The following is a 144179-nucleotide window of genomic DNA, read 5'->3' as shown; positions in this document are numbered from 1 at the left end:
TTTGTCTTTTTCCTCCCTCCTGCCCTCCAAATGCATATCCCATTGTATCTTCACATTTCATTCCTTCCTTTCACCATTTCTTCAGAAAAGACAGTGTTATTAGGCTTAACCTTTCTCCCTCAGGTTCAGTAGAACCTGATCTTTTTTTTCATGATGTTTCACTCACTAGATCTACTTCAGCATGAAATTGTGACATTTCCCCGAGGTCAGGAGCCAAGCTGAGATGATGAGGCCTGTGAGTCAGGAAGGCAGGCAGTGCTGCAGCAGAGCAAAGGCAGATTTAGAAGCTGATACTCTCAGGAAAGCCTCATTTGTCACCCTTGTCTTAAAGCCATATGTTATTGTTAAAAGTGTGTGTGGTGTGGTGAGGGCTGGCAGCGTGATAGGTGTCGATTTGAGGGGCTTTGATGCAGAAGCGCTGCCCTCGGCCACTTGTCTGCACATGGCAGATGTGTAGCCAGTATAATTTGATAGGGGGGTGCTGTTGTAAGATGACTGGTCATTAACTGCAGGCAATTGTTATTCAAAGAGGCGCTAAATGATTTTCTTTTCCTGCCCCTATGTTGCATTAGCTCCAAGTTCAGCAACCAAAACAAAGCGTCCCTTTATTGGCCACTCTTCTCACATCAAGCAGAAAGAACAGCAGTTGGAGCTTTGTTTAAAGGCCAGATGTATGTTGATTCTGAGGCATTTCTCACCTCTGAATGTGGTTTGTTAGTGGCCATGCACATAACTGGTACTCATGGTGCTCGTGCATGCTAAAAATAAATGATGTGCAGTAGACAACACAAAGGAAGTGCTTCATAAGAGGAAAGCAATGACTGATTGTAGGAAAAGTGTTTCCCTCAGCTGTGCATCAATGATGTTTTTCAGACACGAGCACCATAAGTATCAGTTATGTGCACCCATGTTTATTAAGGTATTTCTGGCAGGTCACTGCCACGCTTCACCTTGAAAAAACAACAAGCAGGCAGTGAGTAACAATAACCTTTATTTAACCAGATACAATTCCACTGAGATCGAAACCTCTTTTACAAGGGTAGTCTGGACAAGAAAGGCAGCAGCACATGTCATAATGGAGAGGTTAACATCAACATGAGAACATTGGTGATAAATAAAATACAATCAACTTGGTCATAATAACATTACACATGATGTAAAGTCTCAAGCAGATTTAGAAACACAGGCACTGTGTAAAAGAATCCCATTCCTGATCTTGTAAAATAGTCCGGAAGGTGTTTAAGGAAGTCAGTCTGAACAGTTTTAGTTCGCACTGGAGAACATTCCAACCAGAAGCAGCTGAAAACTAAAGGCATTCTTACCCGCTTCAGTGCAGACACGGGATACACGAAAACATAACGTCATTCGCGAGCAGAGCATGACGGCTTTCAGATATCTGAAATAAGCTGGATAAGTAGGTCAGAACCAGACTGAGCCAGTACTGAGTAGTACTGCTGTGTCTTTATAAATGTATGAAGCAGCAACAGTTTCACAGGGTGAGACTGATGCACAAAATGTGCACATGTTGAAATCTCATGCGCTAAACATGCATGTGCAGCCAGACCAAGAAGGCAAACAGGGAACAGAAAAGCTCAGAGTGCAGAGAGAGTGTTGCCTCATCCTCTGCACAGGACCTCAACTAAGCCACCAAATATCTACAGAGAAAATATTTGTTGGCTGTTATATCAATGTGTAAAATGTTGTTTATCCTTTAAGTACTCTTATGCCATACTTAGGTGGTAATGCTGTTAATTTTGAAGGTAAAAAAATATATATGTTTGTATAATCCATGTAATGTTTGAAAGTATGAAATGCGTCATGAATCCAAGCAGGTGTGTGCAAAAGTTTATTATTATGATACAAATGCTTTGTTTTACTTTATTCATTGTCTGAACAGAAACTGAAGTTTCAAATGTCTGAGGAGGCACCGTGGAAGACCCAGGACACACTGGAGGGATTATATTTTCCATCGGGCCTGGGAACAACTTGAAAGTCACAAAAGGTAAGCATAATAGGCCCAATTGATGGTCTGTCCCTTCTGGAGATAGTCCAATATTATGATGCTCTCAGCATCCCAGAAGACATAGACCATGGTCTTCCCAGCAGATGACAGCGCTTTGGCTTTCTTTGGCAAGAAAGAACCCATGTTTCTATTGCTTTGATTGTTGTTCGGATTCCGGTTGGAAGTGATGGAACTGGGTCTCGTCCACGGTCACAAATCATCACATGAAGTTATCCAGATCGGTCTCAAAAAGCTGAAGAGTCTACCTGGACGTCTGGAACCTCGTGAATTACTGATTGGCCATGAGAAGCCTTGGGACCCATTGTGCAGAATGTTTCGTCATTCCCAGTTCGAACACCAGAACCCAATGAACTTTCTCCTGGGAAATGCTTCCAATACTGGCAATCATAAATCTTCTGGACCATATCAGTTGAGCTGGCAGTTCTGCATCTTCTTGTTCTTGCTCCATCTTCAACGCTTGTTCTGCCCCTTTTGATTTTGGCTGACCAGCCTTTAACTGTAGCATAAGACAGGGCATCCTTCTGTAATGTACTCATGGGTCTCTTTTGGAGAAATTCCCTTTTTTGTGAAATACTTAGTCACAACACACCCACCAGCTTTGTCCATTTTGCCAATCTGACACTACCCCTACTCACGTCACTGAAATATTGTGTCTGCAACACTGCACCCAATGATTCAAAAATTTACATATTCTTAAGATAACTGTTGGTTTCTCAGCATGCAAAAGATGGACAACCACACCTTACGCTTTCTGGGTCAGGCGCAAAACTTTTCAATCTCCCCTCACATCAACAAGATAGGGCCCTGTATGTTTAATGAGTTTATTTTAATCATTTAAGGGAAGAAACTGAATCATTGTAAAAGGGTGGTAAAATGTTTTGAAATAGACTATTCCAGTTGTAGAAGACAGTCCTCCTTACTGAGAGAAAGGATGTTCCAGGTGCTCACCTGCATGAGCCACCTGGAGTTTGGACCTGAGAACTGTTGTGCAGTGGATGACCTCTCAGAACCACACCAGCCACCATTCTTCAAAGACAAGAACCTTGGTGCTCTCCAGTGGTTTCTTCTCGTCAAGGGATGCAGCTCCAAATGGTCCCCCCATCCACTACATAGTGCACGCTACCTTCAGGTTTAAGGCGGCTGCAGAGTTACTAGATGTTTGTCAGACTTGGATGCTAACCAGTGAGCTAAGACGATGACTGGATGTCTTTGGCACTACGTCTCTTTGGAGGATCCTTGGGTACCGCTGGAATGATTTATCAAATGGGGGATACTTCAAGAGACTAAGACGAGGAGTATCATTTGTACTGTGAGGGCTCATCGGCTTCAGCATTTTGATCATCAAATCAAATCAATTTTATTTATATAGCGCCAAATCACAACAAACAGTTTTAGAAATAGTCGGGCTCACCTCCACACACAGCATGGGCTCTGGTACCCAACTCCTGGAGAGGGGCTGGACGCTTCATTTTTCTGGCGTTGCCCATGGGGAGAGGCGGAGAGCTGGGGTTGCATTGCTTATTGCTCCCCAGCTCAGTCGCCATGTGTTGGAGTTCACTCCGGTGAACGAGAGGGTCGCATCCCTATGCCTTCGGGTCGGGGATAGGTCTCTCACCGTTGTCTCGGCCTACGGGCCGAGCAGCAGTGCAGAGTACCCGACCTTCCTGGAGTCCATCGGAGGGGTACTAGATAGCGCTCCGACTGGGGACTCCATTGTTCTCCTGGGGGATTTCAATGCCCACGTATGTGGCGACAGTGAGATCTGGAGGGGGGGGTGATCGGTAAGCATGGCCTCCCCGATCTGAACCGGAGTGGTGTTCAGTTGTTGGACTTCTGTGCTAGTCACAGTCCATCACGAACACCATGTTCGAGCACAAGGGTGTCCATAAATGCACATGGCACCAGGACACCCTGAGCCGGAGGTCGGTCGATGATCGACTTTGTAGTCGTATCATCTGACCTTCGGCCACGTGTCTCGGACACTCGAGTAAAGAGAGGGGCAGAGCTGTCGACCAATCACCACCTGGTGGTGAGTTGGATCCGATGGGAGGGGAGGAAGCCGGTCAGACCAGGCAGGCCTAAACGTATCGTGAGGGTCTGCTGGGAACGACTGGCGGAACCCTCTGTCAGGGAGGTCTTCAACTCCCACCTCCGGGAGAGCTTCTCCCAGATCCCGGGGGAGGTTGGAGACATGGAGTCCGAGTGGACCATGTTCTCCACCTCCATTGCTGATGCGGCCACTCGTAGCTGTGGTCGCAAGGTCTCTGGTGCCTGTCACGGCGGCAATCCCCGAACCCGGTGGTGGACACCGGAAGTAAGGGATGCTGTCAAGCTGAAGAAGGAGTCCTACTTATCTTTGGTGGTAGGTGGGACCCCAGAGGCAGCTGACAGGTACCGGCAGGGCAAGTGTGCCGCAGCCCGTGTGGTCACAGAGGCAAAAACTCGGGTCTGAGAGGAGTTCGGGGAGGCTATGGAGGAGGACTACCGGTTGGCCTCGAAGAGATTCTGGCAAACCGTCCGACGTCTCAAATCAAATCAAATCAATTTTATTTATATAGCGCCAAATCTCAACAAACAGTTGCCCCAAGGCGCCTTATATTGTAAGGCAAGGCCATACAATAATTACGGAAAAACCCCAACGGTCAAAACGACCCCCTGTGAGCAAGCACTTGGCAACAGTGGGAAGGAAAAACTCCCTTTTAACAGGAAGAAACTTCCAGCAGAACCAGGCTCAGGGAGGGGCAGTCCTCTGCTGGGACTGGTTGGGGCTGAGGGAGAGAACCAGGAAAAAGACATGCTGTGGAAGAGAGCAGAGATCAATCACTAATGATTAAATGCAGAGTGGTGCATACAGAGCAAAAAGAGAAAGAAACACTCAGTGCATCATGGGAAACCCCCAGCAGTCTAAGTCTATAGCAGCATAACTAAGGGATGGTTCAGGGTCACCTGATCCAGCCCTAACTATAAGCTTTAGCAAAAAGGAAAGTTTTAAGCCTAATCTTAAAAGTAGAGAGGGTGTCTTTCACGTTGTGTCTTTCTCTGTGCATGATCTAGCACCGCCTGAGTGTTGAGGACCCCAATAGCTGGAGAAGGCCCAGGGGACGCCCACACTTCACCTGACTGTGGCAGATAGATGGGTACTTTAAAGTTCTGGTGCTGAGCCATTGTCAGATTGGGTGGTTGTCATCCAGGACCCAAGGCAGTTCTGTGGTGTTGTAAATGTAGTGAAGCGTGGGACCAGAGCATGCTCTAAACCTTGAGTTGACTATTCCAGTTGTATCAAGTCCCTTTGGCTGTTCCCTTGTTTTTCCACTCGGGTTGCCACAGCAGATCCGAAGTGGATCTGCATGTTATTTTGGCACAAGTTTTACACCGGATGGCCTTCCTTATGCAAATCCATGTTGCATGGAGAAATGAGCAGGGGTGGGATTTGAGCTGGGAACCTTCCACACTGAAGTCAAGTGCACTAACCTTTTTGCATGCTGTGCAAAAATGGCTGTCTGGCTGACTTCAACATGCATAATAATTGCAAATACTGCAGCTGAACATCAAACTGGATGGTACTATGACTCATTCAAAGCAACCCAAACTACTCAAAATTTGAACAAAGTTTTTTTTAGTCCAAAGGACACACTAATATGATAAAGCTGCAATACCCCCCCACTCTTCCCTGGAGGTTCCCACCTGACTGTGCCCCTGAATAATCTGCACTTCTACTTCTCTCTTGTATTTTCTCTGTCCTTATTCTTCTTTCTCTCTGTCTGACCACTAACTGTTCTTGCACTTGAGGCACACGGTGATTATGGCGGGCCCACATGAAGACACGTCAGTGACGCTATGAAGCACTGAGCAAAGTCTAACATTTTTGGTTGATGCAGCTCTGTGGCCAGCTGTTACCATGGCACTTTCTGGCCTGTATATGCGTGTCTGCACTATATGCACGACAAAAGCGCAGTCATTTGTCACTTGCGGTTTCACATGTCTGGTATTGAAATTGATGACAAATCTGCGAGGTGCTTGCTCATATTTGCTGGCTCGCACAGTGGATGATGTCATGCATGAAAGCTTCTTTTTCTCACACTTTATGAGGCCGCAGCTCCGCCGCTGCAGACTTTAGCAGTTTGCTGACGGAGCAGGCAGAGCTTGTGCATTTCTCTGCATGCGCGTTCGTGCACACGAGTGCTTGTATAACCCGTGCAAGTGTATTTTTATTGCTCACACTGGACGCTCACTTCAGGCCGCAGGGAAACACAGGCATTCAAAACGCCATCATGCACGCTTGCCATCCGCCATTATGACACCCACCGCTGCCTCTGAGCATGCCCAAATACACGGGGGTGTCTGTTTGTGTCTGTGTGTGTGTGATTTGTTCGTTTCAGCCTGAGAGGTGCAGGAATTCCACCGAGCATTTTGAGGCATAAACTGCATGGACGGCGAGTTTAATCTACAGTTAATCAGCTCCTCGGAAAAACTCACTCAAGCGTCAGACGCTGCAGATTGCCCTGCCTCTCCCAATAACTCCCCTTCTCTATCCTCCTAGTCATCACTCCACTTTAAACCCACTTGCCTCCACGCTGCAGGCCTTCTACCCTAATTTTCCTCTGGCGTAAGAGTGTGGCCTCCTTCTTGTTGCCTCTCATTTGTGTGTGTGTGTGTGTGTGTGTGTGTGTGTGTGTGTGTGTGTGTGTGTGTGTGTGTGTGTGTGTGTGTGTGTGTGTGTGTGTGTGTGTGTGTGTGTGTGTGTGTGTGTGTGTGTGTGTGTGTGTGAGAGAGATGCTGAGAAGCCCTTTAGGATTAAATATAAGTCCTTTGTGTACCATCTCATCTATTACCGCTAATGCCGGTTCTGCCTCTCTCCCGCTGCGTGTGTGCGTGCATGCATGTGTGGGCAAACTCACAGATCAAACGCAGCGTAAGACGAGCTCATAAACAAGCCTTCAGGACCACTTATGGTTTTTGGGGAGAGTCCTGCAGCGGGGTGCTTGCAGAGGGAGTTAGGTAGAAAAATCAGCTGCTCTGTTTATGCAGCTTTCAGTGGTGATTACCGGTCCAATCTGTCTGTTTAACAGAGGAAACATCATAGCTGAGCAGAGCGCACGCGTGCTTATGTGTGTGCATATGTCTGTTTGGCAGACTGGCACATACGTACGGTACAGCTGCAGTGCAGAGCACTGGAGAGGTGCCACGGGTTGCGTCGAATTACGGCACCGATAAGTGTTTATTTACTTATACATACAACCCAAATGGAGTCAGGAGAACGAACGCGGAGGAAGCACAGGACCACCGCAGACCAGAGACAGAGAGGACTGAGGATGTGTGTCAGACGTGTACTGTAAGGCCTTGGCACTGCTGTGTTTCCACAGTGCAGTGTACTGTGACGGTAAGTGGGCCGGCACAGCCTGCAGGAGGAAATACACAGCACTGGTTTACAGAATGCAACATTCACACCAGTGAATAGGAATCATTATACACTCAAAGTCAGATTTATTTTTAATTCAGTGTAGTTATACACTGCAGGAAAACTATTATTATTCATTCATTTTCTATAACTGCTTACTCCAATTAAGGGGCACAGAGGACCGGAGCCTATCCCAGCTGTCATAGGGTGTGAGTGAGGCGGGGTACAATGGACAGGACGCCAGTCTGTCTCAGAGCCACATATAGACAAACAAACTCAATCACACTCGCACACACACCTACGGTCAATTTAAAGTCACCAAGTCACTTAAGGGCCCTGTCCCACTGGCGTTTAGGAGGATTTGCGGATGGAATGTGCACAAAAGTGGCCCACATCCGCCGAACAACCGCAATATCTGTGTAACATTCCTGTATGAGTTGGCCGACATCCGAACACGTCCGTGATCATCCGCAGAGGCACGCATGTCTGCAGCCAGGATTTTTGAGCCGCTCAGAAATCCTGATGCGGATGAGATCCGCATCACTTCCTGAACACATACTGAAGACATACACAGGACATACACAACCAACACGCCACATATCCGCTGTCATCCGCTGATATCCGCAACCGACGGGTTGGCGCAGCTTGGCGGCGGACCGGGACAGCGTGCCAAACAGATATAACGCATGCCCAGCACAGCCACATCACGGTCGCAAATGGTATGTCGCGCATGCAGACAGAGTGGGCACGGATGAGGCGAGTGCATCACGGCTGCTGTGCCCCTCATGGGAGCGCCTCCGCAGTCGCCTTCGCTTCTGTTCCCTGGTATATCCACTTTTCTTCCTCATGTATTCACTGTGCACTATGTGATCCACCCCGGGACATTTGTCATTTCCACCCACCTTTGTTGTCTCCTCATTTCATGTGCAAATTCTCCTAAACACCAGTGGGACAGGGCCCTAACCTGCGTGTTTTTGGCACCACTGTTATCCCCATGTTGGTACAAAACTGTGATGGTTTCTGCTTTGTACCAAGACTCATTTTTTGCGTAGAGACAGAGAGGGAAAGAAAACCATACACAGTAAATTTTGCAGAGCAAAATAAACTCTGCCTGAACTACTATTTGGCCCCACTCCAAATACAGTTAAATAAACTATCACAGTGTTAAATCAACTCTGTCATGCTGTGAATGACTCTTATTGCAGTTGAAAAACAAGATGATAGAGCTGATTTCACACTATAAAAGAGTTTGCTGGAGTGGGATCCATTGTACTCTCTGTAGAGTGCATTTTACTCACTGTGTTCCCCACATTGAGATGCCTAAATGCAATGAGTTACTGCCATGTGATTGCCTGATTTTCCTTTTGTGTTAAGGTCCAGGTATCTATATATATAAAAAGCAATGTATGTATGTATGCGGCATGGTTTGTGTTCGGGGTGAACTTCCACAGCGATTCAGCGATCAACATCAAACTTGGTATGGTAACTGGGGCCACCAAGAGGGACATCTTTGGGGCCTTTGTGTTGAAAGCGCACGTGCGCAAACACACACACAAGCAGATTAAAGCATCACACACAAATTAAAGTAATAAAAGATAAATAGAGAATAGATTAAAGCATTAAATTATTAGTTGCCCAGTAACCATAAAGAATTAAAGTAAAAGGTTTTTTGTGAAGATTTCTAGCAGTAATGATTAAAGGTCAATTCTGAAATAGATCTACAGATTATTTCTAGCAATAATGATTAAAGATGAATTCTGTAATAGATCTATAGATTATTTCCAGCAACAATGATTAAAGATGAATTCTGTAATAGATAAATAGATAAAGAGCATAGATTAAAGCATTAAATTATTGGTTGCCCAGTAACCACAAAAGATAAATAGGTAAAGACAAAAGATTAAAGCATTAGCCCAGTAACCATAAAGAATTAACGTGAAAGTTATTTCTAAGATTAAAGCACATAAGTGACATCAAATCATAAAGGTACAGAAGTGGCATGAAATCATTAAGGTAAAGAAGTGACACACACAGTCGGCCATATATAGACGTGACATCAAATCATAAATGCACAGACGTGACATCAAGTCACAGTCTGCCTTATATAAATATTATTGCTTTGCAGCGGGTATACCTGCTACTACCTAATAAAGTGGCTCATGAGTTTTTTGTATAAATTAATGACTATTAGAGTTGAAAAACTTGATATAACAGTATGATAGAGTTCATTTAACACTATTCAGAGTGGGACCAAATGTTGTCCCTGGAGAGACTATTTTGCTCTGTAAAATTTACTGTGGAGAAACAAGTGCAAATTCATACAGATTTCCATGTCTACTTTATTGTCAGCTTTGCCCTTTTGTGGTCCTAAACATCTGTGTGTCACTTCATGGCTCCCATCATTTGATGCATATTTTCCACATGGGAAAGTGTCCCTGTGGGCATGTACGAACGACGGTGATTAGGTCACCAAGCCATCAATCAATTCCTCAGCCAGTCTAATAGCTTGGATTAATCAATCAATCAATCAATCAATCAATTTTATATATAGCGCCAAATCACAACAAACAGTTGCCCCAAGGCGCTTTATACTGTAAGGCAAGGCCATACAATAATTATGGAAAAACCCCAACGGTCAAAACGACCCCCTGTGAGCAAGCACTTGGCAACAGTGGGAAGGAAAAACTCCCTTTTAACAGGAAGAAACCTCCAGCAGAACCAGGCTCAGGGAGGGGCAGTCTTCTGCTGGGACTGGTTGGGGCTGAGGGAGAGAACCAGGAAAAAGACATGCTGTGGAGGGGAGCAGAGATCAATCACTAATGATTAAATGCAGAGTGGTGCATACAGAGCAAAAAGAGAAAGAAACAGTGCATCATGGGAACCCCCCAGCAGTCTACGTCTATAGCAGCATAACTAAGGGATGGTTCAGGGTCACCTGATCCAGCCCTAACTATAAGCTTTAGCAAAAAGGAAAGTTTTAAGCCTAATCTTAAAAGTAGAGAGGGTGTCTGTCTCCCTAATCCAAATTGGGAGCTGGTTCCACAGGAGAGGAGCCTGAATGCTGAAGGCTCTGCCTCCCATTCTACTCTTACAAACCCTAGGAACTACAAGTAAGCCTGCAGTCTGAGAGTGAAGCACTCTATTGGGGTTATATGGTACTATGAGGTCCCTAAGATAAGATGGGACCTGATTATTCAAAACCTTATAAGTAAGAAGAAGAATTTTAAACTCTATTCTAGAATTAACAGGAAGCCAATGAAGAGAGGCCAATATGGGTGAGATATGTGCTCTCCTTCTAGTCCCTGTTAGCACTCTAGCTGCAGCATTTTGAATTAACTGAAGGCTTTTCAGGGAACTTTTAGGACAACCTGATAATAATGAATTACAATAGTCCAGCCTAGAGGAAATAAATGCATGAATTAGTTTTTCAGCATCACTCTGAGACAAGACCTTTCTAATTTTAGAGATATTGCGCAAATGCAAAAAAGCAGTCCTACATATTTGTTTAATATGCGCATTGAATGACATATCCTGATCAAAAATAACTCCAAGATTTCTCACAGTATTACTAGAGGTCAGGGTAATGCCATCCAGAGTAAGGATCTGGTTAGACACCATGTTTCTAAGATTTGTGGGGACAAGTACAATAACTTCAATTTTATCTGAGTTTAAAAGCAGGAAATTAGAGGTCATCCATGTCTTTATGTCTGTAAGACAATCCTGCAGTTTAGCTAATTGGTGTGTGTCCTCTGGCTTCATGGATAGATAAAGCTGGGTATCATCTGCGTAACAATGAAAATTTAAGCAATGCCATCTAATAATACTGCCTAAGGGAAACATGTATAAAGTGAAATAAAGTAAAATTGAAAATTAAAATAAAATAAAGTAAAATTGAAATAAAGTAAAATTGGTCCTAGCACAGAACCTTGTGGAACTCCATAATTAACCTTAGTCTGTGAAGATGTCCCATTTACATGAACAAATTGTAATCTATTAGACAAATATGATTCAAACCACCGCAGCCCAGTGCCTTTAATACCTATGGCATGCTCTAATCTCTGTAATAAAATTTTATGGTCAACAGTATCAAAAGCAGCACTGAGGTCTAACAGAACAAGCACAGAGATGAGCCCACTGTCTGAGGCCATAAGAAGATCATTTGTAACCTTCACTAATGCTGTTTCTGTACTATGATGAATTCTAAAACCTGACTGAAACTCTTCAAATAGACCATTCCTCTGCAGATGATCAGTTAGCTGTTTTACAACTACCCTTTCAAGAATTTTTGAGAGAAAAGGAAGGTTGGAGATTGGCCTATAATTAGCTAAGATAGCTGGGTCAAGTGATGGCTTTTTAAGTAATGGTTTAATGGTTTGTAGTAATGGTTTAATTACTGCCACCTTAAAAGCTTACAGATACCTTAAAAGATTACAGTAAAGGTCTTTAAAATTCAAAGCTCTTTCAAACATGATGCCATCAAAAGTCAATCAAGCTACACTCATTGGATTTATTTTGAAATCCTGAGATTAAAAATTGTTGTGGTCTGTCAGTTTAGACTTCAGCTGTAATTTGGGGAGCACGGACCTTTCTCGAGCCCATGTTGGTGTTTCACAGAACAAGGATCTTGTGGCCACCACCTTCCTTACTTCCTCTCTCCATATTGGAGAGATTACAATAGTCTTATACAAACACAATACTACACACACACACATACATACATATATATATATATATATATATATATATATATATATATATATATATATATATATATATATATATATATATATATATATATATATATGTGTGTATGTTCTCCACGCAAATTGCAATAGCCAATCACAGATTAGCCTTTCTGTCCATCATTTACCTGTATTTTGGCATGCTTGCTGCCAGAAAGTTATGTTGGATCCAAAAGGATCCAAAAAGGCTAGGACCAAAACTTATATTGGATCGGTTCCCACTGACCAATACTGCCAACAGCTGGCCAATCAGAGCGCGGAATACGAAGGTCAGGAACTAGCTGACAGACGCTGGTTGAAAAAATGGCAACAAACATGTCAACAACAGCAGAAAATCGTCTGCCAGCAAGGTTTGCTGAGTTCACAGAGGAGGAACTGGTGGAAATATTGAACTGCAAGGATGCCAAAAACATTAAGAAGGTAGACAAGTACACTACTGACGTTTTAGAAGCATTCATCGCATCAGAATCAATCATATGCTGTTCACAACAAAATTAATTGATCTAATTTACTTGACTCTTTGTTGTTTGCTTAATTTGGGAGGGGGGTTGAGAACATAACAATTGATGGATGGTAAGGAGTCCAACATAGAGAAATATTGGATGAAGAAAAGTTATATTGGACGAGGTGTAGCAGAGTCCAATATAACTATAATTTATAATATTTATATAAATATAATTTCTCTATGTTGTACTCCTTACCATCCATTATTTGTATAATATATATATATATATATATATATATATATATATATATATATATATATATATATATAGTGGCCAAGTGGTTAATGCGCTTGGTTTTAGTTCGGAAGGTTCTGGGTTCAAATCCCACCCCTGCCACATTTCTCCATGTAATGTGGAGTTGCGTCAGGAAGGGCATCCGGCGTAAAACCTGTGCCAAATCAACATGCAGATCCACCTTGGATTTGCTGTGGCGACCCCGAGTGCAAACAAGGGAGCAGCCGAAGGGACTTACTTTTACTATATATATATATATATATATATATATATATATATATATATATACATATAACCAATATATATAACCAATATAACTTTTCTTCATCCAATATTTCTGTATGTTGTACTCCTTACCATCCAGTATTTGTATAATATATACAAAAATCACAATGTATGATTTTTTAAATAATTTATTTGTATGTTACTGCTGCAAATAAGTATTTGAACCCCTACCAACCAGCAAGAATTCTGGCTCACACAGACCTGTTAATTTTTCTTTAAGAAGCCCTCTTATTTTGCACTCTTCACCTGTATTAGTTGCACCTGTTTGAACTTGTTACCTGTATAAAAGACACCTGTTCACACACTCAATCAATCACACTCCAACCTGTCCACCATAGCCAAGACCAAAGAGCTGTCTAAGGACACCAGGGACAAAACTGTAGACCTGCACAAGACTGGGATGGACTACAGGACAACAGGCAAGCACCTTGGTAGAAGACAACAACTGTTATGATTATTTATTAAAAAGTGGAAGAAACACAAGATGACTGTCAGTCTCCCTCGGTCTGGGATTCCATGCAAGATCTCACTTTGTGGGGTAAGGATGATTCTGAGAAAGCTCAGAACTACACAGGAGGACCTGGTCAATGACCTGAAGAGAGCTGGGACCACAGTCACAAAAATTACATTAGTAACACATGATGTTGTCATAGTTTAAAATCCTACAGGGCAGCAAGGTACCCCTGCTCAAGCCAACATGTGTCCAGGCCCATTTTAAGTTCACCAGTGACCATCTGGATGATCCAGAGGAGGCATGGGAGAAGGTCATGTGGTCAGATGAGACCTGAATAGAGCTTTTTGGAATCAACTCCACTTACCATGTTTAGAGGATGAGAACAACCCCAAGAAAACCATCCCAACCGTGAAGCATGGGGGTGGGAACATCATACTCTGGGGGTGCTCTTCTGCAAAGGGGACAGGACGACTGCACCGTATTGAAGGGAGGATGGATGGGGTCATGTATGGTGAGATTTTGGCAAACAACCTCGTTCCCTCAGTAAGAGCATTGAAGATGGGTCATGGCTGGGTCTTCCAGCATGACAATGACCCCAAAAACACAGCCAGGGCAACTAAGGAGGGGCTCCATAAGATGCATTTCAAGGTCCTGGAGTGACCTGACAAGTCTCCAGACCTGAACTCAATAGAAAATCTTTGGAGGGAGCTGAAACTCCAAACCTGAAAGATTTGGAGAAGATCTGTATGGAGGAGTGGACCAAAATCCCTGCTGCAGTCTGTGCAAACCTGGTGAAAAACTACAGGAAACGTTTGACCTCTGTAATTGGAAACAAAGGCTACTGGACCAAATATTAACATTGATTTTCACAGGTGCCGTAACATACAAATAAATTATTAAAAAAATCATACATTGTGATTTCCGGATTTTTTTTTTTTAGATTATGTCTCTCACAGTGGACATGCACCTAAGATGAAAATTTCAGACCCCTCCATAATTTCTAAGTGGGAGAACCTGAAAAATCGCAGGGTGTTCAAATACTTATTTTCCTCACTGTATATTATTTCTGTCCATGAATAATCCACACACATTAATTCATGCTTTTGTGCCATCTCAAATTGATTTTTGCTGTATTTTATTAATTAGTCTACCATGTTGTAGGACCACAAATCTACAAATTCTCCAAAATGTGGCCACAAAAGTGCTAATTAAAGCAAGAAAATTGTATCACGACACCAGTGTGCGCTACCCATTTACATCAGGTCTAATGTGAGAATGTTACTGATAACACAGAACACTGAATAGGAATGAATGCATCCTTGAACTTGACAGAGCTTTTAAAGCCTGATGCAACAGCTTATAACTTGTATTATTGTCATGCAGACATGATTTGTATAACACAAATAAATCATCACTTTTAAACCCAGTTTTCTTGAGAAAAGTCAACGGATGGACACAAGCATTTTCAAACCACTGAACCACTGAGTATATATATATATATATATATATATATATATATATACACTCAACAAAAATATAAACGCAACACTTTTGGTTTTGCTCCCATTTTGTATGAGATGAACTCAAAGATCTAAAACTTTTTCCACATACACAATATCACCATTTCTCTCAAATATTGTTCACAAACCAGTCTAAATATGTGATAGTGAGCACTTCTTTGCTGAGATAATCCATCCCACCTCACAGGTGTGCCATACCAAGATGCTGATTAGACACCATGATTAATGCACAGGTGTGCCTTAGACTGTCCACAATAAAAGGCCACTCTGAAAGATGCAGCTTTATCACACAACACAATGCCACAGATGTCGCAAGATTTGAGGGAGTGTGCAATTGGCATGCTGACAGCAGGAATGTCAACCAGAGCTGTTGCTCGTGTATTGAATGTTCATTTCTCTACCATAAGCCATCTCCAAAGGCGTTTCAGAGAATTTGGCAGTACATCCAACCAGCCTCACAACCGCAGACCACGTGTAACCACACCAGCCCAGGACCTCCACATCCAGCATGTTCACCTCCAAGATCGTCTGAGACCAGCCACTCGGACAGCTGCTGAAACAATCGGTTTGCATAACCAAAGAATTTCTGCACAAACTGTCAGAAACTGTCTCAGGGAAGCTCATCTGCATGCTCGTCATCCTCATTGGGGTCTCGACCTGACTCCAGTTTGTCGTCGTAACCGACTTGAGTGGGCAAATGCTCACATTCGCTGGCGTTTGGCACGTTGGAGAGGTGTTCTCTTCACAGATGAATCCCAGTTCACACTGTCCAGGGCAGATGGCAGACAGCGTGTGTGGCGTCGTGTGGGTGAGCGGTTTTCTGATGTCAGTGTTGTGGATCGAGTGGCCACAAAAGTATTTTAAAGGCCTGACGAAAGTGTAATATATTATATTTAATAAGATATTTTCATGAAAAAAGACACAAATGTGCAGTTTACTGCATTTAATTTTTTTCTTGTGTAAAAACACAGCTTAGATGTGGTTCGGCCGAAACAAATTATCATTAAACTTAATAAAACAGGGATGAAGTGGAGGTTTAAGAGTCACTAGGTGTTCACAGGAAACAGTTATTTCTATATTTATTTATGTTTATTGTTGGTTTAATCTTTTCTGTTTTGTTTTATCAGATTCTTTTTGTCCGTTTCTCTAAAACCTTATTGTGGCATTATTAGTTATTATTACTATTATTGTTGTTGTTTCTATTATTATTGATATATAAATAAAAATAAATGAATAAAATTGTTGTGTGGGCCGCTGAGGAGGAGGTACTGCTGGCCCACCACCACCAGATGGCGCCCTGCTTGAAGTGCGGGCTTGAAGTGTGGGCTTCAAGCATGAGAGGGTGTCATAGCAACCGGGAGTGACAGCTGTCACTCGTCATCAGCACCAGCTGTCACTCATCCACATCACCACCACCATAACGGCCAGACTGCACCTCCACCTCCCCGCCGTGAAATCAACTACCTTGGAGGTAATTTCGTTTCACCCCTCTGTACCCCCGGACCGGCGCCGCCTCCTGCCCGGATCATCGACGGGGAGCCGGCTTGGACCGTGCGCCGGCTCCTGGACGTCCGTCGGAAGGGCCGGGGGTTCCAGTATTTGGTGGACTGGGAGGGGTATGGACCCGAAGAATGCTCTTGGGTGAAGAGGAGCTTCATCCTGGACCCGGCCCTCCTGGCCGACTTCTACCGGGGGCCCTGTTGTGTGAGCCGCTGAAGAGGAGGTACTGCTGGCCCACCACCACCAGATGGCGCCCTGCTTGAAGTGCGGGCTTCAAGCATCATAGCAACCAGGAGTGACAGCTGTCACTCGTCATCAGCACCAGCTGTCACTCATCCAAATCACCACCACCATAAAGGCCAGACTGCAACTCCACCTCCCCGCTGAGAAATCAGCTACCTTGGAGGTAATTTCTCTGCTGACTTAATACTGAACAATAGTCTGAACTCTTTTGCAGCCGCTTTCCTGTGGTGTTCCTTATCTGCTGGATTGGTGTTTGGTGTGATCAGCGACGGCTTCGCTTCACACCCCAACCAGATAAGTGGTTAGACAGGAGCTGCACGAGTGTGTGATTGGAGGTGGAGGTGCTCCCTCCCAAAAGAACACAGACTGTGGGATTACTGAGTGTGCGTACTCACACTCACCTGTGCTGTTTTGTTCTCTGCCAGCAGTGCCAGGTCTGACAGCTGGAGACGGTGGCCACCTGGGGACTCAGGACTTGGCGGCTCCGGTGTTCTTCAGATCCGTTGGCGGTGAGGGCCGTATGGGATCCGGCTCGGTTCTGGACAGGCGTCTCCTATCCTCGAGCCTGCCCACACGTCACCCAACGTGTAATTGACTGTAGTTCCAAACTTGTTATTGTCTGTATTCCGTTGTGCACAATTTACAACATTAAATTTTTACTGTTTGGCTTATCCATTGCCCGTTCATTTACGCCCCCTGTTGTGGGTCCGTGTTCCTACACTTTCCCAACAAAAATATTACAATTTGTAATACATTTGACTCTTTTACGACAACAAACGCTGAGCCATGAATTATTATACAGAAAACAAATGTGCTGACAGCTGCAACAGCTTAATGCTAACCTCAGCATTGAAAACGCCATAGACATGCTAACGCGTTAGCATCGGTCCCATTTTTAAGTTAAAAAATACATCAACAGTTTCAGAAGACCATAACAGGTCAGATTAACATAAAAAGGTAAATGTTACTCACAGACATATGCTCTTTGGGGTTTTAGTGGGGAAAAAATAAAAGATTAAGTGAAATAAAACAAAGCACCAGATCGAAGCACTGCTTCAATCTGCGAATCACTGCTTCGATTGGTTCAAGGTTCAAAGCAAAGCCGCGCTGCAGAAACGGTTGATTTATATGGAAGAAACGAAACATTGGCGGTAACACAAAGTTGTTTAACAGCTAACTGATGACTAAATTAGTTGATAACTATTTTAATAATCGATTAGTTGTTTCAGCACTACTAAACACCTCCTCTTTCTGTGAGATCCCGTTTGGGGTGTGTGTGTGGGGGGTGTCGCATTTGCGCCTGGACTAAACCATTGTACAACTGTGCAGGGGTGGAAGGGCCCTCAGAGATCTTTCAGTATTATTGTTAGAGCAGAATTATGTTTTGCAGCATTTATACATTCATCCTAATTATATTCTTTTACAACATGAATTGTATGGACATTAATAACATGCAACACAAAAATGTATTTAATGCCAGTTTTTTGTGGGGCCCCCCCATGCTTTACCCCCCCCCCAGTCCGACGCCCCTGGATGGGAGCCCTCTTCAGAAGAACAGGGGCTGTGTGCGTTTCTGCGGGAAGAACTGGAGTTGTGTCAGGATGGGCATCCAGCGTAAAACCTGTGCCAAATCCCAATGCCGATGTGTGGTGGATCCGCTGTGGTAACCCTGAACAAACGGGAGCAGCCGAAGGTACGCTACCAGTAAGTGGAGAACTTTTATGTGCTGTTCATGCTTCTGGGACCACTTTGGACTTCACCTTCCACATGTGCTCCAGTTGTTCCTTCAGACACCGGTACTTCTCGACTTTCTCCTGCTCCTTCTTTCTGATGTTGGTGTCAGCTGCCACATCGATCACAACTGCAGCCTTCTTTTCATTATCAACCACCACTACATCTGGTCGGTTGGCCAGCAGCTGCTTGTCTGGTTAGAATTTGAAGTCCCACATGACCTTAGCCCTGTTGTTCTCAACCAACTTCTGAGGTGTCTCCCATCTGGACTTGGAGAACTTCTCATCCGTATGCTGCACAGATGTCACTGTACATCATTTCCGACAACTGGCTGTGGCTCTCGGTGTACGCTGTCCCAGCATGCATCCTGCTAAAATGTGTTTTGGAGACTATATATATATATATATATATATATATATATATATATATATATATATATATATATACACATACATGCAATACAGTACTGTGCAACTGTTTTAGGTAAATTTAATGCATCATAAAAGCATTAAAAATTACAAAAACCTGACATATTCATGAATAAATGGACTGTGTGACGAATTTCAACTTTCATGATAATCAATATAAAAATTGGGTTCTATTTATATGTGAATTTTCAGTATACAAGTCCACCCAGAGTACAAGTCACAGGACCTCAAAAACTACGAGGTCTGTGAGAAAAGTATCCAACCTTTTTATTTTATGCAAAAACTATATGGATTTGATTCATATGTTTTTACGTCAGCCAAGCTTGAACCTTCGTGCGCATGTGTGAGTTTTTCCACGCCTGTCAGTTGCGTCATTCACCTGTGGGCAGGCTTTGAGTGAGCACTGTTCCACCCCTCTCGTCACTGTTTCATTGCGAGGAAATGGCGGAATGATTTGGGCTTTTTTTCCCATCAGAATTTTTTCAGAAACTGTTAGAGACAGGCAGCTGGAAACCATTCGAAAAATTTATCTGGCTTTCGGTGAAAATTTTACGGGCTTCACAGAGAATAAGGACTGTTACTACAGCTTTAAGGACGGCCCACAATGGCGCACGGTTCGCCGCGCTCCGAGCCGCCACTGAGAGGCAGAAACCACCACATAATTTCTAAACGGATCGCTGTGTGGAGCCGGGACTGTCGTGTGCAATTTCTCTGGTTATCACAAAAGCTGGACATCAGCCATTTTCCGGCAGATTTCACTTTTAACAAGAGATTTTGTCATGGAAAGCTGTGCGGAGGCTTCGCGCATCAGGACCGATTCGCTGATTGAGCGAGACAAAGAAATGGATGAAGTTCAAATGGAGGGATATGAGCTGTATTTTGTAAACAGAAGATATAAAAAAGGCGGTGGTATTGCTCTGTATACAAAAACAGATCTGATGTGTACAATTGTTGAAGAAATGACAATTATGAATGATGTCATAGAAATTGTAACAGTGGAACTTGTACATGAAACATCTAAGAATATTTTAATCAGTTGTGTATACAGAGCACCAGATTCTTGTGTTGTGAAATTTACAGATAAAATAATTGAATTATTCCATCAAATTAAAAACAAAACGCTTTTTATGTGTGGGGACTTTAATATTAACATAGAAAGCTCCAGCTGCCAAAGATTAAGTGATTTTGTGAATTCAATGTATAGTTTGGGGTTATTCCCCTTGATAACAAAACCAACCAGAATTACATCGCAAAGTGCAACGGTAATTGATAATATATTTACAAACAGAACAGATGAAATTATCAAGAATGGGAGCTTCATGACAGATATTAGCGACCATTTACCAATTTTTTCAATATTTAAATCTAAAAATAGGTACAACAAAAAAACTGATATAAACTTTAAAAGAGATAAGTCAGTAAAAGCCTTAGAGGCATTAAAATATGACCTTAAAAATCAAAACTGGGAAGAAGTTTATGTCAGTGATGTTAATGTAGCATATAACTCATTTATGAAAATATTGATGAAATCATACAATAAAAATTTTAAATTAATTGAAATTAGTAAGAAAAGAGTAAATAAACCATGGCTGACAAAGGGAATAAAAAATGCTTGTGCAAAGAAAAACTGTTTATACAGGTGCTTTTTAAAATTGCAAACAAAGGAATCAGAACATAAATACAAAAAATATAAAAATAAACTATTAACAATAATTAGGAAACAAAAAAAAGATTATTACAGTGAAAAACTAAATAAGAGTAAAGATAATATGAGGGTAACATGGGGAATTATAAAAAGTGTGATTGATAGTGATGGAACGAAAGAAACTATTCCAAATTACTTTGTTAAGGAAAATAAAGAGATATATGATATAAAAGAAGTTGCAAATGGGTTTAATGATTATTTTTCAAATGTAGGGTCAAGTCTGGTGGGAAATAAACCAATAATAGAAGATAAATTATGTACATTGGTAAATACGGTCAATAGTATTTTCCTGGACAATGTGGAAAAAGATGAAATAAGAAATATTGTAAAAAACTGTGTAAGCAAAAGATCAACTGACCATGAAGATTTAGACATGGTGACTGTAAAAAGTATAATAGAAATTGTTATTGAACCATTTACTTATATTTGTAATCTGTCTCTGTCAACTGGGGTTTTTCCAGATGAAATGAAAATTGCTAAGGTAGTCCCATTATATAAAAATGGAGACAAACATAATTTTTCTAATTACAGGCCAGTATCATTGCTTCCACAGTTTTCTAAAATTATGGAAAAAGTTTTTGTAACAAGATTGGATAAATTTATATGGATTCAGAACAAAACATTCGACAGCTATGGCAATTATGGAACTAATAGAGAAAATATCAACAACAATAGATAATAAGGATTATTTTGTAAGTATTTTTATTGACCTGAAAAAGGCTTTTGATGTTATAGACCACTCAAGATTGCTCCACAAGTTACAACAATATGGAATAAGAGGTGTTGCACATCAGTGGGTAAAAAGCTACTTAGAAAATAGAAAACAGTTTGTTCAGATAAATAATACCAAATCAGAATTGCGTAACATTATTTATGGAGTACCACAAGGATCGGTACTTGGACCCAAACTGTTTATTTTGTATATCAATGATTTTGTGAATGTATCCAATGTGCTTGGCAGCATTTTATTTGCTGATGATACAACGCTGTTTTACTCTGGATCAGATATACAGGAAGTAGCACAAGTGATAAATACAGAGTTGGAAAAAGTTAAACATTGGTTTGATATAAACAGATTGTCACTAAATATTAATAAGACAAATTTCATATTGTTTAATGATAGAGCGAAAAAAAATAATGTGTCATTACAAATAGATGGAATGGATATACAAAGGGTAAAAGAAATGAAATTTTTAGGAGTCATGATTGATGAAGATCTTACATGGAAGTCACACATAAATTACATAAAAGGAAAAATAGCGAAAGCCATTGCTGTTTTGCATAAAGTAAAATATTCATTAAATAGTTATGGTTTATTAACATTGTACAATTCATTGATTGTCCCATATTTAACTTACTGTGTAGAAATCTGGGGATCAACATATACAACCTATATACAACCTTTATTTATTTTGCAGAAAAGAGCTTTAAAGTGATTAGTAACAGTGGTTTTAGAGATCCATCTAATCCATTGTTTATTAAGTATAGGGTACTTAAATTTCATGATTTAGTCGATTTGAAAATATTACAAACGATGTACCAAGTTAATAAAAATACTTTACCAACAAACATTCAAAATATGTTTGAAAAAAGAGTAAGTAGTTATAAATTGAAAGGAATAGAAGTCTTTAAAAAACCAAGATTTAGAACCAAAGTAAAGGAAAGGAGTATTGCAGTAAATGGTGTCAAATTATGGAACAATCTTAATAAAGAAATTAAAGAATTAAGGTCGCTTAAATTATTTAAAAAACATATTAAATTAGATGTATTAAGTAAGTATGAAACTATGAAGTAAGTCAGTGGGCTGCAAGAAAGTCAAAAAAAAAAAAGTAAACTTAATAATGTTTGGAGTGTCATAAGTTTAAATGTAACCTATCAGTGATGTAATCTATTAATTAATGGTCATAATTATGAAATGGGTCAGTGGTATGTAACAAGTTAAAGAAATGCAATCTGTTAAATAATGTTGACTATGATGCTGTATATTGAAAGATTGTATTGTTAAAAGGGGCAGAAATCATAAGACTTGTTCTTCTTTCTGCTCCTTTTCATTTTGGTATTGTGGTGCTTTTGTTTTTTGCTTTTCTGTTTTTCTTTTAAATGAATGAAATAAATATTAAAAAAAAAAAAACAAAAAAAAAAAAAACACCTCCGTTTCGGAGTGCCAGGGGAGAAGTTGGGACATGCCCAGCTCTCCACAATTTCTCTTATACTCACTGGGCTGGTAAGCACTGAAAGCTGAGATAGGCATGTTTGGTACTCCTGACATTTGATGTGATCAAATGTCAGGAGTACGTTTTTAGTTCATGCACTTGGATCACATCTAATTTATCTTATGAAAAGCCACTTCTAACAGGACTTTGACCTTGAAATTTTTTTCCAAGGTAAAATTTTGTGGAATTGGAAATTAGCTTTGGTGGTTTACGGTCTGTGTTATACTTAAGGGTGTGTACACACTTATGGACCCCATTGTTTTGACTTTTAGATTTTTATTTTATTGTATGTCAGGGTATAGAGATTAGTTTTCACAAGGATATTTTTAAGTCAAGACTTAAAACCTATGAATAGTTTTTAAAAAAAAAATCTGTTTTATTCTTTTACTTCTCTTTTAAATTATGTACTCAAATTTTTAAATTTTTTTAATTATGTATTTTAAATTTTATGTTGAACTGTTTTGTGTGAGGCGCCTGAGATGGCTTTTGCTGTGATTTGGCGCTTTATAAGCTGATTAAATTGAATTGAAATTAAAAAGCCTGAAATGTTTTTAAAATTGGTTTCACTATATAATTCAAGCTGATTAAAATGAATTGAAACTGAATGAGTGTAAAGGACATCATTTTAGAAATTTTAATATTAAAAAGCCTGAAATGTTTTTAAAATTGGTCTCACTATATAATTCATGCTGATTAAAATGAATTGAAACTGAATGAGTGTAAAGGACATCATTTTAGAAATTTAAAAATTGGTCTCACTATATAATTCAAGCTGATTAAAATTAATTGAAATTAAATGAGTGTAAAGGACATCATTTTCGAAATTTTAATATTAAAAAGCCTGAAATGTTTTTAAAATTGGTCTCACTATATAATTCAAGGTGATTAAATTGAACTGAAACTGAATGAGTGTAAAGGACATCATTTTAGAAATTTTAATATTAAAAAGCCTGAAATGTTTTTAAAATTGGTCTCACTATATAATTCAAGCTGATTAAAATGAGTTGAAACTGAATGAGTGTAAAGGACATCATTTTAGAAATTTTAATATTAAAAAGCCTGAAATGTTTTTAAAATTGGTGTCACTATATAATTCAAGCTGATTAAAATGAATTGAAACTGAATGAGTGTACAGGACATCATTTTAGAAATTTTAAAATTGGCCTCACTAATTCAAGCTGATTAAATTGAACTCAAAGAGTGTAAAGGACATCATTTTAGAAATTTTAATATTAAAAAGTCTGAAATGTTTTAAAAATTGGTCTCACTATATAACTCATGATTAAATTGAAACTGAATGAGTGTAAAGGACATCATTTTAGAAATTTTAAAAAGCCTGAAATGTTTTTAAAATTGGTGTCACTATATAATTCAAGGTGATTAAATTGAATTAAAACTGAATGAGTGTAAAGGACATCATTTTAGAAATTTTAATATTAAAAAGCCTGAAATGTTTTTAAAATTGGTGTCACTATATAATTCATGCTGATTAAAATGAATTGAAACTGAATGAGTGTAAAGGACATCATTTTAGAAATTTTAATGTTAAAAAGCCTGAAATGTTTTTAAAATTGGTCTCACTATATAATTCAAGCTGATTAAAATGAATTGAAACTGAATGAGTGTAAAGGACATCATTTTAGAAATTTTAAAATTGGCCTCACTAATTCAAGCTGATTAAATTGAATTGAAAGAGTGTAAAGGACATCATTTTAGAAATTTTAATATTAAAAGTCTGAAATGTTTTAAAAATTGGTCTCACTATATAATTCATGATTAAATTGAACTGAAACTGAATGAGTGTAAAGGACATCATTTTAGAAATTTTAAAAAGCCTGAAATGTTTTTAAAATTGGTGTCACTATATAATTCATGATTAAAATGAACTGAAACTGAATGAGTGTAAAGGACATCATTTTAGAAATTTTAATATTAAAAAGCCTGAAATGTTTTTAAAATTGGTGTCACTATATAATTCAAGGTGATTAAATTGAACTGAAACTGAATTAGTGTAAAGGACATCATTTTAGAAATTTTAAAATTGGTCTCACTATATAATTCAAGCTGATTACAATGAATTGAAACTGAATGAGTGTAAAGGACATCATTTTAGAAATTTTAATATTAAAAAGTCTGAAATGTTTTAAAAATTGGTCTCACTATGTAACTCATGATTAAATTGAAACTGAATGAGTGTAAAGGACATCATTTTAGAAATTTTAAAATTGGCCTCACTAATTCAAGCTGATTAAATTGAACTCAAAGAGTGTAAAGGACATCATTTTAGAAATTTTAATATTAAAAAGCCTGAAATGTTTTTAAAATTGGTGTCACTATATAATTCAAGCTGATTAAAATGAATTGAAACTGAATGAGTGTACAGGACATCATTTTAGAAATTTTAAAATTGGCCTCACTAATTCAAGCTGATTAAATTGAACTCAAAGAGTGTAAAGGACATCATTTTAGAAATTTTAATATTAAAAAGTCTGAAATGTTTTAAAAATTGGTCTCACTATATAACTCATGATTAAATTGAAACTGAATGAGTGTAAAGGACATCATTTTAGAAATTTTAAAAAGCCTGAAATGTTTTTAAAATTGGTGTCACTATATAATTCAAGGTGATTAAATTGAATTAAAACTGAATGAGTGTAAAGGACATCATTTTAGAAATTTTAATGTTAAAAAGCCTGAAATGTTTTTAAAATTGGTCTCACTATATAATTCAAGCTGATTAAAACGAATTGAAATTGAATGAGTGTAAAGGACATCATTTTAGAAATTTTAAAATTGGCCTCACTAATTCAAGGTGATTAAAATGAATTGAAACTGAATGAGTGTAAAGGACATCATTTTAGAAATTCTAATATTAAAAAGCCTGAAATATTTTTAAAATTGGTCTCACTATATAATTCAAGGTGATTAAATTGAACTGAAACTGAATGAGTGTAAAGGACATCATTTTAGAAATTTTAAAATTGGTCTCACTATATAATTCAAGCTGATTACAATGAATTGAAACTGAATGAGTGTAAAGGACATCATTTTAGAAATTTTAATATTAAAAAGCCTGAAATGTTTTTAAAATTGGTCTCTCTATATAATTCAATCTGATTAAAATGAATTGAAACTGAATGAGTGTAAAGGACATAATTTTAGAAATTTTAAAATTGGCCTCACTAATTCAAGCTGATTAAATTGAATTGAAAGAGTGTAAAGGACATCATTTTAGAAATTTTAATATTAAAAAGTCTGAAATGTTTTAAAAATTGGTCTCACTATATAATTCAAGCTGATTACAATGAATTGAAACTGAATGAGTGTAAAGGACATCATTTTAGAAATTTTAATATTAAAAAGCCTGAAATGTTTTTAAAATTGGTCTCTCTATATAATTCAATCTGATTAAAATGAATTGAAACTGAATGAGTGTAAAGGACATAATTTTAGAAATTTTAAAATTGGCCTCACTAATTCAAGCTGATTAAATTGAATTGAAAGAGTGTAAAGGACATCATTTTAGAAATTTTAATATTAAAAAGTCTGAAATGTTTTAAAAATTGGTCTCACTATATAATTCAAGCTGATTAAAATGAATTGAAACTGAATGAGTGTAAAGGACATCATTTTAGAAATTCTAATATTAAAAAGCCTGAAATATTTTTAAAATTGGTCTCACTATATAATTCAAGGTGATTAAAATGAATTGAAACTGAATGAGTGTAAAGGACATCATTTTAGAAATTTTAATATTAAAAAGTCTGAAATGTTTTAAAAATTGGTCTCACTATATAATTCAAGCTGATTAAAATGAATTGAAACTGAATGAGTGTAAAGGACATCATTTTAGAAATTCTAATATTAAAAAGCCTGAAATATTTTTAAAATTGGTCTCACTATATAATTCAAGGTGATTAAAATGAATTGAAACTGAATGAGTGTAAAGGACATCATTTTAGAAATTTTAAAATTGGCCTCACTAATTCAAGCTGATTAAATTGAATTGAAAAAGTGTAAAGGACATCATTTTAGAAATTTTAATATTAAAAAGCCTGAAATGTTTTTAAAATTGGTCTGACTATATAATTCAAGCTGATTCAATTGAATTGAAAGAGTGTAAAGGACATTCATTCATTCATCTTCTACCGCTTAGTCCATTTAAGGGTCGCGGGGGGCTGGAGCCTATCCCAGCAGCCATAGAGCGCGAGGTGGGGTACACCCAGGACAGGACGCCAGTCTGTCGCAGGGCCACAAACAGACAAACAAACACAGACACACCCACACCCACACACACCTATGGACAATTTAAAGATTCCAATCCACCTAACCCGCATGTCTTTGGATGTGGGAGGAAACCGAAGCACCCGGACGAAACCCACACAAACATGGGGAGAACATGCAAACTCCAAACAGAAAGGCCACGGGAATTGAACCCATGACCTTCTCACTGTGAGGCAACAGTGCTAACCACTAAGCCACCGTGCTGCCCGTGTAAAGGATATCATTTTTTGAAATTTTAATATTAAAAAGCCTGAAATATTTTAAAAATTGGTCTCACTATATAATTCAAGCTGATTACAATGAATTGAAACTGAATGAGTGTAAAGGACATCATTTTAGAAATTTTAATATTAAAAAGCCTGAAATGTTTTTAAAATTGGTCTCTCTATATAATTCAATCTGATTAAAATTAATTGAAACTGAATGAGTGTAAAGGACATAATTTTAGAAATTTTAAAATTGGCCTCACTAATTCAAGCTGATTAAATTGAATTGAAAGAGTGTAAAGGACATCATTTTAGAAATTTTAATATTAAAAAGTCTGAAATGTTTTAAAAATTGGTCTCACTATATAATTCAAGCTGATTACAATGAATTGAAACTGAATGAGTGTAAAGGACATCATTTTAGAAATTTTAATATTAAAAAGCCTGAAATGTTTTTAAAATTGGTCTCTCTATATAATTCAATCTGATTAAAATGAATTGAAACTGAATGAGTGTAAAGGACATAATTTTAGAAATTTTAAAATTGGCCTCACTAATTCAAGCTGATTAAATTGAATTGAAAGAGTGTAAAGGACATCATTTTAGAAATTTTAATATTAAAAAGTCTGAAATGTTTTAAAAATTGGTCTCACTATATAACTCAAGCTGATTAAAATGAATTGAAACTGAATGAGTGTAAAGGACATCATTTTAGAAATTCTAATATTAAAAGCCTGAAATATTTTTAAAATTGGTCTCACTATATAATTCAAGGTGATTAAAATGAATTGAAACTGAATGAGTGTAAAGGACATCATTTTAGAAATTTTAAAATTGGCCTCACTAATTCAAGCTGATTAAATTGAATTGAAAAAGTGTAAAGGACATCATTTTAGAAATTTTAATATTAAAAAGCCTGAAATGTTTTTAAAATTGGTCTGACTATATAATTCAAGCTGATTCAATTGAATTGAAAGAGTGTAAAGGACATTCATTCATTCATCTTCTACCGCTTAGTCCATTTAAGGGTCGCGGGGGGCTGGAGCCTATCCCAGCAGCCATAGAGCGCGAGGTGGGGTACACCCAGGACAGGACGCCAGTCTGTCGCAGGGCCACAAACAGACAAACAAACACAGACACACCCACACCCACACACACCTATGGACAATTTAAAGATTCCAATCCACCTAACCCGCATGTCTTTGGATGTGGGAGGAAACCGAAGCACCCGGACGAAACCCACACAAACATGGGGAGAACATGCAAACTCCAAACAGAAAGGCCACGGGAATTGAACCCATGACCTTCTCACTGTGAGGCAACAGTGCTAACCACTAAGCCACCGTGCTGCCCGTGTAAAGGATATCATTTTTTGAAATTTTAATATTAAAAAGCCTGAAATATTTTAAAAATTGGTCTCACTATATAATTCAGATGTGGAAAATCTCCAACCTTCAAGCACCACTCTGCCCTTGTGTGTGTGTGTGTGTATGTATTGTATTGTATATATATATATATATATATATATAGTGATTCCATATTTTTTTTCCCTCTGCTTGGTCTAAAAAAGTAACCGTTGCTGACTGCCACAGTTATTTTTTCCTGATTTCTTATAGTGTTTCTTAAAGCCAGAAAGTTGCCATTTGAAATGACTTTAGTTTTGTGTCACGTCTGTGATCTGCTTTTTTTCTACAAAATTAAACAACTGAATGAACATCCTCTGAGGCCGGTGATTCCATAATTTTTGCCAGGGGTTGTGTGTGTGTGTGTGTGTGTGTGTGTGTGTGTGTGTGTGTGTGTGTGTGTGTGTGTGTGTGTGTGTGTGTGTGTGTGTGTGTGTGTGTGTGTGTGTGTGTGTGTGTGTGTGTATATATATATATATATATATATGCTGTTAATCCAACCCCAGTAATATGACTTGTTTCTGTCTTTCGTCACTAGATGGCGCCAACAAACAGTTTATTTCTCGCTTAAAGTCAGACGCACTAAATGAGCGAATAAACACTTTTATTATAAAAAAATAAAAATAAAATAAAAAAAAAAACAGTTGATTGGACGACGACAGACCCCCGGGCTCTGGATGTCTCGGTAGCTTCTCTCTGCTGTGTTTTTCCGTGGCACACTTTAATCCCCGGGAGCCACCGGAAGCTGAGGATAAAGCTGCCCTAAAGTGCGTCACAGCGCCGAGCTTTCTCACGGCTAACGGACGCTGCAGCTCGTACACCGACCGTATCCGTGGTTTTTTCCCCCCACCCCACTCCAAAGCAGGTATTTTGGCTGCAGAATGGTGAAGATCGCGTTTCACTCGGCGGTGGCGCACAAGGCGCTGAACGGGAAAGAGGAGACGGCCGCCGTGAAGGTAACGGACGTCAGCGTGCGATGGTGCGGAACGGGCCTGTGTGCACCTTGTGATTTTTGATGGTAACAGCTGCTTTATGTGCAGGATCCGGAGCTGGCCTCTGCTCCGGAGCCCTCACTCACTCACCTCGCTCACCTGCTCACCTTACTGGGCATCGCTTTCATCCTCAGCGGGCTCATCGTGGGCGGGGCCTGTCTCTACCGGTATTTCACCCCAAAGGTAAACGCCCCGCCTTCTCTTACTTACCTGTCACGTGTCAGTCATTCATCACCTCAGGCTCAAGATACAGTCTGACCCCTTGGTTATATGAACCAACGCGACGAGCTGCCCTTCATTATCACCCTAAATAATGAATATTTATGAGTGCAATGGTGTCTGGTTCACCTCATAGTCCATGGGCCAAGCAGGTTTTCGATACCACTTAAGGTGACTACACAACACTTAGAATCCAGCCTCAGTGTATCATGGCGTACACAAAATTGTATGATAGCAATCTCAGGGTGGTAGCTGTAGCCAGCGAGGGGTCAGTGAAGAATTACACAGAGGTCAAACTTTAAAAATGCTCCAATCATGTTGAAAACTATGTCATATTACTTGTCTGGTCATAACGATTCCAAAAAGGTATAGTTTGGACTGTCTGTGATGGAGGGTTTTGGAGTTATGGGGTATAAACAGCAAAAATTGACAAAGGTCAGTTTCAGTTTGTACAGGGGTCAGACGTTCAAGATGCTCCAATTTCAGTACAGAATGATGCAAATTATTGGTTGAAATAAAAGGATTAATAAATGGAATACTTTTGACTGTGTTGAATGTTTGGTCTTCAAGGTCAAACAAGGTCAACATCTATTGGATTTATGACATGTAACATGATAACTAAGCATGACAGATGGTGCAAACTATTCCTTTAGAACCCTATTAACCCAAACAATATATTGCATCATTTTTTTTACTGAATTTTAGCAACTTTAAATTTTGACCCCTGTACAAACTGAAATTGACCTTTGTCACCATTTTTGCTGTTTTTCCCAAGAACCTCAGAACATTCCATCATAGATAGTACAAACTATACTTTTTTTTGGAATTATTATGATCAGACAAATAATATGATATAGTTTTCAATGTGATTGGAGCATTTTTAAAATTTGACCTCTATGTAATTCTTCATTGACCCCAACCTGGCTACAGCTACCACCCTGGGATGGCTATCATACATTTTTGTGTAGGTAATGATACACTGAGGCTGGATTGTAAGTGTCGTTTAGTCACCTTCAGTGGTACCGATTAGGTCAAAATTGATGACTGGCTCACGGACTATCATGAACTATTCTTTCCATTGCACGAATGAAAAAAACATTACCGTAATTTCCGGACTATAGAGCGCACCTGAATATTAGCTGCACCCACCAGTTTTAAAAAGAAAAAGGAAATTGCACATAAATAAGATGGACTTGTCTATAAGCTGCCGGTCTCCACATTGTAACATGATTTACACAGAAAGGTGATAGACAGAAAGATTTTTACCTCCGCCAAGAAGGTTATGTTTTCAGTCGCGTCTGTTTGTTTGTTGGTTGTTTGGTGTGTTAGTAGGATTACTCAAAAAATCCTCAACAGATTTTAATGAAATTCTTACCAGGGGTGTATCTTGGCCTGACCTAGAAGTCATTAAATTTTGGTGCTGATCCGGAACACAATCCGGATCCAGTAATTTCTGTTAAGGATTCTTTATCATTGTAGGATAGGGCCAGTTTCAACATTTTTGCATCTAACTTCATGAAGATGGGTCACAAAGGCTGAACAAAAATTAAGTTATGACACAACAATAATTTAGCACTTGTTTCTCCTCATTGAATAAACTTATTAAAAAATAAAAAACTTGTGTAGTTCATGCAGTTTCTCTTTAGAAATACATTTGCTGAAGATCTAAGGGTTTAACCACTGAAACATGACAGTAGATGCGTGAAAGACGTGGAATAATTCTCTTTGCCAAAGGGTATTCCATGTGACGTCAGTGACCCTATGGCCTTGGCGGAGCTTTGCGCTCTCCGAGTGCTTCTAGTTTTAACTTTTAATTAAATACGTACCGTAAATGCTTTTCCCCTGAAGTGTTGCACATAAATATTGACGTGCAAGTCATCCAGCGCGTGCTCACGGTGTCTCCTCCACACGGAGAACTGAGTAATTTTAACTTTTTCTAACTTTCATCGCGTGCAGCTAGGATCAGATGGAGTCTGTGGTATGTGAGATGTTAAGGAGGCGCTGTGACTTTTTCAGCTTGTTGCGCCAAGACAGAGAACCGGTTTGGAAGGGTGGGGGGGGTTGAAGGCGCCGCTTCGTTAACTGATCTGACTGAGCAACTGTGGCGCAACGTGCCAAGAGAGACTTTTCTTCACTAAAACAAATGGGTAAGACCTTATATTTACACTGTGTGGGAATTTAAACCGCATGAGGAGCTTTCAGGAAATCAATTGGCAACATCAATTGACATATTTTGACTTATGAAAAAGCCTGTAAAAATCCATAAATTAGCTCCATCATTGTAAAAGCTGCAGTGTTCAGGATCAGCAACTCGGTGGATTTCTGATAGCGCCAGATCTCTCTCGGCGCCACGGTGCCGGGCCTATAACAGTGAAGCTTCTTCACACCGACGGTAGCCGGAGCGCTCTTCCGGGCGGCTTTGGTAGCCAACTGCTTTCTCAAAGCTTTGCCTCCAGTGGATTTACGGGCAGTCTGCTTGGTTCTGGCCATATTAAAGCCTCCTTCAGATCTGCGGATCCAGGTCTCTGCATCGCTGAGAAAGCTTGTAACACTCCACTGCTTGATGCACATTAACTGCTGGCAGCCTGTAAAATGAGTGACCTTCCTCATTTTTATCACCTCTGTTTGAACAACTGACGACAGCGTATCACAGTGGCCACCGCGCCATAATCCAAAATGGCCACGGGGTGCAAAAATCACGTGATCGATACGTGACACAAAAACTCTCTAGAATGTTCTGTGCACATGTTCCACACAACAGGATGATAAAGATCAGGCAAAATTAGCCTCTCGTGGCTGCTGTGGTGTCTGTAATGATATACATTTCTTTACATTGAACATTAGAGGGCGTATCACGTATAATCCAGGCATTACCCATGTGGTATGTCAAGACAAGACCAAGAACCTTCATCTGCAACTGGGACTGCATAGTCCTGTAACATCCTGCAACAACACAAATATGTGACTGAGCAAATCATGAGAAAAATATTGGTCCTGAAGTTGAGGTTTTTTATATATACAGTATATTTTTTAATCTTATGTATTTCACAAAAATTTTACCCTCACCCTAATCCTACCCAAAACCATTTAAGATAAAATAACACACAAGATGCAAGACATCTGAGTCCTCATGTTTCAAACCTTGTTCCAACACCAGAAGCATGCAGTGCCTTTCAAGAAATTGCACTGAGATACATTAATGTAAAAAAAAAAAATAAAAAAATCCATTTTCTCCAGTTTGCATATTGCACAAAACTTTTCAGTCTGGCTTTCACATTGCATTTAATATCTAAGAACCTTCAGCTGTAACTTGGATTCACCTGCCACATTCTACACCAATATGCAACCGACCAAAAGTCTCTGTGGCCTGTGGTGGGATTCAACTTCCAGACCTCTCGCTCATATACGTAGTGCTGTACCAGGTCAATCAATATGGATTTCATCTTTCTACATTAAAAATAAATTAATGAATGAAAAAAAATACAGAAAATGTAGGTCAAGTTTAGTCAAGTAGTACACCTCATCTGAGTTTCACTAATTAATTCCAGTCTCCAGAGAGACCTATGTCGTGCCAAAAATTGTTGTTATGTTACTAGTTGATGTACAGGTCTCACAGCCTAATGATGATGATGAAAACATTATTAATATTTGAATAGTAAGATGGCACACGCTCTGCTGCGACAGCACTGACTGTACTCCGTGTTTCCTTGAATGTACTTCGTGTTTCCTTGTGTTTCCTTGTGTTTAATGTGTTTGCGTTGTCTAAATGTTCAGTGTGTGCTATATGTGGGCTAATTCAGACTGGTCAGCCATGACAACAAGCTATAAGGTGCTCACCATTTTCCTCGCAATCCTATGGGTAATCTGCGAAAGCTTCACACTTCAGCCCGACACCGGCAATAAGCTACTCACCTACGGTCGAGATGAACTCCTGCTACACCAGGCCTCACTGTGGAGCATCACCAAGCCTGCCATGGTTCTACCACCAGAGTTTAAGCCAAGGAAAAGGGGGAGACGTGGAGGTATCTGATGCCGGGTGAGGAGACGTCCCTACAAACCCCTCTTCCCACTATCATCATGTCCAATGTTCAGTCACTCCATAACAAGATGGATCTATTACAGGCAAGGTGCCGATTTGAAAGGGCCTTCAGGAACATCTGTATCATTGCTCTTTCTGAGACTTGGCTAGAGGAGTCGGTTCCCGACTCCGAGGTCAGCTTGGATAACTTCACCATCATCAGGTCCGGTAGGAGGAGGCACTCGGGGGGAAAACACGAGGTGGTAGGGTCTGCTTTTACATCAACACTCTGTGGTGTAATAACATCAAAGTGCACTGTAAAGTGTGTACTCCTAACCTGGAGCTGCTGACCCTGTCCCTCTGTCCCTTCTATCTCCCCTGGAAATTCCCCACTGTTGTTGTCAGCTGTGTCTACGTAGCCCCCAGTGCTAACATCAATATGGCAGTGGAGCTAATAGCTGAGGATGCTAACGCTATGTTAGCTAAGTATCCTGATGCATTCTTCTACTTGTCACCCCACACTTGGATCCCCTTCAATTTGCCTATAAGGCAAAAAGAGGTACAGAGGATGCTGTGGCCTGCCTGCTGCACCTCCTCCTTCAGCATCTGGAGGCCCCAGGCAACTTTGCCAGGATATTATCAGTAGACTTCAGTTCCACCTTCAATTCCCTACAGAAACATCTGCTGATCCAGAAGCTTTACCATCTCAACATTCCTCCCCAGCTGATCCACCTTACCCATAACTTCCTCACAGACAGACTACAAGCAGTAAGGGTGGGCTCAACCACAACTCCTGTACTTACCATTAACACCGGTGTCCCACAGGGATGTGTGTTGAGCCCATTCCTGTACATTCTTTACACCAATGACTGTCTAAGCATCTCACCAACCATATCATATCTTAAATATTCAGACGACATAGCCATCCTTGCACTCCTCTCAGAAAACCAATCCACCTTGGACTACCATAATACAATCACTCACTTCACCAAATGGTGCACAGACAACCATCTTCAAATAAATGTCAATAAAACAAAGGTAACTAATGGTCAGCCCTCCCTCACCCCAGCTCCCTACCATCATAAACACACAAATATTTGAGGCAGTGGACACTTTCATATATTTAGGAATAACTCTGGACAATAAATTCACCTTTGATCAGCACACCAAGGACATTCAAAAAAGAAGCCAACAAAGACTGTCAGCCATCTGCAAACTCAAAGGACTACATGTTGCACCCCACCTGCTGTTGTTACTTTATCAAAGCATCATTCAACCCATCATTCTGTACTGTTCCTCATGTTTCTTTACCGTGCTTTCTGTCACAAACCGGGCCAAACTCACACGCATCACAAACACAGCTGCCAGAATCATTGGACTCCCCACACCCAACCTCACAGAATTGAACAATAGAGCCATTGTTCGCATAGCAAACTCTATAGTACAAGACACCATTCGCCCACTTTGCCAAATTCATTACTCCACTTCCTTCAGGGCGCAGATACAGAAGCATTAAGTTTAGGAGGGTTTGCCTCGGGAGGAGCCTGATCCCCACAGCTATAGCGGCCTTTAACAGCAAGCCCCAGTGACCAGTCTGTCTGCCATTGTATTGCTGCTTGTTATTGTTGTTATTCATGCTATTGTAGATGTCTATGCAGTCTGTCTTGTGCTGTGCTACTGTGATATTGTTGTTGTCTGTCCTGTGATGTGCTATTGTGTTTACTGCGTTGTCTGTCTTGTTATGTATAATGTACAGTCAGTGAAGACAAATTTCCCTACGGGGACCAATAAATCTAATCTAATGATAATGGTTGCATTGTATAACTTGTATAGCAGTTTCAGGGAAAGTGCTTTCCATGATAAAGCATGAAAAGACAGTAGCTAGCTAAAAGTTTAAATATGCAGAAGAACAAACCAACAATATCATCCATAACAACAAATGTAGCTTTATTTATATAAAACCATAACTAATTGTAAGCAAGAGAAGAAATGGGTTTTAAATAGGAGAAATAGGTTTTCAGATGAGCTTTAAAAACATCAGGTGAAGTGGACTTTTTAATGTCATACAGCAAACTATTCCATATACTAGGAGCATGGTATGCAAAGGATCTGTAGCCTGTAGACTTCTTTTTAACAGTAGGTACACAAAGTAAGCTTGCATGCTGAGAATGCAGGGCATGAGAAGGCACATAAGGCTTAGTGAGCTCTGCGAGATAGTTGGGTACACAACCAGTTACAGTTTTGTAAATCAACAACAAAACCTTGGCATCTGCTCTAATGTTCACAGGAAGCCAGAGAAGAGGATGGCTCCTCTTCTCTGGCTTCCTGTGAACCAGTGTGGTGTAATCAGATCTCCTGGTTTTAGTCAGCAGCCATATTATGAATCATCTGAAGACCTTGTGTATTCTTATGTGGTAAACCAGATATTAAAACATTTCAGCAAACAATTCTGGAGAGGAAAAAAGGTGTGAAGGAGATTTTCAGAAGCCTCCAGTGACAAGATTGGTGTCATCACTGCAGTGTTACACAAATGAAAGTGGGTTTTAATACTGTACAATACGATGGCCTGACACAGGAAAAGAGCTTTGCACTGGGCACATACACCACCGTCTTTCAGGCTGAGGTGTTTGCTGTCATTCAGTGTGTGGAGTTCCTGATTAACCTCAATTTTAGAGTTTTTATTTACTCAGATAGTCAGGCGTGTATGGGTGATTCTTTAACTACGGGCACTATTGGCCTTGTAAATGTAATTTCCACCACACCATTGCCTTACAAGCGCCTTGGGGCAACTGTTTGTTGTGATTTGGCGCTATATACATGTGCTCTGATGTCACTGTTTATCTCCATAGAAACTACCCAAACAATCTTTCATACCAACTGTTTAAAGGGACATTACAGTGTTGTGGTGGAAATTACGGCAATACTATGGGACAACTACATTTTGTTTAAAAAAATCACAACAGTTGTATGACATTGAATACCCCAATTATGTTTTGATTATTTTACTGATATTTTATTCAGAGATATTTTAAAACATTAGAAAAAACGTTTCTTTACCATTCATTTTTATCATTGAAGATCAAAAGTCTGGGTGTGGGACAAGCACAAAACGGCAATATTTGCATATAATGATGGTGAAAAAAGGTGAAAAAGTCATCATAGACTACTAGAACAAATTTCTTAACACATTTTCATTGTAAAGATAACTATAAAAGTGTGAAATTTCCCTTTTATTCTGTTTTTCATACAATATGATCAAAGGACATAATAAGTGCCCGTAGTCTAAGAATCACCCGTATAAGAGCCATTAAAGGGCCATTCCTCTCATCAACTTTGGTGTGGCAGTGTGCCCAGGCACTTAACATGCTGGGAGACATTAATGATGTAGTTGTAGTGTGGGTACTTGGTCATACAGGTATTCCAGGTAACAAGACAGTGGACTGGTTTACAAAGTCGGGGAGCTCAACGAAATTTGTAGGTCCAGAGCCCGTTGTAGTGGTGTCAACTGCTGTGCAGAAGCCCACCCTCCAGAACTGGATCAGGAAGCAGCACCACCAACGATGGCAGTGCTTGAGTGACTGCAGGCAGGCAAGACAGCTCATGGAAGGACCATTCCTAAGGTTTTCCAGGGAGCTAGTTGGCCTGCCTAGAAGTATAATAAGCACAGTGGTTGGGACTCAACACAGGTCACAACCTCTTGAACAGACATAGAATGAGACTCCAACCAGTCAGTACATGTACAGCCTGTGGGAAGGAACCTGAGATATGTCTCCGATTTTTGTTCCAGTGTCCAGCAAGAGGTAGACTGAGGCAGAGGTTTTTGTGTTCCTTTGTTTTGTAACCTCACCAGATTAGGAAACTAAAGCTAAGAAACCTGGTATCCTTTATCAAGAGTACCAAATGGTTTAACTAAGAAGGTTTATTTTGGCAAGAGAAATTGGTCCTTTTGTGGCCTATATGCTCTGCCGGGCTGCTAGTCCACCCCTCTTTCCTAACCTAACTGGGTGGTTTTAACAACATCTCATACAACTCAAAGGATAATGTTGGGTCAAATAATAATAATAATAATAATAATACATTTTATTTGTATTGCACCTTACATTTCAAAGAAATCTCAAAGTGCTACAGCAAGGATTTAAAAACAGATTTTGTACAACCATTTCAAAAGATAAAATATCTAAAAGGCCTTTTGAAATAAAAATGTCTTTAGGCCTTTTTTAAAGACCTCCACACTTTGTGGGGCCCTCAGGGTCTCTGGGAGGGAGTTCCAGAGCCGAGGGACCACTGCCTAGAAGGCCCTGTCTCCCATGGTGGAGAGTCTGGTCCTGAGTTGGTGAAGGCAGTGTGAGGAGGTGGTGGAGCGGAGAGATCTTGAGGCGGTGTGTGGGGTGAGGAGTTCGCTGAGGTAGGCAGGGGCGGTTCCGTGTATGCACTAAGTGCGGAGGCAGAGTTTGTACTCTATTCTGTATTTGATGGGAAGCCAGTGGAGGGATCTGAGGACAGGGGTGATGTGGTCAAACTTGCGCCTCCTCGTCAGGACCCGGGCAGCACAGTTCTGGATGTGCTGCAGCTTTTGCAGGTTTTTACCAGGGGTCCCAACAAGGAGGGCATTGCAATAGTCCAACCTGGAGGAGACAAAAGCATGGACCAACCTCTCAGCATCCGGTTGGGAAAGGGAGGGGCGGAGTTGGCTATGTTTTTGAGGTGATGGAAAGAGATTTTGCATAGGTGGCGGATGTGGGTGTCAAAGGTGAGATGTGGGTCAAATCTGACTCCAAGGATGGTAACGGAGGTGGACAGGGGAATGTTGTGGCAGAGAATGGGAATACTAGTGAGGGAGGAGGACTGGGTTTGATGTGGGGTACCAATAAGGATGGCTTGAGTTTTGTCAGTGTTTAGTTTCAGAAAGTTATCAGTCATCCATGCCTCTATCTCCTCCAGGCAAGCCTGAAGGGCAGACAGCAGAGCCGAGGTGAGTGTGGAGTCCATTTTGATGTATAACTGTGTGTCGTCTGCGTAGCAGTGAAATGAAACCTTGTGTTTACGGATGATTTGACCAAGGGGGAGCATGTAGATGGTAAAAAAGGTTGGACCAAGGACGGACCCTTGTGGCACTCCACAGCTGACAGTATGGATTTTGGATTTGATTGTCCGAGTGTAACACATTCTGTCCTGTTTGTGAGATATAAGCGGAATATGAGCCAGTTGAGAGATGTGCCAGTGAGTCCTATTTCAGTGTTGAGGCAGTGGAACAGGATGGTGTGGTCAGTGGTGTCAAAAGCGGCTGATAGATCCAATAGGAGGAGGAGAGATGGTGATCATGGAGTTGAACTGATACGACTTTTTCCAGGACTTTGGAAAGGAACGGCAGGTTTGAGATAGGGCGGTAATGAGCCAGGATTTTCGGGTCGAGTGAGGGTTTTTTGAGATGAGGGCGAATGATGGCTGATTTGAGAGCTGGAGGAACCTGACCGGATTTGAGTGACTGGTTAATAATTTCTTTGATTAGAGGACTAATAGCTGTAATGCTTGATTTTTAGTAGTGGTGTAGGGAGAGGATCCAATGAACAAGTAGATGTTTTCATGCATTTTATGATTCTCTCTACCTCTGTCAGATTGGTGTCCATGAAATCTGAAAAAGTGTGGAGTGGGTTGGGAGATATTGAGTTTGAAGTGAGATGGTGTTGTAGCAGGGAGATGAGCGAATTGTGGCTACCTTTGTTGTGAAAAAGGATCACACCAAGATTTTAAACATTTTGGCTGTGATGAATCACACATTTACCCAGTAAGAGTGTTAATTAATCATAAAGATATTTGTAATCGTTTCAGTCTTTTCTGAATTCAAAAGTAAAAAATTAGAAAATGTTGAGTTCTTCACTGCAACCAGACAAGCCTCTTTGTTTGCAGTATAAGAGGCATTACACACACAAATATGCATGTGCATCCCCAGGTCATCAGCACAAGAGTGAAAGTCAATCCAGGAGCTCCACATTATTTGACCAAGAGATACAGCATAGAAGGAGAATACCAGTGGACCCAGTGCATAACTCTGAGGCACCCCATACTTCAGAGTTGAACATCCTGTTGTTGTGGCATTATATTGAATGCATTGCAGTCATTGTGACATCTAATATTTTGACAAAGAAAGTACTGTTGCAGAAATACCAAAACACTTTTCAGTTCTTTCCAACAAAATACAATGATCACTTGTATCAAAGGCTGCATTTACTATAGATCCATTAACGGCAAGACTGACATAAATCCATAGTCGGCAACAAATTGTTCACCACTTTATGGGGTGCAGTGCCCTTGGAATAATGTAGCCTAAAGACTGAAACAAATGGATCTAATAAGCAACCTAGAGTCCAAACTGGGTTGCTTAAGAAGTGGCTTCATCACAGCAGCTTTAAAGTGACCTGAAACAATTCAATGGTGAGCAATAACTTTACAATAATCAGCAAAAATTGACCCAAATATTGACCAGAGATATTTAACAAGCTTGGAAAGTAATGAGTCATGATAATATTTGTGATGGGCTCTTCAATGAAATTATATCAAAATTATACATAATTCGATTATGATTGAGAGTGATTATAAAACAGTGTTCAGTGCACCTTTTTCTACACAGGATTGTTTTTTTTTCCTCTTACTGTGTGACTGTTTGTTACATTTCAAATCAAAGCATTTGTAATGATCCATAATGAATTAATCTCATATGCATTTTGTAACAGCTCAGCTTTATTTGCACTTGTGTGGCTCTTATTGTTTGGATTATTACCAGTCCAGCAAAAAAAAAAGGTCAGGCTCACATCTGCAGCTTGTTTCGGTCTTTATGTGCATCTCATCTTAGCTGTGGTGCACTAATGCACTTTGTACTTTTGTCAGAATAATTAGAACAAGAATGTGCATTGTGTTAATCATGAAACTTTGTTACACTGCTGATTTGCAGATTTGCAAACACTCTTAAAACTACAGAAAACATGGCACACCATATCTTTTTCTCATCATTTGCACATGTTTTCCTTTGCACTTTAAGTTCAGTGGAACAAACTGTGTGCATGTGCCTTCTACCACAGTGCAATGCCCAGAGCATATTAAAACTAGAAGCACTCAGAGAGTACAAACCTCCGCCAAGGCCATGGGGTCACTGACGCCATAACATCTACACGCCGTGGAATCATTGAACCTAAAAAAGTCTAACAATGATCATTGCTAGTAAAAAAAAGTTTCATCTGCTGTGACTGGATAGCATGTATCCTTAGCGCTTGGCATCACAGTTTATTGCAACTTGCACCTTTCCCAGAAGCTACTGTCATCTGAGCACTGATATTGATATTGCATGTGCTTATAGACAAAAACAAATAAGAGACAAAATTCAATTTATTATTCAACTAAACTGCAAATATATTAATTTTTTAACATTTATGAAACACTTCTCTAAATAAATAACAGTAAATTCTGAAATAGAACTATTTTTTAAGTGTCGCATGTGCTACACAAGGCCATAGGGTCACTGACCCTAAAGAGATTCCCTCCTTGGCACAGTGATCTATTCAACAATTCAGTGTTACAACCAAAACTATGATACATACACTTTTCTTTCCTTTATATTTGACATCCTTGACCATGAAAACATACCACTAGAACTTGGAATCACTTTTATGTCTTTATTAGTTCAAAAGTTATTGTATAAAAACGATTTTTCGGTAATGGCGGTTTTCTTCTGGATCTAGCTCCATAACATTTGAAGCTACATCAAATCTGATGACACCTTACTGAATCAGTACAGATTCAGCTACAATTTGGTGTTAGTTGTGCATCTCTAGCTTCATTTGTCACCTCACACTGACACATTTTCTATTTTCCCTATATTTTTGCATATTCTGGATCACCAGATCCGGAATCCGGATCCGATCATCACCAAAATTTGTTGTTTGATAGAACATTTGACTATGTTACACCCTAATTTTTTTCAAGCCTTTCTGCCTTGTTTTTGTGGAGTTAGAAACTAGAATGTCAAAATTCCCCCTATCCCGCAATGGTCAAGAATCCTTTAAAAAATTCCTGGATCCGGATCGTGATCCGGTTCACCACTAAAATTTAATCACTTGTTCCTCTTGTCATTTCCAACCACTCCACAAAATTTCATCAAAATCCGTTCAAAACGTTTTGAGTTATCCTGCTGACAAACAGACAGACAGACAAACCAAACAAACTCGACCGAAAACATAACCTCCTTGGCGGAGGTAATGAAAATATTGGTGAAGACTGTTCTAGGTGATCAGCCGTGATATTCTACAAATAATCAAGTTGGATTGTTTCCTGTATAAAACAATATAATGTGTCTACTTTCAGTAGAGCTGACAGCTCAGCCTCCAGTTTAAAGAGGGTGAGGATAAAACCAAAGATTTTCTTTTGCAGTACAAATGATCACACCATCATATCATGATTATGTTTGGCTTTTTTTTTATGTTTGTTTGTTTTTTATATTTTGAATTTTAAAAACTGTGCTCAGATGGAGCCCGAACATGTTAGTCCATGTTTTTTTCCTTTGATATTTGGCATATAATCCAAAAAGGTCTTTTTTCTTTTTTTTTTCTTTGTATACGCTTGTGCATTCCACCACAATGGTCTGCCCAACACATATTAAATGAAAATAGTGTTGGAGACAATTTTAGGTCATCAGCCATGATGATAATAATCCACTTGGGTTACCTTTAACCCTTTATGTAACAACAGAATGAGTCTGATTTCAGCAGAGTCTTTAACATGCTGATGGAGGGTGCGGATAAAAGCGGAGATTTTCTGTAGCAGCACAAGAAAGTACTCCATCAGGTAAATGTTTTTAGTTTATTTTTTAGATTTTTGATGTTAAAAACTGTTTAGATGTAGTCAAAATGTGTCACTAGATGCTTCTTGTCCTGCAGTGTGTGTTTGTATACACAAAAACAGGTTGTTTTCCTCCTTTCATCTCGCACACAGCAGTGCAGAAACTACAGCTGCTCCATGTGTCGTCTCTTCCAACTTTTATCCCCCGCTGGCCAAAAGCCCGAAGGGGATGGTGTCCGTCTGTCTGTCTGTCCACCCATTCTAAAAATGGCATAAGCGTTCTGAAATAAATTACTCTCACATTTATAAGAGGAATTGTATGTAACTTGGTACAAGTCCTTGTTATAGGTTGGTAATATGCATATTATCATATTGTTCCAGTTGGGCCCACTTTACCAGAGTTATGGCCCAGGATTAACAAATCTACACTTAGTTTCATGAGTGGGTGCCTGCATTCTGAAATCATCTCTTCTCACATTTTTAGGAGGAATTTTATGAAACTTTGTACAAGTCCTTGTTATAGGTTGGTAATATGCATATTACACTATAGTAGAGAAGCTTGAATCTTCGACTGGACTGGGTTGCTTGACGTGAGGACGTTTCGCTTCAAATCACAGAAGCTTCCTCAGCTAAAATTCTTGCTCTGGTAGTCTGACTTCTGTCTTGACTGTTGTAGAGAAGAATAAACCAGAAGCCAACAAAAGCTGGAGTTTTTAACCTAACCAGACCCCTCCTACCGAGAGGCCAACTGCTATAGGCTAGTGACTAAACAATAGCTCTAATTAGCACCTATTGTGCACTCTCCTAATGATGGGATGGAGGCCTCCCCTGATGGCTCCCTTGACCACTCTCCTGATGACGTGAATGACTCATTACCATGAACAAAACACTGAAACTCCTTTGACCTGAGTACCACATTGTAAACAGGGGACAAAGCGTGTCTGAGACCCGCCCCCCGGTTAAGGCTGGGTTTCAACTGTTTTACAAAGAATTCTTCCTTGACACCTCTCTCAAACCATTTCTTCTGTCTGGCTAAGATTTTAACTTCCTTGTCCTCAAACATGTGGTTAGTGTCTTTCAGGTGGAGATGAACTGCAGACTGAGGTCCACTGGCGACCTCTCTGCGGTGCTGGTATAGCCTCTTGTTTAAAGGTTGCTTAGTCTCACCTATGTAGTGTTCGTTACAGTTTTCCTGACATCTGATATAATACACTACATTGCTCTGTTTGTAACTAGGGATCCTGTCCTTAGGGTGAACTAATTTCTGTCTCAAGGTGTTAACCGGTTTAAAGTAAACTGGGAACTTTTCAGCCTACCCTCGTACATACCAAGCACTTGTGCCAAAGCAGCATTAGCCAGCAGGGGATATTGTGCTCTCATGTTATGGAGAGAAGCTGTAACCAAGGTGTATGGAAAATGTACTTCAGTAAAAAGAACATTACCAAATCAAAAATTACTTAAATAAAAGTAGAAACACAAGTTTACATAACAAAGGTGAAAAGTCCTTATCAACTGTGGCCAGTAGCTGTGTTCCAGCCCCCATAATTAACATTTATAAAATCGATTGACATTTGTGAATTGATTCATAATCGCCAGCATCATGATGTGTGGAAGATGTTGACAAATAGATTGCCCCCACCCTATACCCCACCCCTACACAAAAGCGTGAAGCAGGACCTTTGCATTAGAGTTAAACAAAAATAGTTGTAATCTTTGCAATACTTGGAAGATGAAAGAGGACACTCCTTGTCACCTGTAATAAGTACATCGAAGGAAAAAAGTGATCAAAAATGACATAAAGTATCATTAGTTTCTCACCGTACTTAATGGCCTTGGCACCCATAGGCAGACTGAGATGATCAAGTAATTTTAACTTACCAGGACTAGTGAACATCACGTCAGTCTTAAGTGTATTCAGCAATAGGAAGTTAGATAATAATCACTTCCTCGCTGCATGCAGATGAGCCTTCAACCTTGCAATATTTGGTCTGTCCCCTGCAGCCACTTGCATATCTTGTTGTGAGACTTTAACGCAAACCAGTGACCTTAAGTTACGACTGGATGCCTTTGATACTGGATCTCTTCAGAGGATCCTTGGGAACTGCTGGAATGACTTTGTGGTTACTTTGCGAGACTAAGCTGTGGAGTATCACTTGCGTTGTCACACTGCAAAAACTGCCCCTCTCAAAATAATCCAAATAATCCTAAATCTAGCCAAATTGTTTTGTATTCAGCAAAAGAAATCTGCGAATGGGGTAAGAAAAATTTGCTTGTTTAGAATTCTCAAAAGTAGCAAACATTTTCCCAAAATAAGACATTTTTTCTTATGTAAAAAAAAATGCTCAACAAGATTATATTTCTATTTAGACAAAATTTTCTTTAAACAAGTCTTTTTTTTTTCTTTTTTTTTACTTTCTTAGATATCAGTTTTTGCAGTGCAGGGAGCATCAACTTCAACATTTTAGCCATGTGGCATGTTTCTCCACACATGTCGTAGTAATGACAGTTAATGCGATAAGTATGAATGATATCTCCTCAGAGAAAATATCAGTAGACCAAGATAGAGGAAAATATCACTTGACCAAGAACTGACCCCTGAAGAATCCCATGTTGTACAGCAGTGCATTGTGAGGACATGTTAATGACAACACATTGCAACCAACCCAGTAAATAGGACCTCACCCATAAAAGCACACAGAAATATGAATAAAAAAACCCACGTCTATTCAACACAGTGCCGTGATCAGTTGTATCAAAAGCAGCACTACGATCCAACAACATCATAAGCAAAGAATCCAAATCAGCTGTCAGCAACAAATCAATACCCTGAAATCTGGTGTTTGGGATTCAAACTGATCTTTCTCAGACATATATTTCAGGAGCTCTCTGGGTCAAAGCCACAAATTTAGCTGTCTTAAAACTGGCCAGGAACACTCCAGTTAAGATGTTTCAGGATGTGTTAAAACTCCTTGGCAACCCAGGACGGCAAAGGCTTTAGAGGGGAAGTGGTGCTTTTGCCACCTAACCTACACTGAAAGTTCTTGCAAGTTGATTCCTTCAAAACTGACATCCACAGCCATACAAGCTAGAAGGAATACCAGTCCACTGACCTTTTCCAGGTTTACCACACTGAAGTATCCAACTACTGTTATCACTGCTATTATTAAAATGGACAATAAAATCATCTTCCAGGATGATTTCTTTTGCTTAATGCCACAGTGGTATCAAACAAAAAATTAAAATGATTATGCTTATTTTTATTTATTTATTTTTATCAAATTAGAAATAAAAAGCTGCCTTTGCAGCTAACATATTGAATTACTTATCCTTAAAACTGTCCAAGCAGTCACAGTAAGCTCCCTCGAGTATTTACACTGGAACTTCCTGCAGTTTTTCCTTCGGACTTCCAGAGCCTCCGCAAGGCAATGCATCTGTTCTTTGTGCTGGCGTCTCTTGGCAGTGTTGCTGAAGTGACCATGTCTAAGACTTTTATAGCCCTTTGCATGATTCTTTGTTAAATGACGCATTGGGCTGTAATCCTATAAAGTAATCAGACTTTTCTTCATCAGAAAAGATCTGTTATATTTTTAATATACGCCTTTGCTTAATAAAAATACAGCCACATTTATTTATTTATTTATTACATTTGGAGATTTCAAATGTGCTCTTTCAATGTATTAATGAAGTCAAAATGTAAAAAAAAAAACCAACAAAAAAACCAAATTGATTTAAACAGAAACACCAGAGATCTTAAGATCTTTGCACAGTGCAGTTCCCTACAGTGCATTTAATCCCAGTCCAAATAGAGTGAATTATACTCTTCCACAGAGCTAAATCAGCTCAAAACAGTGTCAAATCAACTCTTAGTGGAGTAAAACTAGGGATGTCCCGATCAGGTTTTTTTTTTGGCCCTGATCCGATTCCGAGTCATCTGATTTTGAGTATCTGCCAATACCGAGTCCCGATCCGATACTTTAAAAAACTGAATGAACAATGAACAAATGCTAAATATTATATATTTCATTTTAATCATCTTATTTTATTATCACCTTAAACAGTGCACGTTCTCCTTGAGGTGGCTTGAACAATCAGTAATAATCTACCAGACTTAAAAAATGTACAAATTTCCATGTTATTTTACTTGTCTAAAAATAATGTCCAAGGTTCCTCATGTTAAACAAGAAATTATCTAATCTGAAATAACAGGTGGTTTTAATTTACAGATGAAAGGTTTCTAAACAACCATTTATTGATTTAGCTATTTTAATTACAAGTGTTCTAAACTTTTTTAAACAGGAATTAGAAATTTTGAGGTAACAAACAACAACAACAAAAAACATTTCCAAGGATTTTTCTTCAGAAAACTGCTCCTGTTTTGTACAGATCAGTGGTTTCTGACACTAGTCTTCCATGTTTTGGCCCGACGCTTCCTTCCTATTGGACAGCGCAAAGCTATGTCACAGCTCAGAGCGTCGATGGTTGGATTGGTTGAACTTATGTTTTTTCTTTTGTTCAATAAAAAATAATAATAAAATAAATTTAAAAAAAAGATCGGGTTGAACTTTGACCGCGTCAGCCTGCCGACAAGCGGCAATGCACGGTCCCGTCAGAAGCGTCGCTTTAGTTCGGCTTTTGACGCGATGCTTCTGGCACCTCTAAAAAGCAACACGTCTCATTGACAGTAATGCTTTTTAGACCGATTCTTGATGCCTCTGACGCTTCTGATGAGTGAAAGGCCCATTAATCTACAATAATGAACTTGAAATAGCGCTGATCAAAATAATGAGGATAAAATCTATATCGGATTCCTGATCGGGATGCAACGTCCGATTTCGATCAAGTCTGACACCACATGATCGGGCCCGATTTCCAATCACATGATCGGATTGGGACATCTCTAAGTAAAACCACTTGCATTGAACAGATGGTGTCGCAGACTGAACGGTCCTCCGTCAGCCTTGCCTTCACTGCGCTTACGTCATCAGCCACGGTTCACAGATTAACACCTCGTTTCTGCTTCAAACTGCACTGAAGCTTTTGTACAACAATCCTGTCCACATAAATTCAGCATTATTCCATAATAACAGACGGAGGAAGCGATCAGAGCTGTGATGCTCTGATCAGCCGGCTGCTGATGCGTGCCTTGCGCATTGGACATTTAAATATGTCACCATTTAAACCTTCGTTTCTGCTTAAAACTGCCTCGTTTCTGCTTAAAACTGACTTTAGAATGATTCAAGATCAATGTTTAGGGGGCGGACCATTTAGTCTGCAACAACTGTTGAGCTGTTTCACTCTGTGATAGAGTGTAATTTACTCTATTTAGACTGGGATCAAATGCTACCAAGCAGAGTAAATTTTACTCAGCAAAATTTCCTGTGTAGGCTTTGAAAGGGAAATTAGTCCATTTAGTGGTTTCTTATTTTCAATTTCAATTTATTTTTCTTTATATTACGCCATATCACAACAGAGGTGGCCCAAAGCGCTTCACACAAGTAAGGTCTAACCTTACCAACCCCCAGAGCAACAGTGGCAAGGAAATACTCCCTCTGAGGAAGAAACCTCAGAGGCAGACCAGACTCAAAGGGGTGACCCTTTGCTTGGGCCATGCTACAGACATATATTACAGAACAATTCACAAAACAATATACAAGGAATGCTGTTGGTGCACAGGACAGGAGGATTGCCAACACAAATACAACTCCCATCTCTGGATGGAGCTGCACCTTAAACAGAGAGAAAAAACTGAATCAGGCATCAGAAAGACAAAAAATACTGTATAATTTGCCAGCATTAAACAACAAGAAAAACAGAAGAAATACTAAGGTGATCACCGCCACTAGCCCTAAACTTCACTAAAAGACCCAGAATTTAGGTTAAGTTGAGGTCGCGGCCCGCTCCAATTACTAATAAATGAATTAAAAGAGTAAAAAGCATAAAACAAAACTGTACCAGTATACTAGCCATATGAAAGGGAAAATAAGTGCGTCTTAAGTCTGGACTTGAAAGTCTCCACAGAATCTGATTATTTTATTGACGCAGGGAGATCATTCCACAGAACAGGGGTGCGATAAGAGAAAGCTCTGTGACCCGCAGACTTTTTATTCACCTTAGGGACACAAAGTAGTCCTGCACCCTGAGAACGTAAAGCCAGGGCCGGTACGTAAGGTTTAATTAGGTCAGCTAGGTAGGGAGGTGCCAGTCCCTGAATAATTTTATAGGTTAGTAGCAGAACCTTAAAATCTGATCTCACTGGGACAGGAAGCCAGTGAAGAGACGCCAAAATGGGTGTAATGTGGTCGAACTTTCTGCTTCATGTCAAAAGTCTGGCTGCAGCATTTTGAACCAATTGGAGACCCTTAAATGCTGGACTGTGGTAAACCAGAAAATAGAACATTGCAGTAGTCCAAACTAGAAGAGACAAATGCATGGATCAGGGTCTCAGCATCAGCTCCTACGAAATAAATAGTTCTGGCTGACCATCAAAATTACACTTCATGGAAATGACACAGATATTTTGGTAAAAACTGATATAATTAGAGTTCTGCTGCTAAACAAATGAGGATATCAAACCAAATGACCGTTGCTGCTGATAGACCAGTAGTTATCCATGTATGGCAAAGTCAGATTTGTTGGTCATTTTCACCTTGTCATTAAACCAAACTTGTACTCTGATTATAAAACCACCCAAGTGCAGATTTTTTTTTTTTTTCTGTTTCTGTTTTCACACCCAGAAGATGGCACCGATGAGCACATTTAATTGACAATTGCGCCCTCTAGTGAACACACAGCTGCAAATACATGACATTGAACAAATTTTCATGTTATGTGAATTTCAGTTCATCATACAAAACAAATTGGAGCATTTAATCAGAAATGCTTCCCTGAATATGTCCAACATTATAAACTAATTAATATAAGAGCATGTATCAGTATTTATTTGTTTTGTCTGAAATTCGTCATGTCTGGATACTCCGCCTGTGTGTCTCGCTGTGCTTGAGAGTGGCTGGATTTGCTGTAATTTGATTTTGGTTGTGTTTCCTCAGAGGATGTATCACGGCGCAATGCAGTTCAGCGACATGTCAGGCGGTGTAGAGAACGAGCCGTACTACCTGCCACAAGTGGAGGAAGAGGTGGAGATCTCTGACAGCATGGCCGTTATCAATGTCCCACCTCCCCGCTTCAGACCCGGAGACCCCGCCTACATCCTCCATGACTTCAACAGAGTGAGCACCCAAACGTCGAGTCTGTGAGAACAGTGCTGCCTTCAAAGCATGCAGAGCATTTGCAAATGTTTGCAACTCTGACCAGTAACAAAAGTGCGTAAATGTTTGCAAATGTTCTGCTTGCTGGATCCCAGCCTGTGAGAGGGTTTCCTCAACATGATCGCCATCAGTGCTGGAGCTGCAAAGCTCATGATCATGTCATCAGTGAGCAGTCGATGTCCAGCTTAAAGCGTCGGTGCACAGCCTTCAAGTCAACTGATCAGCTCGTCTGTGCAACCCCGTGCCTTCACACACACACACACACACACACACAGGCTACCTGATCACATGCTCACACACATTTCCTGCTGACTCTGTGTGCAGAAGCTGACGGCGTATCTGGATCTGACACTGAGGACCTGCTTTGTGATTCCTCTAAACACCTCGGTTGTGCTCCCCCCTCAGGACCTCATTGACCTCTTCTCACAGCTGATGGTGAGCAGCCAGTGTGGTGTGACTGATGAGGATCTGAGGGTGCAGCTGCTGAAAGGAGACACTTTGTTTTAATGACGAAGATGGGCGATGTCATTATATTATGTGATTGCATCTTGGTGAACAAGAAAGAGTTCCTGCAGCTACAACCCCAAATCAAAAAAAAAGTTGGGACAGTATGGGGGGGGGCAAATCTGGGATAAATCAATGTGGTCAAACCTAATTTTGTTCATACTGTGGAAACGGATTGAGAACATTGTCAAACCGTTCGTATGCACAAATGTTGAAGGCGCAGTTTTCTTAGGAAAAAAATGTAACATTTTGTGATGGTATCACGAAATTTTGGGGGGACATGGGGGTTATGTTTACGGTTACAGTTGGGGTAGGGTTAAATATAATATAATGCTAAAATACCCTCGGCCGTATAAGCATAAAAATAGGAAACTGAACATGACCTTTTGACCTCTTAAAATAGGTCAAGGCCATCTTTGTCTAAGGTCTGTGTCCCAAGAATGATCCCTGTGAGTTTGAACATCCTAGAAGTAATAGACCTGGACTCATGCTGAGCACAGACAGACAGATGGACGCAAAGCCTTTGCAATACCCGATGGCTGTCCAGCTGTCCTGTTGAGAATTGCAACGTGACGCCGCTTCATCTCCAAACGTTCATGGTCACAGACTTGCAAAATCAGATAAACTTGCATGGCTTTCTTGCACACATATGGAAAAATAAATTAAAAAAAATTTTTTTTTCAAAAATGTGGATGTCAAGCATTGTAAACAATGGAACCGGAAATAGGTCTAACTGAGGAGGGGAAACAAATGGAAATGGTAAATGGACTGCATTTATATAGTGCTTTTCCATCTGCATCAGACACTCACAGAGCTTTACAATTATGCCTCACATTCACGCCAGTGTCAGGGTGCTGCCATACAAGGCACTCACTGCGCGCCGAGAGCAATAGGGGATTAAAGGCCTTGCCCAAGGGGCCTTAGTGATTTTCCAGTCAGGCGGGGATTTGAACCCATGATCTTCTGGACTCAAGCCCAACACCTTAACCACTAGACCATCACCTCCCCTAGGGCAATCCATTCAGGCTTGATTTGAATCCTGGTTGAAGTTTCCATCATCAATATGTGGTAGGTAGAATTGATGTGGAAACTTCTCAAAATAGACACCAGTGTAATGCTCTTAGTTGTCACAGCTCATCAATTTTGCAGAACGCCTCTGCAAGTGGTTCACGTGCTCAGGTCATACGTATTCACACCTTATGGTCCCTTCTCTTTCTCACAGTCTGGCTCGTACCGCAGCTATCTGGTGCACGAGGATCTGGTGGTGACTGAGCGTATTGATGATCTCAAACCTCTGGGTTTCTACATCCACCGACTGTGTGATGGCAGAGAAACGTACCGAATGCAGCATCGCTCCAGCCTCACAGGTCTGAATGTGACACATACCTGTTTGTGGGTGTTTACATGTGAAAAGCATTACCGTGTTTGTGATTTGTATAAATGAATGTCACATGTTAAAAATGCAGACCCTACATATAGTGCAGCAGGTAAGTGAATATTTACAGAGGAGTCTTTCAAATGGTGATGCAAGCACCAAATCTGGCACAAATACCCCTTAGACATTACTCTTTTGAAAAAGTAGTGTCCCCACTTGGATTTTCAGTATGCAGCCAGGTTGGGGTCAATTGAAGAATTACACAGAGGTCAAAATTTAAAAATGCTGCTAGTAAGATAAATAAATGGAATACTTTTGACTGCATTGAATGGTTGGTCTGCAAAGTAAAGGTTAAACAGTGTCGATGTCCATTGGATTCTATGACATGTGTTACCCCGTAACATAACTAATTATGACACATGATGCAAACTATTCCTTTTTAAAACCCTATTAACTCAAGCTATAATTTGCATTAATCTTTTCCAGAATTAGAGCAACTTTAACTTTTGACCCCTGTACAAACTGAAATGGACCTTTTGTCAACATTCTTTAGGTTTTTACCCCATAACTCTACAACATTTAGTCATAGATAGTCCATTCTATACATTTTTGGAATCTTTGTGATCAGACAAATAATGTGGTATAGTCTTTGATATATTTTAATTTTGAGCACTATGTAATTCTTTAATTGACCCCAAGCTGACTGCCTGTTGGAAAGTCAAGTGGACACCCCACCTTTTCAAATGGGTAATGTCTGAAGTGTATTTATGACAGATTTGGTGCTTGCTTCACCATTTGAAGGATTTTTTTTTTTTTTTGCAATTATCCACTGTGCTAATATTGTTTGGGGAGCAGAACTGATGATGTTTTGTGGGTGTGCACAGTACAGTGCTAATTTTTGTGTATCTTTTGTCAGGTGGAGGGATCGAGAAGCGTTCTGCAGATGATTGTTTCACCATCAATCACTTTGAGAACACGTTTGTGACAGAGACCAGGATCTGCATGGCTTGATAGGAGTGAATGAGCAGTAGGCCAGAGACTGATGTGGAGAGAGTCGGTGAAGCAACGAACGGAGTTCAACAGAAAGTTACTTTTGTACAAAAGTGTAACTCCAATTTTTGCCTCTTCTGCTTAACCCTCATGATAAGTAGTCTTTAAGTTAGAACTTTATAGCTGAAACCATGTGTTCTGCTGTATTGGTCTGTACCCGTTTTAGGTTGTAGCTCTTATTGTTCATGCCGACTTAATATTCACTTGCTAGCCTCGTAGTAGTTTCTAGCTAAAGATTAATATGAATTTATTTCCTTAAGTTGGTTTGATTGCTTTGCCTCCTGCAGATGGCGTCGTTGTTACAGTATTATAATATTGAATTGCCTCCAACCGACTGTTGTTCCTCATTATAATGAATATCTGTGTGACACCGAGAAGACATAAGACAAGTGTGTCTGCCTGCTGTTCAGTGCAGTTTGTAGAATGTCATTGTCTCCTATATGTATTAGTCCAGACCAGACCACCGTAGAGTTCTAAAGTATGCTGCAATCATTGTTAATGTATTATTGGGCATGAGATATGCATTCCTGGAAAACAAGGCTGGAGTTCTCAGTCACCACTTTGTAGATATTTCCCAGAGGCCTCTGCTGTCTTGCTGTGTTGGTTTTTATGTGATGATACCTAATGGTGAAGAAGATTAGTATCTTGTGACTTGTTGTATAGAAACCTTATTTGTGAAAATGTGAAAGCAAAGTACCCGTAAAAGCATAGTTGAGTTTTTATGTAATATATATATGTATATACAGTAGTGTTCAGAATAATATTAGTGCTATGTGACTAAAAAGATTAATCCAGGTTTTGAGTATATTTCTTATTGTAACATGGGAAACAAGGTACCAGTAGATTCTCACAAATCCAACAAGACCAAGCATTCATGATATGCACACTCTTAAGGCTATGAAATTGGGCTATTAGTAAAAAAAAAAAAAAGTAGAAAAGGGGGTGTTCACAATAGTAGCATCTGCTGTTGATGCTACAAACTCAAAACTATTATGTTCAAACTGCTTTTTTAGCGATCCTGTGAATCACTAAACTAGTATTTAGTTGTATAACCACAGTTTTTCATGATTTCTTCACATCTGCGAGGCATTAATTTTGTTGGTTTGGAACCAAGATTTTGCTCATTTACTAGTGTGTTTGGGGTCATTGTCTTGTTGAAACACCCATTTCAAGGGCATGTCCTCTTCAGCATAAGGCAACATGACCTCTTCAAGTATTTTGACATATCCAAACTGATCCATGATACCTGGTATGTGATATATAGGCCCAACACCATAGTAGGAGAAACATGCCCATATCATGATGCTTGCACCACTATGCTTCACTGTCTTCACTGTGAACTGTGGCTTGAATTCAGAGTTTGGGGGTCATCTCACAAACTGTCTGCGGCCCTTGGACCCAAAATGAACAATTTTACTCTCATCAGTCCACAAAATATTCCTCCATTTCTCTTTAGGCCAGTTGATGTGTTCTTTGGCAAATTGTAATCTCTTCTGCACGTCTTTTATTTAACAGAGGGACTTTGTGGGGGATTCTTGCAAATAAATTAGCTTCACACAGGTGTCTTCTAACTGTCACAGCACTTACAGGTAACTCCAGACTGTCTTTGATCATCCTGGAGCTGATCAATGGGTGAGCCTTTGCCATTCTGGTTATTCTTCTATCCATTTTGATGGTTGTTTTCTTCCACGCGTCTCTGTTTTTTTTGTCCATTTTAAAGCATTGGAGATCATTGTAGATGAACAGCCTATCATTTTTTTGCATCTGCGTATAAGTTTTCCCCTCTCCAGTCAACTTTTTAATCAAACTACGCTGTTCTTCTGAACAGTGTCTTGAACATCCATTTTCCTCCTCAGGCTTTTCAAAGAGAAAGTATGTTCAACAGTGCTGGCTTCATCCTTAAATAGGGGACACCTGATTCACACCTGTTTGTTCGACAAAAGTGACAAACTCACTGACTGAATGCCACACTACTATTATTGTGAACACCCCCTTTTCTACTTTTTTTTTTTTTACTAATAGCCCAATTTCATAGCCTTAAGAGTGTGCATATCATGAATGCTTGGTCTTGTTGGATTTGTGCGAATCTACTGAATCTACTGGTACCCTTGTTTCCATGTAACAATAAGAAATATACTCAAAACCTGGATTAATCTTTTTAGTCACTTAGCACTACTAGTATTCTGAACACTACTCTGTGTGTGTGTGTGTGTGTGTATATATATATATACACACACATAGAGACAGAGATATGTTGGGGTACAAACTGGAATCTAGTCAAAGACCACTAGAAGAAACTACAATTGGCGCATCTTCTGGGAGGACCTCCAGTTGTACCAGTAGATACACCTGACCCTCAACTTTAATTGTAATTTATACTCATCTGAGTTGAGTTTTTACTGGTGGAACCTGATTCTCCCAGATTGCAGTTTCAGCTTTGATAGATACACAGCAAACGGGAAACTTGCCAACTGAAATTTTCCTCAGTACTTTTTTTTTTTTTTACTTTTACTGAGACCGATGTAAAGAGAAAAAGCACAATCTTATATATTAAGCATGTAGCGCAAGTACACAAGTGGGGTAAGCAAACTTGGGTTCAATTCTATTTATGCTAATTTTCTTCTTCATCTGCATTATTCCAGTCCACTCAACTGTAAATGGAAAAAAACAGTGATGGACTGGTGTTCATTCTGTGGGGAGTTCTAGACTGTTATCCGCTTCATGCTGCAGAATTCATGTGTAAGCATTTCAACACCAGTGGGCCAGTGGACTCAAGACTTGCTTCTGTAGATTCAGCACAACCAACAATTGTGAATGGAATATATTTTTCTGAAAATACTTCAAAAGCTCTTGAATATGGCATTTTGTTGAATAATCTCTGCAAATTATTTTGAACGGTTCCCACATAATAGTGTAGCAGACAACAGAATATTTCAGGTGAATCTTCCAAATAGTAGTACAAGCACCAAATGTGGCAAAAGTACTCTGTGGTCATTACCTTTTATGAAAATGTTCTCAAATTTTCAAAATGGCATTTATTTTCCAGGATAGCTGCCATGCTTGGTATTGAAATTGGTCTTTCTGTGGTTAAGTGTACACAGACTTGTCCAATATGGAGGATGATCACCATCTTGGCAAATCATGCCTTTTTAACCATGCAGATTCCAATTTTGGAACTCCACAAACTATTCCTCAGCTCAAGCAGCATCACTTAAGTATGCCAGGTGTGCCACCTACCAATATGTACACATGGGTTCGAGTCCCAGTCAAGCTACCAGTCTGCGTCCTTTGACAAGACACTTCATGTGCATGAGCCCAGTCCAACCAACTGTATACGAGTACCAGCTTTGGCTGGGCAAGTAACCTGTGATGGGGAGTTGTAGATTCTCTTCTGCTCTATGATGTATGGGGATAAGCACTGGCCCAATGGTCCATAAAGACTGTATAGGTCTTAATCCTTCATGGTCTACAAACCTACTTTTGGATAGGCCATCCAAATTGGTCCATGCAGTGAGATTCTGTGTAATTAAAGATGCCAGAATGGTAGCCATCTCTACTCAAATCTTGAAAATTGAGTGGCCTGTGGGCTTTGCATTGTATTTTATTGCCAAATGTGATTATTGTACCACCGTTTGGGAGATTATTTCAGATGCCTGCTGTACTACTATGCCTGCACAGAAAGACAATCATAGAGGGTGTGTGGTTGTAAGAATGTGTTGCTGTTGTAGCTTTTTAACACAATACTGCAATATTAGCTGTAACCAATGTTGTGTGCATCTGTTGAGCAAAATTTAACTGTCGTTAAATAAAGTTCAATTTCTATACCTATTTAATATTTCAGTTGTTACTGTAAAGTAGTCATTTTGCCAACATAAAATATGTGTGAACTGTCATCTTCTGCCAGCTGTGAAAATGAAAACCTAAACCAGCAACTGGTTCTCTGCACTGCTCTTCCTAAGTTTAACTTCATAACATGAACTGCTCACTCTTCACTGCAGCCAGGCAAATTTCACAAGAACAGACACCATTTTATTGAAAATAAATATTTAAAATTCACATTTTGCAACTTGCAATCTATGATATAAAGTCTGAGTCAGGGGTCTTACAGCCCCAATTCCAATGAAGTTGGGATGTTGTGTAAAATGTAAATAAAAACAATACAATGATTTGCAAATCCTCTTCAACCTATATTCAATTGAATACACCACAAAGACAAGATATTTAATGTTCAAACTGATAGACTTTTTTGTTTAGGTGCAAATATTTGCTCATTTTGAAATGATACCTGCAACACGTTTCAAAAAAGCTGGGACAGTGGTAAAAAAAAAAGACTGGGAAACTTGATGAATGCTCAAAGAACACATGTTTGGAACATTCCTCAGGTGAACAGATTAATTCAAAACAGGTGAGGATATAAAATGAGCATCCCCAAAAGGCTCAGCCATTCACAAGCAAACATGGGGTGAGGATCACCACCTTGTGAACAGCTGTGTGAAAAAATAGTCCAACAGTTTAAGAACAATGTTTCTCAATTGCAAGGAATTTAGGGATTCCATCATCTACAGTCCATAGTATAATCAGAAGATTCAGAGAATCTGGAGAACTTTCTACATGTAAGCGGCAAGGCCCAAAACCAACATTGAATGCCCGTGACCTTTGATCCCTCAGGCAGCACTGCATTAAAAACTGACATCATTGTGTAAAGGATCTTACTGCGTGGGCTCAGGAACACTTCAGAAAACCATTGTCAGTTAACACAGTTCGTCGCTACATCTACAAGTGCAGGTTAAACTCCCTCATGCAAAGCGAAAGTCATACATCAACAATATCCAGAAACACCCCCGCCTTCTCTGGGCCCAAGCTCATTTGAAAAGAACAGACGCAAAATGGAAAAGTGTGCTGTGGTCTGATGAGTCCACATTTCAAATTGTTTTTGGAAATCATGGACGTCGTGTCCTCTGGACAAAAGAGGAAAAAGACCATCCAGATTATTACCAACGCAAAGTTCAAAAGCCAGCATCTGTGATGGTATGGGGGGTGTGTTAGTGCATGGACAACTTACACATCTGTGATGGCACCATCAATGTTGAAAGGTACATCCAGGTTTTGGAGCAACACATGCTGCCATCCAAGCAACGTCTTTTTCAGGGACGTCCCTGCTTATTTCAGCAAGACAATGCCAAGACACATTTTGCACGTGTTACAACAGAGTGGCTTCGTAGTAAAAGAGTGCGGGTACTAGACTGGCCTGCCTGCAGTCCAGACCTGTTGCCCGTTGAAAATGTGTGGCACATTATGAAACGCAAAATACGACAACAGAGACCCCGGACTGTTGAACAACTGAAGTCGTACATCAAGCAAGAATGGGAAAGAATTCCACCTACAAAGCTTCAACAATTAGTGTCCTCAGTTCCCAAACGCTTATTGAGTGTTGTTAGAAGGAAAGGTGATGTAACACAGTGGTAAACATACCACTGTCCCAGCTTCTTTGAAACGTGTTGCAGGCATCCATTTCAAAATGAGCAAATATTTGCCCAAAAACAATAAAGTTTATCAGTTTGAACATTAAATATCTTGTCTTCGTGGTGTATTCAATTGAATATAGGTTGACGAGGATTTGCAAATCATTGTATTCTGTTTTTATTTACATTTTACACAATGTCCCAACTTCATTGGAATTGGGGTTGTAAACTACTAGCCTGGGGCACCCTCTGGCCCATGGAAAAACTTCAAATTCTCTTCTTCACATTTTGTGGAGCAGATAACTGAAAAAATCCTGCAAATGGTGATAGAAGCACTAAATTTGGCACAAATACTCCGTACATATTACTATTTTGAAAAATCTGATTGACCACTTGAATATCCAATAGGCAGCCAGGTAGGGTCAGTTACACAATTACACAGGGGTCAAAATTAAAAAAATGTTCCAGTTATATTGGAAACTATACCATATTATATGTCTGATCATAAATATTCCAGAAAGGTATATTTTGGACTATCTGTGCCTGTTAAGTTAAGGAGTTATGGGGTAAAAACATTAAGAATGGTGACAAAGGTCAATTTCAGCTTGCTCAGGGGTCAAAAGTTAAAGTTGCTCCAATTTTAATAAAAAAGTGGTGCAAATTACCACTTTTGGAATAATTTTGACTGTGTTGAATGCTTGGATTGCAAAGTAAAGGTCAAACAATGTTGACATCCATTAAATTCTATGGCATATGACATATGTTACCCCGTAACACGATAACTAAGCATGACACATGATACAAAGTATTCATTTTAAAAACTCTATTAACCAATAATTTGCATCAGTTTTTACCAAAATTAGAGCAACTTTAACTTTCGACCCTTGTACAAACTGAAATTGTTCTTTGTCAGCATTCTTGCTGTTTTTACCCCATAACTTCATACCATTCAGTCATAGATAGTCCAAACTATACCTTTTTGGAATCTTTGTGACTGGACACATAATGTGGTATAGTTTTTAATATGATTGGAGCATCTTTTAATTTTGACCCCTGTGTAATTCTTCAATTGACCCCTACCTGGCTGCCTATTGAAAATTCAAGTGGCCAGTCGGTTTTTATCAAAAGAGTAATGTCTCAGGAGTATGTGTGCCGAATTTGGTGCTTCTATCACCATTTGCAGGATTCCTCTGTAAATATTCTGTTATCTGTTCCACTCATTTCTAAACCTGACATGTAACTTGTCCCTCTAAAGGTGAAATACAAAGTACATTTTTTTTTTTAATGTTCGTTTTTTAATTTGTGGCGCTGTGGCAGTAGACAGGTGGCATGATGAAAACCAAAAATCGAATCGGACACCTCCCTTGGAGAGAACATGGGCAGTAGACCCCGTGTGATTTGAGTTTAAGACCCCTTGTTTACTTGTAGATTGTGTTTAAGTTGTAGCATCTTGTGGTTTCAAGTCTTACTTTAAAACCTCAGCTTCAGAGGTTGAAATTAAGACGTCGGTCTTTGGGCAGACCAGTGTTTAAAGACACGATTCTGTAGTCCAGTTATCCTGCAAATTGTTCCTGCTTTTAGTGACACAGTACAGACAGCTGCCGGACGTCTGTTGTCCAGTGTCGCTTATCTCCGGTTTGCTCAATCGTCTCCAGAATTCATCAGTTGTGAAATAATAAATGAGTGGGTCCAGGCTGCAGTTCAAGCTGGCCAGGCACAGAGTGACGGGGTGACATCTCAGAATCATTTCCCTCACCGCACAGCTGCTCAGGGTGTTTGCCTTGACCAGGAAGTCCAGCGGCATTGTGATGTGGTACGGCGCAAAACACACCAAGAAGACAACGGCACAACTCAGCACCATCCTAAGTGCCCTCTTCTTCTCCCCCCGGTCAGCGACGGCACTCGGTGTGGCCTCCCGAAGGCTCCCGACGGTCAGGCAGCTGCAGGCCACCACGAACACGAGGGGGAGCACGAAGCCAAACAGTTCTGCGGTGACCATGAGGACCCAGGCTATGGGGACACTGACGGACCGCAGGGGCAGCTCTGAGAAACAAACGGAGTCAGACCTCTGAGATGAGCTGGAGCTGGCGGCTAAAGGATTACCCGCCTCCACGGCGAGTTCGGGATTCCTCAGGAGAGGGAATGCCAGGCAGCTTAGACAGACAAACAGCCAGCCAACGGCACACACACACAAGTCGCCTTTCCGCCTGGACGGGTTGTACCTCAGCGGCCGCATAATGAGCTCGCAGCGGCGCACGCTGACACACACCAAGAAGTAGATGGAGGCGTACATGTTGACGTACTTCAGATAGAAGCAGAACATGCAGAGAGGAAGACCAAAGGGCCACGTGTTGTTCAAGTAATAGTAGATCCGCAGAGGCAGAGACAGCACCTGATGACAGATTGAACAAGTCGGCGTCTGCACGTGACAGATGTGGAAATGAGCTGAACCAGTATCTGAAATGTGTCCAGTTTCTCACCTGCAGCAGATCAGCCACAGCCAGGTTCATCATGAACACCACAGCCTTCTTAGTTTCTCGTACATAAACCCGGAACAACCACAGCGCCAACACGTTACCTAGCAGCCCTGGAGCTAAGATCACACTGTAAACCACTGCATACACATAGTGCTGGTAGGTGCGCAGGTCGTCGCTGCTGGGACAGCTGCGGTTGGTTGAGTTCATCTTCGAGCGAAGCGACACGACACTGATCAGAGAAGCTGCCTGCAGTCTGGAGATGGGTGTGTGCACTTAGAGCATCATCTGGCTGCAGCGCTGTCCTCTGCAGCTTCACAGACACTACAAGACACAAAAACAACACGGCAATCAATAATCCTCAGAGAGCGCTGGACAGGACCACTGCAAGCCCTCAATATCTATTACAGATTATGAAATGTGTTCAAAACACTTCTGGTATAGTGAAAAAAATACAGATATAAAATGTGTGTATGGGCCAAATATTGGGAGCTTTTGATGGATCATATCGCAGAAAATCATCACTTTTACAGCCAAACAAGTCAGGGGCTGTATACATAAACAGTTCCATTTTAGTCACTATATGATGTTACTAAATTTGTAAAGTCTAACTGTAGCAGGAAAAAAGTCAAAAATTGTTGAACAGAGAAAAACATTGTCTATTTTATCAGCAAAAAAATCTAAACATATATATATATATATATATATATATATATATATACAGACTTCCTTTTCTCTCAAAAATTCTTGAAAGGGTAGTTGTAAAACAGCTAACTGATCATCTGCAGAGGAATGGTCTATTTGAAGAGTTTCAGTCAGGTTTTAGAATTCATCATAGTACAGAAACAGCATTAGTGAAGGTTACAAATGATCTTCTTATGGCCTCGGACAGTGGACTTATCTCTGTGCTTGTTCTGTTAGACCTCAGTGCTGCTTTTGATACTGTTGACCATAAAATTTTATTACAGAGATTAGAGCATGCCATAGGTATTAAAGGCACTGCACTGCGGTGGTTTGAATCATATTTGTCTAATAGATTACAATTTGTTCATGTAAATGGGGAATCTTCTTCACAGACTAAAGTTAATTATGGAGTTCCACAAGGTTCTGTGCTAGGACCAATTTTATTCACTTTATACATGCTTCCCTTAGGCAGTATTATTAGACAGTATTGCTTAAATTTTCATTGTTACGCAGATGATACCCAGCTTTATCTATCCATGAAGCCAGAGGACACACACCAATTAGCTAAACTGCAGGATTGTCTTACAGACATAAAGACATGGATGACCTCTAATTTCCTGCTTTTAAACTCAGATAAAACTGAAGTTATTGTACTTGGCCCCACAAATCTTAGAAACATGGTGTCTAACCAGATCCTTACTCTGGATGGCATTACCCTGACCTCTAGTAATACTGTGAGAAATCTTGGAGTCATTTTTGATCAGGATATGTCATTCAAAGCGCATATTAAACAAATATGTAGGACTGCCTTTTTGCATTTACGCAATATCTCTAAAATCAGAAAGGTCTTGTCTCAGAGTGATGCTGAAAAACTAATTCATGCATTTATTTCCTCTAGGCTGGACTATTGTAATTCATTATTATCAGGTTGTCCTAAAAGTTCCCTAAAAAGCCTTCAGTTAATTCAAAATGCTGCAGCTAGAGTACTGACGGGGACTAGAAGGAGAGAGCATATCTCACCCATATTGGCCTCTCTTCATTGGCTTCCTGTTAATTCTAGAATAGAATTTAAAATTCTTCTTCTTACTTATAAGGTTTTGAATAATCAGGTCCCATCTTATCTTAGGGACCTCGTAGTACCATATCACCCCAATAGAGCGCTTCGCTCTCAGACTGCAGGCTTACTTGTAGTTCCTAGGGTTTGTAAGAGTAGAATGGGAGGCAGAGCCTTCAGCTTTCAGGCTCCTCTCCTGTGGAACCAGCTCCCAATTCAGATCAGGGAGACAGACACCCTCTCTACTTTTAAGATTAGGCTTAAAACTTTCCTTTTTGCTAAAGCTTATAGTTAGGGCTGGATCAGGTGACCCTGAACCATCCCTTAGTTATGCTGCTATAGACGTAGACTGCTGGGGGGTTCCCATGATGCACTGTTTCTTTCTCTTTTGCTCTGTATGCACCACTCTGCATTTAATCATTAGTGATCGATCTCTGCTCCCCTCCACGGCATGTCTTTTTCCTGGTTCTCTCCCTCAGCCCCAACCAGTCCCAGCAGAGGACTGCCCCTCCCTGAGCCTGGTTCTGCTGGAGGTTTCTTCCTGTTAAAAGGGAGTTTTTCCTTCCCACTGTAGCCAAGTGCTTGCTCACAGGAGGTCGTTTTGACCGTTGGGGTTTTACATAATTATTGTATGGCCTTGCCTTACAATATAAAGCGCCTTGGGGCAACTGTTTGTTGTGATTTGGCGCTATATAAAAAAATTGATTGATTGATTGATTGATTGACAACAAACACCTGTTTGTTCCACAAAATTGACAAACTCACTGACTGAATGTCACACTACTATTATTGTGAACACCCCCTTTTCTACTTTTTTTTTTTTACTAATAGCCCAATTTCATAGCCTTAAGAGTGTGCATATCATGAGTGCTTGGTCTTGTTGGATTTGTGAGAATCTACTGGTACCTTGTTTCCCATGTAACAATAAGAAATATACTCAAAACCTGGATTAATCTTTTTAGTCACATAGCACTACTATTATTCTGAACACTACTGTATATGTGTGTGTGTGTGTGTGTGTGTGTGTGTGTGTGTGTGTGTGTGTGTGTGTGTGTGTGTGTGTGTGTGTGTGTGTGTGTGTGTGTGTGTGTGTGTGTGTGTGTGTGTGTGTATACATTGCTAAAAATAACTAGGGGAACACAGTGTTCCTCTAATTATATCAGTATGTGTCTTTCTTAAACTGCTCAAAATAATTAGGTAGATCGATAGTAAGACCCTTTGGCTGCACCCTTGCTTTTTTTCACCCGCTCAGGGTCACCACAGTTGTTAATTTGACACAAGTTTTACACCAGATACCCTTCCTGACACAACTCCACATTACATGGGGAAATGTGCCCAGTGTAGGATTTGAACCAAGAACCATCTGTACTAAAACCAAGTGCACTAACCACTTGGCCACCACCCCTGCTCCAGGAAGAAAAATAGATACACCACTCAAAATAATTAGTGGGAAGACTGTGTTCCCCTAATTACTTTGATCATATATATTGATTTCCTTTTTAAACTTGGTTATTGTCACCAGGTGCTGGAGCCTATCCCAGCAGTCTTCAGGTGTGAGGTGAGGTGGGAAACAGTCTGGACAGGCTGTCTGTCTTTCGCAGAGCCGACACAACTAGACAAACTCTTTCACGCCTGCAATCAATTTGTAGTTTCCATTTCAGCTAACCTACATGTCTTTGGCAGTGGGAGGAAGTCAGAGCCTGCAGAGGGGAGAATAAGCAAACATCACACTTCAGAATTAGCAGAAGCAGGAGCAAAGCTTCTCACTCTGAGGCAACAGTGCTACTACAATTAACAATTTCACTTTATTCTTTTGGGTCAAAGTTGACCCAAACCCCAGTCCTTGACCAAACTGCTTATTTTATAAAATAAGAATTTGGTCCTGATAAAAATAACCATGGTTTTGTTTGTGTCGTGGGAATTGCATAAAATTACAACAGCAAAATCTGGCTATATTTTCGCTCACTATAAAAATTTGCTATAATTGCATTGGTTAAAAAAAAATAAAATTCTTGCATGGACTTTGAGAACTGATTTAGGGTCATTTTAGGGTGCTGAATCCAAATCTGAAATCAAGTTTCCTCTATCACATCATGTTTTTTGCAATCTGCATGTTCCGTATTGATGAATTACACAAACGTTGCTCATTCACTCATGAGTTTGACGATGCTAATAGTGCACAAAAGCAGCTTCAAAAGTCGAGTTTTTAAACCAGGTTAACGAAATATGAACAAGAGCCGTAATATCATTTCTGGAACCGAACAGGTGTGTGAGACTGCAGCTTTTTCTTCAATGCTTGATACGAGAAATGTGTTTTCATATCTCAAAGACGTGATGTGACTGGCAAAAACTAACACCATATTCAGATTTAGCTCCCCAAATTACCCAAAATCCGTTGAAAAACTCCATGCAAGAAAAAATACCGTTGTTCATTCATTCATTTTCTATACCCTCTTTCAGGGGGGCTGGAGCTTATCCCAGCACAGATGGAGCGAGAGATGGGTACACACTGGACTGGACACCAGTCTGGCACAGGGCCACATATAGACCAACACACACACACACACCAACGATCAGTTTAAGTCTTCAATCCACTTAATCTGCATTGGTTTAGTAGTGGGAGGAAGCCAGAGCACCCACAGGAAACCCACCCAAACATGGGAAGAACATGCAAACCACACAGAAAGGTGCAAGTGGGAAGTGCTCTTCTTGCTGGCACCACTACCCATGCATGAAGTTGTTGCCAATGGTAACAATAAAGAGGCTGCATTTCTGTCTGATGTAGATGCTCAAAGTACCCAACAATGAAAACTCACACAAACACACCAATGTTGCAATGCTGCCATACAAGCTGCCCAACTGCATACCTTTGCTTAAGGGCACCTGGCTGAGTTGCATGACTGACATCTTCTTGACCTTCATGAGCAATTTCTCAAGCAATTTATTGGTAAATGAATTTTGAACTCCACTGGTAATAAATCAACATTCACCTGCAAAAGCCTGTTGCTGTGGGTCCTGCACCTGGGTTCCTGTGCTACGACAACAGATCATGTACACCACATGATGATGTGAGGTAGACAACTGAAAATTTGCATCATATGTTTCTGCTCAGTAGGTGTCATGCCAGTGTCTCAACTATTTTTAATTCTAGCTGAATCGCTGAACACTTAAAAAATCAGGATGGCTGCTGGGTTCATCACTTTGAGTAAGAGAATAAAATCATGCATTGGCAACTATCTGCTCTTCCCCCTCTTAAGAAGGCCAAAGTCATATCAACTGCTGAGTAAGTGCTGTCTGCCCGATCATACTTAAGCAGCTGTATGAGGATAGTGTCAGGATTTACCAGCCCGGACCTGTGCAATGACTTTTGTTCTCCACTAGATGGCGCCCTCTGTTTTGTTCTGGCAGTATATTTTGTTCCCCACTAGATGGCAGCGTTAAATTGTACTTCACACCAGATTCAGATTATGACAGATTATTGAGTGACTATTTAAATCCAGACTTTGTGTTCATGAATTGCCAGATATGACTGTAGACGTGCACGGCTGTTGTCTGATGCCTTGCTTAACCATTTGCCTTGCCAGCTGCCAAGCATCATCCACTCTCCAGACACAGATCAGGGGGTTTTTACCTGAGTGCTGCACTGTGACCTTGAATGCATCTTCCAGCTGTGCGCTCAGATGCCGAAGCACCCTGCATCTTGAGATGAGGTAATGTTGGTCTCTCCCTCTAATTCCTGCTTTACAGCGAATTGTCTTTTCCTGTTGTTCCAGATGATCCCTGTACAGCTTCCAAGTGGACCTGGACCCTGGTACTAATACCTGCACAGCAACATCACTTTTGGAACTCCTCAGCTCCCAGCGTGGAGTGCTCGTCGACTAAACGCCAGTTAAGATCCCCTCTTCTCTGTGAGATCCCATTCTCACTAACCCCAGCTTGTGACTGTGCTTTGATAAAGAACTATTCCAAGAACTCTTTTATGAACTGCATGGACTGTGATATCAAACAACTGAGAACCCTGCCCAGCTGTATCAAGTCCTGCTTAGTTGGCGCTGCACTTCAACCTGCAGCACTTGACCTCTGACCTTGGAGACGACTTGTGAACTATGAACAATTGCTGAACAGTGAAGAAACATTATTTTATGAACTCTGAGACATCCTGTGTTATTCCCTTTTATGAACAGTGACTGTTTGTGGTTCAGCATTACGAGTGCATTCCACTCACCCTGTGTATCTTCTTCCATAGTTCCTTGTTACTGAAGCAGTGTCCCACCTGGCCCTGGTCACTGACTCCTTTGTGCATGTGTGCTTGTGCTTTATTCCTTCAAGCTTGGCTCGGGAAACTGCAGCTCCCTAATTTCACTGCAAGGAGGCGGGCCACTCTCCATACTGCAGAAACCCCAGCGCAGCATTCCTTAGGTTATCTGTATACATAAAGGACTAATTCTGTCTGTCTGTCTGTCTGTCCGGGATAAACTCCCAAACTAACATATGTATCCCGAAAAATTATATATATTCTCAATCCACATGACATGGGGAACAAACTGGTACCATTTTTTAAAAAGTTGAACGTAACCAAAAAATGAATGCTTTAATCTATTCTCTTTATCTATTTATCTTTTATGGAATTACTGGGCAACTGGGTCAAGCTGCCCTGGTTGCCCAGGTCTATAGATCTATAGATCTATAGACCTTTACCTTACTCATTAACTGGGCAACCGACCTTTACTCAATTACTGGGCAACCGTCCGGGATAAACTCCCAAATTATAATTTGTAGCCCTAAAAACTATATATTTTCTGAATCCTCATGATATGGGGAACAAACTGGTACCATTTTGTTAAAAGTTGACCGTAACCAAAAAAATGAATCCTTTAATCTATTCTATTTATCTTTTATGGAATTACTGGGCAACTGGGTCAAGCTGCCCTAGTTACCCCGGTCTATAGATCTATAGATATTTAATCATAGAATTACTGGGCAACCAGGGCCATAAAAGATAAATAGACTCCCCCCCCAATCCTGAAGATGTCATCAAGAAAGCCTGAGTAAAGTGGTCAGAATTTTAATTACCCCCCCCCACATCCTGAGGATGTCATCACAAAAGCCTAAGTACAAAAAGTATAAAGCGGTCAGAATTCTAATTTTGATTAAAGTTCCCCATTTCATGAGTATTCAGAATATATATAGTTTTTAGATCTACATATTATGACATTCCGCGTCCCAACAGCCAGGGGCTGTGAGTGCGGACCGGGCCGCCGGGCCACCTGCCCTTGACCGCCACCCAATCCTCTCTGCACCCGACCCCCATGGCCCCCTCTGCAGATGGTGAACCCACTAGAGGGCGGGCCCACATCGCTCGTTTGGGCTGAGCCCGGCCGGGCCCCATGGGCTAAGGCCCGACCACCAGGCGCTCGCGCGTGAGCCCCAACCCCAGGCCTGGCTCCAGGGTGGGGCCCCGGCTCCGCCATACCGGGCGACGTCGCGGTCCTTGATTTTTTTACTGGTCATGGGAGCTTCTGAGCAGCCCTTAGTCTGACCCGTCACCTAGGACCTGTTTGCCTTGGGAGAACCTACAAGGGGCACAAAGCCCCCGACAACATAGCTCCTAGGATCATCCAGGTACGCAAACTCCCCCACCACGATAAGGTAGCAGCTAGAGGGGGAGTTCCTCCACGTGTAAAGGAGCCAGTTGAGATGGCTCAGCCATCTTTTCCAGATGCCCCCTGGACGCCTCTCTGGAGAGGTGTTCTGGGCACGTCCCATTGGGAGGAGGCCCTGGGGAAGACCCCGGACACGCTGGAGGGACTACGTCTCTCGGCTGGCTTGAGAACACCTTGGGGTTCCCCGGAGGAGCTGGGCAAGGTGTGAGTGGATCGGGAGGACTGGGCGGCTTTGCTTGAGCTTCTGCCCCCACGACCCGACTCCGGATAAAGCGGAAGAAAATGGATAGATGGATGGATGGGCTACATATTATTGTTTGGGTGGGGTGGAATTAGATTTGACCACTTTATACCAACCAATAATTTAATGCCTTATTCTATTCTCTTTATTTATTTATCTATTACAGAATTCAGCTTTAATAATTATTGCTAGAAATCTTAGGCAAAAAGAACTTTCACTTTAATTCTTTATGGTTACTGGACTAATGCTTTAATCTATTCTCTTTGATTCTATTCTCTATGATTCATTGATATTTACATTTACTGTTACCTATCTTTTGTGTGTAATTTTGTTATAAATTTGATTGCAAAACAAAGTCTGCATGAAGGACTTCAAATGTGTTTGTCTTTTAACCAAGTATTTCCACTTAGTTTGGGGAGTCCACCTCTTATAGTTCTGCTGGACAAACTTTAGCCCATCAAATATTTTGGTTATAAGACATCAACATTACAAAACAAATGGTGGGCAATTGTTTTGATTGAAATGATTGGCATTTGGCCTATGTCTAAAACAGGTTAACCCGTGCTGCACCGGGTACCCCAGCTAGTTAATAAATATTATTTTCCTTTTGAGCTCTTCCACCCGAACCCCCAACCATAACAGATAGCAAGGTTAAAAGGACAAAAAGTTGACAAAAGCTGTCTTCTTTAATCTCAGCAAATGCAACAAAGAAACAATCTGCAGGAAACTATTTTTTACAAATGATGACTGTTCTATTTTTGAGGACCTTTGGGACAAGCAAGATGAAGCAAGGTGAAATTCCTGCTTGATGGGGTTGCAGGCATTTCGGGGCTGTATGTTTGAAATTATCTGCCAAAGTAACTAATCCTAGAAGTTTATCTTGCTTTGGCTCAAAATATTTCCTATCACACTCCAAAAAGAGGTAGCTGACTTCAAAAGTTGCCTTCTTTGACCTCTGTACAAGCTCTGAAGACCACTGTTGCCAGTGCTTATCCCTGTATTCCATTGCATGAAACAGAAACTCCCCCTGGAGGGGACACCAGTCTATCACAGGTTACTTCCCCAGTCAAGGCAGGTACCCATTTACAGCTGGGGAGACTGAGACAATGCATATAATGTGTCTTTTCCAAGGACACAGACAAGTTGCATGACCAGGAATTGAACCTAGGTCCACATATTGATAGGCCAGCTCCAGGTTCCTGCTCTTTGTTGTTGTGCAAGTGCCCTATAACAAACACACAGCGAGTAAATGGCCGTTGCCCACTCTGTGTCCTAATAAAATTAATTTAAAAGAGTAAAAAGCATAGTTACTTTTTTTGATCACGGACAACTCGCGTGCAAAGATGCACATGAAGTTTGGTTTTGTTTCAGCACCTGTGACAGATTCGGCTGCTGCAGTGACATTTACTGTAAATCTGCACCCCCACAGGGAGTTTGCGTACAGGGGAGCCTGCAGCTCTCTGGATGAAATGACTCGGGTAGAGCGCTGAGTGAAACCGGTGTGGTTAGGAAGCCATATCATGACAAACCTTCCTTTTGAGAACGCGTCTTGTGGTGGATCTATCACGTGTGCTTTCGACATGCTCAACAGCAACAAACAGTTCCAAAGAGTTTAAAAGTGTCCAACAACCAAAACCCTTTGTGACTCAACCACGCTGTATTTTGTTCTTTTCTAACTTTAAGTGCACATGGCACTACACCTTGTACTTGTGTAAGCATCCTTTGCTGTCTGCTGCTTCAGTCATGCACAGCTGAACTGCTTGATTGTTTCCTCTAAGTTCCAATTCACATTATTTATTCAATAATGGTTTAGATTTTTAGAGTTTGGTTTTTTTTTTAACATTGTTCAACTTGACTTGCATTGAAGTTACTTTAACTGATTGTGTAACAGAGTCGATGCCTGTGAAGCCCCGATCACAAACACACTAACAACATTCCTCAGCAATGATGGTTCAATTCCCCTGCACTAATATAGATAAACAGAATATAGATATTTTGGCTCAATATTGGTAAATATTGGTTGAATTTACTAGATCCCATATCACAAAGTAAATGAATTAAAATTCAACCTGATCCGATTGCACATTGTATTGCTCATCTGAGTCTTGTGGAAAGCAATCAGATGCATGCATGTTTTCCTTTAGGGGAGTAGAATATTTTTCAATTAAATGCACTAAATGGATTGCAGTTATATAGCGCTTTTCCATCTGCATCAGACGCTCAAAGCGCTTTACAAATAATGCCTCACATTCACCCCAATGTGAGGGTGCTGCCATACAAGGTGCTCACTACACACTGGGAGCAAAAGGGGTTAAAGACCTTGCCCAAGGGCCCTTAGTGATTTTCCAGTCAGGCTGGGATTTGAAACGAGGATCTTTTGGTCTCAAGCCCAACGCCTTAACCACTAAACTATCACCTCCCCTTCAATTCAATTTATTTTCATTTATATAGCACCAAATCACAACAAAGCTGCCTCAAGGCACTTCACATGAGTAAGCTCTAGCCTTACCAACCCCCAGAGCAAGCACACAGGTGACAGTGGTAAGGAAAAACTCCCTCTGATGATTTGAGGAAGAAACCTCAAGCAGACCAGACTCAAAGGGGTAACCCTCTGCTTGGGCCATGCTACCGACACAATTGACAAAACGAATATACGGGAAATTCTGGAAGTCCATGCTGGTGCACAGGATGGGAGGCCTGCAGAAGAAGACATCACTCCCATCTCTGGATGGAGCCGCACCTCAAACGGAGAGAAAAAAAAAAAAAACTGAATCAGGCATCAGAAAGACAACAAATCCAGTATAATTTGTCAGCATTAAGCAACAAGAAAAACAAAAGAAATACTAAGGTGATCGCCGGCCACTTGCCCAAAGCTTCACTGAAAGACCCAGAATTTAGATAAAGTTGAGGCCGTTGCCCACTCTGTGTCCTAATAAAATGAATGAAAAGAGTAAAAAGCATAGTAACATACTATGCCAGTATGCTAGCAATACGAAAGGATAAATAAGTGTGTCTTAAGTCTGGACTTGAAAGTCTCTACAGAATCTGATTGTTTTATTGACGCAGGGAGATCATTCCACAGAACAGGGACACAATAAGAGAAAGCTCTGTGATCCGCAGACTTTTTATTCACCCTAGGGACACAAAGTAGTCCTGCACCCTGAGAACGCAAAGCCTGGGCCGGTATGTAGGGTTTAATTCAGTCAGCTAAGTAGGAAGGTGCCAGTCTGTGAATAATTTTATAGGTTAATAGCAGAACCTTAAAATCTGATCTCACTGGGACAGGAAGCCAGTGAAGGGATGCCAAAATGGGTGTAACAGTATTTGTTTAACAGATGTTTTGTTAGATGCTAGGTTAGCAAAGCAAAGCACAGCCAGACAAATACATTTATCAGCAGATTTGTTGTTTTCTGACAGGGAAAAGATATTTGATTGCTTTTAGTATCGGCTGATACTCCTGGTTCCACCAAGCATGTTTATCCCACAACAGACATCACTGTGTGTGTGTGTGTGTGTGTGTGTGTGTGTGTGTGTGTGTGTGTGTGTGTGTGTGTGTGTGTGTGTGTGTGTGTGGAGTCAGTCACTCATGCAACATTTCACTTGTGAGTTGTAGCGGCCCAGTTGTCACCAAATGCCGTATATGGGGTCATGCATAGTGACCCCAAGAAGCCTATTGATTTTGGGGTCCAAAGTTCAGGGTCAGTGTAAAAATCGTGCGCATGCAATAACAACTTTTTTTAACCTCATGATTGTCATCAAACTTGGTATGTGTGTACTATATCGACCCTCAGATGACTATTGGTTTGGAGTCAAAAGGTCAAGGTCACTGGAGTGCACCTTTAAAAACTCTTCTCAGCACAATAAATTATTTTCTCACTGCGTGATTATCACCAAACCTAGCATGTGTGCTAGGCATGATGACCCCCAAGAACCCTAAGGATTTTGGAATCAAAAGGTCAAAGGTCAAAATCACTGAACTATACTTTGCAAATGCCTTCTGCAGGATAAACATCACTTATCAATAGTAAGCTTATCAAAGTTTACCCAGGGCACCATAGGTTTGTGCAGACTGGTATTTTTGAGAAGCTAAGCAGTGCGGGATCTGCTTAGTACTTGGATGGGAGGCCTCTTCGATACACCAGCGGGTATGTGTGTGTTTCTCCAGGTAAGACTGTAGTTGCATCAGGAAGGGCATTTGGTGTAAAACCAATGCGGATCTGGCTGTATCCACTGTGGCGTCCCCAAACAAAAAATGGGAGCAGTCGAAAGGGCAACAACAACAAAAGTGGGCTTAGTGACACCAGGACCATGCAATTAGCAAAGAGGCTCCACAAGCAACTTGATAGAACTGTCTGTCTTTGTTTTAGTTTTGGCCACTGTACACGTTAAAGATGTCAACATGGCCTGAAACATTTGGTTCACTGGTCGTCACCTGTAACCTTTCAGAACTCAGAATTTCACAGCTGAAGATGCAGTAGTACTTGCAGAACGTTTGCAGACTCGGTCACTCACTGCCCCCATCAATCACGTGCTCGCCTTGCTAATCACAGGGATGACACTGAACACATTTTCCATCATGTCTTATATCATGCATATTTTAGACCTTAGAGGTCCATCTTGTCACAGCAAAGGGCCACAAAGCCAGCTGGGATTTTAAGTATTTATTCAGTGAAAATGGACTTCTGTGAGTATGCCATTAAATAGCATTGTGATTGTTCTATTAACCCTATCTAGACCAGGGGGTGCCAACTTTCACGTCGTATAATTTCTTAACAACTTATGCTAGGACTACAAAACTTGGTGACTTTTCCTAAAATTTAGTTGGCTACAATTTGGTACCAAAAGCTTCTTTGCCATTTCCATGGCAGCGGTTTTCTAACAAGTATGTCTGACCCAAAATCACAGATCTAAGTTTCATCAATGTGCTTTCCATATTTTCTACTTAACATATACTTATTCCATTATATTAACATAACTTTACCTAATTTAATGTCAGCTTTAATTAGAATTAATTCATGCGAATTTGATGATGTCATTATGCGATCATATTAGTAATAATAACACTAATAACTTTGTAGCGATTACATGTTTGTACATCATGCCCTGCACATTTGGTAGTAATATATCACGGATATACAGTTTACTCTCATGTCATGAGAAACTGAAGCCACTTTGCCATATATATGACGTCATTTTGACGTCACCATCAACATGTTTATTAGACCCCATTCCTACCAGGCTGCTCAAGGAAGCCCTACCATTATTTAATGCTTCGATCTTAAATATGATCAATCTATCTTTATTAGTTGGCTATGTACCACAGGCTTTTAAGGTGGCAGTAATTAAACCATTACTTAAAAAGCCATCACTTGACCCAGCTATCTTAGCTAATTATAGGCCAATCTCCAACCTTCCTTTTCTCTCAAAAATTCTTGAAAGGGTAGTTGTAAAACAGCTAACTGATCATCTGCAGATGAATGGTCTATTTGAAGAGTTTCAGTCAGGTTTTAGAATTCATCATAGTACAGAAACAGCATTAGTGAAGGTTACAAATGATCTTCTTATGGCCTCAGACAGTGGACTCATCTCTGTGCTCGTCCTGTTAGACCTCAGTGCTGCTTTTGATACTGTTGACCATAAAATTTTATTACAGAGATTAGAGCATGCCATAGGTATTAAAGGCACTGCACTGCGGTGGTTTGAATCATATTTATCTAATAGATTACAATTTGTTCATGTAAATAGGGAGTCTTCTTCACGGACTAAGGTTAATTATGGAGTTCCACAAGGTTCTGAGCTAGGACCGATTTTATTCACTTTATACATGCTTCCCTTAGGCAGTATTATTAGAAAGCATTGCTTAAATTTTCATTGTTACGCAGATGATACCCAGCTTTATCTATCCATGAAGCTAGAGGACACACACCAATTAGTTAAACTGCAGGATTGTCTTACAGACATAAAGACATAGATGACCTCTAATTTCCTGCTTTTAAATTCACATAAAACTGAAGTTATTGTACTTGGCCCCACGAATCTTAGAAACATGGTGTCTAACCAGATCCTTACTCTGGATGGCATTACCCTGACCTCCAGTAATACTGTGAGAAATCTTGGAGTCATTTTTGATCAGGATATGTCCTTCAATGTGCATATTAAGCAAATATGTAGGACTGCTTTTTTGCATTTGCGCAATATCTCTAAAATTAAAAAGGTCTTGTCTCAGAGTGATGCTGAAAAGCTAATTCATGCATTTATTTCCTCTAGGCTGGACTATTGTAATTCATTATTATCAGGTTGTCCTAAAAGTTCCCTGAAAAGCCTTCAGTTAATTCAAAATGCTGCAGCTAGAGTACTGACGGGGACTAGAAGGAGAGAGCATATTTCACCCATATTGGCTTCTCTTCATTGGCTCCCTGTTAATTCCAGAATAGAATTTAAAATTCTTCTTCTTACTTATAAGGTTTTGAATAATCAGGTCCCATCTTATCTTAGGGACCTCATAGTACCATATCACCCCAATAGAGCGCTTTGCTCTCAGACTGCAGGCTTACTTGTAGTTCCTAGGGTTTGTAAGAGTAGAATGGGAGGCAGAGCCTTCAGCTTTCAGGCTCCTCTCCTCTGGAACCAGCTCCCAATTCAGATCAGGGAGACAGACACCCTCTCTACTTTAAGATTAGGCTTAAAACTTTCCTTTTTGCTAAAGCTTATAGTTAGGGCTGGATCAGGTGATCCTGAACCATCCCTTAGTTCTGCTACTATAGACTTAGACTGCTGGGGGGGTTTCCCATGATGCACCCAGTGTTTCTTTTTATTCACCTCTTTTTGCTCTGTATGCACCACTCTGCTTTTAATCATTAGTGATTGATCTCTGCTCCCCTCCACAGCATGTCTTTTTCCTGGTTCTCTCCCCTCAGCCCCAACCAGTCCCAGCAGAAGACTGCCCCTCCCTGAGCCTGGTTCTGCTGAAGGTTTCTTCCTGTTAAAAGGGAGTTTTCCTTCCCACTGTCGCCAAGTGCTTGCTCATAGGGGGTCGTTTTGACCATTGGGGTTTTTCTGTAATTATTGTATGGCTTTTGAGTTACAATATAAAGCGCCTTGGGGCAACTGTTTGTTGTGATTTGGCGCTATATAAATAAAATTGATTTGATTTTGATTTGATTTTGTGATGTCATTTTGATATTTTTTGTAGTTGCCATTTGCAGCAGAAATCATTGTGAACATTTAAGTGCTCTAAGGCACATAATCAGTAAAATTGCAGCCTGGTCTCACAGCAAGTCGTGATTCAACAGCACGAAATATACATTAATCTATTGGTTCATGATATTGTGATGAAAAGCGCATCATTTTCGTCATGGCAGCACGAATTCATTCTAATTCATTCCGTGATGGCTGCACGAAATTAAAAGTGAAGGGGGGGGGGGGTATGGCTAGGATGGGGGGAAAGAGTAAGATTAGGTTATGGTAAAGGTTAGGGTCAGGGGTAGGAGTAGGGTTAAGGATAGTGAGTTAAAAAAAAAACATCACGAAAATTTGACTCATTTCGTCATGGGAGCACAAAAAAAAAAAAAAAATGAGAGACTGGGCTGAAAATTGAGATGCACAACCTAAATTAGTAGGAAAATATTTGTAGGAAAATACATAATGACATTTTGGGCAATACAATCAGGTATGATGTCATAATGCAGTCACATTACATTATAATTATACCAAAATGACACTAATGATTAAGTTTCACGTGTAGATCATCTCCTGCAAATTTGGTAGACATACGCTATACCGTTCACCAGTTATGAGTGGCACCGAAAGAGCCCCTCAGCGGCCCAAGGAATCCCAAAAAAGCCCGGTCTAGATAGGGCTAAAAAACAAAAAGCTTCTATTTATGGATCCAATCTAAGTTGCACAGTAAAAACTTTTAGTAAATTTTAACACTTTTATTGACTTGTTATATAACAGTGTTACAAGCATACACAGGATTATGAAAAAAAACCTCGTTCCCTGAAATGCTGACAAAAAAAAAGAATTTATTACATATCTGAGCTTTCTGATATATAGCAATGACTGATTATTTTTAGCATGAATAAGGCGTGTCATTTCCTCATTCCAACGGAAATTTGCAGTTTCATGTAGTGTAGTTTCTCTGTGAAGCATTTTGCAGTGAAAGTGTTTTTTTCAGCCACCATGTTATTCATCTGCTTACATTATGAGGCTGGCATCTGTAAATCTGCTGAGCTGTTGTCTTTTCACACCTGCATGCAGCAGTGTCCACCCATGCGTGAACAAAATAACAGTTTTTATCCAATTTCACTAAACGTGGTTGAATGGTTGACGGTTAGTTAAGAATAAAGTGATTTTGAGACAAACTGGTTAAAACTCATGATTGCAACGAATGTCAAAATTTTAAACATCTACCTGCCTCCGCCAGAAGAGACGTGACCATTCCCTTTGCCTTTTTCTATCAGTCACGGAGAACATCATGAACCAAATTTTGTAAAACAGCAAATGCATTAGTTAATCCGAAAGGCATAACCAGATAATCATAGTGCCCCGTGGGTGGGTTAAAGGCTGCCTTCCACTCCTCCCCTTCTCTGATTCTCACCAAGTGATATGCGTTGTGAATATCTAATTTAGTAAAAATGTTAGCACCATCCAAAAACTCAAATGCGGCCGTCATGAGAGGGAGGAGTACCGATTCTTAACTGTAATATCATTAAGACATCGGAAGTCGATGTATGGACGAAGTGTCTAGTCTTTTTTCTCTATAAAGAAAAACCTTGATTTACTCTCTCATAGCCTGATGTTCCAGTGCTGACAAAGAATAAAATTGTCAGCCCTGGGAGGGCTGGATCATGCACAGAAAAATGCACCATATGGCCAAAATGTTGTAGCTGGTAATGTAATTGATATGCCTCCTTTGAGTCTCCCTAAGTATCTGCTCATTTAACACAAAGTCATTCCAGTGGGGCAGGCACAAGGATCCTCTGAAGAGGCCGAGTGCTACAGACATGTAGTTATGTCCTTAGAGCCCTGTCCCACTGGGGAGAGGATTAATTGCGCATGAATTGAGTACACAAATTGCAGGCGTTCGTTGTCGTCCGCAACAAAAATGGCCAAAAATGACAAATGTCCCAGTATGAATTATGGATATATTACTAATATATAGCGAATATATGATGAACAATCACGGTTATATAACGCATGTAGTGAGGAAACTGATCTGACACATTGAGATTATCACGGCAGTATTACGGGTGTATTATGAATCTGCATTGCGGTCATAAAATAAGCGCACTTGGGCCGTCAGCATCACTATTCACGCCAACACCACAGCCTCTGGAGCATTTGCTGGACTTGGACAAGTTGATCACAGAGTTAATGTTCATTTTGTCATGTGAGGGTTAACTGTTCATGAGTTTGGGGAGCGAGAGGGGGGAAGCCGCTCGGTGAGTGAGACGGTGTTTTTTTTTTTTGAGAGTGTCACAGAAAACAGATGTCAGCGTGAGTTTACAGCAACTCTTCCTTTTGTTGGTGTTAAATAAAAGTCCTGAATTGCAGCAGCTACATCTTTGTGGATCTACACAGCCGGACCGGCACTGACTGGCAGGTATGTCGCTTTCTGCCACATATAATACTTTGGGTTTATATGACGTGTTTGTTATGCATTCACAGATTGTCCGCAAATCAGATGCAAAGTAGATGTAATAAAAACACTTTATTCGTGGCCAATCTGTCTGCATTTGCTACAACATATTTTAGTTTGTGATGTGGACCTGATGGGCACGATATATATCTGTTTTACACACTGTCCCGGTCCGCTGCCAAGCCGCAAATCCCCGTCAGTTGCGGATATCAGTGGTTAACGGCAGATATACAGCGCATAGAGTGAGTATGTATTGTGTATGAATTGAGTATATATGGAGTATGTAAGGCGGATGTCATCCGCATTCAGATTTTTGAACAACTCAAAAATCCTGGCTGCAGACATGCGTGCCTCTGCGGATGATCACGGACGTGTTCGGATGACGGCCGACTAATACAGGCATGTTACACGGATATTGCGGATGTTTGGCAAATATGGGCCAATTTTGTGCACAATCCATACGCAAATCCTCCTAAACGCCAGTGGGACAGGGCCCTTAGGTCAGTGGTTAGCTTTCTTCTCCTGCAGAGGTTTTAAACTTGCCAAAAAACCTCTATCCAGCAGCCTCATGGCTCCATAAACTCTAGATGTGACAGGCCGAAGTCAGTAACTGGAATGTCACTGTCCTGGTAAGTGAATCTCTCTACAAGTTGAACTCCTTCCCTGCATGCACTTTTGATGGCTGAGTCCAGAAATTCACTGAAATCCTCTATCTTGCTCTTGATCAAGGACAATCGAGAACTCAGACACTCCATTTCATGCTGAGCTTCTTAAGCGAGGTAATCAGGGTATTCAGTAATTCAGTAAGGATCACAGCATTGCCCACAAAATCACAAAAACACATCCCTGGGCAATGCCAGAGTTGACGGGGAAAAGCTCAGCGACTCTGTACCCGCTATGCTCCTCACAGCACTTACAGTACCTCTGCATAGTACTTTGCAAAAATCAACATGTAGTGGTGCAGCTTAGCTAAAATTGAAATAACAGTTGCGCATTTTGTGATAAAAGATCAGAATTTGCTAAACGTATAGCGAAAGGTATTCCAAATAAAACTGGATATTGGGCCATTATGAATTTTTAATATGTCACCCATGGCAGCCCGGAGCCCTGGAAGTGTCATTGCAAAATGTTTTGCATGTGGAGAGAATGTGTGCACGTTTTATTATATTGTGCGCACATTTTATTATATTGTGTGCACGTTTTATTATATTGTGCGCTTGTTTTGTTATATTGTGCGCATGTTTTGTTATATTTGTGCGCACGTTTTATTATATTGTGTCCACGTTTTATTATATTGTGCGCACATTTTAAGCATTGTTTGAGTAAAACAAAGGCACAATCTACTTAAACGTGGCCACAATTTGTAAAACGTGCACTCAGTATTGTCGTGACACATAAATGTTGGCTATTAGCCAACAAACCAGCAGACAGTATAATACATTTCCCCTTTAGAAATGGATCTGGTCAGAGTGTATCATCATGGTTTGGGCGCACAAGGACATACAGAGAACTCCAGCTACCAGCATGGCATCATCTGGACACATTAAAAAGGATGCCGAGGGCGAAGCGTCTCCCTGTCATCAGGATGACAATTTAGGTCATATTATGAAGTTAATTTTGAACGAATGGAAAATGTGCGCTCGTTTATTAATTTGAGGGCTCAATTAAAGGAAAACGTGCGCTCGTTTTATTAATTCGAGGGCTCAATTAAAGGAAAACATGCACACGAATGATCACGGCCAGGAAAACGTGCGTACATTTTATTAATTTGAGAGCACATTTTATTAATTTGAGGGCTCAATTAAAGTAAAATGTGCGCACGTTTTATTAATTTGAGGACTCGATTAAAGAAAAACGTGCACACATTTTATTAATTCGAGGGCTCAATTAAAGGAAAACGTGCGCACATTTTATTAATTCGAGGGGTCACTTAAAGGAAAACATGCGCACGAATGATCACGACCAGGAAAACGTGCGTACATTTTATTAATTTGAGAGCACATTTTATTAATTCGTGGGCTCAATTAAAGGAAAACATGCACAGAAATTATCATGGCCAGAAAAAATATCACTTTAACTGACCTCTCCCAGATTCCGTAGTTTACAAAGTGAAAATTGAAAAATGATCCAGTCACATTGAAAAATAAACCACATTATTTGCAGGGGTGGTGGCCAAATGGTTAGTGAGCTTGGTTTCAGCTCAGAAGGTTACCGGTTCAACCCCCAACCCTGCCACATTTCTCCATATAATGTGGAGTTGCGTCAGGAGGGGCATCTGGTGTAAAAATTGTGCCAAATCAACATGCAGATCCACCTTGGATCTGCTGTGATGACCTTGAGTGATAACAAGAGAGCAGCTGAAGGGACTTACTGTTAGTCTGATTATAAAGATTCCAAAAAGGTATAGGTGGACTATCTGTGAGTGAATGTTATAGATTTATGGGGTAAAACCAGCAAAAAGGATGATAAAGGTCAACTTCACTTTATACAGGGGTCAAAAGTTAAAGTTGCTCCAATTTTGGGAAAATGTGATGCAAGTTATTGGTTTTGTTAGTAGGTTTTTAAAAAGGAACAGTTTGCACCATCTGTCCTGCTTAGTTATGTTACAAGGTAACGTATGTCATATGTCATAGAATCCAATAGACATTGACCTTGTTGCGTCCGCCAAGGACGTAATAAAATAATCTGTGTTTATTTATTTATTTGTCTGTTTGACTGTTAGCAGGATTAGGTCAAAACTACTGTATGGTTTTTGACGAAATTTTCACCACAGATAGATATTAAGCCATGCATTAAAGTTTGGAGGTGATCAATCAACTCAATCAACTTTTTTCTTGTATAGCGCCAAATCACAACAAACAGTTGCCCCAAGGCGCTCCACATTGCAAGGCAAGGCCATACAATAATTATGAAACACAGTCTACGTCTAAAGCAACATAACCAAGGGATGGTCCAGGGTCACCCGATCCAGCCCTAACTATAAGCCTTAGCGAAAAGGAAAGTTTTAAGCCTAATCTTAAAAGTAGAGAGGGTATCTGTCTCCCTGATCTGAATTGGGAGCTGGTTCCACAGGAGAGGAGCCTGAAAGCTGAAGGCTCTGCCTCCCATTCTACTCTTACAAACCCTAGGAACTACAAGTAAGCCCGCAGTCTGAGAGCGAAGCGCTCTAATGGGGTAATATGGTACTATGAGGTCCCTAAGATAAGATGGGACCTGATTATTCAAAACCTTATAAGTAAGAAGAAGAATTTTAAATTCTATTCTAGCATTAACAGGAAGCCAATGAAGGGAGGCCAACACGGGTGAGATATGCTCTCTCCTGCTAGTCCCCGTCAGTACTCTAGCTGCAGCATTCTGAACCAACTGAAGGCTTTTTAGGGAACTTTTAGGACAACCTGATAATAATGAATTACAATAGTCCAGCCTAGAGGAAACAAATGCATGAATTAGTTTTTCAGCATCACTCTGAGACAAGACCTTTCTGATTTTAGAGATATTGCGTAAATGCAAAAAGGCAGTCCTACATATTTGTTTAATATGCGCTTTGAATGACATATCCTGATCAAAAATAACTCCAAGATTTCTCACAGTATTACTAGAGATCAGGGAAATGCCATCCAGAGTAACGATCTGGTTAGACACCATGCTTCTAAGATTTGTGGGGCCAAGTACAATAACTTCAGTTTTATCTGAGTTTAAAAGCAGGAAATTATAGGTCATCCATGTCTTTATGTCTGTAAGACAATCCTGCAGTTTAGCTAATTGGTGCGTATCCTCTGGCTTCATGGATAGATAAAGCTGGGTATCATCTGCGTAACAATGAAAATTTAAGCAATACCGTCTAATAATACTGCCCAAGGGAAGCATGTATAAAGTGAATAAAATTGGTCCTAGCACAGAACCTTGTGGAACTCCATAATTAACTTTAGTCTGTGAAGAAGATTCCCCATTTACATGAACAAACTGTAATCTATTAGACAAATATGATTCAAACCACCGCAGCGCAATGCCTTTAATACCTATGACATGCTCTAATCTCTGTAATAAAATTTTATGGTCAACAGTATCAAAAGCAGCACTGAGGTCCAACAGAACAAGCACAGAGATAAGTCCACTGTCCGAAGCCATAAGAAGATCATTTGTAACCTTCACTAATGCTGTTTCTGTACTATGATGAATTCTAAAACCTGACTGAAACTCTTCAAATAGACCATTCCTCTGCAGGTGATCAGTTAGCTGTTTTACAACTACCCTCTCAAGAATCTTTGAGAGAGAAGGAAGGTTGGAGATTGGCCTATAATTAGCTAAGATAGCTGGGTCAAGTGATGGCTTTTTAAGTAATGGTTTAATTACTGCCACCTTAAAGGCCTGTGGTACATAACCAACTAACAAAGATAGATTGATCATATTTAAGATTGAAGCATTAAATAATGGTAGGACTTCCTTGAGCAGCCTGGCAGGAATGGGGTCTAATAAGCATGTTGATGGTTTGGATGAAGTAACTAATGAAAATAACTCAGACAGAACAATCGGAGAGAAAGAGTCTAACCAAATACCGGCATCACTGAAAGCAGCCAAAGATAACGATACATCTTTGGGATGGTTATGAGTAATTTTTTCTCTAATAGTCAAAATTTTGTTAGCAAAGAAAGTCATGAAGTCATTACTAGTTAAAGTTAATGGAATACTCAGCTCAATAGAGCTCTGACTCTTTGTCAGCCTGGCTACAGTGCTGAAAAGAAACCTGGGGTTGTTCTTATTTTCTTCAATTAGTGATGAGTAGAAAGATGTCCTAGCTTCACGAAGGGCTTTCTTATAGAGCAACAAACTCTTTTTCCAGGCTAAGTGAAGATCTTCTAAATTAGTGAGACGCCATTTCCTCTCCAACTTACGGGTTATCTGCTTTAAGCTACGAGTTTGTGAGTTATACCACGGAGTCAGACACTTCTGATTTAAAGCTCTCTTTTTCAGAGGAGCTACAGCATCCAAAGTTGTCTTCAATGAGGATGTAAAACTATTGACAAGATACTCTAACTCCCTTACAGAGTTTAGGTAGCTACTCTGCTCTGTGTTGGTATATGACATTAGAGAACATAAAGAAGGAATCATATCCTTAAACCTAGTTACAGCGCTTTCTGAAAGACTTCTAGTGTAATGAAACTTATTTCCCACTGCAGGGTAGTCCATCAGGGTAAATGTAAATGTTATTAAAAAATGATCAGACAAAAGGGAGTTTTCAGGGAATACTGTTAAGTCTTCTATTTCCATACCATAAGTCAGAACAAGATCTAAAATATGATTAAAGTGGTGGGTGGACTCATTTACTTTTTGAGCAAAGCCGATAGAGTCTAATAATAGATTAAATGAAGTGTTGAGGCTGTCATTCTCAGCATCTGTGTGGATGTTAAAATCGCCCACTATAATTATCTTATCTGAGCTAAGCACTAAGTCAGACAAAAGGTCTGAAAATTCACAGAGAAACTCACAGTAACGACCAGGTGGACGATAGATAATAACAAATAAAACTGGTTTTTGGGACTTCCAATTTGGATGGACAAGACTAAGATACAAGCTTTCAAATGAATTAAAGCTCTGTCTAGGTTTTTGATTAATTAATAAGCTGGAATGGAAGATTGCTGCTAATCCTCCGCCCCGGCCCGTGCTACGAGCATTCTGACAGTTAGTGTGACTCGGGGGTGTTGACTCATTTAAACTAACATATTCATCCTGCTGTAACCAAGTTTCTGTTAGGCAGAATAAATCAATACGTTGATCAATTATTATATCATTTACCAACAGGGACTTAGAAGAAAGAGACCTAATGTTTAATAGACCACATTTAACTGTTTTAGTCTGTGGTGCAATTGAAGGTGCTATATTATTTTTTCTTTTTGAATTTTTATGCTTAAATAGATTTTTGCTGGTTATTGGTGGTCTGGGAGCAGGCACCGTCTCTACGGGGATGGGGTAATGAGGGGATGGCAGGGGGAGAGAAGCTGCAGAGAGGTGTATAAGACCACAGCTCTGCCTCCTGGTCCCAACGCTAGACAGTCACAGTTTGGAGGATCCCAAAAAATTGGCCAGATTTCTAGAAATGAGAGCTGCTCCCTCTAAAGTGGGATGGATGCCGTCTCTCCTAACAAGACCAGGTTTTCCCCAGAAGCTTTGCCAATTATCAATGAAGCCCACCTCATTTTTTGGACACCACTCAGACAGCCAGCAATTCAAGGAGAACATGCGGCTAAACATGTCACTCCCGGTCTGATTGGGGAGGGGCCCAGAGAAAACAACAGAGTCCGACATTGTTTTTGCAAAGTTACACACCGATTCAATGTTAATTTTAGTGACCTCCGATTGGCGTAACCGAGTGTCATTACTGCCGACGTGAATTACAATCTTACCAAATTTACGCTTAGCCTTAGCCAGCAATTTCAAATGTCCTTCGATGTCGCCTGCTCTGGCCCCCGGAAGACAATTGACAATGGTTGCTGGTGTCGCTAACTTCACATTTCTCAAAACAGAGTCGCCAATAACCAGAGTTTGATCCTCGGCGAGTGTATCGTCGAGTGGGGAAAAACGGTTAGAGATGTGAACGGGTTGACGGTGTACACCGGGCTTCTGTTTAGGGCTACGCTTCCTCCTCACAGTCACCCAGTCAGCCTGCCTTCCCGACTGCACGGGGTCTGCCAGGGGGGAACTAACGGCGGCTAAGCTACCTTGGTCCGCACCGACTACAGGGGCCTGGCTAGCTGTAGAATTTTCCACGGTGCGGAGCCGAGCCTCCAATTCGCCCAGCCTGGCCTCCAAAGCTACGAATAAGCTGCACTTATTACATGTACCGTTACTGCTAAAAGAGGCCGAGGAATAACTAAACATTTCACACCCAGAGCAGAAAAGTACGGGAGAGACAGGAGAAGCCGCCATGCTAAAACGGCTAAGAGCTAGTAGCTACGCTAAGCTAGCGGATTCCCAAACAGGGAATCCGACACTAGACAGGCTGTGGAGCAGCACAGGTAACGCACGACAACAGTGCTAAAATAAAATAAAAATCCACTAGACAGGCTGTGGAGCAGCACAGGTAACGCACGACAACAGTGCTAAAATAAAATAAAAATCCACTAGACAGGCTGTGGAGCAGCACAGGTAACGCACAACAACAGTGCTAAAAAATAAAATAAAATAAAAATAAAAATCCACTGGACAGGCTGTGGAGCAGCACAGGTAACGCACAACAACAGTGCTAAAAAATAAAATAAAATAAAAATAAAAATCCACTGGACAGGCTGTGGAGCAGCACAGGCAACGCACGACAACAGTGCTAAAACAAAATAAAAATCCACTAGACAGGCTGTGGAGCAGCACAGGTAACGCACGACAACAGTGCTAAAACAAAATAGAAATCCACTAGACAGGCTGTGGAGCAGCACAGGTAACGCACAACAACAGTGCTAAAACAAAATAAAAATCCACTAGACAGGCTGTGGAGCAGCACAGGTAACGCACGACAACAGTGCTAAAACAAAATAGAAATCCACTAGACAGGCTGTGGAGCAGCACAGGTAACGCACAACAACAGTGCTAAAACAAAATAAAAATCCACTAGACAGGCTGTGGAGCAGCACAGGTAACGCACGACAACAGTGCTAAAACAAAATAAAAATCCACTAGACAGGCTGTGGAGCAGCACAGGTAATGCACAACAACAGTGCTAAAACAAAATAAAAAGGTGATCTGGATCCAAATCTGGATTCTGGATCAAGTTTCACTTTGTATAAGCTTTGAAGGATTACATAAAAACTACTTCACGGATTCTCACTAAATTTGCACCACAGATAAATATGAGGCTATGGAAGACTCTGTTAAACTCTGGAGGTGATCCGGATCCAGATTCTGGATCAAGATTTCACTTTATATAGGCTTTGAATGATTACGTCAATACTACTTCACAAATTCTCACCAAATTTGTACTACAGATAGATATTAGGGCATGGAAGACTCCAATGAATTTTTGAGGTGATCCAGATTCTGGATCAAGATTCACTTTACATAAACTTTGAAGGATTGCATCAAAACTACTTCGTGGATTCTCACCACAGATAGATGGACTCGGTGGATGTCCGAATCTCAGATTGCTCTTGTTTGACCTTTACTTTGGAGACCAAATATTCAACACAGTCAAAACTCTTCAATTTATTAATCCTATTAGCTCAACCAATTATTTGCATCTTTTTTTTATACAAAATTGGAGCAACTTTAATTTTTTACTCCCATACAAACTGAAATTGACTTTTGTCAGTGATTTGCTGTTTTTCACCATAAATCCATAGGCTTCACTCATACAGTGCATACAGAAAGTATTCACATTTTGTTATGTTCCAGCCTTATTCAGAAATGGAGTAAATTGCCTTTCTGTGTGGAGTTTGCATGTTCTTGTTATCATATACAAACTATTATTATCATTATTATTATTATTATAATTATTATTATAAATATATTTTATTATTAATTCTATTTTGTCATTTGATTTTTAAGTGGACCACAATTGAAATATTTTCACTTACATGTGTCATCTATGCATTTTTAACATATTTGCAATTATATTATGTACTTACATTGAACTTACAATTAAAAGCACGCACGCACACTCTTAACATAAAGATGTTTTACCGCCTCTTGCTGGAATGGTGTGTTAGTCCAGAATCTCTTTAGAATCTTCGACCTCAACAATTTTTAGAAGAGGAACTAAACTCTTTAATTTCTTCTTAATTGTTTAATTTTTAATGTTAATTGACTGTCTTAATGTATTTATAAATAGTTTAGGTTCTTGTTATCATATACAGACTGTTATTATTATCATTATTATTATTATTTTCAGTATTATTATAAATATATTTTATTATTAATTCTATTTTGTCATTTGATTTTTAAGTGGACCACAATGGAAATAAGTGTTTTCACTTACATGTGTCATCTATGCATTTTTAACATATTGCAATGATATTATGTACTTACACTGAACTTACAAATTAAAAGCACACAGGCACACTTTTAATATAAAGATGATTTACCACCTCTTGCTGGAATGGTGTGTCAGTCCAAAATGTCTTTAGAACCTTAGACCTCAACAATTCTTAGAAGAGGAACTAAACTCTTTAATTTCTTCTTAATTTTTTAATTTTTAATGTTAATTTACTGTCTTAATGTATTTATAAATAGATAAGGTTCTTGTTATCATATACAAACTATTATTATTATCATCATCAGTATTATTATAAATATATTTTATTGTTAATTCTATTTTGTAATTTGATTTTTAAGTGGACCACAATGGAAATAAGTGTTTTCACTTACATGTGTCATCTATGCATTTTTAACATATTGCAATTATATTATGTACTTACACTGAACTTAAAAATTAAAAGCACACAGGCACACTTTTAATATAAAGATGATTTACCACCTCTTGCTGGAATGGTGTGTCAGTCCAAAATGTCTTTAGAACCTTAGACCTCAACAATTCTTAGAAGAGGAACTAAACTCTTTAATTTCTTCTTAATTTTTTAATTTTTAATGTTAATTTACTGTCTTAATGTATTTATAAATAGATAAGGTTCTTGTTATCATATACAAACTATTATTATTATCATCATCAGTATTATTATAAATATATTTTATTGTTAATTCTATTTTGTAATTTGATTTTTAAGTGGACCACAATGGAAATAAGTGTTTTCACTTACATGTGTCATCTATGCATTTTTAACATATTGCAATTATATTATGTACTTACACTGAACTTAAAAATTAAAAGCACACACGCACACTTTTAATATAAAGATGATTTACCACCTCTTGTTGGAATGGTATGTCAGTCCACAATGTCTTTAGAATCTTACACCTCAACAATTCTTAGAAGAGGAACTAAACTCTTTAATTTCTTCTTAATTGTTTAATTTTTAATGTTAATTTACTGTCTTAATGTATTTATAAATAGTTTAGGTTCTTGTGATCATATACAAACTATTATTATTATCATTATTATTATTATCAGTATTATTATAAATATATTTTATTATTAATTCTATTTTGTCATTTGATTTTTAAGTGGACCACAATGGAAATAAGTGTTTTCACTTACATGTGTCATCTATGCATTTTTAACATATTGCAGTTATATTATGTACTTACAATGAACTTACAACTTAAAAGCATGCACGCACACTTTTAATATAAAGATGATTTACCACCTCTTGCTGGAATGGTGTGTCAGTCCAGAATGTCTTTAGAACCTTAGACCACAACAATTCTTAGAAGAGGAACTAAAGTCTTTAATTTGTTCTTAATTTTTAATTTTTAATGTTAATTTACTGTCTTAATGTATTTATAAATAATGTAGTTTCTTGTTATCATATACAAACTATTACTATTATCATCAGTATTATTAAAAATATATTTTATTATTAATTCTATTTTGTCATTTGATTTTTAAGTGGACCACAATGGAAATAAGTGTTTTCACTTACATGTGTCATCTATGCATTTTTAACATATTGCAATGATATTATGTACTTACACTGAACTTACAAATTAAAAGCACGCATGCACACTTTTAATATAAAGATGATTTACCACCTCTTGTTGGAATGGTGTGTCAGTCCAGAATGTCTTTAGAATCTTAAACCTCAACAATTCTTAGAAGAGGAACTAAACTCTTTAATTTCTTCTTAATTTTGTTTTAATTTTTAATGTTAATTTACTGTCAATGTATTTATAAATAGATAAGGTTCTTGTTATCATATACAAACTATTATTATTATCATCAGTATTATTATAAATATATTTTATTGTTAATTCTATTTTGTCATTTGATTTTTAAGTGGACCACAATGGAAATAAGTGTTTTCACTTACATGTGTCATCTATGCATTTTTAACATATTTGCAATTATATTATGTACTTACATTGAACTTACAATTAAAAGCACGCACGCACACTCTTAACATAAAGATGTTTTACCGCCTCTTGCTGGAATGGTGTGTTAGTCCAGAATCTCTTTAGAATCTTCGACCTCAACAATTTTTAGAAGAGGAACTAAACTCTTTAATTTCTTCTTAATTGTTTAATTGTTAATGTTAATTTACTGTCTTAATGTATTTATAAATAGTTTAGGTTCTTGTTATCACATACAAACTATTATTATTATCATTATTATTATTATCAGTATTATTATAAATATATTTTATTATTAATTCTATTTTGTCATTTGATTTTTAAGTAGACCACAATGGAAATAAGTGTTTTCACTTACATGTGTCATCTATGCATTTTTAACATATTTGCAATTATATTATGTACTTACACTGAACTTACAAATTAAAAGCACGCACGCACACCTATAATATAAAGATGATTTACTGCCTCTTGCTGGAATGGTGTGTTAGTCCAGAATGTAATTAGCAACATTAGCTAATATCCGTAGTTTCTCCAAAAATATTAGTCCTATCAACGTTCCATTTTGCCACATTTCTTCTTGACCCAAAATGCATAAGCACACCAAACGACAAATGTCATCTCTCCCCAGTCACACGTGCACAGAGCTTTTTCTCTTTTCTGCATTCTGCTGCAAGCAGTTGCTTTTAATTTTTACACATGCACAAACAGAGACAGTGGTGGAAGCAATACTCTTTTCACTCATGGTAAGTAAGTAAGTAAGTAAGGTTTATTGATATAGCACCTTTCAAGATAGAAATCACAAAGTGCTTCACATAAGAACAGAGAAATTAAAAACAGCAGAAACATAAAACCATAAAAACTAGGTAAAAGCCAGCCTATACAAAAGGGTCTTTAGCTTCACTTTAAATGTTTCAACAGAGTCCACGGAGCGTAGGTCCAAAGGCAATGCATTCCACATTTTAGGTAACAACAACAAGACATTTAACTAAACTGAGTCAACCAACTGAATGACAAAAACACAATAAATCAATGACACTAATAACACTGTTAAACTAACATGAACCACAATAACAACATTTAAAACCCTGAACTCCCATGGTGCATTGTAGCACAATGTCCATTGCTTACTAGTTAGCTAAAATTGCTCATTTCTCCAAATATATTAGTGCTATCAACTTTCTGTTTTCGCAGCATTCGTCCTTAACCCAAAATACATAACCATACCAAACGGCAAATGTCAGCTCTCCCAGGTTTCTGCATGATCAGAGCCATACACACACAAACGCATGCACGCACGCACACACGCACGCACACACGCACACAGAGGCCACTTGGCTATTATAATATAGAAACCTTAGAAATCAGACGTACATAAGTATTCACACCATTTGCTCAATACTTTGTTGATGCACCTTTGGCAGCAATTACAGCCTTATGTCTTCTTGAATATGATGCCACAAGCTTGGTGAACCTATAATGGGCGGTGTTGCTCATTTTTCTTTGCAGCATGTCTCAAGCTCCATCAGGATGGATGGAGAGTGTCGGTGCCATTTTCAGATCACTCCAGAGACGTTCAAGGATTCAGCTCTAGGCTCTGGCTGGGCCACTCAAGAACATTCACAGAATTGTTGTGAACCCACTCCTTTGGTGCCTGGTTTCCTTCAAACATTATGCCTGGCATTTACACTAAAGAGCTCAATCTTTGTTTCATTAGACCGGAGAATTTTGTTTCTCATGGACTGAGAGTTCTTCAGGTGCCTTTTGGCAAACTCCAGGTGGGCCGCCATGTGCCTTTAACTAAGAAGTGGCTTCCGTCTGGCCATTCTACCATACAGGCCTGATTGGTGGATTACTGCAGAGATAGTTGTCCTTCTGGAAGGTTCTCCTCTCTCCACAGACGAATGCTGGAGCTCTGACAGAGTGGCCATCGGATTCTTGCACCTCCCTGACTAAAGCCCCTCTCCCTGCATCACTTAGTTTAGATGGGCGGCCAGCTCTAGGAAGAGTCCTGGTGGATCTGAGCTTCTTCCATTTACAGATGATGGAGGCCACTGTGCTCATTGGGGCCTTCAAAGCAGCAGAAATGTTTCTGTACCCTTCCCCAGATTGGTGGTGTCTCAAGAAAATCCTGTATCTGAGATCTACAGACAATTCCTTTGACTTCATGCTTGGTTTGTGCTCTGACATGCACTGTCATCTGTGGGACCTTATATGTAGACAGGTGTGTGCCTTTCCAAATCATATGCAATCACCTTAACTTACCTCAGGTGGGCTGCAATTAAGCTGTTAAAACATCTCAAGGAAGATCAATGGAAACAGGATGAACCTGAGCTCAATTCTGAGCTTTGTGGGAAAGGCTGTGCATGTGATTCTTTAGTTTTTTTTTTAATAAATTTGCAGAAATCTCAAAAACCTTTTTCACATTGTCATTATGGGGTATTGTGTATAGAATCTGGAGGAATAAAAATGAATTTCATCTATCTTGAAATAAGGTTGTAACACAACAAAATGTGGAAGAGTGAAGCACTGTGAATACTTTCCAGATGGACTGTATGCCTACTTTTTCGAAATCATGGATTTGATGCAATGCAGATACCATGAGTGACTGACCAAGTGCACACAAGGGTAAGTGCACAATAAATACATCTAAACAACAACACACTAATCCCCTCCAGCACCCCCATCTGAGATCATTTTGGTCCTGCTACTGCAAATGCAACACAAACCAAACGGTATAACATTGGTCTGCAAGGAGCTGGTCTGTGAAATAAACTAATTTTGTTGATCCAGAAAGACTTTAATTTGGCAAAAATGAAAACTGACTCTGCAACAGCAACAATTCTTCTGTCAGCTGTGATTAAACAAACAAATTATTTCATGTCAAGATTTAAAAGTTTATTTTTTTGACCTTATTTTTTGTTATTTTACTTTTTAATCATCTTAAGTCAATGGATGTGCATCCAATTCTATTTATGGCCATGCTTCTCGTAATAGATTGCCACAGAGCAACATTCGACTACTTCCTGAAACTAGTGTTACACCTCTTGTTTCAGTCCATGCTGTGGATGATCTTTGCCTCAGAGCCAATCCTGGAGCCCAGAGAAAGTCATGTGTATGTGTATGTATGCATGTGTGTGTGTGTGTGTGTGTGTGTGTGTGTGTGTGTGTCCTCTCTTTTTGCCTTCTGATGCAACAGACTACATTCAGAGTGCACAGCAGCTCTGATTGATTCACACTGCCACTAAACCCTCATAGATGCTTTTTTTTTTAAAAAAAAAAAAAAAAGGTTGTGTCAGCCTGAAAACACATTTTTACTTTTTATTTAGTCTCATACAACCCCAATTCCAATGAAGTTGGGACGTTGTCTAAAATGTAAATAAAAACAGAATACAATGATTTGCAAATCCTCTTCAACTTATATTCAGTTGAATACACCACAAAGACAAGATATTTAATGTTCAAACTGATAAACTTTATTGATTTTGTGCAAATATTTGCTCATTTTGAAATGGATGCCTGCAATACGTTTCAAAAAAGCTGGGACAGTGGTATGTTTACCACTGTGTTACATCACCGTTCCTTCTAACAACACTCAATACGCGTTTGGGAACTGAGGACTTGAGTGTTGTTGATGATGCTTTTCTTAAATATGGATCATATTTAAGATGCTTCAGTCTTAAATCAATTATTATATCATTATTATATTATTATATCTTATATCAATTATTAGTTGGCTATGTACCACAGGCTTTTAAGGTGGCAGTAATTAAACCATTACTTAAAAAGCCATCACTTGACCCAGCTATCTTAGCTAATTATAGGCCAATCTCCAACCTTCCTTTTCTCTCAAAAATTCTTGAAAGGGTAGTTGTAAAACAGCTAACTGATCATCTGCAGAGGAATGGTCTATTTGAAGAGTTTCAGTCAGGGTTTAGAATTCATCATAGTACAGAAACAGCATTAGTGAAGGTTACAAATGATCTTCTTATGGCCTCAGACAATGGACTCATCTCTGTGCTTGTTCTGTTAGACCTCAGTGCTGCTTTTGATACTGTTGACCATAAAATTTTATTACAATTATTAATTTTTTAATTATTAATATTATTAATTTTATTAGAGCATGCCATAGGTATTATAGGCACTGCGCTGCAGTGGTTTGAATCATATTTATCTAATAGATTACAATTTGTTCATGTAAATGGGGAGTCTTCTTCACAGACTAAGGTTAATTATGGAGTTCCACAAGGTTCTGTGCTAGGACCGATTTTATTCACTTTATACATGCTTCCCTTAGGCAGTATTATTAGAAAGCATTGCTTAAATTTTCATTGTTACGCAGATGATACCCAGCTTTATCTATCCATGAAGCTGGAGGACACACACCAATTAGTTAAACTGCAGGAATGTCTTTCAGACATAAAGACATGGATGACCTCTAATTTCCTGCTTTTAAATTCAGATAAAACTGAAGTTATTGTACTTGGCCCCACAAATCTTAGAAACATGGTGTCTAACCAGATCCTTACTCTGGATGGCATTACCCTGACCTGCAGTAATACTGTGAGAAATCTTGGAGTCATTTTTGATCAGGATATGTCCTTCAATGCGCATATTAAGCAAATATGTAGGACTGCTTTTTTGCATTTGCACAATATCTCTAAAATTAGAAAGGTCTTGTCTCAGAGTGATGCTGAAAAGCTAATTCATGCATTTATTTCCTCTAGGCTGGACTACTGTAATTCATTATTATCAGGTTGTCCTAAAAGTTCTCTGAAAAGCCTTCAGTTAATTCAAAATGCTGCAGCTGGAGTGCTGACAGGGACTAGAAGGAGAGAGCATATTTCACCCATATTGGCTTCTCTTCATTGGCTCCCTGTTAATTCCAGAATAGAGTTTAAAATTCTTCTTCTTACTTATAAGGTTTTGAATAATCAGGTCCCATCTTATTTTAGGGACCTCATAGTACCATATCACCCCAATAGAGCGCTTCACTCTCAGACTGCAGGCTTACTTGTAGTTCCTAGGGTTTGTAAGAGTAGAATGGGAGGCAGAGCCTTCAGCTTTCAGGCTCCTCTCCTGTGGAACCAGCTCCCAATTCAGATCAGGGAGACAGACACCCTCTCTACTTTTAAGATTAAGCTTAAAACTTTCCTTTTTGCTAAAGCTTATAGTTAGGGCTGGATCAGGTGACCGTGAACCATCCCTTAGTTATGCTGCTATAGACTTAGACTGCTGGGGGGGTTCCCATGATGCACCCAGTGTTTCTTTTTATTCACCTCTTTTTGCTCTGTATGCACCACTCTGCTTTTAATCATTAGTGATTGATCTCTGCTGTCTTCTACAGCATGTCTTTTTCCTGATTCTCTCCCCTCAGTCCCAACCAGTCCCAGCAGAAGACTGCCCCTCCCTGAGCCTGGTTCTGCTGGAGGTTTCTTCCTGTTAAAAGGGAGTTTTTCCTCCCCACTGTTGCCAAGTGCTTGCTCATAGGGGGTCGTTTGGACCGTTGGGGTTTTTCCTCTAATTATTGTATGGCTTTTGCCTTACAATATAAAGCACCTTGGGGCAACTGTTTGTTGTGATTTGGCGCTATATAAATAAAATTGATTTGATTTGATTTGATTTAACATATGTCACATGTCAGAGAATCCACTGGACGTCAGTCTTGTTTGACCTTTACTTTGCACACCAATCACTCAACACAGTCAAAACTATTCCATTTATTAATCCTATTAGCACAACCAATAATTTGCACCTTGGAGCAACTTTAACTTTTGATCCCTGTACAAACTGAAATAAGTGGCCAGTTAGTTTTTTACAAAAGAGTAATGTCTAAGCTGTATTTGTGCTGAATCTGGTGCTTCTATCACTATCTGCAGGATTGTTTCAGCTATCTGCTGCACTGCAGTGCAGACTGTCAGGAGGAAAATAAGGATTTGATGTTGCTTTTTTTCCATGAGTATCAAAAAGTTGGCCATTGGCCATTTTCTTGTGAGGGACTTTTCATTCAATGACAGACATTTATGGACATTTGTGGATTGGGCAAAGATAGTATCTTTGGATTCATTTGAGGTTTCAGCTTGTGCTTTATGTTATATCATTGCACCACATATATTAAATGACCGGATCTGCATTCTTTACAGATGCAGACACACTTTAAAATTGTGATTGTGTGTCTCTCTCCACCATCTCTTTCTCCATTATTTCATGGTACAATTCCAAGAGGAGAATATTCATTCTCAGTTCAAGACATTTTAACTTCTATTTGTGAAATTCAGTTGCCAGCTATTTATAAATGGTTGGCTCATGTTTATTCAAGGAATTTCCCCTCATAGCAGCATCAAGGCAGCATCTCCACATCTAGAGTTGGTCCTCGGGTGCCGGACTGTGGCCGCCCACTGCTCCTAGTGGTTGGCTTGTGTCTAACTGTAATTAGGATGGATTAAGCAGAGGGCAAATATCGTTGTATGTATGCATATATGTACGATGACAATACAGGCTCTTCTTCTTTTCTAGTAACCCTTCCCTCTGCAGATTCAGATTATTGTCATTGTAACAAATGCAATGAAAGGCCAGGTGTAAGCCTTTCAGTGCAAATATAAACCTGAGTAAACCACATGCAGACTTGAAAGGTCTGGGGAAGAAAAGAAAAACAGAAAAAAAGGTTTGTTCAAGGTGCGAATTTAAAAAAAAAGAAAAGTATGGACACATTTTCCCATTCAATTTAATGGAATGGAATTAATATAGCGTGCTTTTGGAAAGTATTCACAGTGCTTCACTGTTTCTGCATCTTTTTTACATTACAGCTTTAATACAAAATGGAGTCACTTCACAATGACAACATGAAAAAAAATGTTTGAATTTATTAAAAATAAAAAGCTAAGAAATCACACGTACAAAAGTATTCACACCCTTTGCTCAACACTTTGTTGATGCATATGTGGCAGCAATTTCAGCCTCAAGTCTTCTTCAATATGATGCCACAAGCTTGGTGCACCTATCTTTGGGCAGTTTTGTCCATTCCACTTTGCAGCACCTCTCAAGTTCCATCAGGTCAGATGGGGAGCGTCAGTGCACAGCCAGTTTCAGATCTCTCCAGAGATGTTCAATCAGATTCAGGTCTGGGCTCTGGCTGGACCACTCAAGGACATTCACAGAGTTGTCCTGAAGCCACTCCATAGATATCTTGGCTGTGTGTTTAGGCTCATTGTCCTACTGAAAGATGAGCCATCATCCCGTAAATCTGGGGAACCGTCTGAGGTCAAGAGCGCTCTGGAGCAGGTTTTCATCCAGGATGTCTCTGTACATTGCTGCATTCATCTTTCCCTCAATCCTGACTGGTCTCTCAGTTCCTGCTGCTGAAAAACATCCCCACAGCATGATGCTGCACCACCATGCGTCACTGTAGGGATGGTGTCTAGTTTCGTCCAAACGTGACGCCTGGCATTCACACTGAAGGGTTCAATGTTTGTCTCATTAGACCACATAATATTGTTTCTCGTGGCCTGAGAGTCCTTCAGGTGCCTTTTGGCAAACTCTGTAGATGCACTGTAGATAGTCAAACTCCAGGTGGACTGCCATGAACCGTTTACTAAGAAGTGGCTTCTGTCTGGCTACTCTACCATACAGGCCTGCTTCGTGGATTGTTGCAGAGATGGTTGTTCTTCTGGAAGGTTCTCCTCTCTCACAGAGGAATGCTGGAGCTCTGACAGAGTGACCATCAGATTCTTGGTCACCTCCCTGACAAAGACCCTTCTCACCGCATTGCTCAGTTCAGATGGATGGACAGCTCTAGGAAGAATCTTGGTGGATCCAAACTTCTTCCATTTACAGATGATGGAGGCCCCTGTGCTCAGAGGGAACTTCAGAGCAGCAGAAATGTTTCTGTACTCTTCCCCAGATTTGTGCCTTGAGACAATCCTGTCCCAGAAGTCTACAGACAATTCCTTTGACTTTAGAATAAGAATCAGAAATGAATTTATTGCCAAGACAGGTTTGTGCCTTTCCAAATCATGTTCAGTCAATTGGATTTAAACCCCAGGTGGACACCTGTTAAGCTGTCGAAACATCTCAAGGATGACAAGTGGAAGCAGGAGGCAGCTGAGCTGAGCTTTGGAATCAAAGGTGGTATTTAATTTTATTCAATTGCAGCATTTTTCAATTTTTCTTTTTTTTTTTTTTTTTTTGAAAAATGGCTGCCATAAGTGACTTACTGAAAATTAATCACGGCCCAATCTTCTTCTTCTTCTTTGTCTTTCGGCTGTTCCTGTTAGGGGTTGCCACAGCAGATCAATCGTTTCCATCTCACCCTGTCCTCTGTATCTTCCTCTGTCACACCAACCACCTGCATGTCCTCTCTCAGCACATCCATGAACCTCCTCTTTGGTCTCCCTCTTCTTCTCCTGCCTGCTGGCTCCATCCTCAGCATCCTTCTCCCTATATACCCTGGGTCCCTCCTCTGCACATGTCCAAACCATCTCAATCTCGCCTCTCTGACTTTGTCTCCAAACCATCCCACCTGAGCTGTCCCTCTGATATGTTCATTCCTAATCTTGTCCATTCTTGTCACACCCAAAGAGAATCTCTAATTTTATTTGGAATACCTTTGGCTATGTGTGTGCCACTTTTTATGCTTGTATCACAAAAAATGCACAATAGTTTTGCCTGTTTGCTGCACTAATACGCTGTAAAGAAGCACGGTTGGTTTTCGGGCTTGCATTCAGTGAACACTCAAAAAGCTGCAACAGTCATTATTACACTAATACACACTAATGTCACTAATATGACATCGTATATCACTTTTCAGTTGGTCAGATGGCCTTTGACCTCAGGTGACCTTGAAACGTTAAATTAATCATCCTAATTGTTTCACTGAAACACTCTGTTGCCCAGTTTACACATAGACGGTTTTGTCGGCGGGCAGTATGTAGACCGAAGTTCGCGGTAGTTCCGGCTGTTTTGTTGTTCCGGCGTTTTGAGCGCCGTACTAGCCGCAAATGCACGGATAAAATGCCGCTAAATCCGCCGAATAAAGCGACGTTTTGATGCCGTAGCATCCGGCACACATCAGGCAACGGGGGTTAATACCCAGTTCTATCCTTTACAATCGCAGGTTAAGACGCATGTGAGAACGGCAGTGTTCTGCTGCCACAGATAATGCCCTGTGTACCGCTGGATTTATCCAGGCAAATCCTGCGTTACTCCAGGAACTTTTGCATATAGGCACCGCCCCCAGAGTATAATAGGCTGAAGCAGCTGTCACTGCAGGGGGAGAGAGCTCATCTCTCAGCCTTTTATTCTCCTTTCCTTTTACCCTCCTTAACATGTTACTCATCTCCACTCGTCTCTCCTCTGTTTCTGCACCAGACCTCTTGGTAAGTCCTTGCCCCTGCCAATTTTCTTTTAGGAGGCATACTGGAGCTTCTCTGCAAAAATATCTGGAGCTGGCCGTGAGTGAGAGGCCTGCATGCAGCGCGCTAGCGTTTTTATATTGACCACCGCCTATCGGCCATTTGGAACGCCGTTAACCGGGAGGTGGCGTTTAGAATGACATACTGTCCGCTAGCGCCGCCGTTTTGTCTGCCTCTGTTGCCGGTTAAAACGCCCTTGAGGACGCTGATGTGGGTTCTATCGCTGTTTTACACGCCGTTGGTTAGGGATACAACACCGGCCGTCAATTACGGCGGTGTAAACTGCGGAACTACAGGAAGGGGCAGGATGACACGGCGATTAAAAAGTATCAGGGATACAACACCGGCCGCCAATTACGGCGGTGTAAACTGCGGAACTACAGGAAGGGGCAGGATGACAAGGCGATTAAAAAGTATCAAACGCCATTGTTCGCGTTGTCTCCGTCGTCACGCAAATTCTCCGGCAGCGCTCCCGGAATTATTCGACATGTTGAATAATTTTTTCAATGATTCCCGGTAAAGCCGGAACTAAGCCACGCCCCCTAGTGCCAGCGTTGACAACGGCGTTTGATCCTTAAGACGGCCAAAAACTCTTCCAGGACGCTTACGGGAGCTCTTACCGTCTATGTGTAAACGGGGCTTAAATGCTAAAAGGGCAGTTTTGCACAGAACCGATCAAATGTCAAGGTTACACAAAACCATGTTGTATTTGACCACTGAACTGTAAAGAATCAATTTACATGACTCGTGACATGGAAGGTAAGGGTGCTGCAATCCCTCAATGCCAGTTCATGTTTTTTTTTGTTTTTTTTGCTTTATGCAAATACCCATTGAGGTTGCTGCACAGTTATACAGTATTTTCTGTCTTTTAACCTCTGAGGTTCGATGAACTTGCTGGTGCATCCACATGAATGGTTTATGTTTCTTGACCCATAAGAGTTAAAGAAAAGCAAAATCATCTGCTTGTCTCAATGCAGAAACATGTTTAACTAGAGCACCGCACTAGAGCGCAAACCTCCACCAACACTAGTTTCCAATTCAATTCAGGTCAAAGTCCTGTTAGAAGTGGCTTTTCATAAGCTATATTAGATGTGATTAAATGTCAGGAGTATATATTTAGTTCATGCACTTAAATCAAAGGTTGTTTTTTTTTATGTTTTTCAGTTTCTGAATTCTTTTTTACATAAGTTTTACAGAACATTGGTTCTCTCTGCTCTGCACAATTTGTCATTGCTTTTTGGCACTTGGTTTCAGACTGATAACTGGAAGACAGACAAACAGGCATAAAATTGGAACCTCCATCCAATTTTGGTGGTGTAGGTAAATCCATAACAGAAAAATTAGAGTGAATGAGGTACTTTTGATTGAGATATAATGCAAAATGTACACTAAACAGGCTTTTCAATATTAAATTCAAATGTCCACAAAATCCACAGTCCGGATCAGATTTGGATCAAACTTTGTCAGGGGATAGTGAGTGCCAGTCTGCACCTCACTTTCAAATATGAGAGTGATTGGCGGATGTTTGATTAAGATATAATGTAAAATATACATTAAATGGGGATTTAAATGGCCACAAAATCTGTAATCCAGATTCATCTTGGGACTCCGACGAGGGCGGTTGCATCTCCTCCACTCTTCCTTATCTCTGCTCTCTGCTTTAACCTTCAAGTCCCTACTTCACCAGACTGTGAATTCCTCAAATTATATTGGATACTGGCTCTATTGGACTACTATTGGATTAACCATGGAATTGATCAGCTGGTCTTTGAACACTATTGACACCATCTTTTCTACAAGAAGGTCAGGACCGGGGGATCCTACCTACTCAGATGGAACGTATCCTGTGGGCTATGTTCTAGACTCCTGGGGGTCGTGGCGTGTTGCATGCTTGGTGCCTTTCTCCGTTGAGGACATCGAGGATTTATTCATATTTGGTCTTGTGGGAGCAGGGCTGGTACTTTCTGGCTTATGTGCTGCCCTGATTGGCAAGACGGCGGCATCAAGAACCATGGCCCCTTGCTTGTCCATCATGATTAATGAGGTGGGCAAGGCAGTGCATTCTCAGACTGTGATGACTCTTGAACTCAGACGCAAACTGGATGACATCTTGGAGCAGATGTGTTCCTTGCAAATGAAGATGAAGATTTCGGAGGCCGGGGAATATTTCTAATTCATAATTGGGATTTGGTTGTTCAAGTTAAGCTGTAAAAAGTGTTTTTCACTGCTCAAACCACAACATTATCAGCCTGAAGGACAAATTGCCCAACTGTTTTCCTCCAGAGGAATTTCTTCGGCCTTGGTGAACATTTGGCTGTTTTCTTATCTCAACTCACAAAGAAAATAAACTGTTTCACAGGACTGAAGCATGCTCCACTCCCTCTACCCACCCCCCTCCTACCCCCCATCACACACACCCCACTCTGCTCATGTCACCCCTTCCCTTCTGCGGGGGCAGTGCAGTTTTAGCTGCAGCTGGTCCGCCCCCCCCCCCAAGCTCATGGCGGCACAACTCAGGGTTGCACGTGGCCTTCACCCACTTGCCTCAATTTGGATAACGGACTTCTTCAAATTTAGTGCACATAAACAATGTCAAATGTGTATGTGCTGTTCTTAATTCTGATGTGTGCCATTATTATGGTAAAAAGCAATAATTGTGGACTAATTGCTGTCTGAGGTAACTGGAGTGTAAACATAATTTCTCCACTGTGAGATCAATAAAGTACTCGTATATCTCAGATCAGATCCAGATCAAACTTTGTTAGTCGATAAAGGATTCCATCCTACATAAAACTGTCAAATAGGAAAGAAATTCAATCTTTTTTGACAGTTATGATTTTTTTTTTTAATTTGTTCAATGTTAAAAGATAGGGATTTTCCCAATATCTTTTCTGACTTTAACCTTTGACCTATGACCTTGAAAATTGTATTGGTTCTTACCTATCAGGAAATCCTTTGTACAAATGTCATAATGATATATGACAAATTGTGGGTTCCAGGACAACAGAGTTAGGTGGAGGTAATAACACTATTGTAAGGAATGTATTTAAAATCTAAATTAAAACGAAAAAGTACAAAAGTACCCTTATTTTGATCGTTGAGAACACGTAGTGTCTCATCTTGAACACCTCACTTGGACTTGACTGCCAAATCTCAGGTGCACAACAGGAAAAAGCTGAAACACCTGCTGTTTTCTTGCAAAACCTGACGACACGCAACAGACCGGATCTTTGTGATCAAAGGGTACATGCTGACATGTTTGGCTATTTATCTATAATGTTTTTCAATCTGCTCTCGATGCTCAAAGTGCTTTATAATGATGCCTCACATTCACCCTTTCACACACACCCGCACGCTGATGTCAGCTGCACAGCAGGCGTAAAGTAAAGATTCGGGACCTTCCTCAGCGGACCTCACTCATGATCCTGATGAACAGGGGAACTGAACTAAAGATCCTCTGGTGACAATCCTGTCACGCTAACCTCCACCGAATATATTCTACTGTAAATGTAAAGTAATTACATCACATCTGAAATTTTTAAGGAAAACTGAGCAAGAGTTATTCCGTTTTTAATCAACCAAATTGTTTGTGCTCTAAAGTGAGAGCATGCACCAAAAAGAAAGGTTTTGGAGAGCAATGTTTTAAGAGACATTCTTCCGCTGCTGTCACTGAGTAGTTACATCTGTGACCTTTGACCTTTACTTGTTTCTTGCATTGTTATTCTCATGCTCTCACGGCACCGTCACACACACTATAGAGCTTTTTGAAAACTGGGTCTGCTCGGATGAACAATGATAAGATTTGAAATGGAAACTTCCTACCTCAGAGTTTACTCGGTGGGTCCTTATGGAAACATGTTCTTCTCTCCGCTGTGACTCATCTCTCTGTGGGCTGTTACAGCCACGCACAGTAAATGATCATCCACACTGTTAGCAGCGAGCACCCACGTCCCTCCACGTGCACTGTGCCGACATACAAAAAACATCATGAGATACAGCACACATTCTTACATACTATACACACACACACTGAACATTCCACAGAGCAGACACAGGATCCCCGTGAGGCGTGACTCCACAGCTAAAGCATCCAGCCCTCTCAGCATCTCACACACAGACTCTCTCACACACACACAGGCTGTTGTTGGACAAACCGATCAAAGGCAAAGTGCTCACCTCTGGTGTCAAAGCTTTGTCACCTCACAAAGGACAGGACAGTGAAACATCAGCGAACATTCCCCTGCCCCTGCTCTCCTTTTCCTCTCACTCTTTTTAACTTTTTAGTTCTGCCTCTCTTCTACGCTACCTCTTGCTGTTTGAAACGCTGTTCCGTGTTTCTTGCTTTCTCTCTCTCTCTCTCTCACACACACACACACACACACACACACACACACACACACACACACACACACACACACACACACACACACAGACTCCATGCTCTACTTATTTGAGTGTGTGGGAGTGGTTAAATACAACTTTTTGACACAAACCGAGCTTTTTATATATATACACTCAACAAAAATATAAACACAACACTTTTGGTTTTGCTCCCATTTTGTATGAGATGAACTCAAAGATCTAAAACTTTTTCCACATACACAATATCACCATTTCCCTCAAATATTGTTCACAAACCAGTCTAAATCTGTGATAGTGAGCACTTCTCCTTTGCTGAGATAATCCATCCCACCTCACAGGTGTGCCATATCAAGATGCTGATTAGACACCATGATTAGTATATATGACTATGTCTGTCTGAATCCTCATGACATGGGGAACAAACTGGTACCATTTTTTTAAAAGTTGAACTGAAAATTACCCCGAAAATAGCCCTTTATGTAAGATCATACAATGTTGTACCATGTGCGATAAACTCCCAAACTATACAACCCCTGGCAAAAATTATGGAATCACCGGCCTCGGAGGATGTTCATTCAGTTGTTTAATTTTGTAGAAAAAAAGCAGATCACAGACATGACACAAAACTAAAGTAATTTCAAATGGCAACTTTCTGGCTTTAAGAAACACTATAAGAAATCAGGAAAGAAATTGTGGCAGTCAGTAACGGTTACTTTTTTAGACCAAGCAGAGGAAAAAAATATGGACTCACTCAATTCTGAGGAAAAAATTATGGAATCATGAAAAACAAAAGAACGCTCCAACACATCACTAGTATTTTGTTGCACCACCTCTGGCTTTTATAACAGCTTGCAGTCTATGAGGCATGGACTTAATGAGTGACAAACAGTACTCATCATCAATCTGGCTCCAACTTTCTCTGATTGCTGTTGCCAGATCAGCTTTGCAGGTTGGAGCCTTGTCATGGACCATTTTCTTCAATTTCCACCAAAGATTTTCAGTTGGATTAAGATCCGGACTATTTGCAGGCCATGACATTGACCCTATGTGTCTTTTTGCAAGGAATGTTTTCACAGTTTTTGCTCTATGGCAAGATGCATTATCATCTTGAAAAATGATTTCATCATCCCCAAACATCCTTTCAATTGATGGGATAAGAAAAGTGTTCAAAATATCAACGTAAACTTGTGCATTTATTGATGATGTAATGACAGCCATCTCCCCAGTGCCTTTACCTGACATGCAGCCCCATATCATCAATGACTGTGGAAATTTACATGTTCTCTTCAGGCAGTCATCTTTATAAATCTCATTGGAACGGCACCAAACAAAAGTTCCAGCATCATCACCTTGCCCAATGCAGATTCGAGATTCATCACTGAATATGACTTTCATCACAGTCCACGATTGCTTTTCCTTAGCCCACTGTAACCTTGTTTTTTTCTGTTTAGGTGTTAATGATGGCTTTCGTTTAGCTTTTCTGTATGTAAATCCCATTTCCTTTAGGTGGTTTCTTACAGTTCGGTCACAGACGTTGACTCCAGTTTCCTCCCATTCATTCCTTATTTGTTTTGTTGTGCATTTTCGATTTTTGAGACATATTGCTTTAAGTTTTCTGTCTTGATGCTTTGATGTCTTCCTTGGTCTACCAGTATGTTTGCCTTTAACAACCTTCCCATGTTGTTTGTATTTGGTTCAGAGTTTAGACACAGCTGACTGTGAACAACCAACATCTTTTGCAACATTGCGTGATGATTTACCCTCTTTTAAGAGTTTGATAATCCTCTCCTTTGTTTCAATTGAGATCTCTCGTGTTGGAGCCATGATTCATGTCAGTCCACTTGGTGCAACAGCTCTCCAAGGTGTGATCACTCCTTTTTAGATGCAGACTAACGAGCAGTTCTGATTTGATACAGCTGTTAGTTTTGGGGATGAAAATTTACAAGGTGATTCCATAATTTTTTCCTCAGAATTGAGTGAGTCCATATTTTTTCCCTCTGCTTGGTCTAAAAAAGTAACCGTTACTGACTGCCACAATTTTTTTTCTTGATTTCTTATAGTGTTTCTTAAAGCCAGAAAGTTGCCATTTGAAATGACTTTAGTTTTGTGTCACGTCTGTGATCTGCTTTTTTTCTACAAAATTAAACAACTGAATGAACATCCTCCGAGGCCGGTGATTCCATAATTTTTGCCAGGGGTTGTAATATGTAGCCCTAAAAACTATATATATTCTGAATCATGAAATGTGGAACAAACTGGTACCATTTTTTAAAAGTTGAACTGAAAATTACCCCCAAAATAGCCGGCTGTGTGTATGACCAGGCAGATTCAAATTTCCAGCCCTGTATATGTGTTGGCCATCTCTGTTTATTTAATCCCTTTCTTCAGCTAGTTTATGTTCTCAACTCTAAGCACCTGACTGTCCTGTACAACCCAATTTGCCTTCCTGTCTGAATACATTCATTTTATGTTTGTAAAATTGCAATGTAAAAACAGTGAAATACACCACTACCTCAATTTTGATTCATTGATGTTTACATTTACTGTTACCTTCCTTTTGTGTCTAATTTTGTTATAAATTTGATTGCAAAACAAAGTCTGCATGAAGGATTTCAAATGTGTTTGTCTTTGAACCAGTTATTTCCACTTAGTTTGGGGAGTCCACCTCTTATAGTTCTGCTGGACAAACTTTAAACCTATTAACCCATTAATATTTATAAGACATCAGCATTACAAAAACAAATGTTGGGCAGTTGTTTTGATTAAAATGATTGGCATTTGGCTTATGTCTAAAACAGGTTAACCCGGGCAGCACCGGGTACCCAGGTCATGTCATCTGAGGCTGAAGCACAGGCACTCCAGACCACTGCCACAGTGTTTTTGAGAATCCAAGACTTATATTTTGAATTTCTGGATCATCCTGATCAGTGGCACAGGCAGCAAGTGTTTGAGGCTTTAGATCAGATACTGCAGGCCGAGCCTGATATTGTGTCTTCATATCCAGATTTGATGAACATTAAATCACTCTTTTTGCAAGATAAACTCCCATCATATCTGGAAGATCCAATAGACTTTTTGTTTGAATCAGAGCTTCATGAATACAGCTCGAATCCACCCTCTTACATAACCCTCTCTGACACAGCAGTAGCACTTCCTGGTTCATGTATACCAGATTCTCTGTGCACAATCTTTGTCTTCCCTGGTCACGCCCCTTCCAGAACTTTCACTGATACCTGCATCTTGTTTCACTGATTACACCACCGGTTATTTAAGCCCTCACAGTCTCACAGCTCACCGCCAGATTGTTGTCTTTGTACACCTTCCAGCCCTGTTCCTTGCTTTGTTCTTGCCTGTATGTATTTTGACTCTGCCTTGTTTTTTTTACTTTGCCTTGCCTCGGATAGCTCTTACACTGTGTTTTTTGACCTGTGCCTGTTTTTTGTACCACGTCTCAGCCTCTTGTCCTTTTGCTACCTTTGCATCACTGGTGGACCACCCGTGTACCGAACCCCTGCCTGTTATTAAACCATTGGAACTTATCAGTGGGGGTGATGGTCTAGTGGCTAAGGTGTTGGGCTTGAGACCAGAAGATCATGGGTTCAAATCCCTGCCTGACTGGAAAATCACTAAGGGCCCTTGGGCAAGGCCTTTAATCCCCTATTGCTCCCGGTGTGTAGTGAGCGCCTTGTATGGCAGCACCCTGACATCGGGGTGAATGTGAGGCATAACTGTAAAGCGCTTTGAGCGTCTGATGCAGATGGAAAAGTGCTATATAAATGCAAGCCATTTACCATCAGTCTTGCGAGCTTGCATTTGTGTCCCTCTGGTTTGTGCCATGCCTGATAATAACAGTTGTTGTCTTCTACCAAGCTGCTTGCCTGTTGTCCTGTAGTCCATCCCAGCCTTGTGCAGGTCTACAGTTTTGTCCCTGGTGTCCTTAGACAGCTCTTTGGTCTTGGCTGTGGTGGACAGGTGGTAGTGTGATTGATTGAGTGTGTGAACAGGTGTCTTTTATACAGGTAACAACTTCAAACAGGTGCAATTAATACAGGTAAAGAGTGCAGAATAAGAGGGCTTCTTAAAGAAGAATGAACAGGTCTGTGTGAGTCAGAATTCTTGCTGGTTGGTAGGTGTTCAAATACTTATTTGCAGCAGTAATATACATGTAAATTATTAAAAAATCATACAATGTGATTTCTGGATTTTGTTTTTAAGATTATGTCTCTCACAGTGGACATGCACCTAAGATGAAAATTTCAGACCCCTCCATGATTTCTAAGTGGGAGACCTTGCAAAACCGCAGGGTGTTCAAATAGTTATTTTCCTCACTGTATATATATATATACGTGTGTATGTATATATGTATGTTCCCCACTCAGATTGCAATAGCCAATCACAGATTAGCCTTTCTGTCCATCATTTACCTGTATTTTGGCATGCTTGGCGCCTGAAAGTTATGTTGGATCCAAAAGGAACCAAAAAGGCTAGGACCAAAACTTATATTGGATCGGTTCCCACTGACCAATAGCATTAAAGCTTACTGCCAACAGCTAGCTAATCAGAGCGCAGCATGCGAAGGTCAGCAACTAGCTGACAGATGCTAGTTGAAACAACACAACCACATTCAACAGCTAAAAAGGTTATAAGTGTTGGATTATAAAGTGCTATTTAAAATCAAATCAGTTTTATTTATATAGCGCCAAATCACAAACAGTTGCCCCAAGGCGCTTTATATTGCAAGGCAAAAGCCATACAATAATTACAGAAAAACCCCAACGGTCAAAACGACCCCCTGTGAGCAAGCACTTGGCAACAGTAGGAAGGAAAAACTCCCTTTTAACAGGAAGAAACCTCCAGCAGAACCAGGCTCAGGGAGGGGCAGTCTTCTGCTGGGACTGGTTGGGGCTGAGGGAGAGAACCAGGAAAAAGACATGCTGTGGAGGGGAGCAGAGATCGATCACTAATGATTAAATGCAGAGTGGTGCATACAGAGCAAAAAGAGAAAGAAACACTCAGTGCATCATGGGAACCCCCCAGCAGTCTAAGTCTATAGCAGCATAAGTAAGGGATGGTTCAGGGTCACCTGATCCAGCCCTAACTATAAGCTTTAGCAAAAAGGAAAGTTTTAAGCCTAATCTTAAAAGTAGAGAGGGTGTCTGTCTCCCTGATCCGAATTGGGAGCTGGTTCCACAGGAGAGGAGCCTGAAAGCTGGAGGCTCTGCCTCCCATTCTACTCTTACAAACCCTAGGAACTACAAGTAAGCCTGCAGTCTGAGAGCGAAGCGCTCTATTGGGGTGATATGGTACTACAAGGTCCCTAAGATAAGATGGGACCTGATTATTCAAAACCTTATAAGTAAGAAGAATAATTTTAAATTATATTTTAGAATTAACAGGAAGCCAATGAAGAGAGGCCAATATGGGTGAAATATGCTCTCTCCTTCTAGTCCCTGTCAGCACTCTAGCTGCAATATTTTGAATTAACTGAAGGCTTTTCAGGGAACTTTTAGGACAACCTGATAATAATGAATTACAATAGTCCAGCCTAGAGGAAATAAATGCATGAATTCGTTTTTCAGCATCACTCTGAGACAAGACCTTTCTAATTCATCACTTGACCCAGCTATCTTAGCTAATTATAGGCCAATCTCCAACCTTCCTTTTCTCTCAAAAATTCTTGAAAGGGTAGTTGTAAAACAGCTAACTGATCATCTGCAGAGGAATGGTCTATTTGAAGAGTTTCAGTCAGGTTTTAGAATTCATCATAGTACAGAAACAGCATTAGTGAAGGTTACAAATGATCTTCTTATGGCCTCGGACAGTGGACTCATCTCTGTGCTTGTTCTGTTAGACCTCAGTGCTGCTTTTGATACTGTTGACCATAAAATTTTATTACAGAGATTAGAGCATGCCATAGGTATTAAAGGCACTGCGCTGCGGTGGTTTGAATCATATTTGTCTAATAGATTACAATTTGTTCATGTAAATGGGGAATCTTCTTCACAGACTAAAGTTAATTATGGAATTCCACAAGGTTCTGTGCTAGGACCAATTTTATTCACTTTATACATGCTTCCCTTAGGCAGTATTATTAGACGGTATTGCTTAAATTTTCATTGTTACGCAGATGATACCCAGCTTTATCTATCCATGAAGCCAGAGGACACACACCAATTAGTTAAACTGCAGGATTGTCTTACAGACATAAAGACATAGATGACCTCTAATTTCCTGCTTTTAAACTCAGATAAAACTGAAGTTATTGTACTTGGCCCCACAAATCTTAGAAACATGGTGTCTAACCAGATCCTTACTCTGGATGGCATTACCCTGACCTCTAGTAATACTGTGAGAAATCTTGGAGTCATTTTTGATCAGGATATGTCATTCAAAGCGCATATTAAACAAATATGTAGGACTGCTTTTTTGCATTTACGCAATATCTCTAAAATCAGAAAGGTCTTGTCTCAGAGTGATGCTGAAAAACTAATTCATGCATTTATTTCCTCTAGGCTGGACTATTGTAATTCATTATTATCAGGTTGTCCTAAAAGTTCCCTAAAAAGCCTTCAATTAATTCAAAATGCTGCAGCTAGAGTACTGACGGGGACTAGAAGGAGAGAGCATATCTCACCCATATTGGCCTCTCTTCATTGGCTTCCTGTTAATTCTAGAATAGAATTTAAAATTCTTCTTCTTACTTATAAGGTTTTGAATAATCAGGTCCCATCTTATCTTAGGGACCTCGTAGTACCATATCACCCCAATAGAGCGCTTCGCTCTCAGACTGCAGGTTTACTTGTAGTTCCTAGGGTTTGTAAGAGTAGAATGGGAGGCAGAGCCTTCAGCTTTCAGGCTCCTCTCCTGTGGAACCAGCTCCCAATTCAGATCAGGGAGACAGACACCCTCTCTACTTTTAAGATTAGGCTTAAAACTTTCCTTTTTGCTAAAGCTTATAGTTAGGGCTGGATCAGGTGACCCTGAACCATCCCTTAGTTATGCTGCTATAGACGTAGACTGCTGGGGGGTTCCCATGATGCACTGTTTCTTTCTCTTTTTGCTCTGTATGCACCACTCTGCATTTAATCATTAGTGATCGATCTCTGCTCCCCTCCACAGCACGTCTTTTTCCTGGTTCTCTCCCTCAGCCCCAACCAGTCCCAGCAGAAGACTGCCCCTCCCTGAGCCTGGTTCTGCTGGAGGTTTCTTCCTGTTAAAAGGGAGTTTTTCCTTCCCACTGTAGCCAAGTGCTTGCTCACAGGGGGTCGTTTTGACCGTTGGGGTTTTACATAATTATTGTATGTCCTTGCCTTACAATATAAAGCGCCTTGGGGCAACTGTTTGTTGTGATTTGGCGCTATATAAAAAAATTGATTGATTAATTTTAGAGATATTGCACAAATGCAAAAAGCAGTCCTACATATTTGTTTAATATGCGCATTAAATGACATATCCTGATCAAAAATGACTCCAAGATTTCTCACAGTATTAGACCTGTATAGACCTGTATTAGACCTTAATAGACCTCGTATAGTCTAAGTGGTTAGAACGACTTGGCAAAAGGTAGGCTAAATGTTGCAGGTGCTCACACTGTGTTCGTGCACATGCACAAGCGTGCACAAAACTGTCGCCGCAGTATCATCCACGCCTGTCCGACCGTGTGTCCCTCCCGACAGCAGGTGGAATGTTTTGCGATTCCTCGTTTCATTTTTTTCTTCATGGATTTTCTTCCAGTTTCTGCTTCTTTTGCCCAATTTTGTGTTATGTGTGAAGGGGCCCTAAAGGATGCTCATCATTGTGCCATGTGCAAGCCATATCTGAAAGCTGAAGCCAATCTGACAAACAGAGAGATACGTGAGAGATACACACACAGATGCATCTGCCTTTATAGATCGGTATATGCTTACACTGAAAAAAGAGAATGTTTGAACCAACTTAAAAAAGTGTTACAATTTGTCAAAACCTGAATGAATTAAGTTGTTTGAACTTAAGTTTGTACGGTAGAGTTGATTTAACTTTCAAACATAAGTTCAAACAACTTAATTCATTCAGGTTTTTACAAATTGTAACACTTTTTTAAGTTGGTTCAAACATTCTCTTTTTTCAGTGTACTTTAAAAATAAGGATAGTGTATAAAAATGGATATGTTTCCGAAGCGGTTAATGTGATATTTTCTTTGAATCCCCTAAATTAAAGATAACAGTCTACACGACGAGGACATAATGGGGAATTCGCAAAGGTCAGTCAGCTGCAGTGCAATGGCTGAGCCTCACTTTGGGTGAACCACCTCATTTCTTATGTCTTGTACTGTTACAAGTATTATTATTATTATTGCTTATCCTTGCACACGCTGTTTGATGAGCATTTTCCTCTACTTGCACCCACCTTGTTTTTTAAGAGCTGATGTAACGTGAATTTCTCCTCTGTGAGATCAATAAAGTTTATCTTTATCTTTAATTATTGTTTGTTTCATTTCAATTCCATTGTGGTGTACAGAGGAAAAATAAAAATTGTTGCTGTCCAAATAATTATGGGCCCATTTATCAATCTTGAGTCAAGATTTTATTTGTGTATGCGTGTGCATGTGTGTTGTTTGCAAATCAAGGCCTGCTCGAGCAGAATTTGTCATCCTATGTCATAATCTTTCCATTTCTGAATGACTGAGCCCTTACACATATGTAACACTGCTCATTTGTTATGAAATAATGTGGAAAGAAAACACTCCTGACTGTAAAACAGCTCAGCAACAAAATGTCCAGTTAGTTTTGATCCCTTACAAATGTTTGCCCACAGATAGAAAGCGTCAAAATTTCTACATTGTTTATACTGTTACAGATAACAAGAACTTCTCTGACAAACTACACAGCTGCATGTGGATGAGGGTATGTGGGTTTGGTGCCCCAGATGGAGGAGTAAGCAGAGTTTCAGTTTAAAATCTGACCTCAAAGCCTGGCAGTTTGAAAGCTGCAGCAACTGAAAGGAAGTACAAGAGCCTTCGCACCTTCCTCATACTTGTCATCAATGACAGCTTCATGATAAATACAGAAAAAATGGTGACAAATGGAACAACGGATACAAAAACAAAGCACATGCAATACTTTATTTACATCCACGTGCATTTTTTTAAGCAGGTTTTTGACATTCAAACCATTCTAACCATATCTTACACCCGGTTGTATTTTTACAGAAAAATCAGGATACAATAGAAAATTGGCATTATACATGCAGATTTTTTGTATTAGACATGCAGGATTCCATCCATCCATTTTCTTCCGCTTTATCCGGAGTCGGGTCGCGGGGGCAGCAGCTCAAGCAAAGCCGCCCAGACCTCCCAATCCACACACACATTCCAAGAAGCTGAAATGAACTGAATGACCTTTTACAGTTCCCATTTGCTGTATGTGCTTAAAATGTACTGATGTTAATCAGTACATGTCAAATATTCATTAAAAAAAGGGCATGTTCTTATTTATGGTGCCTCTGAAATGTATTCACCATGATTTTTGCATTATTTATTGTTTCATGACATCAACATTATACAATTAAAAAAAATTCTATTCTAATAAAATAATCAATGAATCAATAAATAATGCTTTTAAAACCTTCAACTTTTGATCATATCATTTTGATGTCATTAAACAGGGAAGTATGTAAAAATCATGGTGAATAAATGCTTTTTTTTAATTAAAATGTTAAACTTTTTAAAATTTTTAGACTAAAATGTGTTATAGAATAATTTTACAATTAATGTCATTTTAAACATATCCTAAGAGTTAATCTATGAAATATCATTTAAACATTTTTTAAAGCACAAAATCATTTGTTCGAAAAGAATGTGCCCGTTTCAGTGCAACATAGCTAAATCATCGTTGTTAAATTTGTCGTTCGAAATCATATTTTATTATATCGAAGTAATGAAAAGGAAAAGGCGTGTGCTTATTTAAGGTGTTTGTGCAATAAATGTGTATGAGTAGTGGAGTTTGTGATGACTCAGCACTGTTACAAAGCTTACACAAGGAAGAAAAAAAAGAACATTTTTGTCAGTTCAGTGACCACTGAAAACCATAAGTCAGGGGATGGAAACCGGAAAATTCCCATTTCACTGAATATTCTTTAAAGTTGATTTAATCATTAATGAGTGGAGTGAGTATCGAACAGTATTTCAATTTTTCATTTTATTTTCATTTATATAGCACCAAATCACAACAAAGTTGCCTCAAGGCACTTCACACAAGTAAGGTCTAACCTTACCAACCCAACAGTATAGTACGTATAGCTGCAGACATACGTCTACGTACACCTTAGCTGAAAACATTCATGCTCAGTTACCCGCAAGTGCACATGTTGCGTTTTATCACACAGTATGTGTGCTTCATTTAGAATGTCTATATCAAAAATGTTTTAAAATAATACTTTCAAGAGATATTTATTTCAGTTTTTCTTCATCCAGAAATGAACAAACGCTTGCTTTAAAGGTCCAACAGAACCTTTGAGCTGTAGCTTTATGGTAGAATGGCACAGAAAAAGATATGTACAAATAGAAAGAGACAGATAGAGGAGAGCAGGCTCAGGCGTGCACTGCCACATCCCTTGTGGCAACACACCAGCAACCTTCTACATCATCCTGTGGTTTTAAATGGGGTTGGTGTTGTTACAGTGACATGAGGACCAATCATGCCATTAACTCGTGCTTGGACTGTCTATCTAAAATAAAGAAGACAAGTGAATTTAATGCTTGGGTTTGCAAGAACGCGCTTCAGAGCGTCTCAGCGGAAAGATTTTTTTTTTTTAAATATGTTCTGATGAGTACAAAATTGAGTTCGAATTTTTTTTTTTTCATGTCAGGCAGAGCCATATATTGCACATTATCATACACACACCCCCGAATTATGGTGACGGCAGCAGCCTCATGCTATGGTGAGGCTTCTATCCTGCAGGCCAACATGTGAAGCAAAATACAAGAAGAAGTAAATTTTGCAGAGTAAAATTTACTCTGCTGGGATAACATTTGGTCCCAGTCCAAATAGAATTAAATATACTCTACCAGGGGCACGGGGCTAAATCAACTCAACATAGTGTAAAATCAACTTTTGTTGAAGTAGAACCACTTGAATTGACTAGACACGTTGTCACAGACCAAATGGTCCCTCCTAAAAATCAGTCTGCCTTGACTTCACTGTGCATGCATCATCAGCCGCGGCTCACCAATTATCACCTTGTTTCTGCTTAAAACTGCACTCCAGGTATCATCTATCTCAGCGACAGATATCTGAAGCTTTTGTGCAACAATCATTTCCACATAAATTCAGCATTATTTCATAATAAAAAACGGAGGAAGCAATCAGAGCGCCACGGCTAGATGGGCTGCTAGCTGTTGTGTTCAATGCACGTCCATCATTTCAAAGCTTCACCGATTATCACCTCGTTTCTGCTCCTTGTTTCTGCTTAAAACTGAAGTTAGAATGATGAAGTTTTACCTTGTCATCTGATGGCTAATAATCACATTAATCCATTTAATTGCTTTCATGGGTGCAATTTGGTGGGGGATAGGGGGGACATGTCCCCCCCACCTTTTCAACCACGGGGTACAGAATATGGTATGTCCCCCCCCACCTTCCGACATATATGTGTGTACTTGAAACATGCTATGTCAGTCTTATGTGCAAAACCATGTCAGAATAGTATCTTTGTTTCTGCAAGTTTGTATTTTTAGCAGCATTGACTTGTTTACACCTGTTTCTTGTTTGTCACATTCGGAATTTTCTGGGACTGCATTTGCCCAGATTTGAAACCAAAAATAGTTGCCTCTAGGGACTAGTGTCTACACATAAGTATCAATGGGCCATATGCTAATTTACTAAATTCTGAAAGTTAGAAAAGGAAATCAGAAAAGCTATCTGGGACCTCAGAAAGCCCATCTGCAATTATTGCTTGATCTCCAAAATCAGTCTGTGCAAGCGAAATTATGTTCAGTATGAGTGCTGTCATTAGTGCCACTTCGAAAATTAAATTCATAATCTAGCCTAAACTTATGATCTGTTGTTTTTTCAAACTTATGCAAAAACAAATCTTGAGAAAAAAAATACAGTATGCGATAGTTAATAATTATTAAGAGCCTGTTCTTTCATATTTATGAATACATTTTACCACATTGCAGTTGTTTTTTTAATGAAAACTCAACCTATCATTTTTTTGAGTTCTACACATGTGGTGATACCTTATTTACACCAGGATGTTAATAAAATCAATGCTGGCTATTCTCAGAATAAAGTAGTCAAATGGTGTCCACTTTATGGTCTTCTCAAAACATTAAAATTACTGTTCTGGATGCTCAGAATGCATCTGAGCTTATCTAGAAACCGTTGGCTTCTGGGGGCCTAAAGCGGCCAATTTCTAATTCCAAATTGCGCCCTTGATGGCTTTGGGTGAAGTGAGTTTGAATTTCAGCTGATAAAAAAAGTTGTTTCCAGATATCAACGTGTAGCTTTCATTATCAAAAGAATCTAAATTTGTTCATATGCACAACTGTGGTCCAACAACACAGATGGGGAATGCATATTATTTTATAAAGACTTTACTTTATAAAGATCTGAGAGAGATTTGTTTTTCCTGATTCGGTTTATAACCTCCGCCAACTGAGGTTATGTATTCGCCCCTGTTTGATTGTTTGTTTGTGAACAGCCTGGAGCCCACAATTTTTCATATATTATTATGACATTTTTACTGAGGATTCATGTCCTGGTAGACAAGAACTGATTAAATTTTCAAGGTCATAGGTCAACGGTCAAAGTTAGGAAAAAAATCTTGGAAAATTGGGAAAAGCCCTATCTTTCACATCGAATGAATTTTCAAAAATTCATAACTCTGTCAAAAAAGATCAAATTTCTTTCATATTGACAAATGTTATGTAGGATGGCATCCTTTATTGACTGACAAAGTTTGATCTGGATCTGATCTGGATTACAGATTTTGTGGCCATTTGAATTTTACATTGAAACCCCCATTTAATGTATATTTTACATTATATCTTAATCAAATGTGCCCCGATAACTCTCATATTTGAAAGAGAGGTGCAGAATGGTGCTCACTATTGCCTGACAAAGTTTGATCTGGATCGGATCTGGATTGTGGATTTTGTGGACATTTGAATTTAATATTGAAAAGCCTATTTGGTGTACATTTTGCATTGTATCTCAGTCAAAAGTGCCTCATTCGCTCTCATTTTTCTGTCGTGGATTTACCTACACCACCAAAATTGGATGGAGGTTCCAATTTTATGCCTGTTTGTCTGTCTTCCAGTTATCAGTCAGAAACCAAGTGCCAAAAAGTAATGACAAATTGTGCAGAGCAGAGATAATCAATGTCCTGTGAAAATGATCTGAAAAAGAATTTAGAAACTGAAAACGATGAAAAAAATCCACAAACTAGAAGCACTCAGAGAGCGCAAACCTCCGCCAAGACCATGGGGCACTGACATCACATGGAATACCCTTTGGCAAAGAGACTAATTCCACGTTGTTTCACGCATCTATCGTCATGTTTCAGATTCAGTAGTTAAACCCTTAGATCTTCAGCAAATGTATTTATAAAGAGAAACTGCATGAACTACACGTTTTTTTATTTTCTAAAAACAAGTTTATTCAATGAGGAGAAACAAATGCTAAATTATTGTTGTGTCGTAAATTAATTTTTGTTCAACCTTTGTTACCCGTCTTCATGAAGTTAGATGCAAAAATGTTGAAATTGGCCATATCCTGCAATGATAAAGAATCCCTAAAAAAATGACTGGATCCGGATTGTGTTCCGGATCGTTACCAAAATTTAATGACTTCTAAGTTAGGCCAAGATACACCCCTGGTAAAAATTTCATTGAAATCCGTTGAGGATTTTTTGAGTAATCCTACTAACAATCCAACCAACCAACCAACAAATAAACGGACGTGACCAAAAACATAACCCCCTTGGCGGAGGTAATAAACTTTGATTTAAGTGCATGAACTAAACTCCTGACATTTGATCACATCTAATTTAGCTTATGAAAAGGCACTTCTAACAGGACTTTGACCTTGAAAATTTTTCCCAAATTTTTTGAGAAATTGGACACTAGTGTTGGCGGAGGTTTGCTCTCTACGTGCGCGGTGCTCTAGTTTACACTGTGTTTTTGACTTGTGCTCTAATTCAGTCAGTCTTTTGTCATTTATCGAGCCATTCATTGATGCATCAAGCTGAGGCAGCAAGTTATCGAAGTCAAAGAAAATGAAGAACTGGATCAAAAGCACAGAGTCATTATGAACGATGAACGGAAGTGTATGCTGTTCAACCCTGATCCTGACTGAAGGAACGTGACTGAACATCTAAGTCAGAGACGGTGTACAAAAAGCAATGTGAACACATCCAAAATTTTCAGAGCTATCTCTGGAAAACTAAGCTTTTTTTGACTGCCAGACATGAGAGTCTACACATAACAGTTCAAAACTTTACTATCATGTCTCCTGCTTAAAGTTCCACCCACTTTCAGTCTTTTCAGTAAAACTGGCCCTTTTGTGAGCCCCCCCCCCCCCCCCCCCCCAAAAAAAAACATTCTGTTTAACTTGGAGATGACACTCAAGATGCTCATCAAAGGTCAGTTTTTATCAAACTTGGGTTTGTAACATCAGCCTGTTTCACGGCTCAGCATGGAAGCTAGTGACGATACCGGGAATTTTGGTATTGATCCGATACCAAGTAAATACAGGCCCAGTATCACCGATACCGATACTTTTTCATTTTTAAGCTTCATAGAGCCAAAGGATCCAAAAGACCTAGGATAGAATTTCGCCAAACATTGTATGTAATAACAAAATACTTTATTATCACAATCAACATTTTTGTTTAAAAAAATATCACTCAACACAACTTAAAACAAAATCTCCTGACGTAGAGGACTGACTCGAGGAGAGCGCTGAGTGGGCAGGCCAGGCTGAGCCTACCTGCATGGCTGTTGGTTGGCGCCGCTGAGCCCCGTGATGGCGCAACAACAAAAGACCAGAGGGGGGAGGGTGCGCTGCTCCGTGTTGTGTGACACAGCGCAGCGCTGCTCTTACAGACAGAGAGTAGACTTTGATTAATCTGCATGTGCAGCAGTCAGTGCGTGCGGCAGAGAAAAAAAGCTTGAATATCAATCTTTGTACACAAGGAACGTTCAATATCAATACCAGCGCTGGTATCGATATTATCGATATTAGGATCGATCTGCCCACCTCTAACGGAAGCGGGTGACGCATCAATTGCTACTCTCTGTCCGACAAACTGCTTTCCATGCTCATCATTCTGTTAAGCGCAGGGTGGTAGGAGGGGGAGCTGACTGGGGAAGACATGGCTGAGGAGGTGAAGGAGAAAGTGCGCTTGGTGAGGTGTGACCTGAATTCGGCTGTCAGAAAGTAGTAGAGCAGGGGGTTGAGGCAGCAGCTCATACTGGCGAGGCACAGTGATAGCGGGTGGAACTGCTGCACAGCCAGCCGGGTAGCACAGTGAGACAGTATGTCCTGTGACACCATCATGTACAATAGGAAGTTGATATGGTAGGGGGCAAAACAGAAGAGGAAGAGGCAGGTGCAGCTCAACACCATCCGCAGTGCACGCCTCTTCTCACTGTTTGTTTGCTTTTGAGGTTGTCTGTCTGCCTGACAGGTGGAGGTGACTGACTGAAGACGCAGGAATGCTGAGGAGTTGTGCCTGGTGGAGTTTTGCTGATCCTCAGACTGTCTTTGTTTGAGGGACCGGGTGATGCGGATGGAGCTGTAACTAATGGCAACCAGAGGAATCAAGAAACCAAACAGCTCCGCGAGAGCCATCACGGTGATGGCCGTGGAGACGGGCAGGCGACGTATCGGCAAGTCCTTAAAACAGGTGAGTTTAGAGGTGCTGCTTGCAGGCCTGACGGTGAGGGTGGTGTCAACTGGTGGAAGGGTGGTGCTGACAACCAGAGAATACGTCACACTGTGCGCCACGCTGCTTTGCGTTTTGACACCAGTGCTGGAATTGGTGCTGTTCCGCATCAGAATGAAGGGTGAGCATGCCACACCGACCACCACCCACACCAAAATACTGATTGCCAGGTCGTAACGCTGCCTCCAGCGACGGGCTGCAAATGGATTGAGCAGGAATACACACCTCTGAACACTAATACACACCTGGAAGGAGAGCAGACAAATAATATGATTTTTTTTTTTTTAACTCCAGTACCTGAACTTGTTATTCCCATGTGTTTCCATGGAGAGAGTGATTTTAAACTGTGTAACACCTGCAACTTACATGTTTGACACCAAGTCATGCAAATCAGTCTTTCTAATTAAGTGGTCCCATAATATCTAGTTCTGCACAGCGTGGCCTTGACACATGATCGGTTCTGTTCTGTCTTGACTAATACACAAACCATCCACCAAGCTTAATCTACACTCATCAGCAACTTTATTAGGTACACCTTGCTAGTACCTGGTCGGACCCTCTTTTACCTTCAGAACTGCTGTAATCCTTCGTGGCATAGATTCAACAATTTGTTGGAAACAGTCCTCAGAGATGGTCTATACTGATATGATAGTATCATTCAGTCACCCATTCAACCAGTTTGCCATTTTTTGTCCGAATTTTTATGCTCAGTTTGAACTTCGGCAAGTCGTTTTTACCACATCTAGATGCCTAAATGCACTGAGTTACTTCATGTGATTGGTTGATTAGCTATTTGTGTTAACAAGTGATTGGACAGGTGTACCTAATCAAGTGTCCGGTGAGTGTATATTGTATATTTGCTGAAAGGGGCCAGAACACATCCAAATTAACACAACACCAGCAACGCAGGAAACAAATGCAATCCATGCCTGTATGAATTCAGCAACAGGTAAATCAACAGACATCTTGCAAATTGTAAAAAGGCTTGTGTGTTTGCTTAAAATTCACAGAATGTACCCACGAGAGCCAGATCAGTAAATCGGCAAGTGGATACAATCAGCAATATGAACTACTTGGAGATAAATCTGTATCGCTGTTTATAAAACAGATGAGATTTGACTCAAGTAAACTGAGAAACGGAAGAGCAACTATGGGATGAGTGTTGTTGCTGCATAATTTATCCACTAGGGGGCACTCTGCAACTCCCCTTTGTCAACACACATTTGTGGAACACAACAATCAGCTGACAGAAGAAGACTGAGCATCACAGAAGACATCTGTGTTCATGCTATGTTGCTTCTTGTCATGTGAGCGCTCTTGTACCCCTCAAAACAAAAACACTTTGCAAAGCTTCACAACACAACAGAAGTAGTAACAACACAAAATAAACAGAGATTTCTGCCCTGAGGGCTTTAATTAATTTGGTGCACTGCTGCGCTCCACTCTACCTCTACTTGGTTGGTAGAGCTAAGTATGTACGAGGTCTGTTAGAAAAGTATCGTACCTTTTTATTTTTTTCAAAAACTATATGGATTTGATTCATGTTTTTACGTCAGCCAAGCTTGAACTTTTGTGCGCATGCGTGAGTTTTTCCACGCCTGTCGGTTACGTCATTCACCTGTGGGCAGGCTTTGAGTGAGCACTGCTCCACCCCTCTCGTCGCTGTTTCATTGCGAGGAAATGGCGGAATGATTTGGGCTTTTTTTCCATCAGAATTTTTTCAGAAACTGTTAGAGACTGGCAGCTGGAAACAATTCGAAAAATTTATCTGGCTTTCGGTGAAAGTTTTACGGGCTTCACAGAGAATAAGGACTGTTACTACCGCTTTAAGGACGGCCCACAATGGCGCACGGTTCGCCGCGCTCCGAGCTGCCATCGAGAGGCAGAAACCACCACATCATTTCTAAACGGATGGCTCTGTGGAGCCGGGACAAAATCTCTTGTTAAAAGTGAAATCTGCCAGAAAATGGCTGATGTCCAGCTCTTGTGATAACCAGAGAAATTGCACACGACGGTCCCGACTCCTCGACGAGTCCTCCACGACGGCCCCTCACAACTATGACTACCATAGCTGTGAGGGGCTGTGAATATGTCTATATGTGTCACCCTTGAGATAGATTGGCAGCCTGTCAAGGATGTACCCCACCTCTTGCCCAGTTCCCACTGGGATAGACCAATCCCGTGTGACCCTTAATTGGAACACACTGGTTTGCAAAATGAATGTTAGTACCAGCATTGCTTTGTGAAACTTGGCTAAGCATTTCTGTGTTTGAGTGTGTTTTCTGAGTTTGCAGCAGACAAATTTTCAAATAAAATTTTTACATGTGCTGGAGATTATGATTTTATTCTCTGTTTGCAGGCATTTTTCAGTTTGCAAGACATTTTTTATATACAACTATCTGATGTTGAATTGATGCATTACTTTCAACATTTGTAAATGTTTTCTGGATTTCCTAGGGATGTCATTTTTTTAAGATTTGTGAACCCATATCGGCCACATTAATATTGTCACAAAATGGTTTTACCTTTCAAGGTCATAAAAGGACAAAGGTCATGTGATCAAAAGAAGGGGGTATATGAGTTCATATTAATGTCGATGAGTATCCATGGGTGTATCTTTAACACGTATAGGAGTATGGGCTGCCACTATGCTTTGCCTCATCCACAGCTCCACAGAACCAACTGTCATGGAGGGCAACCCACCACGCAGATAAACTGTCCATCCCCACATTTCTAAAATTACAATCTACTGTATGTGCTGCAGCCAGCTGACTTGTGGGCATCTCCTTGACCTTCTCCAGCCAGGGGGCTCTTCAACACTATCTCACTGGGCTGTGATAGCCTGCAAATGGCAATTGCGAGGGAAATTGCTTGATTTTGCACATTTGCTGGGTGGCGCTCATCCCTCACTTTACTCACAGGGCGGCGCCGGTGTCACCAGCGTCTTGCCTGGATTTTGGATTTTTCAAAGTTGGCAAGATGACAAGGCTCCTCTCATTATGCTCCCAGCACCATGGGCTGCTGTCTTGTGACCCTCTAAATGTACTCACTGCCACTCCTAACATGAGAGATTCACGAGAGAACTGCGTGTGGTGGTGGTGGTGGTGGTGGTGGTGGTGGTGGGGGGGGTGGCTGGGCCACACACCCAAGCCGTGGGGGAACACACCACAATAGCGGAGATGATCAGAGAAGAACAACCGCTTCTGGTGGCTGGCAGCCTGGCCATCGTTGTGGCACATCAGGACTTCTGGACTTAAGCATTTACTGTCTTTGTTTTTGTTTTTTTTTTACTCGGGTACACAAGTCTACAGGAGCCTACAGGTTGTTTTGAATCTATTTTTATCTCAAGCACTCTGTTTCCCTCATCTCTCTCTTTCTCTCTCCCTCTGTCTCTCTCTCTCTTGCTCTCTCTCTTTCTCTGAGGATATGCAGTGGAGGTTCTTTGATGTGTTCGTTGTGAAGGACACACGATCATTGAGGAAATATGAGACATGTTTTCATTAAATAACACACTGCTCAGTTCCACCTCCAACAGCGTTCATATGGGTCTTTAAACCAGGAAAATCTTTCTGCTAAATGCTGCGTCATATGTCCATCAGAGCCAAAATGCAGGAAGACGGAGGAGGACATATCTGTACCAAATCAATGTGCCGATCCACCTCGGATCTTCTGTGGAGACGACAACTGAAAAATCAAGGGAACAGCCAAAAGACTTACAATGCTATTGGTGAATAAATCAAATAAATTTACAGGAGACACACTCCCGAAGTGCTGTTGGACATCGCAGCACAGAATGATCACTGTGTGCGATGTCAAAGCTGAGGACAAAAGGATCATATAAGTTGTATACTGGACAAGACGGGACACTAGCTCCTGCAGGGACATCCTTCTGCAAGTTGGTGAGTGTGCTGTAGGCTTTAATATTATTTTATTTATTATGAATTTATTATTTATTTTATTTTTTTTAATTTTTTCTTCTCCTTACTGGGTTAAGTTTAAGGAATTTTCACAGTCTGTGGACACGAATAATAGCAGGTTAATAAGAACCGAAAACTTTGAGTGCAAAGGTATTATTCGTCTTAAGCTGCGAGTGCCCACTTCAGTGAGATACCAACTGCGACATTGTCACTTGTTCATGTGTTTGGTCGCTGAGTCGGTCTCCAACTGCTCTCCAGCAGTCGCGCCTAGTGAGATAGGATCCTTAGGCACCTACTATATGTGCTGGATCACAGATAAAGAAACATGCCACAAAGCCAAACTGTTGAAACTGACATGCCCACACAGTGCAAGTGATACCTCTCATCTTAGTCTTCCTAACTACCCCCTTATTTGGCACAAAGTCATTCCAGTGGTGCCCAAGGATCCTCCAAAGAGACCAAGTCCCAAAAACATCCAGTCATCACCTTAGGTCATTGGTTAATGTCCAAGTCTTGCAACAGTACAGAAAGACAGGTAGCCTCAGGACCCTAAATACTTAGACCTTTGTTATCCTGCAAAGATATTAGATTTGCCAAAAACCTCTGTCCAGAGAGCTCATGACTCCACAAGCTCTTCTCAGGTGTCTCAGTCTCAAAGGCTGAAGGCCCAGATTTACTAATGTCAGTGCCAAGATGAGTGAGTGCTGTGAGTGCCGATTTACTGAACTTGCCAAGATGAGTGAGTGAAAGTACAAGTTCAGTACTTTCGCCACATACAGATACACTTCTGATAGCTAAGCCAAAGACATCATTAAAAGCCTGGATCTTGGTCTTGATCCAGGACAATCACAAACTCAGACACTCCCAATCCTTACTCAGCTTCTCAGGTGCTGTAATCAGAGTATCCATTGATTCTGAAAAGACCACAGCATCATCTGCGAAGTCAAGGTTTTGTTCTCTCAACCTTACTCTATCTTTAAACACTTACTTGAAATAGCCTTTCCACTATAAATGCACCCTATATATAAGCATCAAGCACACATTTTGAACTTGGCCTGTGACCTTGAACTTGTTTCTGTTGAACCTTGAACTCAGAATTGAATGACTTGGTCCTTGGCTGACACTCAATTTTTGTTCTACCTCTGGTGATGGTTCTCCAGTTTGCCTGAGAATATTACAAATGATGTCATCATGTCTCATTGGGTTCACCAATCTGGATTTGACTTCTTTGTTTGTTTGTTTGTTTGTTAATTATGTGGCAATTTTTGTTTTTGTTTTGTTTCTTTGCTTGTTTGTTTGGCTACTTTGTCACACGCTATGTGGCACATTTATCATTGGTTTTGCAAACATATTCATCATTTCTTCTCATTGCATGTTCAAACGATCTCAACCTAATTTCCTTTACTTTCTCAGATATTTCTCCTTCTTTTTCATACTTCTGATTCTTTCATATCTTATTGTGTGGACCTTTCTATTTCCACGCATTCGTATCAATATTGTCATTTCCACCACATCCACATTTACCTTCTTCCCCTGCACTCCATTCACTGCCCATGTCTCAGCCACAACCATCTTTGCTGGTTTTACCGCTGTCCTATAAACCTGAATTTGCCTTAATTCATCCGGCACACAACACTCCTGTTTCATTAGGCTGCACTCTGTGTGTTATTTCTGTACCCAGTTCTCCATCTTCAACTACCACTGATCATAAATATTTCAATGCATTCACTCATATATGGTATGTTTTGCTGGTTTTTGTTTAAGAGCAGTTATTCCTTCACAAACATGTACCAAACTGCATGAAAGTATCTGGAACACAACATTCGTCTGGCTTAATATGGCCATCATACTCACTGATTAATGTGGTTGAGGGTTTGGAATCTTTGATTATACTTCCTTAACACAGACAAGAAAATACTGCAATATCATCTGCATATATCTGCCTACTTACCAGGAATGCTATAGCAGCATACATGTTGAAAAATTTCAGGTAGAAGCAGAACAAGCAGATGCTGTGGCCAAAGGGCCAGGTGTGTGTGAAGTAATAATAAATCCTGAGTGGCAGAGAAAGGATGTGAGCCAGGTCTGCTAACGACAGGTTAATCATGAAGATCGCAGCCTTGGTCTTCTTACTGTGAAGAAACAAACCGGAGAATTGGCAATGTGTAGTTTGTCTGTGATCCTCACAAATGGGCAGTGGTGGGCACAGCTAATCAAAAAATTAGCTTCGATAACAGATAATCAGCTAACTGAAAAGTTATCTTTTATAAAGGTAAACCGATAAACCACCCAAAAATTTATCGGAAGCTACAGATAACCGATAGCTTCCAGTATTGTCTGCAGTACACTTGACAACTAACAAGCTGATTTTGAGTTTTAACACCACAATCGCTTCTGGTAGCATCAAAGGCGACTACGGAGCCAAACAATGAGTCAGCACTTCTGTCTTTGTGTGTCCTGCCCACTGCTGGAAGCTCCTGTTTACTACATAGCTTCCAGCAGAGAAGCAGTTGAGAGGAGCAGCGAAGCTCAACTCTCTACTCAATAACGGCGTCGCCGTGAGGCAGAGGTCTTGGAAAATAAAGCAGTGCTGACTTATTGTTTGGTTTATAAATAAAATGAATACTGATAGAATAACTCCATTAATGTCAATTCTGTCATTTGTACAAAGTTAAAATATAGCATATATCTTTTAATGTTGAATAATGTACTAATTCTGAAGTTTTGTAACAAACACAGACAGATGCCAAAGGATTATGGGTAAAATGTGTCTCCGCTAACACTGATTGGTTGGCTCATTCATTCTATAAACACCAACACGTTAATGTGAGGTGTGTCGTGTGTTGGTGTTTACAGATAAATGTGCTTTTGTAAAATATGCCATTTTTTATTTGTAAAAAAAAAAGGCATTTTCAAAAAAAAAAAAAGCCAAGTTGTAATTAGATAACCGTCTGATATAACCGGTGTCAAAATAAATAGAACACTGCCATGATCTACTGGTGCCCAGATGCTCAGTACTTAAACTGGGCTTACACTGTGCGAGTTTTGGCCCTTTTTCAGCCGATTTTTCACTCATGCGAGAATTTTTTGGATTACACCGAGTTTCAGCTTAATCATGCATCCTGCATCGTGTAGTATACATGGAGTAAGGAACTGCATTTAACCTCTCACGACCACCTCCTGATCGGCAATCATATGGTCGGATGAAAATCAATTGATATTCTGGTCAGCCATCGTGAGGGTATCCTGCTGCTAAAGCACTACAAACGTCCAACCTCTCGCACTGTGCATCTGCAAACACTGATGCGAAATTGGAGAGAGCATAAACAGTGATCATCTCTTTGGGAGAGCAGCTTATTTTTCTTTTCCCCCTTTTCTTCAAGTCATGTAAAGTCTTGTAATTTTTTTTTAAACTTTGAGGTATCCCATTGAGAGTTTTTGTAAAAATAAGAAATGCAAATAAAGTTTGAATAAAAAAACTTCTGTTTACATTTTGCTTCTGGAAACATGAGTCCAACGTATGGTTTTTGGACGTACAATGTGAGCAGTCAGATCACATCAGAGCATCGGGCCGTATAGTGTGAGAACATAAATCGTGCACTCTGAACTTTTACACAGTTCAGTTTTGTTGTACAGTTTGAGCTGGAGCCGAGTACAATGATTGAAAATATTGTACAGTGTCTGCCCAGTTTTAGGACGAATACTGCCATGAACACTACTGGTCAGTAGATGGCAGTAAAGACCATGAAAACTTGCCAAAACAAAATTCCAGATAATCCGTGTCTGCTACGTTTAAGATGCGTGGAATTTAATAAACGCAAACTGAATTTCAGATTTCAGATGACAGACAGTGTTTGACATAAGCAGGACTCTAAATATCAAACAAGAACTGATTGCAGTGATTCTAATTGAAAATAATGGAGGAGCAACCTGAGCTTCTTCTGGCATATCTGATATTTTCACTTTATAAAACTTCAGATGTGACGTTTATTTAGTAACTTGTCCGAAATTAGTTTGGTTAAAATTTTAACCGTAAGTTAAAACTGTGTGCCTCTGGATGACTTGTGTGATATTGCCAGCGTATCAGTATGAGGTCAAAAGAAATGAGCTTTTTTTTTTTCTTTGACCAGTTCTCCTTTGCCTGCAGAGAATAGAGCGGTTTCTTTTAGAACCAGCTCTCCTCTGTTTATGGAGGATAGAACTGCACATCTACTACAAAACATTTAACAGGTAAGTACTCAACTGATTTTAGATTTCATAAATGTTTCTAACTATTCAGCTTTGTTTACCACATTTGCAAAAATACGTTAGCGGTCTAAAAATTATTGGACCAAAAGTTATCGGAAGATAATTAGTCCGATAATGGTTTTCAAAGTTATCTGAAAACCTAATCCGATAATGCAAACATTATGTTCGATAAATAGCGGTTAGCGGATTAGTGGAACTATGCCCACCACTGCAAATGGGCTTGCACGTGTGTACCTTATGTGCCTGCAGAGGACCCACAGTGCAAAGGTGTTGAGCAGCAGGCCGGGAATGAAGAGGAACAGGTAGAAGTAGGTGTACAGCTGGTACATCTGCTCATCCCATGTGGTCATATTGTGGGCGCATTGTGAAGACGACGTCACCAGCGACTCCTCATACCGTCCAGACATGTTCAGAGCCATCACCTCTGCGACACTGACACTGCCCATACACACACACACACACACAACTTCAATGCTTATTCAAGATTGGGTTGTGGGGGGCTGGAGCCTAACCCAGCAGTCATAGGGCATGAGGCAGAGACAGGATGCCAGTCTGTCGCAGGGCACATTGACACCGGTGGAATATACAGTGCATCCAGAAACTTCACTTTTTGCAAATTGTTATGCTACACCCTGATTCCAAAATGGAGTAAATTCATTTTTTCCCTTCAACATTCAACTAACAACACTCTATAATGACAACATGAAAAAAGTATATATTTTTTTTTTGATAATTCAGAATTATCATACATAAGTATTCACACCTTTCGCTCAATACTTTGTTGATGCACTTTTGGCAGCAATTATAGCCTCAAGTCTTCTTGAATATGATGCCACAAGCTTGGTGCATCTATCTTTGGGCAGTTTTGCACATTCCTCTTTGCACCTCTCAAGTTCCATCAGGTTGGATGGGGAGTGTCGGTTCACAGCCATTTTCAGATCTCTCCAGAGATGTTCAATCAGATTCAGGTCTGGGCTCTGGCTGGACCACTCAAGCACATTCACAGAGTTGTCCTGAAGCCACTCCTTTGATGTCTTAGCTGTGTGCTTAGGGTCATTGTCCTACTAAAAAATGAACCATTACCCCAGTCTGAGATCAAGAGCGCTCTGGAGCAGGTTGTCATCCAGGATGTCTCTGGTCATTGCTGCATTCATCTTTCCCTCAATCCTGACTAGTCTCTCAGTTCCTGCCTCTGAAAAATATCCCCACAGCATGATGCTACCATCAACAAGGGTCACTGTAGGGATGGTGCCGTGTTTACTTCAAACATGATGCCTGGCATTCACATCAAAGAGTTCAATCTTTGTCTCACTGGACCATAGAATTTTGTTTCTCGTGGTCTGAGAGTCCTTCAGGTGGCTTTTGACAAACTCCAGGCAGGCTGCTATGTGCCTTTGACTAAGGAGTTGCTTCCATCTCACCCCTGTACCATACAGGTATGATTGGTGGATTGCTGCAGAGATGGTGGTCCTTCTGGAAGGTTCTCTTCTCTCCACAGAAGACTGCTGGAGCTCTGACAGAGTGACCATCAGGTTCTTGGTTTCCTCCCCGACGAAGGCCCTTCTCCAATCCCTCAGTTTAGGCAGGCAGCCACCTCTGGGAAGCGTCCCGTTGGATCTGAACTTCTTTCATGCAGAAATATTTTTGCTACCTTCCCCAGATTTGTGCCTTGAGACAATCTTGTCTCTGAGGTCTACAGACAATTCCTTTGACTTCAAGCTTGGTTTGTGTTCTGACCTGCACTGTTAACTGTGGGACAGTATATGTAGACAGGTGTGTGCCTTTATAAATCATGCCCACTCAACTGAACTGACCGCAAGTGAACTCCAGTTAAGCTGTAAAAACATCTTGAGGATGATCAGTGGAAACAAGATGCAAACTGAGCTTCATTTTGAGCTTCATGGCAAAGGCTGTGAATACTTAGGTACAAGTGATTTGTTAGTTTTATTTTTAATAAATTTCCAAAAAAAAAAAAAAATACAAAATAAAAAACTTTGTCATGTTGTCATTATGGGGTATTGTGTGTAAAATTTTGAGGAACAAAATTTAATTCCATTCATTTAGGAATAAGGCTGTAAGAGAACAAAATGTGGAAAAAGTGAAGCATCTGGATGCACTGTAATTCACGTCAAACTTTCCTGTGGTCAGTACTTCATCTTTTCACTCACGCATCCATTACACAATACTTGCAAAGGTTTCATTTCATGTTGTATATTCTTAATAATCACTGTACTGTGTATACACGATGAACCATAATGTATGTGTGTGTGTGTAAGTGTGAGAGAGCGAGAGAGACTTTGTAGAGCACATGCCTTCACTAAAGTGCAATTTTTTGACTGAATACTCACAGCTCTTTGTGTAAAATGTAAATAAAAACAGAATACAATGATTTGCAAATCCTCTTCAACCTATATTAAATTGAATACACCACAAAGACAAGATATTTAATGTTCAAACTGATAAACTTTATTGTTTTTGTGCAAATATTTGCTCATTTTGAAATAGATGCCTGCAACATGTTTCAAAAAAGCTGGGACAGTGGTATGTTTACCACTGTGTTACATCACCTTTCCTTCTAACAACACTCAATAAGCGTTTGGGAACTGAGGACACTAATTGTTGAAGCTTTGTAGGTGGAATTCTTTTCCATTCTTGCTTGATGTATGACTTCAGTTGTTCAACAGTCCGGGGTCTCCGTTGTCGTATTTTGCGCTTCATAATGCGCCACACATTTTCAACAGGCAACAGGTCTGGACTGCAGGCAGGCCAGTCTAGTACCCGCACTCTTTTACTAATAAAGCCATGCTGTTGTAACACGTGCAGAATGTTGCTTGGCATTGTCTTGTGGAAATAAGCAGGGACGTCCCTGAAAAAGACGTTGCTTGGATGGCAGCATGTGTTGCTCCAAAATCTGGATGTACCTTTCAACATTGATGGTCCCATCACAGATGTGTAATGCCTGGTTCACATCTTCCCCTTCCGACAATCTTAAGGATGCCCCGACAATTGTGATGACGCTAAAGATAATCTTATCAGATATTCCTGCCGTGTGTGGTGTGTTAAGAGCGCTCTGATTTGCTTGGAAGGCTGTCAGGAGCGCTCCGATCGCAAATCGAGGATATTCAACATGTTGGATTGTCTTGGCCCGATATCGCAGCATGTGTTGTGTCCTCCGATCACAAACGAGCATGCAGTCTGCTGAATGTGACGTGTAGCCAATCAGAAAGCGAGGTGACGGGCGCATGGAGTTGTTGTGACTGTTCTGACTTACCAGAAAGTCCGGTGGTCGCGCTCTGCTCCTTTAAAGAACTTATTATCTTTTTCTTTTTGTGTCGTTTTTTCCCTCTGTTTTAAATAGTCAAATGGTAATGGACTGTATTTATATTGCGCTTTTCTATCTGCATCAGACACTCAAAGCATTTTACAATTATGCCTCACATTCACCCTAATGTCAGGGTGCTGCCATACAAGGCGCTCACTACACACCGGGAGCAACTAGGGGATTAAAGACCTTGCCCAAGGGCCCTTAGTGATTTTCCAGTCAGGCGGGGATTTGAACCCCCACCCATGATCTTCTGGACTCAAGCCCAACACCTTAACCACTAGACCATCACATCCCCATCACAGTATCTCTGTTTGTTTACTCTGAAGTCACATTTAACCTCAAGAGATTTTGTGAGATTTCCTGTCTGACCTGGGAATGTTCGTGTGTGGTGTGTTGACTTCACCGTGTGGCTGAACACCACACACTGTACGTCCAAACCTGTTAGATCTATGATTTTTTTTATTTCCACGTGTGTGGTTTCTCAGGTTTTGGAAACCTACAGATAATTTTAAAATCCTGCCATGTGAACCAGGCTTTACTTGCCCATGCCATGGGCACTAACACACCCCCGTGCTGTCACAGATCCTGGCTTTTGAACTTTGCTCGTAACAATCTGAATGGTCTTTGTTCTCTTTTGTCCGGAGGACACAACGTCCATGATTTCCAAAATCAATTTGAAATATGGACTCATCAGACCACAGCACACTTTTCCACTCTGCGTTTGTCCATTTCAAATGAGCTCGGGTCCATAGAAGGTGGCTGCGTTTCTGGATGTTGTTGATGTATGGCTTTTGCTTTGCATGGTAGAGTTTTAACTTGCACATGGTAAGATCCTTTACACAATGATGTCGTTTTTAATGCAGTGCAACCTGAGGGATTGAAGGTCACGGGCATTCAATGTTGGTTTTCGGCCTTGCCGCATACATGTAGAAAGTTCTCCAGATTCTCTGAATCTTCTGATTATATTATGGACTGTAGATGATGGAATCCCTAAATTTCTTGCAAATGAACGCTGAAAAACATTGTTCTTAAATTGTTGGACTAATTTTTTTCACAAAGTTCACAAAGTGGTGATTGTTGCCCCATCTTTGCTAGTGAACAGCTGAGCCTTTTGGGGATGCTCTTTTTATACCCAATCATGTCACTCATCTGTTTCCAATTAATCTGTTCACCTGTGGAATGTTTCAAACAGGTGTTCTTTGAGCATTCATCAACTTTCCCAGTTGTTTGTCCCAGCTTTATTGAAATGTGTTGCAGGCATCCATTTCAAAATGACCAAATATTTGCACAAAAACAATAAAATGTATCAGTTTTAACATTAAATATCTTGTCTTTGTGGTGTATTCAACTTGTAGGTTGAAGAGGATTTGCAAATCATTGTATTCTGTTTTTATTTACATTTCACACAATGGGCCTCATGTATCAAAGTTGCGCACTTGTGGCGTAAATTTACGGTGTAAATTTGAAGTACACCAAAGTTGCCGTGACATGTATCAAGGAGTGCGCACCTGCCTATTTCTGGCGTACGCCTGACGTGACCTTGATAAATGCGGCGGGTGAAAACAATCATAATTATAATAAACACGCCCATAAATATTCAGACTCCGCTTCAGACACGCCCTCATTTTACAACATGGAAGCCAGGAAGACGGCAAAGAAAAAGAACTCCACCAATCACGACGCGTGCCAATAGAGCGTCAAAAGCGGCCGTCGTATTAATTGTTTTGTAGTATAATCAAAAAGTGTTACAGTGGTCCCTCGTTTATCGCGGGAGTTACGTTCTAAAAATAGCCCGTAATACGCGAAACCGCGACGTAGTCATTGTTATTTTTTACAATTATTATAGACGTTTTAAAGCTGTAAAAACCCTGTAAAACCACTTTATACACTTTCTCAATCAGGCATGAACATTTTCTCACTTTTCTCTCGTGTGTAAACACTCTCAAAGTTCAAACCTTAGTAGAAAAATAAGAGCAAACTGTTTCAGGCCCAAACATTTGTTTGAGAAATAAAAATAGAACGTTTTCCTATAAATAAATATGATGGCTTTTAGAACTAACAAATTTAATTTTAACGATCATCGTACGAGGTTGGACACATAAGAAATTATTAATAGTGACTGACCAGTATTTCACAAATTGCGCCTCTGCGTCCTGACGCCGCGCCTTTTTCCACTCACACCTGGCTGCAGGTGTCTGTTTCCGAGTGACAAACACAGTTATGAGTAGTTGTTGGCACTCTTTTTTCTTCTGGGTGAGAAGATTCTTATAAACAGACACGCAGAACAGAGAACACTGTAAAAAAAAAAAAAAAAAGGCATGCAAAATTGGACTAAAAACTGAAACTGCGAGGCCACGAAAGGTGAACCGCGTTATAGCGAGGGACCACTGTATTCTCTTTTCACATGTCAATAATTCTTGACATGTGGATATTTGGTCGCTCAATTAATAAGACACGCCTAATTTTTCAGATTTCTTTATTCTTAAGATGTATTTCTTTATTTATTTTATTGTGACAAACGAATGGAGATGACGCAACCTGATTGCAGCACGGGCGAATTAAGGGAATGACAACACTACAGTTGTAATTATCAATTTCATTGTCTAAAACGATCACACCACATAAAGTTAAGCTCAGCGCTGCTCTGGCTCCAAGCTCGGGAGAAAAAGGCGAGCAGCGCTTTCTTTGCAGTCAGGGCTGTGGCCACGGATCGTGCTCGATAGACCAGCAATCCCGCAAAAGCGCGATTTGTATTGATTATTATGTAGTATAATCAGGAAAGTGTCATTTATGTAACATATGCATTGATTTGTATAATGGCACTGTTTATCAGGCCGATCATATTCATTTTTATGTGGATTCCAGCGCTGGTTCATTTTGGCGTATAATTTACACCACCTCTCGACCTGGTGTATATTTTCAGTGCAGCGTACGCCAATGACCACATTGATAAATGCCAAGTGGCGCAGCCGTTTTGGCATACACCCCATATACGCTCAAATATCGTCGTATGCATGTTGATACATGAGGCCCATTGGTCAACTTCATTGGAATTGGGGTTGTACACTCATACACAGCCTTTTTATGTTTTTAATTGGTATTTTTCATATTTATCATATCTATCATGCCATATTTATTTATTTATAACTGCAACTCTCATTTAACCATTCTGGTTACTGACAGTGTCTTTATTTCTCTGCTTTTATGGTGGACCTATGCAATGTAATTTTGATCTACACTGCATCTCTCGGAGTGTTTTTGAATGACAATATTGACAAAAAATAAAAATGTCTAAAATTACCTTCCTTAAACTCAAACTGAAAACAAATCTCTACAACTTGATATAACTTAATTAAACATATAAAAGCTAAGATGATGGATTGCATAATTTATGGAACACTTTGGTATAATACCCTTAAATAATCAGTTTTGACAAGCCAAAATAGCAGCGACATTTAAACAGGGATGAAAGTGGTGAAAACCAAAAAATGCTGAAACCCAAAATTATAGGGGTGGGGGAATTTATAAATTTTTGAATTCTAGAAGCTCTGAAATGCATTTCCAGACAATAAACTGCAGTGTGTGCAGTGTGAGTCTAAAATGATCTTCCTTAAACTCAAACTCTAATCAAATCTCTACAACTTGATATAAATTAATAAAAGTATAAAAGCTAAGATGATGGGTTGCATAAGTAATAGAACACTTTGGTATAATACCTGTAAATAATCATTTTTACTGCCAGTTTTCTTCAGGCAAGTGAAGGGATGGATACATCAACATTTCCAAGTCACTGAATATGTCTTGAACTTTATTTATATCATTAATGAAGAAATACAAACAGTATGACACTCTGAGGTAAGGCTGTGTGGAGTAGACAGTTCTCAAAAACTGAGTGACTGTACAAGAAGGAGAAGAGTGAACAAAGACACCAAGACAGCCCAGAAGAAGTTACAGGCTTCTGTGGCTGTGACTGGAGAAAATTTCCATAGTGCATGTTATGCATTTAGTATCAGTTATACAGCTTCATGATGAAGTGGTATAGAGGAGTATTTTCTTTCACGAAAACATCAAATCTAGGCTTGCATCTCAGATGTACCTTCTGGCAAATTATAGCTAATTATAGCTAAATTATAGCTAAACTTTCAGATCTTCTTTTTAAGAAAACATACTTACCAACAGACGTGGGTGAAAATATAACCTTGTTGACAGATGTAGATATGTATGACAGGAAGTGTGCTATAAGTTCAGCTCCCACAGAATTATTACCTCCCCTAATGCCTGTTTGTTTGTTTGTTTGTGAACAGCCTGGAATCCACAATTTTCCATACATCGTTATGAAACTATTGAAGAGCATTCATATCCTGATAGGCAAGAACTGATTCAGTTTTCAAGGCCATAGGTCAAAGGTCAAAGTCAGGAAAAAATTTGGAAAAATCCCTATCCTTTAACATTAAACAAATTTTCAAAAAATCATAACTGTCAAAAAAGATTAATTTTATTTCATATTTGAGAACATTATGTACGATGGTATCCTTTATCAACTGACAGAGGTTGATTCAGATTTTGTGACCATTTAAATTTAAGAAAGAAAGAAAGAAAGTTAATTTACTGTCTTCATGTAATTTATAAATTGTTTAGATTCTTGTTATCATATACACACACTATTATTATTATTATTATTATTATGTGACCATTTAAATTTAAGACTAGAGTGTTGCCGTGGGGATCGATAGGCTCTAGATTGAGTAGTGTTTATAAAAAAGGTAGCTGACATTTTTCATGGGTGGTAATAAAATGTGCAAAGATTCTACAATGAGCTGGAATGGTGTGTGAGTCCAAAATGTTTTTAGAACCTTAGACCTCAACAATTTTTAGAAGAGGAACTCAACTCTATTATGTCCTGTTATTTATGTAATTTTTTAAATGTTAATTTACTGTCTTAATGTATTTATAAATTGTTTAGGTTCTTGTTATCATATACACACTATTGTTGTTGTTATTATTATTATTATTATTATTATTACTACTAGCTGGGGTACCCGGCGCTGCTTGGGTTAACCTGTTTTAGACATAGGCGTAATGCCAATCATTTCAATCAAAACAATTGCCCAACATTTGTTTTTGTAATGTTGATGTCTTACAAATGTAATATTTAATGGGCTAAAGTTTGTCCAGCAGAACTATAAGAGGTGGACTCCCCAAACTAAGTGGAAATACTTGATTAAAAGACAAACACATTTGAAGTCCTTCATGCAGACTTTGTTTTGCAATCAAATTTATAACAAAATTGCACACAAAAGATAGGTAACAGTAAATGTAAATATCAATGAATCATAGAGAATATAATCAAAGAGAACAGATTAAAGCATTAGTCCAGTAACCATAAAGAATTAAAGTGAAAGTTCTTTTTGTCTAAGATTTCTAGCAATAATGATTAAAGCTGAATTCTGCAATAGATCTATAGATTATATCTATCAGTAATGATTAAAGCTGAATTCTGTAATAGATAAATAAATAGAGAGAATAGATTAAGGCATTAAATTATTGGTTGGTATAAAGTGGTCAATTCTAATTCCACCCACCCAAACTATAATATGTAGCCCTAAAACTTATATATATTCTGAATACTCATGACATGGGGAACTTTAATCAAAATTAGAATTCTGACTGCTTTATACTTTTTGTACTCAGGCTTTCTTGATGACATCCTCGGGATGGGGGGGGGGGGGGGGGGGGGGGTAATTAAAATTCTAACCACTTTACTCATGCTTTCTTGATGACATCCTCAGGATTAGGGGGGAGTCTGTTTATCTTTTATGGCCCTGGTTGCCCAGTAATTCCATGATTAAAGGTCTATAGATCTGGGCAACCAGGGCAGCTTGACCCGGTTACCCAGTAATTTCATTAAAGATAAATAGATAAAAAGAATAGATTAAAGCATTAATTTTTTGGTTACATTCAACTTTTTAAAAAATGGTACCAATTTGTTCCCCATGTCATGAGGATTCCGAATATATATAGTTTTTAGGACTACATATTATAGTTTGGGAGTTTAGATTTATTTAGTTTAGATTATTATTACTTCTATTTTGCCTTTTTATTTTTAAATGGACCACAATGGAAATAAGTGTTTTCCCTTTCTTGTGTCATCCAATGTATTTTAACATATTTACAATTATATTATGAACTTACATTGAATTTACTAAAGAAAATAACTCACTGCACTCATGTTTTTAATGTAAAGATGACTTACCGCATCCTGCTGGAATGAGGTGTGAGTCCAGAATGTAGTTAGCAACATCGATTGTTCAGTATTGTTAGCTAATATCCATAGATTCTCCAAAAATATTAGTCCTATCAACATTCCATTTTGGCAACATTTATCCTTGACCAAAAATACATAAGCATACCAAACGGCAAATGTCAGTTCTCCATTGAACTTAAACAGACATGCACACACATGCATGCACAAACAGCGTTTTGTCTTTCCTGCATTCTGCTGCAAGCAGGTGCTTCTAATTTTAGACAGGCAGAAACAGAGATGGTAGCAGAAGACAAACATTCTAGTTTTCCCTCATGGTATCGGTAACAAGAAATTTAAGTCACTCATGGTAATGACAACATGAGACTTAACTAAACTGACTAAACTAATTCAACTACCAAAACACAAAAAATCAATAACACTAATAACACTGTTAAAATAACATGAACCACAGCGTGCATTGCAACACAATGTCTATTGTTTACTGGTTAGCTAAAATTTATATTTTGTCCAAAAAGATTTGTAAAAAAAAAAAAAAAACTTTGATTCAAGTGCATGAACTAAATACATACTCCTGATATTTGATCACATATATTTTAGCTTATGAAAAGTCACTCCAAACAGGACTTTGACCTTGAAAATCTTTTCCAAGGTAAAAATTTGTGGAATTGGAAACTACTGTTGGTAGAGGTTTTTGCTCTACGAGCGTGGTATTACAACCCCAATTCCAATGAAGTTGGGATGTTGTGTGAAATGTAAATAAAAACAGAATACAATGATTTGCAAATCCTTTTCAACCTATATTCAATTGAATACACCACAAAGACAAGATATTTAATGTTCAAACTGACAGACTTTTTTGTTTTTGTGCAAATATTTGGTCATTTTGAAATGGATGCCTGCAACACATTTCAAAAAAGCTGGGATAAGGGCAACAAAAGACTGAGAAAATTGATGAATGCTCAAAGAACACATGTTTGGAACATTCCACAGGTGAACAGGTTAATTGGAAGCAGGTGAGTGTCATGACTGGATATAAAAGGAGCATCCCCAAAAGTCTCAGCCATTCACAAGCAAACATGGGGTGAGGATCATCACTAGTGAACAACTGCATGAAAAAATAGTCCAACAGTTTAAGAACAATGTTTCTCAGCGTTCAATTGCAAGGAATTTAGGGATTCCATCATCTACAGTCCATAATATAGTCAGAAGATTCAGAGAATCTGGAGAACTTTCTATGCGTAAGCAGCAAGACTGAAAACCAACATTGAATGCCCGTGATGTTTGATCCCTCAGGTGGCACTGCATTAAAAACTGACATCATTGTGTAAAGGATCTTACTGCGTGGGCTCAGGAACACTTCAGAAAACCATTGTCAGTTAACACATTTCGTCGCTACATCTGCAAGTGCAAGTTAAAACTCTACTATGCAAAGTGAAAGCCATACATCAACAACATCCAGAAATGCTGCCGCCTTCTCTGGGCCCGAGCTCATTTGAAATGGACAGACGCAAAGTGAAAAAGTGTGCTGTGGTCTGATGAGTCCACATTTCAAATTGTTTTTGGAAATCATGGATGTTGTGTCCTCTAGACAAAAGAGGAAAAAGGCCATCCAGATTGTTACCAGGGCAAAGTTTAAAAGCCAGCATCTGTGATGGTATGGGGGTGTGTTAGTGCCCATGGCATGGGCAACTTACACATCTGTGATGGCACCATCAACGCTGAAAGGTACATCCAGGTTTTGGAGCAACACATGCTGCCATCCAAGCAACGTCTTTTTCAGGGACGTCCCTGCTTATTTCAGCAAGACAATGCCAAGACACATTCTGCACATGTTACAACAGCATGGCTTCATAGTAAAAGAGTGCGGGTACTAGTCTGGCCTGCCTGCAGTCCAGACCTGTCACCCATTGAAAATGTGTGGCACATTATGAAGCACAAAATACAACAACAGAGACCCCGGACTGTTGAACAACAAGCAAGAATGGTAAAGAATTCCACCTACAAAGCTTCAACAATTAGTGTCCTCAGTTCCCAAATGCTTATTGAGTGTTGATAGAAGGAAAGGTGATGTAACACAGTGGTAAACATACCACTGTCCCAGCTTTTTTGAAACATGCTGCAGGCATCCATTTCAAAATGAGCAAATATTTGCACAAAAACAATAAAGTTTATCAGTTTGAACGTTAAATATCTCAGCTACTGCTTCTTCAGTGGAAAAAAAAAAAATCTGATCCTCTGATAAATATTTCTTGAAGCCCATCACTCTAAATGATTTCAACTTCTTTTTTGTTTTGACAGTCCTCTTGCTGTTCTGGTTCCTCAGCTCCCGAGGGCACGCTTGTTCTGCAGCACATGAGGGAAGTGTTTTATGTAGGATTGCAGCACATCCTCTGTATCTCAGAGAGAACGAACAGCTACTTGACCCAAGTTTCACTGTTATTTTTGGCACAGAGATGAAACTGCCGCCCTTTTTTGGCTACCATAGAAAGCAAACAGGAATTACACTATAATTTTCTGCTGCCTTCTGCAATTGCCTGCTATTGCTACGGTTTCTCTTTTTGAAGATTTCACAAAAGTGTGAAGTCTGTATAACCTGATGGGTAATTTAATGTCTTGCGCTGCCTGAACAGTGTTACACACAAGCAACATTTATCATTTGTGTGTCTGAAGGAATTAAGACTGAAAATCAAATCGGTATTTAGATTTGAATCCGTCACATTAAAATATTTATTGACTCATATGCAGAAAAATAGTATATTGTAATGACTTTAAAAGCATGATAATAATACCCATGACATGAAACATTTGGGTGTTACATAAAGCACAAAATGAAAGTAGATTTATTAGCAAGAGCACCTGTCATCAGTGAACTGTGAAGCATGACTGTAGCAGAGAACAGCGATGGTTTCGCTGTGTTTCCGTAAAGATCATTACCTTGTGCTCCTAAAGGATCAGTCAGGACAGAGTCCAGAGGTCAGGCTCAGGACGGCCCACCACCATCGACTAACTGCAGCAGCAATTCAATGTCACACTCCTCTGACAGCAGCACAACGTAAGACACTCCTCCTCTCGCTTTGTTAAATGTGGTCTTGTGACCTTCTTCTATGCTTGTGCAGCATAAACAAACCTGTCAAAGCACGCGTGTGATCAAACCGTGTTCTCAGTCTCAAAAGGCACTCAGTGTGCTGGTATCACGATGAGCAGAAGAGGAAGTTCTGCCTGCACGCCTGTGATGAATTTATTCTGCTGTTGATTATGTCACTGTGTCCTAAGTGGCCCAGACATGATTGGGACACACAACATCAAGAGCAGGAGAGTGTGTGGTTTAGAAACGCTACACTGTTATATAGCGGTGCTACTGTTAGGTCTGAGTGCTGCATTTAAAACAGTGCATCACTTCATTTTGTTGGACTGAATTGAAAACTATTTTGGCAGTTTATGGAAAAGTGCTTACTTTGATTGGAAAACATTATTTTTCATTAAAAACATGTCTCAGTTCTCCATAGTGATGCATGTGGCACCTCAGGGCTCTGTTCTAAATCCAAGATTTTTCTCTCTCATTCAGATTATACATAGTCATGAGATTAATTTTCACTGTTATGCTGATGATATGCAGATATATATGCCTTTTATTGCTGGTAATACAATACGGGAAAGTGTGCAAATGTTTGACTGGTAGTGTATGTCTCATGTTGCAAAAGTGAAGGCTTGTCTGGCGGCAGTAAAATTTGTGAACTTCTGAAGTGATAGTAGAGAAGCTTGAATCTTCAACTGGACTGGGTTGCTTGACGCGAGGACATTTCACTTCAAATCACAGAAGCTTCCTCAGCTAAAATTCTTGCTCTGGTAGTCTGACTTCTGTCTTGACTCTTGTAGAGAAGAATAAACACAAACCACAAAAGCTGGAGTTTTAAACCTAACCAGACCCCTCCTACCGAGAGGCCGACTGCTACAGGCTGGTGACTAAACAATAGCTCTAATTAGCACCTATTGTGCTCTAGTAAGCACCCTCCTAATGAGAGGTCTGGTTAGGTTTAAAACTCCAGCTTTTGTGGCTTCTGTTTATTCTTCTGTACAAGAGTCAAGACAGAAGTCAGACTACCAGAGCAAGAATTTTAGCTGAGGAAGCTTCTGCGATTTGAAGCGAAACATCCTTGCGTCAAGCAACCCAGTCCAGTCGAAGATTCAAGCTTCTCTACTATGGAAACCACCTGGACAACTGAGAGCCTACACAGAAACATTGTGACTTCTAAAGTGATTTTCAGACATGATATGAACATTACCACGGTCTCTGGGTCATTTCACACACACAAGCTCATCTTCAACCGCTTAGTCCAAGTAAGGGTCACGGGGGGTTGGAGCCTATCCCAGCAGTCATAGAGCTTGAGGCAGGGTACACCCAGGACAGGACGCCAATCTGCCACAGGGCCACATATAGACAAACAAACACATTCACACCCACTCGCACACCTATGGACAATTTAAAGATTTAAAGATTGGAATCCACCTAACCCGCATGTGTTTGGTTGTGGGAGGAAACCAGAGGAAACAAATGCAAACACAGGGAGAACATGCAAACTCCGCACAGAAAGGCCACAGGCTGGAATTGAACCTATGACCTTCTCGCTGTGAGGCAACAGTGCTAACCACTAAGCCACCGTGCTGCCTGCGTCATTTCATATATATTTCAGTATACCTTACTGTGCCTTCTGACCAATATACTGTATGTGTTTTGATTTTCATATTAGAGAGGTGACAAGAAAAGCCCTTTTTCACTTGTGTATCTTTGGTTTTGAATACACCAGTCGTGTCTATGACTGATGCTGAGATTCTGAGTCATGTCTTACTGTAATATTCTGTTGTTGGTTTACCTCAAAATACTCAAAGAACTCTTCAAAAGATTCAGAATTCAGCAATAAACAACAGCATAATTATTAAAACAAATAAAATGACATGAAATTAAACCATATACTAAATGTGGAAAACAGCATAAAGGCGACTTTTAAATTTTGATTTAAATTACCTGAAACTGACAGGCAATTTATGACACAGTGTAGGAGCACAGAACACAAAGGCTCTACATCCTCCCAAATCGTTATACAAGATGATCTTAACACAGCGTGATCCTGCATCCCACGATCAATGTACAGACAAAGAGGAGGTGATGGTCTAGTGGTTAAGGTTTTGGGCTTGAGTCCAGAGGATCATGGGTTCAAATCCCCACCTGACTGGAAAATCACTAAGGGCCCTTGGGCAAGGCTTTTAATCCCCTATTGCTCCCGGTGTGTAGTAAGCACCTTGTATGGCAGCACCCTGACATTGGGGTGAATGGTGAATGTGAGGCATAATTGTAAAGCGCTTTGAGCATCTGATGCAGATGGAAAAGCGCTATATAAATGCAGTCCATTTACAAAGGTTTCTCATTCAATTGAATGAAAAGTTTGTCCAAACCTTTGACTGGTGCTGTACATTGTGACACACGAGGCTGGGTATGTTCTGTAAAATAAGGGGCACACACCCATTTAGTATTTTATATGTCATCAACAAAATCTTCAAATTTCCTTTTGCGAATTGTGAAATGTGAGTTCTTGTCCTTGTTCTTAATCATTTGAAGGCATACATACAGCACCGTACTGAAGAGGCAGATCAGAAAATCATACATTACATGAATCTATTCTGGAGGATACAAAAACATGAATTTGTGTCTTGGCACTGGCGAGCAACAGGATCGATCTATTGGAAAAAAAATGCAGTGATTCTTACATTTACTTTGAGTTGTATTTCATTGCAAACAAGAACCAAGGGCCAAGATATTTAATCTTTTCCATCCATCCATCCATTTTCTATACCCACTTACTCCAATTAATGGTCACAGGGGAGCTGGAGCCTATCCCAGCAGTCATAGGGTGTGAGGCGGGGTACACCCTGGACAGAACGCCAGTCTGTCTCAGGGCCACATATAGACAAACACACACACACACACACACACACACACACACACACACACACACACACACACACACACACACACACACACACACACACACACACACACACACACACACCTATGGGCAATTTAAAGTTTCCAGTTCACCTAAACTGCATGTGTTTGGATGTGGGAGGAAGCTGGAGCACCCAAAGAGAACCCACGCAAACACACGGAGAACACGCAAACTCCACACAGAAAGGCCACAGATGGGAATGGGTCCTATGACCTTCTTGCTGTGAGGCAATCGTACTAACCACCAAGCTATAGAGCTGCCCCATTTCATGGTTTGTGTAGTCAAATTTGTTTAATTTTTTACATCCATTCCTGCATTTCATGCCAAAAAAAAACTTGACATTGACACTGGATGGGCAATTTAGAGTTAGTGATGAGGTAAAATAAAATAAATAAATAATGCTAATTTCAACATGTGGTATGCATGTGGTATTCCTGAGCGCTCTCCTAGCCAAATACTTATGAGGATGTACTCTGTTTAATTTTTGAGACATGACTCAATCAGGTGTGCACAGAACAGCATTTACAGTTTGACTGAGTTGATTATGTAAAATCAATATAAACACAGAAAGGTGAATATATCAATGATACACAGATAAATAAAGCAATAAAGCATAAACACTTATTTCCATTGTGGTCCTAGTGAGGCGAACAGTTGACAACATGAGGAGCTTGACTGAACTTGCACACATTGCAAGTAAGACACTCGAATCTCAATCTAATGTAAGTAGCAATAATGGTATGTATATATATATATATATATATATATATATATATATACACTCAACAAAAATATAAATGCAACACTTTTGGTTTTGCTCACATTTTGTATGAGATGAACTCAAAGATCTAAAACTTTTTCCACATACACAATATCACCATTTCCCTCAAATATTGTTCACAAACCAGTCTAAATCTGTGATAGTGAGCACTTCTCCTTTGCTGAGATAATCCATCCCACCTCACAGCTGTGCCATATCAAGATGCTGATTAGACACCATGATTAGTGCACAGGTGTGCCTTAGACTGCCCACAATAAAAGGCCACTCTGAAAGGTGCAGTTTTGTTTTATTGGGGGGGGGGGGGGTACCAGTCAGTATGTGGTGTGACCACCATTTGCCTCATGCAGTGCAACACATCTCCTTCGCATAGAGTTGATCAGGTTGTCAGTTGTGGCCTGTGGAATGTTGGTCCACTCCTCTTCAATGGCTGTGTGAAGTTGCTGGATATTGGCAGGAACTGGTACACACTGTCGTATACGCCGGTCCAGAGCATCCCAAACATGCTCAATGGGTGACATGTCCGGTGAGTATGCCGGCCATGCAAGAACTGGGACATTTTCAGCTTCCAAGAATTGTGTACAGATCCTTGCAACATGGGGCCGTGCATTATCCTGCTGCAACATGAGGTGATGTTCTTGGATGTATGG

The 144179-nt window shown here is 40.0% G+C and overlaps 3 protein-coding genes across 3 annotated transcripts; 1 reads left to right on the top strand and 2 right to left on the bottom strand.

Moving 5' to 3' along the window:
- The first annotated feature begins 29551 nt into the window (after positions 1 to 29551).
- Positions 29552 to 53817, top strand: LOC117519971 (integral membrane protein 2A-like). The gene is made up of 6 exons (XM_034181265.1): positions 29552 to 29831; positions 29916 to 30050; positions 49980 to 50159; positions 50523 to 50633; positions 51925 to 52069; positions 52994 to 53817. The coding sequence occupies exons 1-6, from the start codon at positions 29757 to 29759 to the stop codon at positions 53086 to 53088; spliced, it is 741 nt and encodes a 246-aa protein (XP_034037156.1). The 5' UTR covers positions 29552 to 29756; the 3' UTR covers positions 53089 to 53817.
- A 5890-nt stretch (positions 53818 to 59707) lies between these two features.
- gpr174 (G protein-coupled receptor 174) lies at positions 59708 to 102962 on the bottom strand. Its single transcript, XM_034181264.1, has 4 exons — positions 102882 to 102962; positions 102528 to 102668; positions 61070 to 61387; positions 59708 to 60981 (listed from the first exon to the last, which is right to left on the bottom strand). Exons 3-4 carry the CDS (start codon positions 61271 to 61273, stop codon positions 60118 to 60120), a joined length of 1068 nt encoding a protein of 355 aa, XP_034037155.1. The 5' UTR covers positions 61274 to 61387; positions 102528 to 102668; positions 102882 to 102962; the 3' UTR covers positions 59708 to 60117.
- A 15141-nt stretch (positions 102963 to 118103) lies between these two features.
- p2ry10 (P2Y receptor family member 10) lies at positions 118104 to 139956 on the bottom strand. The gene is made up of 4 exons (XM_034181689.1): positions 139684 to 139956; positions 127394 to 127597; positions 124863 to 125043; positions 118104 to 119239 (listed from the first exon to the last, which is right to left on the bottom strand). The coding sequence occupies exons 2-4, from the start codon at positions 127576 to 127578 to the stop codon at positions 118337 to 118339; spliced, it is 1269 nt and encodes a 422-aa protein (XP_034037580.1). The 5' UTR covers positions 127579 to 127597; positions 139684 to 139956; the 3' UTR covers positions 118104 to 118336.
- Between the last annotated feature and the right edge of the window lie 4223 nt (positions 139957 to 144179).

Source organism: Thalassophryne amazonica, chromosome 11, assembly GCF_902500255.1.
Source record: "Thalassophryne amazonica chromosome 11, fThaAma1.1, whole genome shotgun sequence".
NCBI lineage: Eukaryota > Metazoa > Chordata > Actinopteri > Batrachoidiformes > Batrachoididae > Thalassophryne > Thalassophryne amazonica.
Note: the sequence above shows the minus strand (reverse complement) of the source record. Positions and strands in the feature narration are given on the sequence as shown.

Bases quoted from the DNA above. Each gene is read 5' to 3' on its own strand.
- LOC117519971 (XM_034181265.1), top strand. From the start codon at position 29,757: ATGGTGAAGATCGCGTTTCACTCGGCGGTGGCGCACAAGGCGCTGAAC. The intron at 29,832-29,915 runs GTAACGGACGTC...CTTTATGTGCAG, and splicing joins AGGAGACGGCCGCCGTGAAG to GATCCGGAGCTGGCCTCTGC. The intron at 50,160-50,522 runs GTGAGCACCCAA...CTCTGTGTGCAG, and splicing joins TCCTCCATGACTTCAACAGA to AAGCTGACGGCGTATCTGGA.
- gpr174 (XM_034181264.1), bottom strand. From the start codon at position 61,273: ATGAACTCAACCAACCGCAGCTGTCCCAGCAGCGACGACCTGCGCACC. The intron at 60,982-61,069 runs GTGAGAAACTGG...ATCTGTCATCAG, and splicing joins CTGTGGCTGATCTGCTGCAG to GTGCTGTCTCTGCCTCTGCG.
- p2ry10 (XM_034181689.1), bottom strand. From the start codon at position 127,578: ATGGCTCTGAACATGTCTGGACGGTATGAGGAGTCGCTGGTGACGTCG. The intron at 125,044-127,393 runs GTACACACGTGC...GTTTCTTCACAG, and splicing joins GTCCTCTGCAGGCACATAAG to TAAGAAGACCAAGGCTGCGA. The intron at 119,240-124,862 runs GTAAGTAGGCAG...CTCTCCTTCCAG, and splicing joins ATGCTGCTATAGCATTCCTG to GTGTGTATTAGTGTTCAGAG.